Source organism: Dermacentor andersoni, chromosome 4 (assembly GCF_023375885.2).
Source record: "Dermacentor andersoni chromosome 4, qqDerAnde1_hic_scaffold, whole genome shotgun sequence".
Classification (NCBI taxonomy): Eukaryota; Metazoa; Arthropoda; class Arachnida; order Ixodida; family Ixodidae; genus Dermacentor; species Dermacentor andersoni.
In genome coordinates, this window is record NC_092817.1 from 184,726,037 (window position 1) to 184,849,415 (window position 123,379).

The 123,379-nt window shown below is 46.0% G+C and overlaps 1 protein-coding gene across 1 annotated transcript; it reads right to left on the bottom strand.

The window, feature by feature from the left end:
• Window positions 1-24,431: 24,431 nt before the first annotated feature.
• On the bottom strand, window positions 24,432-113,066 carry LOC126531893 (protein regulator of cytokinesis 1-like). The gene is made up of 11 exons (XM_055070665.1): window positions 112,864-113,066; window positions 104,353-104,608; window positions 91,522-91,755; window positions 89,674-89,841; window positions 88,198-88,347; window positions 87,098-87,242; window positions 74,227-74,456; window positions 67,611-67,754; window positions 52,314-52,559; window positions 35,362-35,469; window positions 24,432-24,819 (listed from the first exon to the last, which is right to left on the bottom strand). The coding sequence occupies exons 1-11, from the start codon at window positions 112,893-112,895 to the stop codon at window positions 24,676-24,678; spliced, it is 1,857 nt and encodes a 618-aa protein (XP_054926640.1). The 5' UTR covers window positions 112,896-113,066; the 3' UTR covers window positions 24,432-24,675.
• Between the last annotated feature and the right edge of the window lie 10,313 nt (window positions 113,067-123,379).

A 123,379-nucleotide genomic window follows, 5' to 3' on the forward strand; every position in this document is an offset into this window, starting at 1 on the left:
CTGAGCGAAGGAGAAAGACAGCGTGCAACCCGTCATCTGCAGGATTCCACGAAAGGCCCTCAGCCCGCGTCTCACCTCGCAGACTGTGCAAAGAACGGGGTCGGCCACTACGAACGAACCAGGTGTCGCCGGATGATTTGTTTCTTCCACAAATTCCAAACTAGTTTCTTCGAGGCGGGGTTACTGGGAGTTATGGATAGCCTGGGCATGGTATTGTAATGGAGTCGACGATGGTGATTTGCTTGTGGACAGTCTTCAAGTTCCCTAGTAGACTCGCCTAGGGAAGACGAGGAGATTAAAAGCAGCTACTTTTTTAGAGTGAAACAGAGGGTTCTGATGTGAACCGAGACGTTAACTTGCTCTGGCATGGAGCGGGCTTCCGCATTCCAGCCGTGTAACTAAGCTAAATAAATCGTTTTTCCTTAATTTTCTACAACTGCACGTCGTAGTCGATGCGCTTGGTGGATTCCATGCCGTGAACACCACCCTAGCCGCAACATGACACTTGGTGGAATACAACGCAACTGCAATGAAAAAATCTGCACGTATCAACTCTGCGTCACGCGCAGCTCAAGCTGTGACAAGTGGCACAATATGATGCTAATTCTGATGGTGATTTACTGGCATCTCCGTTGAAACGAAGTGGTGAAAGTCATCTAGCCTGCTTGATTTATTCATGTATGCTATACATGTTTTTCCTTCCAGCATTCTTGTGTACATCTAATTAATTCTCTTTTCTCCCTCAAGACCTCTATTTCTCTCGTACCGCTACCTATGCAACTGCTGCATGGCGTGTCGCCTGGTGTAATATTACGCTACTGCAATGCAAAGTGTGCACATATCGACGCTACGCGGTAGGATTCATAACCCATAAAGGACATAGCGGCCAACATTGACGAATTCTACAGCATTAGTGAGAGGGTAGCAGTACACATAATCAAACTGAATAAGTGGTATAGATTAAAGGTAGCACTAGCCTACGCTCCAACATCCACTCACAATGATGATGAAGTAGATCAGTTTTACGAAGATGTTGAATTAGCGATGAGAAAAGTGCAAACTCAGTATACTGTGGTAATGGGCGACTTCAACGCAAAAGTGGGGGAAAATCAGGCTAGTGAACAAGCAATTGGCATCTACAGCGTCGATTCTAGGAATGCTAGAGGAGAGATGCCGCTGGAATTCGCAGGAAGGAATGAGCTGCGAATACTGAACGCCTTCTTCGGGAAGCGCAGCAACAGAAAGTGGACCTGGAAAAGCCCTAATGGTGAGGCAAGAAATGAAATTGATTTCATACTCTCTGACAATCCCAGCACAGTACAAGATGTAGAAGCGGTAGGTAGGGTAATATGTCATGAGGGCTAGGATTCACCTCAACTTGAAGAGAGAAAGAGTAAAGTTGGTCAAGAAGAGACAGACCAACCTAGACGCAGAAAGTGTACAAGCAGACAAATTCAGGCTGGTGCTTGCAAACAAATATGCAGTCTTAGAACAGAGAGGTGAAGTGAAATTGAGGTAATTAATGAAAGCATAACTAGGCTAGCTTCAGAGCCAGCAATTGAAGTGGGAGGCAAGGCACCAAGGCAAGCAGTAGGCAAGCTCTCCCAAGTAACAAAAAACCGAATAAAGAAACGACAAAGAATGAAAGTTTCCAACTCGAGAGATGTCAAAACTAATCAACAAGGCGAAAATAAGGGATATTCAAAATTATAACGTGAGAAAGACTGAGGAAGCCGTAAAAAAATGGACGCAGCCTGAAATCAGTGAGAAGGAAACTTGGCATAGGACAAACCAGTATGTATGCACTGAAAGATAAGCAAGGTAATATCAACAGCGATTTCGAAGGTATAGTAAAAGCAGCGGAAGAATTCTATACTGACCTGTACAGTACCCAGAGAAGCCACGATACCTTCATTTTAAGCAGTAATGAACATGTTGCAGAGACTCCTCCTATAACTAGCGATGAAGTCAAAATGTCCTTACAAGACATGAAACGGGGGAAAGCGGCAGTAGAAGATGGAATAATACTCAATTTAATCAAATATGGAGGAGACATAAGGCTTGGAAAACTGGCTGCTGTTTATACTAAGTGTCTATCGACTTCAAGGGTCCCAGGAAACTGGAAGAATGCAAACATTATACTAATCCACAAAAAGGAAGACGGTAAACAATTGAAAAATTATAGGCCCATTATCTTGCTCCCAGTAATATATAAAATATTCACCAAGATAATTTGCAATAGAATAAGGGCAACTTTGGACTTTAGTCAACCAAGGCAACACGCTGGCTTCAGGAAGGGACACTCTACAATTGATCATACCCATGTCATTAATCAGGTAATCGAGAAATCCGCAGAGTACAATCAGCTTCTCTATATCGGTTTCATAGATTAGGCAAAGGCATTTGATTCAGTATAGATACTAGTAGTCAGCGGCATTACGTAATCAAGGAGTACAGGCCGCTTACGTAAATATCTTGCAAACTGTCTACAGAGATTCCATAGCTACCTTAATTCTACACAACAAAAGTAAGAAAATACGTATAAAATGCACCTTTTCTTTGCTGATGTTGAGAACAGAAATGTGTCACTTGCATAAGCTTGTCGCACTGTGTATGGTGAACGCATGACGGCATGACCACCCTAGAAAAGAGGTCACCAATGCTGTTACTTCCCTTTAAGAAAGTAACACCTTCAAAAGCAATAGAACCGTTTCAACTGACAATGGAACTACTTTAAGTAATTAAGGCTTGGATGGAGGCCTGCAGGCTAACCTTTCAATAAAACATCTGCCAAAGATTTGTATTGCTCACCTTTCCTATCATTAGAACGAATGTTGGAGCTCTACAGGTTTGAGCACTGTACAAAGAGCACTGACCACAGCGCTGTCCTTTCGTTTAGCGCTGTTTTCTCCTCGTAATCATGAATCAACCAGCCCAAGTGCGTACTCTTCTACTCCTCTTAATACTGTAGTTGAATGTTCCTTATTACTCTGAATGTCAATGTACATATATGCATACAAGTTCTTCATATGTCTGCAGGTCATAACGATGCACTTCCTATGTGAGAATTACCCATTTGTCTTTTGTGAGGTGAAAATGTGAACGCACAGTTCTGTACTACAAAAGCATAATAAAAGACAGTCACTTTAGCATACGCCAAAGAAGGTGAAGGCGAAAGCCTGCACGCTCAAGAGACATGCATTAAATTAGTCAACATTTTCATTCAAACGCGTTAATTCTTATTACTTGTTTCCTCTCACTAAAGGTCGTAGGTTCGAGTGTCTTAAGAGAGAGAGAGAAAAGCAAAAGAAAGAAAGGGAGATTAACCAAAGATTATATCCGGTCGGCTACCCTGTATTGAGACAGGGGCAAAGGGATGTGATAGGCGAGAGAGAAAAAGAATGACAAAAAATTGAACAGAAAAACACACAGACAGACAGACACACACACGCACATACACACACACAATACAGAACTCTTTCTGTGGGCTCTGTCACATAGTCTGCGAAGGCGTTCCTAGTGATACACACCGTCATATGCACCTTAACAAGTTCACTGCGACACACTTTCTGTATGTCTTGTTTTACATGCGGAGTGACCCACCGGTGGGACACGCGGCTATGCGTCTTTCTTTTACTCCAAAGAGATGGTGCTGCTATCTTTGCGGCTGGCATTTGGCACGTTTATTTGAAAGATGCTAGAAACGTATGTTGAACTACAAAGTGCTTGCCACCAGAAAAGAGAAGAAGTCAGTTCCTGTGTTAGAAATAAATATTTATTAGTTAGAGAAAAGGTAAAATTTAGTAGGAACATTAACCATGTTTTGAAGTTTTCATCTTGCTCATATTACAGTTGAAGCTAGCTTGCTTCTCAGCTTACTTGTGCTCAGAATTAAAGCACAACAAACAGATGAATGGCTTGCCATGGTCACTTTTCTCACTCTCGCCGTAGTGCTTGGGCTGCTGCTGGCACTGTTGGCCGCATAGCAGCCAGTGCAGTGCCGCTGAGTGTCGTGTGCCGATGTGCCAGTTTTTTTAGCACGTGGACACTCCTCCCACGAGTTGCTTCGATGTTGTCTTCACGAGGGCCGACTAGTGAACGAGCCAGTTCTTCTCGAAATTTTATAAGTGCCATAGAGTTTTCTTCAAGCATGCCACGAATGTTCCACGCATTTACGATGGCACTTCCAACAAGCAACTTAACAGCTACCTTTGTGTACCACTTGAGCCCTTTTCTAAGGCAGTTGTGGTACGACGTCGTTTGATCACTATAGTTGACGCCTTTTTTTTTTTTTTTTTTTTTTTGCTGCGTTGTAATCCCGAACGGCCTGATGTTTCGTGATTGGTGCGCCGTCCCTTGTTTTCTTCCCACTGTCCACCAAAGTTGCTTTATGTTTGGCGACAGATGCGAGTATCAGAACAGGCCTCTTGTCCATCCACTTCAGTAGCTTCACTCCATCTTCGGACTGAAGTCCGGTAACACTGTCATTTGCAACCTTTACTTCAGTGACATCTTTTGGCAGTCCTTTCCTCGCTGAGCGAACTGTGCCACAAATAAAAGTGTCTTCCTTTAGAAGGCGAAGAGTGAGCGGCAAGCTCATGTAGAAGTTGTCTACGTACAGTGGGCACAAGACTCCCTTGTAATTTTGCATGAGCTTCAAACATGCATCTTCGGCGTGTCCGATGCCAACTTGTCAGTCACACTTTCCGGCATATACATCAACATTTAGCGTGTAACTGTCTTTTGTACATGCCTTGAAGAGCCTGAAGAGCATGCCATGGCCCTATTGTTTCATCTATGACAACTTCCTTTCCCGGCTAAAGCACAGTGGCAAAAATTTTGGTTCAATTTCTCTACCAGTTACTGGATCTCAAACACATGATCCTGCAACTCTGCAACCAGTTAATTGTCTGCAACATGCTGGAACCTCAAAAGTAGGAAAAAGGCGGTCACGACTCATATTTTGACGAATGAGTTCAACACCATACAGGTTACTTTTTGCCCAGTAGTGACTCAGAGTAGGAAGACGGAGGAAACCAATGCAAATCAGTATTCGAATAAATGCTTTCATTTCTTGGACATTGGTTCCCGTCCAGTTCTTCAACCGGGATTTAAATTTGGGAGTAGTTGACACCAACACTTGTGTGAACCTGTTTGTTTCATATCCCATAATTTGCCAGATATCATCCATAATAAACAGTGAGTATAAAAACAGGGCATCATGGCTAGATGGAAACTAAATGATAGTGGGTGGCCTAGAGTGCGGCGTCACACTAGGCGAAGTGGTTTCCATTACTCTAGAGATGGGCTGAGAGAAATGAGAGTATCGTACCCTGAATCATCCGCCTTGAAATCATTAGTCAGGTCCGACTCTCCATTCGCCGTGCTGGCCGAGGTTTGTGACGGTTCGTAAACACTACCTGTGTCACTGATTTCACTCTGTCCACTGCTGAACATCCGACACTGAAGCACTTGACTCATCAGCCGGCGACCGCGAAGTTGCTGGTGCATTCTTCCGGCCAAAGCTAAGTTTACTTGTTACTTCTGTGTTGTGCTTTTTTTTTTGCATCCATAAAAGGCATGAGGATCCATTAGACACGCTGAAAAGTTTGGGAGTAGCAAGAAAAACGTAGATACTTAGTCCAACGGCACATACTTCAAAAACTGCGGCGAAATGTTTGCAAGCAACCCAATTAAGAAAACGTGCCGCCACTCTACTCTTCGAAACAAACGTGCCACCCGATGCCCAATGCAATAAAAAGATATATTCATTGAAATTTAGAATCTCGGACGGCAACACAAGAGTGAGAATTCTCGCGCGTGGGTCACTGGTGGGTCACGCCGCACACAGCATAAGAAAGTTTTCACTGAGTGCGTCGTGGGTCCCCGGTGGGTCACACCATTTCACATAAGACAAGTATTCTGCTGGATGTTTATAACCTCACGCAACAAAAATCGTACCTCTGCGTTCAAGTGTCATAAAGTTATCGCAGCAGCAAGCAGATGAACGCACGTAACTTTGCTGCCGCATAGGAGGAGCATGTTCGCAGGCCAGCGATCTCGTAACGAAAAGCGCTTTATTCATGGGAGGGAGCGATATAAGTACACTTGGAAATGGGTGACGTAGACGTCACGTGTTAGCAGTCGGGGCGCTATCAGGATGACAGCGTGATATGGCCACACCTCCCCTTTAATGATGAGAAGGTCTCGAAGTTTCATCTGGCAACGGGTATCGGCTGAGTTCCCGACGCAATCTTGTGCTCCTGCGTAACTGCTGTTGTCCAGGCTGGAGGTCGTCTTCTGAAGGCCCCTGCGAGGTTGATTGTGGCTCCGGTTGAGGTGCTGCCCCCCGCAGTGCTCTCTTGTGCGACGGATTTCACGGCCGTCTTCGGTCTTCACAATCGTAGATCTTGGCATTCCGGCTGGCCTTAGAACAATAGCTGGAGACCAGGTTCTCTGGAGAGTGTCGTACGTCGTTACGCGTTGTCCCGGCGTCAGCGGGGAAAGGATCGCCTGGAGACGGTCGTGGACATCCTTGCTAGGTAAGGCCTCTGGCTCCAGGTGAGTTGTTAGTACCGGCAGGAGGGTCCGAGTCTGCCGCCCCATGAGCCTCTGCACAGGAGGCTTCAGAACCGGGTCCCTGGGCGTGATACGCCACTCAAGCAGAGCAATTTCAAAATCTGGTGCGCGAAAAGAGCACTTCTTGAGCAGCTTCTTGGCCTCCTGAACAGCTCTTTCCTCCATGCCATTAGAACACGGGCGATATGGACTTGACGTGACATGCACAATGTCTAGTTTTCTTCAAAAATCTGAAATCTGAGCTACTGAAGGGGGGGCATGGTCACTATACAGCTTCTGTGGCAGCCCGTGCACCGAAAAAACTTGTGCGCACCGAGTCTTGAGCGCATTAGACGTGGTGTGGCGAAGCTCTCGGACTTCTAAGAAAAAGGAATAGAAGTCAACCATGACGGCGAACTCCCGACCGCCATAGTGAAACAGATCCACGCCTGCGGACTCCCATGGCAGGGTCGGAACATCATGGCTCAAAAGGGGCATTTTCTGGTTTCGTGGCTGGTGCATTTAGCATACCTTGCAGGTCTTGCAAAACTGTTTAATATCTGGGGACATATTTGGCCAAAACATTACACTGATGGCCCTCGCTTTCATCTTATCTGCTCCAGCATGCGCTGTGTGAAGGAGCTGCCTGATCTCTGCCCGTTTCGATTTCGGTATAATTACCTTGTTGCTTCGGAAGACTAGCCCATATTGTGCGTGAACTTCTGCCCTGTAGGTCCAGTATAGCCTTCCCGGCTCTGGGACTCCATGCTTGTGGTTCGGCCACGCCGTCTCTGCGTATTCACGAATGATGATAAGTGCCGGATCCTCGTTTGTAGCATCCCGCAAGGTTTTCAAGCGGTGTTCCGACGCTGAAACATAGTCAAGCACATTCACTTGAAACTGCTCGGTTTCTTCTTGCAGTGCCATCTTACTAGGAAACCGCGATAACGCGTCCGCTAGGAATAGCTCTTTACCCGGTTTGTATTGCAAAGTTATTGCGTAACGCTGCAAGCTGAGGCGCATTCGCTGCAAACGAAGCGGGCACTGATGCAGGGGCTTGGTGAAGATCGGTATCAAAGGCCGGTGATCCGTTTCGACGATTACGTCTGCTTGGCCGAAAATGTAATCGTGGAACTTTGTACTATCGCAAGCGTTTCTTTTTCAATCTGCACATAACGCTGTTGTGCTTCTGTTAGAGATCTGGACGAGAAGGCTACGGGATGGTCGTCTTGCATCAAAACAGTCCCTACGCCCGACTGGCCAACATCGACAGAAAGCGTGACTGCCTTTTCCGGGTCGAAGTAGGAAAGAACCGGCGCTGTTATCAGTGCCTGGCGCAGTGCTTCAAAAGTGGCCTGTTGTTTTTCTGTCCAGACCCATGCGTTATCTTTTCGCAGTAGTTCTCTTAGCAGTTCCGTCAAGACAGACATGTTGGGAATGAAACGCTGTACATAGCTCATTGTGCCAAGAAAAATTTGAAGCTGCTTACTGGTCTTATGTCAGGTTGCAGTCATGCTCATCTTTTGTCTTGCACCAGACTAGTATATCATCCATTACAACTGCGACACCGGGTAGACCGTCTAGCAAGCGATGCATTGCAGCTTGAAAAATTACTGGGGCTGACGATATTCCAAAGGGCATTCGGAGGAAGCGATAGTGCCCGTATGGCGTACTCATAGTGCAGATTTTTGAACTTTCTTCCGTTAGCTTATACTGCCAAAATCCCGATGCTGCATGAAGCGTAGAAAAAGATCTTGCTCCGGACAGCCGCGGAGCTATGTCTTGTAAAGCTGGCATGGGGTAATTTGCCTGCACAAACGGTTGCATCTCGAGTTAATTTCAAGCACACCGTAATAATGCATGTTCTGTTGAGCTTCACATTACTATACGCAAGCATTGCCGTAAAGCTAGTGGCAAAAGCGCGCTGTCATGAAACGAGATGAATGGATATACCACGCTCTTGTGGTGCGCTGCGTGAATGAAAGCATTGGTTACCTGCCTGCGGAAACGTTTGCATCTCCAGTTAATATCAAGCAAACCATAATATGTGTAGTTTTGTCGAGTGCTTCACCGCACTATACACAAGCACTGCCGTAAAGCCTGTGGTAGAAATAGGAGTTTCAGAAGTCAAATGAATGCATGCATAGGCCGCGCTCTTGTGGTGTACAAAGTGAACAAAGTATTCGTTGCCTGTTTCCACAGTAGTTGGTCACGCTGATTTGTGTGACCATACAGGTTCATGTGACACATCTACCTCTTTGACGAGAAAATAAGCAAGAATGTCAGCTGCTACGTGTCGATGCATGTGCTTTATAACAAAGTGTAGGAGCAGTGCATTTTACATCGTGAGTAAACCACTTATGGAAACAGTATGTTCCCTGAACATTGTAGCTATTTAATAGCCTAGGAAGTGCGTCTGTAGTGGAGGTTACAATTCTTTTTTTGTATTAGCAAAACTATATAACTCAATGCTTTCTAAAAGCAAACTTCGCAATGGTGCGTGCGCTGCTTGAGTAAATTAAGAAGGCAGCATATTAATTGGGTTAAACCAGAGGAATATCTGCAGGTAGGGATTTATACAAACGTACAGAGTATTTCTTTTTTACGTTGTCGCAAATGTTTTCAGTGAAGGGTAAGTAGTTGCATATGCGTCCAGCTGATTTTCTCCATTTTCTTTAGGCTTTTTGTTGAACCTTGATGCAACAGAGACGTACCATTCAGCACTACGCTTCGTTACACCGAAATTTTCTTACAATGGAATACTGCACGCATCCTTCTGTACGTGCCGCGCATGCGCCCCAAACTTTTGGCCCCTCTAAAGAAGTTGCTGTTCCGCCCGAAACAGAGCTAACGCGACTTCCAACACTCATGAAACCAGCAGCCACGTCGGCTTGCCGCCTTTAAAGCGGCAGCGGATTACTTCCAAAGAATATGGGGGCGCGCGGGCCGTGTATGCGCTCAGCCTCGTGCGGGCACGGCCGAGCAAGAGACGCACGCTCACCTACCCTAGCGCGCGCTTGATCACGGGACGTGGACAGCGCGCACAAAGCTGCCATCCTTCTCGGCTCACCCTCGCACCATTTCATTCGCAATTAACCCCACCATGTGGTGACGCAGTGGGGCACTAAGTTTTATCGCACTTTTACTTTAAACGGAACTTCAGGTCGATGGCGAAAATTCGCCTAGGGTGCCGAAATTTTTGCTATCGCAACAATACACTATAGAGAAAGGTATTATGGAAATAATCCGTGAATGGGTCGAAACTTCCTTAATTTCCCCAAACACGCACCCATCCACGGGCTCGCCGCACACGTGGATCGCGCACGGCACGGTGCATCGATCATTAAGGCGTATCGGTCTTCCCTAGCTCTATGGTTATTTCTGCAGTAGTCAGTTGCCGAGAAGCTTAATTTTCAACCTATGCGCTAGTGTCGTACCTGAATTTCAAAAGTACATGGACCATATATATGTTGGTAAAATAATCGGAACTCACTCAGACTCGCCAAAATTATACTTAGCTGATCACTTGAAATCATAAGGATTCTACTCAGCCAGGCTTACTCGTGCTCAAACTAGCCAAAATACTATTCAGCTGGGCTCACTCAGACTCATGAGACGATCTCAGGGAGTCGACTCATAAGCGAGTTTGTCAGCATATGATGTGTGCTGAACCATAAACTTGGCTTTCTGGAATAAAAACAGTTGGACAGAGCAACATACATCCCGGTCTGTATATGGACGCAAATATATGTGCAATGCAGAGAGCGTGACATTGTAAAGGCTCCCACAGTTACCATGCCATGCTGCAGCTCGTTTCAATCATGTCAAATGCAATACCCCTACCAGCTTTGAGTCAGTCGATCAAGTGCAATTGTTATTTACTTATGTCATCACAACACCTAATTTTCTTGCCTAAGGCCTTGGTTGAATTTTCCTTGGCACACATTCTGTTACTCTAACAGGTTGGCAGTTATCTGCTGCCTACGAAATTTGAACTTGTGCACATGTCATGTGGACTTCATGCCAGACTGGTGTGTTGTGGTGCATGTGTTTGTGCAGATACGTAGGTCTACAGTTACAGATTCCCATGTGGGAGCTAGTTTAGTTAGCAACTGTAGCCTTGGAGCAAACACGCGCATGAGAGAGTGCTGAAGTGTCACCTGTCAAGACTGGGAGCACCAAGGCAACTTGTGCACTAAAGGCATGGGCAGTACCAGCCCACAGATTTTACTAAGTGTGGCTGAGGTGATGCATCCAGACTTCACTATGAGGAGAGCCAAATGTAAGGTCACCTACCCATCATACCTATTCTGCAGCCTTGGGCTTTTCTAAAACATTAAGCTCAGCATCAACACTTTATCACAGCATAATTATTACAGGTGATGTAAAACATTCTATTGTACAGTTTCTCCAACTCTTTATGGAGGCATCTATCCATAGATTAAACAGGAAGAGGCTCAATATGTTGACATATCTCCACTGTAGCGTCTCCAGACCACCTAGTGTCACAAGGCATCACAGACCTTAAGTGAACTCCAAAAGTGAAGCTCTTTGTTAACATTGGCTAAAATTGTACTTTTTGCAAAGTAATCATGCATAAATCTGTCTGTCACAATATACCACTTCATCATTTCTCGAGGACTTTGGTTCACAATTGTTTTCAGGTTCAGGAAGATTATGCAGTGATTGGTTCGACATACTTAACACTGTTGCGCTGAGCGACAAAGGGACAGGACTTGAGTGAGAAAACAACACATGACACCTGAGCACAAGCTATCAACTGGTGATTATCACAAGACAATGATTCTGCTCAAAGTACGAACCAAACGAAAAGACAAGTCGTGGAAGCATACAACATCAAGATGGACCCACAGGGCTCATGTGTCATGTGTCAGCATGCCGCCTATTTCACTCAGCAATGAAGAGATTAGCATAATTACTGACAATAGAGGGCACAGGTAGACCGGGAAGAGAACTCCTCTGCATGGGTGTAGGCCTTATGTACGCTTCGTTTGCAGAAAAATAAACCAGTTGATAGTTTGAGCTCAGGTGTCATGTATTGTTTTCTCGCTCAACTTCTGTCCCTTCATTGCTCTGCACAACACTGTTAAGCTTTCAGGTTGTTGACTATGTGATGTAGGAAGGATAAAATTAATGGGAAATCTAAGTATTCTCTGGCATATTGTGAAAAATGTGCCCAAGTCAAGTGTAGTTTTAGGCTTCACTGTCCTCTTTTATGGGGCAAGTAGTAACAGTTGTTTGGATTCTAAGGGCGCTGGTTGCTTTTTCAATGAGTCTTACTCATGCAGCCCTTGACTCGACCCTTTCCATGACGATTGTGCTGACTTCTCATATGACGAGTCATTGCTCCTCCGGTCAAAGGCTATTCTGTGTTGATTTTATAATTCTGGCCCCTGGTATATTCTATAAAGTTATATAAAGTTATAAAGTTATATAAAGACCACATTACATACATTAGTTACTTCCCAAACAAGTTAAAAAAATATTGCTACCGAGTTCCTCATAATGTTCACAACATCACTGAAGCTGTAACTTCTAGTACGCTGAAGTTTCATTTGTCACTTCCAATAGCAACGTTCAAAAGGCAGATACAGGGCACTATACACTTAATTGTCATCTTTTGGAGCTGATTGCTCTTTTCATCACCAGCAGTCCCCGAGTACAGCGTGTCTGGCGCGACTTGACCTAGACAATACTTGCAATTACGTTAAGTTTGTGCCAGGAAGCTATTGCATCCATATGGACCAGTGTACAGTACGGCGTGGTGTGGTGTGATGAAGGGCGTGCCATTGCGAAGATGCACTACACCCATTTTAAGTTTGTGGCTGGTATCATCTCCAACCAACCTGCTTTGCCGGTAGCTATTTGACGCTTACATCCACTCTCGATTAGGGGAGAGTCAGCAATAATTTTTTCTTCCTGTTTTGATAACTATATTTAGAAAAGTATCTAAGCGAACGCTAACGCCGTACCATGAAAACTCCAAATGTATCACGTGCTACAAATAGGTACGAAACATTAGTCAAGTGCGTGTCGCAAGATCTTGTTGCAAATGGTTGTAAATAACACATTTACGATAGAATGCTAACATCCAAGCCTCCAGCAAGCCCTCAGTAACCTAAATATATTGCGCCGTTTTCACCGTGTGAATTCGCGGCGCGTATCGCCTATGATGCACAAAGGCTGGCAGAGGGCACAATCGCCGCTCTGAAGGTTCGATAGGGTATTACAAGCTACAGTGCCACCAACGTGCGTGCTTGCCAATCTTCTAGGGATACGCAAAGCCTCAGAGGTGGGTGTTGGTTCTATTATATTTCTCGTGCCTCAAAGCCGACAGAAATATGCGTGGCCGAACATCGAGTCGGGACTCTGCATGGATAAAAAATGAAATAAGGTGTTTAGTATTCGTTCGCAAAGTGGGAACGCTGTAACAGCGCTTCATTCATGCTCAACCAAGAGCATAATGAGCTTACATTGAGTAAATTATTTTTTTCGGTTTAGTGACTCATCACGAGTGACATTTCATTGTGCGTCTGCCCATCCGTTCATGAAGTGACGAACTTGTCACGAACCGAGTTGCACTGATGTGCATGCATCGAGGACGGACGCTTGCTCCGAAATACCATTTGCGAGATCTGACTTTAGTGAAGTGATGACCGCGCAAAGAAATGTGGCACTATCTGAGGCCAAAATTGCAGGAAGCGAACTAAATGATGCAGTTGTTCATATTTATGCACCATTTGTTGTCTCATTACGTAATTAAATGCACGAGCCTAAGTGCGCTACAGCAAGTGCGTCTCAGAGACATCGTGGTAGTACAAACTAATAGTTGAATGAACGAGCAAAGGTAGGCTAAACCAAACCGAGCTGGCGATTGCACGTTTTCTTCACGAGAGCTTCCCCGCCACATCTTAACTGTCACAGACTTTAAAGCTCACGCGAATTAGCACGTACGTCTCAAAGACCTGCGATGCTGTCGTTTGGCAACGAGCACGCCCCCTAACTCTGTCTCGGGAGAGCACACATGCTTTTCCTTCCTATCGCAAATCAACCGGAGGACGGCCAATGACGAACACGAAGAAAAGAAGCAAACAAAGCTATTCGTTCTAAAGAAAACTAGTAAGAAACCACAAAAGGCAGAGTTGCTTTCCTAAGATGGGTGTTCACGCTTGAGCCTCAAATTTTGTCAACAGGACTGGGCTGAATATTAAAAGTTTCATAATCATGTCTTTCACACACAGCCTCGCATGCAATTTGATTAAGCACAGCAAATGCAATCACATACTGCTTATGCAAGTAAAGTACACGTCGCATAGGACTCGAGTTAAAGCATGCAGACAAATGGCAACATGCTCAGCTAAATGTGAAATAAGTTCTCCCTCCGAATTCGATGGATCCATGCCTTTCTTAACCCGTCACGCTTACCAGACCTATTGAGAAGAGCTTCTTGCCTTTGCTGAAACTATTTTGGCATACGAAGACGCAGCAGGTCATGGTCATGGAAAATGCCGTGAAGCAATGTCGCACTTGCCACAAAACTTATTTCAAGGCATTCGCAAACCAAAACAACATGGAAGAGCAACGGTGCCAACATGAACTCCTCGCCGATCGGTAGACGTGGCTAAAGCAAAAATGGCATGGAGCACGACTGTAAACACACGAAGCCAGCGCGAGGGCCCATGTAATGTCATCAGAGCAACAGCAACGTGGCCTCGGCCAAGGCTTGTGAGGAAAAGGCGGCATTCTTCAAAGCGTGTCACTACTTTACAAAGGTTGAGGGGGTTTAATGGCATTGTTCACAAGGAAATCCGCGTGCAACGAGCTCGAGTAAGTGAATTTATTTGAAGATGTATCTTCATGCAATTCAAGTGATTTGAATCATGCGAGCTAACTGAAATCTATTTGACAGATTGTTGTGGGAAAGTTGCCTTAGTTATGAGTATGAGGAGGTTCACAAAGCAAGAATGTTGTTATGTCCAGTGCACTGGTCACTACGATTCAACTGGCCCGAATCGTTGTAATCCCTGTGTGCGACAGTTACATGTGGGTTTAAGTTTTTTTATGTCGCAAAATTAAATAACTTGATTGAGAGATAAAAATATCCCCGATGGTTATTTTCCCTGCAATACCTTGATTCTGAGCAGCATTTGGTTGTTTTATTTGCAGAAAGGACGCTCACTAACAAGAAAATCCAGGAATTTTTGTTTGGAGACAAGTCAGATCTTGATATCGATTCAGACTCGGGCAACGAAACGGGAGTCTCTTCTTTACAGCAAAGAAAGTAGCGATGATGCGTGCAGTGAAGATGAGAATGTCGAAAAAGAAAAGATTGAAAGAGTATCTGCACCAGAACGTTCACGCCAAAAAGCAGCACAGTCGTAGACGGCGCAGGTATTTTCGGCTCCAGCTGACATTGATCACACATCAACTGCAAAGCCCCGTCAAGAGCCCCAGATGCTCGTGACATACCTCAAGGAATATTTGAAAGATGACTTTTGGGAATTCATAGCGATCAGAAATAACTTGTACTGGGCTCAAACAAATGGAACTACACTAGGTATGACAGTTAAAGAGGCGAAAGCTCTCTTTGGAACGCACACTGTAATGGGCAACCTGAAGTTCCCTCAGGCTTGCATGTATTGGGCAGCAGCAACTCGAGTATCACTGACTGCTGATGCCATGGCTAGAGATTGCTTCTTCTGGCTAAGAAATGCATTGCACGTCTGCAACAACTGTGACTATGATGAAAACAAACGATGCTGGAAGGTTCAAGCACTTCTAGATTGTGAGGAAAGCTTGCCTGAAAATTCCGAGGTCGCATGCAGCCGGCGTTGATAAACAAATGATTAAGTTTACGGGAAGAACACAAATGAATCTATATGTTCGGGGAAAGCCAAACCCGAGGAGATCCAAGAACTCTGTGCTTGCTGACTCGCTCAGTAGTGTGTTAGACTTCAAAATTTATCAGGGCACCACAACACCTATTCACCCCAGAGCACAAAGATCTCAGAATTGGTAGAGGGATTGTGATGCATCTTGCAGACACAATGCCTTGTGGCAATGACCGTTTGTTAGTTCGACAGATTTCTCATTTCGGATCTGCTAATCGAGCATATTCTGGAGAAGGGAATGTGTGGTCACGCTACTGTGGTGACAAACAGCATTAAAATAAGCCTGAAGTCCGATAAAGCGCTTCTTGCAGAAGGCTTCAGATCGAGCCTGGAGAGGTTGAGCACTGACGGAAAAATGGTGGTCATGAAAACGGATGGACACAAGATCAGTTACACTGCTGTCGTCATGTGGTGGAACTGAACCAACCAGTTGGCTCCACAAAGTGCTATGGCAAGGAGCAAAAAAATATGTTGAAGTGGAAAGACCAGCAAACGTCTGGTTCTACAACAAGCACAAGGGAGGTGTAGACCTTAACGACTTCCTTATTAGCCTGTATTGCATAAAAATGAAGACTAAGAAATGGTCTGTAAAGGTCATTTTTCACTTCATTGACCTCACTTTGGTCAACAGTTGGCTCAATTACAAGGAAGACAGCAGAGAGGCAGACTACATGAAGAGACAAGTGCTTCGCCTGCTAGACTTTAGGATGCAGGCAGCAGAAGCTCTTATCAGAGCCCCATAAGAAAGGAAATGGCGTAGAAAGCCACCAGTAGGTGGAACTGATTGTCGTGCATACCACCATAGGGCTGCCATGCAAATACCCAACCCTAATATTCGTTTTGATCAAGGCCATTGGCCAGATCCACAAGTGATGGCAAACTCTCGTACATGCCAGCTCTCTGAATGTAAGACCGAGTCGCAAGTTCAGTGTTCAAAGTGCAAGTGCAAGTCCAAGTGCAAGTGATGATCTAAAGCATTTTTTCAATGAGGAAAGCAGAATGTCTGCAGCTCCAAGTGCAACAAATAAATGCCAGTTTCCTCACAAAACATTTGGGATGCAATGGGAAATTTGTTTCATTGCTTCGCCCCCTTTTGCAGGGTCTCAGGGGCAATGTATGCTTCTCAGTGCATTTTTGGACGCTTAAGTTGTCCAAATGAATATTTACTCACTATCTCTCGTAAAAATCTGTATAAAGATTTATTAGCTATGCTTTTTTGACCTCTACTATAATGCTCATTATACATCAGTTTACTTGGTCATGATATGCTTGCACAAGTCCACAATATGCTTATAGAAATCAGGTATTTCTCCATGCTCCTAGACATTCTTTTATAGAAAGCATAAGCCTGGTTATGTAGAAAAAGCATTTCTGTGTATTTAAATAATCGTTGTTTCTATCATACACTGGAAACTATAGAGCATCTGTTATCTTACAAGATTACCATTTTAGGCAGTCCTCCCAAAGGATGTTTGAAAAAACCTCATCCAAACACTCGTACCATACATCTATGCGCCATCTAAAAGCAATTTATTTAGTTACTCTCAGGGTAAAAAGATTACGGAGTGAAGTGGTCATAGACAGAAGGATTAAGTACAAAACAGCGATTCTGTTTATGCAATGTAACCTGTTAGGATAATACCTTAAACAACTACGAAAACATTATTAATGCAATGCACAATATGAGGTCAAAAGAAAAGGAAAAGATGTTATAGTAGTTTATATGTAAAACACATTGCAGTTATTGCTCTCATAAACAATTGGGTCTTGAATTTGAGCCATTCTGAGGGGCAGGGGTATAAAATTCTAGTCTTTTGGTGTACAGTGCTCACGGAATGAAACGCGTCAATTTAGGGCTAAGTAATGCGCATACTTTCGTTTCAACCGGCTGCAGATTGTGTCACATCGACGTAATTCTGGCACGTACACTTACATCAGAGTCCTCGTCACCTTTGGTGACCCAATTCGTAGCGACATGACATGGTGCTCTCGCGTACTTTGCACATATGCAGGGTTCTACTAAATGCTCCGTGTCCCATTTCATTCCGTGAGCACTGTACATGATGTACCTTTGAACATGCTATACTCATGGGGCTGCACAATTGGTGGAAAACCCACATGCTAGACTGGAATGCAGAACGAGCTGTTTCTTCAGTCACATTGCATTCAAGCGATTTCATAGCTGACCGTCTCTTATGATCAAAGCAACTTCCCACTGGACTGGTATCCAGTGTTCATGAAGTGTTTGTTTGCCTCTTAATTTAGAGGACTGTTGGCTTTATTACTTCTCCTGCTAATTGCTTTTTTTTGCACTTTTAGAAGTGGATATGGCTGTTCTGGCCACAATTTAAATAATTTACATATTCTTATTTTAACATATAGCATGAAAGGGGAAGAGCCCATTGTAGCCTTATGGTTAGAGCATTGGGCTCATTTGCTTGAGGTTTGAGAATCGATCTCACCACAGCCAACGAATGCTTCACATTTAAACAAGTACCTGCATGTGTTCCTGCTGTAGCACTGTAGGTTGCTTCACAGTTCATGGAACAAATATAATCCATCATTAAACCTGAAGCTTAGCAGGCACAATGCTCTAAAAGAGAAGATGAGGCAACAAACACAGCAGTTAGTACATATCATTCACTGCTTTCCTTTTTGGCACTCGCAGCAAAGTAATGCATTAATGAATCAAACAGCTGATGAAAAGCATAATCCTAGTGAAATCGAACAAGAAAAGTATTGCGCAAGCACTGTAACATTATTGATGCCGAGCAATCTTATTTAAATCTTGATGCAAAACTTGCAAAGAACAGAAGAGAGGCTAAATTTATCTTTGCATTCATTGCTAGACATTTATTTAGAAAGCTGCAGAGTATGCACAGAAAGAAGCCAGAGAGAAATATTTAAAGCGAAAGCTTTACTATGCCAGCCAGCGAGCCATTTCGGCTCGTCACGCCATATGCCATGGCCGACGAACGACCTTGAGCCGCCATCGCCTAGCAATGCTGCAGCTGCGCTCCAACAGATGGCGCCGCCGTTGACGCCGCTGCCGTCACTCCACCAGATGTGCTCCGCTGGGGTAGAGGGAGAGGAGGTGTTGCCTCGCGGGGGGGTGTGTGTGTATATATATATATATATATATATATATATATATATATATATATATATATATGCGCTTTGCCTCAGTGTATGTAGTCGTTATAGAGAGCGCAAAAGAGACTCAACGACAGAACGATGCGAGGAAGAGACAACTTGCTCAAGAGACGACAGAAGAATGCGCAGCACGACTAGAGAAGTGTAACGAAGATGCAGCTAGAAGTCGGGCCACGTCCCGAAGTGACTCTTCAACTGCGGAAGAGACCGCTTTGAGTTCTCGAGGGCGTCGGAATGAGACGCTGCGTAGACGAAGTGCCGAGGAAACGAAGGAAGAACGTGCAAGAAGACTCGAGACACTGCAGCTCGCCGATGCAGCTAAAACGAGCTCGCTTGCACTCTGTGGCAACCGAAGAACCCTCAAGCTCAGAGGGTCGGAATGAGACTCTGCGTAGACGACGTGCCAAGGTGAAACGGAGGAAGAACATGCAAGAAGACGTAGCCTTGCAGCTCTTGCTTTCGCAGTTCAACTAGGGTTAACCAGAGCTAAACCACAGGCAACTTTTTGAGGTGCATCACAATATTATCAGAAAAGGCCCATCTCTGAGCTTCCTGTCCAAAAAGCAGTTAAATACTTGATGTTTTCTGCTTGCACATTAGGCTGGACTTGCATTTTTTAAATAAGGTTCTAAACAAAAAAGCAATTGTGTGCGAATAGCGAATGCAATTGAACGCCTTTATAATGAAGTGCTCCGGGCCTCCGAAGTTGTACAGGTCACTGCTGTAAAAGTAGCACACCACAAACCTCCCAATCGAACCAAGGCAGAATTATTGCTTCATTATACGGGCCACATCGTTGTATAGGCATTTGTTAAGAGGCACTCGAGTGTACTAGATTTTGAATTGAATCCAGGAAAGAAAGGTGAATACTGAATCGATTATCAGAAAATTTAATGCAGTATAATGCTTACGAATTTTGTGCAACAAGTTGCTGCATATGCTTGGTCTGATAGTCTATTGTCATAGCCCCAGAAGAATGCTGCTGGCTATTGGAAACATTGGCAACACCAAAACAGCATGTCAGCACTGATTACAGCTAAGTTTGTACACGAAGGTCTGGAAAATACTTATAATGAAATGAATGTATGAATACAATATTGATGGGTTATAATGGCACAAGGGCATCTTTGGCCAGAGCACCAAGTCTAGAATGTATGAATACAACCAATTGCTTTGTTCCCTCTGAAGATGAATAAAATAGTGAAGTTATGTTGCCCTGTGAATACCACATTGCATTTCAGGCATACTCTATCGAAAGAAAGCTTTGCTGCCCCATTTTCCTCCAAGCTTTTGCAATCTTTGTTGTAAGTGGGTGCTGTGTGTCAGCTCGTTAAACCCAATCTGTGTTGACTGCGGATCACGTGACTTGACACCACTCCACAGTTTCCTACAATCCTAGAGGGAACTATGGAACTGCAATTGTTCAGCCACCACAGGAATGATGGGTAGTACATGGATTTGTCGAACTTCTGAACGTAACTGTACATCCCTTGCCAGTAGTACCGCTGTAGAAGGCGCTGGTACGTTTTTAAAACTCCCGAGTGCGCACACTGTGGACTGGCATGGAAAGCTGCCTATATTTCGGAACACAGATTGCGAGGTACTACTAACAACCACTGGTGCCTGTCGAGGTTATAATTGCATTGGTGAAGAAGTTTGTCACGAATGGCGAAATGGTGAGCTTGAAGACACAACGTGCGAGTGGTTGGTTGTGCTGATGAACCAGAAAGAGTCTAAAAGGAAGGCAATACAATGGTCCTTCCTCTGCTCAGAAGCGATGGTGGTAAGGTTGAGCGAAGAAATGGCAAAATGGGATAGTGAGCAGCTGACATTGTCACCAGGCAAGGGCGAGCACGAGAGAGCGTCGATGTTAAAATGTAGGCATCTGCTGCGGTACAGCACACGGATATAGTCCCGCAGGCGAAGTGCCTATCGGACAAGATGGCCTGAGGGATCTTTCAAGAATGACAGCCAACATAGTGCATGGTGGTCCGTGACTACATCAAATGGACGGCCATACAAACAAGGCCAGAACTTAGCAAGAGCCCAGATGATGGCCAGGCATTCTTTTTCTGTCACAGCGTAATTTGCCTCAGCTTTCGTAAGCATACGACTTGCATAAGCCACAACATCCCCAGGAAGCTTTTGTTTATGCTGGGCAAGAACAGCACAGAGGCCAACACTGCTGGCATCTGTGTGCACCTCGGGAGGGGCTGTCAGGTTGTAACGGCGCAAAATTGGCGGAGACATTAGGAAACAACAGAGCTTTGTGAAAGCCTTGTTGGACTCAGACGATCACGAAGTGAGGGCCCTGTTGCTTCCCAAGTAGCTTCGTCAGGGGCGATATGATGGCGGCAAAATTGTGAATGAAGCGTTTGAACAGCACAGAGCTATGAAAATGCACAATTCCTTGACGGACAACGGCTTAAGGAATTTAGCGACGGCTATAAATTTGACAAGATCGGGGAGAATTTCATGCTTGCATACAATGCAACCTAGAATTGTCAGCTGCCGAGCTACAAATCGGCCCTTCTTCAGGTTTTGTTGCAGGCTAGCGTTTATTAAACGCACCAAAACACAGTGGAGCCATTGAAGGTGCGTGGTCAAGTCAGCAGCAAAAACTATGTCATCAAGATAGTGCAAGCATGTGTGCCATTACAAGCCGTATAACTGTGTCCGTCAGGCACGTATGCAGGATTTTTTTTCGGAGGGGGCCCAACCTAACGGAACTTTTCTATGCAAATGAGGAGTGTCTTTACTAGCACAAATGCGAATAACGCCCACCATTTGCCACAAAGATGCGTAAACCCGCAAAAGAGAAATGAAATAAGGTGTATCTCACAGGTACGCCTGTGAGATACATCTCTTCTTTACTTGTTGAACAAGGAACCACGTCAAATGAATTCATGCAGGAAGGAATCGTAAAATAAAGATTACTATAGTAGAGTACAACTTAAGAGAAAAACAGCAGTTGGCAACCAAGGCACACGGACCGCACAGGGTTGTGTTACTTCGTCAAAAAATCACAGAAGCAAACAAAATTGTCGTCATGCGGCCTTCTTTAAAGGGTGTCATACTTGATACCCGCGAAGCGTCTGCTGTTCTTGAAGAGCCTTTTCATCGGTGGAAGGGATGAGGTGTGCAACAGACATGCACAACGTGTATGGAGTCTGAGCATTTCACTCTTCAAAAGTGTGCAGTACAGTTCATTTCACTGTTGAACCTGATTTACTGATGAAACTTCACTGCCAACTGAAGTGAAACCTGACAGTAAATAGTTGCAGCTAAGCAAGCATTTTATTTCAATTCAATAAAGAATTAGGCTTTTACTGTTCAACTATAATAGACGAGTGAAAACACAACATTACACGCTAATAAACTATATTTTTGTGGTTACCGCCTCATTTAGGTAACAGCAAAAGTGTAAAGTACGAATTATTTGCAGCCTCGGGGAGTGGCTGGCGGTGATAAGGGCATAGGCGGGGCTTCACTGCACACTTAAGTTGTATCCGACTATAGTAGAGTTTCTTTAATTAGCTCTAGAAGACTTGGAGAAATAAATATTTGCGCAACAATCACAGTTCTTATGGATCCCTCGATTACTGCTCAAATCGATAAGTGCCCAAACTGACTCGTATTGTTATTTGGAAAGTTGCATAATGATGTGTGGCCGCCAGTCCCATACAGTCTCATAGAGCGCAGGACGCTGCTGTTCTAGACGTACTGCGCCCACCGTGGAAGGTTAGAAAAACACCCACTTCAGCACAGCAGAGAAGTGGCTACGTCAGGTGGCTCGACTGATAACTGTAGAAGAATCATTAAAAACACACGGAATCGTTCTCCAATTCCAGCAGCGCTTTCTCTACTTTCTTAAATAAAATGATTTTGATCCATAAATACTTTCATAAACACGTTAAATTTGTTAATTTTCGCTTTTCCTTCCTGTTTGGCTGTTGCCTTGGCTCTCTCCCTAGTAGATCACATAATTTTTCAACTCCTTGTGACTTGTTTCCAGTAGCCAATTTTTCACGAAAAGTGCTGTGCAATTAGGGAAAAACCAGACGAGGTAACGGGTGACAGTCATATTGCTTATGGATTAAGGGTTATTGCAGGGTTTGATGATGGACACTGTTTCGCATTATTTATTTTCCACCTTATCTAATCCACATCGCGGGTATATGGTTCAGAGTATCTGCCTGCATCATGGCGAGCCGTCATTTGAGGAAATAATGAAGTGAAAGGAAAAGTTAAACGCAACTGCCGTTTTCTCGGGCCGCAACTTGTTCCACGAGCATACAGACCATCTGACTGCAAACCGAATCACTTTTCTGGTCCCTGGATGAGTCTAAACAACGAAGGTTGAATTAAATAAGCAACAGCGATGCGTGTGACCCTTGAATAAATGGTGACAACTTAACACATCTTGAGGTAATTGCGCGCGCACCGAATCAATGAGAAAATTGGTCTTCACACGCCAGGAGAGGCCAATAATACCGCTATCCAAAAGGAGTGAAAATGGCAGCAAAATGTTGACCACGGAATAGCTGTCAAGTCTCAACTTTAGGAATGTGTGTGAGGAGTGGTGGCGTGGGTGGGGAGAAGGGGGAAGGGCTATGCTGCTTATGTTCGAGGGGGGGGGGCGCCTTGTGTCCATCATGCGCTCAAAAGTTATGGGCACATTACAAAGTCCAGAATGCATTATGGCAAATTCGTATAAGCGGTCGGGTGTGACAAAAGCTGCCTTCCGCCATGGGTACTTGCCAATACCTCGAGTGCAAATCTAGAGATGAAGTCTGCACCTTGTAGACCGTCAATTGCGTCGTCTATACGTGGGAGAGGGTAGACGTACATGTAAATGATCTTGCTGAGGCACCAATAGTTCACACAGAACCATCTTTCTTCATAACAAGAATAGGGGATGCCCATGGACTGTTCGAAGGTCATATCACCTTGCAGCGAAGCATGTCGACGTGTTCGTGGATTACACAAAGTTCTGCAGGAGATGCACAATCTGGACATTGCCGGAATGGGGGTTGTGAGCCAATGTTGACGCAAAATGTAACAGTTGACGTCCGGCCCAGGGAAGATTGCCCTACATCGAAACAACGCATAAGACTGCTGTGAAGTCATCAGCAATAGAGGAACTGAACACATCACTGGGTGATAGGTCACACGTAGAAACAGCACTAAACGCACTGGAACTAGCCTAAAATTGACCATTGCCGTATGACTACAGCTCACAATGTCCGATTATGCTATTTGCCCAATTCTAACATTCACCCTTCTTTCTTATTTCCTTCAGGAAAACCGAATCAAAAATTGCCTGTCTGGTGCATACAGATACCACAAAGCAAAACCGCCTTTTCAGCGTTTTTATGCTTTATGGATGCATTCGCATGCCTGAGCCGGAGGAACGACATTAATATATACGGCGATAATATTTACGCCAGACTATGACAATACTGCGGAAATTAATTTCTTTGCACTTGAACAGGTGCGTTTCCCTTGCGGGAAAGAAAATGAGCACGTCACTGCTTGTACTTGTATTCCTCTTTCGCTTGCAAAAATGGCGAAAGAGGTCATTTTGTGCAGGGTACGGAAGGAGCAGGGGACTTGAATGCTATGACATCTAATGACAGTCTATTGGAGCCGTGAAAAGGGACAAAGTCGCAGGCAGTCATGTATGATCACTAGGGCAATAGTGTAAGTTCCTGTTGTTAACAGGTGGCCTTGTATACCTAGTGACAGACAGTATGCCTGCAGCCCAGAGAATGTCACATCACAACTGCAGCATGAAAAACAGAGGAACAACTAGAATAAAACATTTATTATACAAAGAGCAACACCAGATTGCAACTTCATTTCATGGTGCAGCTGCTGGTAAGAGTATCACCGTCAAGCTTAAGAACAAGTTCTAAAAGGATGCCGACACATGTGAAATATGTACAAGAATTTTTACATGACTGTGTACAAAGTTCCGCAGATTAACATACATCTGTAATTAGTAAACATAATAAGACGAAAAAAATTGAGAGAAAAACGTATGAACTGTTTACGAGGGAGGCATTTGCTCCTCTGTGAGCGTCGAGTCCAAGTCTGCTCCTGTGGCTCGTGGAGCGGTTTCAGGTTGTGATGGCCTCGGTGCTTCAAGTATGCTGCTGGTGAGCTGCTTCCCATTTGCCTGGGCAAGGAAGTGCTGAAAGACAAACGTTTGAAGCATTAATGACCAGAGTTCATTATACCACACTATGGTCATAGAGCTATATTAGAATTACCTTAACCTTATTCATAATTACTTCAACTGTATTCATCAAAAGTTTCCAACCACAAGCAGGTTAATGCTTTCTTTTTTCTTTTATGGAACCTACTTTCAGATCCATTGATTGTGAACAGACTGACATCCTGATGCGCAATTTACTCTCGGAATTAAATTGTGGGATTTAGCATCCTCAAACTGTGCATTGCAATACAACAGACAGCGTCAGTAGAGGTCTTCGGACTAATTTTGACCACCTTAGGTTGTACGCCTAAACGAGCGTTTCAGGCATCTCAGCCCCACTGAAATGCAGCTGCAAGCTCATGCTCAAAAGCATAACGTCATTAGCCACTAGAATTAATTCTTGATTATGCTAGAAGTACAAGATAGCCTTCCCAACTGCTGTCCTGAAAATGCCATTTTACAGCCATGCAAGCTGTACAGTACGATGCATTATATTTCAACTAAATACTGTGAAACACTTACAAAAAGTTATGAATGCATGATGATTACATGACTTTTATAAAAATAGTGTGAAGAGGTTGATATTGCATGTTAATACTGCAATTATAGGACAAACTAATTGGGCTTTACTTTGCTGTACCTACTGACATGAAACACAGCCTATTAGCATGGCGTGTGAATGATCCATAGCCACGATGTGCTCCCACCACAAAACAATGCACAGTGAATGTGTCAGGGCAGGCACTGCGGCAGCCACAGAGATCCTTATGAAGTTCCTCACCAATGCACATTTTCGCTTTACACTTGGTGTTGTCTAAGGAACTTTTTACAAAATTTTTAAGATTGTTTCCTCATTAGAGCAAAAATAAGAAGTTCAACTGTCCCACTACCATGCTACCAGCAGGCGAGCATTCTTGTAAACAGAGACACCCTCTGTCTTGACTAGGACCTGCGAGCGCCATTCCTTCAGTCTTCTCCCATACCGGAGCGGAAGAATCGCACCATGTTCATGTGTCGAGCCCCACCCTCATTTTTTTGCTCGTTCTTCTTCGCTGCACAGTGAATTTACGGCAACAATGTTGCGCTTTCCTCATTAGATGATTAACTAGACACATGTCGTGGTGAGCAATGTAGCTAGCAATGTGTTTTACGTAGAGGCATCTGTGCATGAGACCAACTCTGGCTGGGAGCGCAGTTTCTGCATAAGGGAGGATGCATGGCATTTGTTTTGAAACTTCAGCTGTTTCTGGAGTGCGCAGTGATGTAATGCAGTATACACTCGTTCATATGTTCTGAAGCGAAAAAAATGTAAGAAAACACGTACTAACCAAAAAAATTTACGATTCGAAGTAACTAAAAAATTCTACAGGCTCAAATGTAGTTGACATCTACATAATGCGAAGCATTCAGCAAATAGTTGCGGCATGAGGCACGAGACGCCTAAGCACATAGAGCTTAAAAGGCCCCTGAAACGGTTTGGACAAATTTTGTAGACGCTTAGGGTACAGCCAAAGTTAATCATTCGCACCACAATTTGTGTGAAACGTCTCGTATTAAGAGAGCTACGAACGATTACAAGTTACCCTCCTCCATAGTCATGCATTTTCTCCTCAACTCGTTCGCCAAGTGATCGGGGCTAAGCTCCGCCTTCACTGAGTCTGCGCCATGATGGCACGTCATGTCGTCAACTTTTGGTTCTCTAGGAATAAGCACACGAAGCCTCTCCAAACTCTCTGCCAGCTGCTTGGCAGTCGACCCCAAGTGAGAGCTATCAAAGCAGCGTACGTTGCGAGCATTCTGTCGCAGCGCTGAACATGTCTAGTATTCCGGCAACCGCAGGCAAGCTGGGCGTTTCGACAGATGGCTGGAGTCAAACTCAAGCTGATGAAGGAACTTAGCGTAGCTCAGGTGGAAGATTCCACCGTAATGTAGATGTACCGTATTTACACGATGTAAGTCGACTCCCCCATATCGCGTGACAGGAAAAAAAGAAACAGAAAAAAAAAGAAGAGCATACCCGAGGGCGCATTCGATAATGAAAATTTATTAGTAGCCGACATGGTCACTGGACTACTCGTCTTCACTAGTGCTGCCATCGTCATCGTTGCTACAGTCCCACAGCGCGACGTCATCTAGCGAACTTTCACATTTGGCAAATGACTGCACCACGACATCTAGTGGAACAGCAGCCTACACCGAATGCACCCAACCACACGCAGCCGTCAGGGAGGCTCTTTTGACAGGTCTGGTTGGCGTAATTTCGCGGTCTTCTGCCGCCAGCCACTCGTACTCACGGCGGAGCAGGTCCTTAAAAGGCGAAGATCCGGGCTTGTTTCATGACCATGTCGCACTTCACTGGCAGGGACCGATTGCGCATTTCAGCGACGTACACCGCAAGCTTAGCCTACAGCTCCGGAAAGCATCCAGACTTCGGCACGTGTGAAATTCCTCGCTTGCTGTCACAGGTGAAAATTTCGCTTCGCTGCAGTCGCCACTCTCGCACCATCCGTTCAGAAACATCGAAGTTGCGGCCCACTGCGCAGTGATTTGTTTCTTCGGCATAAAGGATGGCCGCCCTCTTGAACGCTGCTGTGAATGAGTGCCGAATGATTAGCGGGCCTGGAACACTCATGATGACCGAGGAAGCATAGAAGTAGCACGTAGCCGGCAGTCAAGTGGAACGCGACAAACCAATGCCTTTCGCAACTGGCAAAGAGAAACTCGCGAGTGGTGTCTGCTCTTCCATGAACTACCGATACTCCCCACAAGTGTCGCCGTACTGAGGGTGCTGCCGCGAACAGAACAGCGGCGCTTCCATCAACTATCGACACCCCCTCATGAGTGTTGTGTGCACGGTAAAACTATCAAAAATGTTGAAAAACCCTTCCGAAAAGTGAACAAACATGTGCGATAGCGAAAAGGTATGGGTAGGGCCATAGAGCAAACAAAATTCTAACTATGTTGTAGCTCCCGTTGGTCTCGCTCTTTTGGCGTTGCCATGGTTTGGTTTCGTTTGTAAGTCTACCCCCCACTTCAGATTTGCAAATTTAAAAAAGTGGTTGACTTACAATCGTGTAAATACGGTAGTCATCGATGTGTGACTGCTTGGCGCGGTAGCCGCACCGTAGGCTGCGTCCTCCAGTCTGCTTACAGTGCGCAGCAATTCACTGTTACTGCCGCTAACTCCACAAAACTGCGCACAACGTTTATTGGAAACAGAAAGTTGATTTAAAGTGCTGCCTGGCTGCCACTCCGGCAACTATACTGGCCTCAGAGGCTGGCACACTATTTTTTTTGCGGATCACGGAGGCCTTGGTTTAAACTGACGTATTATCCGGATATGGGCACGCTGACTGTTCAAATTATCCGGCAAAATTTGCATGCAAACTGTCGGGACCGCCGAAAACCTTCGAATTATGTGGGATTTCGAATAAACCGAGTTCGAATTAACGAGGTTTTACTGTATACAGTATATTTTCCAGACTCCAAAAATTTGAACTTCATGGATACTCCAGACTTCATAAATGCACCGTCAGGGTTCCCATAGAGCTAATGCGTTTTCACAACCGATTTCCAGGATGTATTTAGGCCCCAATGTTCGACTCTCCAGACTAAACCACTCATTCAAAGTAACACTACCCAATCTTCAAGGCCTCCATGTTGGATTTTCCACTTGCTTGGCTTCCAGTGGCCCGCTCATGCTCCAAGATTGGGAGGCACATACTACCTATGGGCCTCTTTGATTATCAGTCCCGGATGCGCATAACGTAGATTGACCCCAAACATTGCTAGTGCTAGGCGTTGCCTGGGCCTCGCGGGCGATGTCTGCAATGTTTCTCTGGGGATGGGGACTAGGTGGCTCAAGAGAGCTAGGTGTGTTCCGTCCGACCTAGGCATCCCTAGGACGAAAAGTAAAGTTAAACCTCCAAATAAAGAAATTCTTTATATAACTAAATATTTAACCTTTTATAACCTCTTGCCCATAGAACACCACATATATAAAACCTCAATATAATAACAAAGTGTATTTGTAAGCGATTTCAATGTAAGGAAATTTCGCTGCCGCCGCAAAGGAATGCCAAGAGAATAAATAAATTTCCGTGGACTTAGACGGTTAAATGACTGAGTTAAAAGCAGCTGCTTGCAAATGCACCTCTCAAATCGCGCGCCGCACAACAAGAGCAAATGCCAAAGTGGGGCCAAATCATATTCCGCATAAAGTCCAAGATCCTCTAGCGCCTGCGCATTGTGTGCTTCAGGTACAAGTGTAAGTGCGCGAGGGTGAGACACGAAGGATGGTGGCTTCACAAGTGCTGCCCTCCCGTGTGAACAAAAGCAAAGCAGGGGAGAGGAGTGTGCCTGCGATCAAGCAAGCACAAGGGGCTGGGGGAGGAGGAGGAGGAGGGGAGTTAAGTTGGCGCGCATCTCAGTCGTGGCTGTGCATGGCTGTAAACGCGGGTGTAAGCGCAGCTGAGCGCATACACAGCCATGCACCTAGCTTTAGAGGTAATTTGCCCCGTCTGCAGAGAGGGCACACCGAGACGACGTGGCACCATGCAAGCTGTCCTACCGTGTGTATAGTATCGGAAGTTGCGTAATCTCGAGTTTCGATGACCCATTGAAGCGAGAAGCAGATGAAGCATTCGCTCCCCACTGCTGAAGCTTTTCAAGATAGCGCTGTCCCAGTGCAGGTGACGCTATCAGCCGCGGGAGCGGAGCACACGTGGAAGCTTGGCTAGCTTCGCTTAATTCTCACCACCGATGTGAAGATATGGTGAACGTACGTGGCGTGAAACAGAATCATTTTGTTGCCGACTCCCAAATTTATCAAAATGAATTGTTTTTACAGTGAAGCTGTATATGGCCAGGGTTCCGTGCATTTTTGTTTTCCGTGAACAAAAACTATCATTATCAATGGCTCATACCCCCGCGTAAGCATTCATACTCCTGTAAGCAAGCAAAAAATGCAATGGTTCATAGCCCTGTAAGGAAGAGGCTACAAGCACTCAGCAAAGTGAACCAAACAGTGCTTAAGTTCTTTCTAATCACGCTTACAACATACAGAACAGCATGATGAAAACTGTCATCAATGGTTCGTACCCCCGTAAGCAAGCAAAAAATGCAATGACTCAGTGTCAATGTTTATGGCTACTCTACGTGATTTAGCTGTGATAACACTACCCCTGTTGTCGTTGTCGGTGATTTCAATGTGGATGTGTCGGTATCAAAAAAGGAGCGGTTTATGCATTGTGTTGCAAACACATCCCTTGCGATGCCACACTGATCTCTCCCAACCGACCAACGAGTGGCGTACATGCATCAAATTGACATTATCAAAGAACTATCAAACAATGTGATTGCAGTTGCGAGTGAAATAATTCTCACCAATCAAGACAATAAATGAGTTTGTACTTTTGTTCAAAATTATGCATCACCTCCGTGTTGTGTGCTAAACAGCTTCGCTCGTCAACCACCTCGCAGAGTGGAATGGCTCATGATTTCTCATTCAAGTTTGTTTTTTTCTATTGCCCAATAATTCCGAAAATTCTGCAGCCCTTTTTCGTGCAAGCAAATGAATCAGTGACTGTACTTATTTGCATAAAATGTCAAATTTCAATGCAATGAAATTTCGATATTATGGAGGAAATTGCCGATTTAATGACTTCATTACATCGAGGTTTAACTACCTATATGCACAGTTCCCGTTGGTGACGCATGGGCGAGCTGCAGTCAACCGGCTGGACGAGCATGCGAATGTGAATGCATGTCTTGGACTGCATTCGATGTCTTGCATTCGATTGCCTTGAGCAGCACGGAAGCTCCGTCCCCGAGTCCAGGAGCTGTTAGAATCGCATTCATTTTTCATGGACTGGAAGTCGCGACTGTCCGCGGACTCTCAGGGCTGTCAGCAGACCTTTGTTCAGTTAGGCGCAAGGAGCTAGCAGATGACGGCTGTCTTACAAAAGCTGTGTGCCATTTGTCGCCATGTTGTGAAAGATGCCATGTGCTTCTGTGTACTTTGTGCGTTCCAGACGGCAAATAGTGAAACCTTGGTGATACGATCACGGTTGGTACGAATTTTGGGGTGATAAGAATTCATACAATTCCCCGGCTAAAGTACACTGTATACTATGAGCAACAATTCGTACGTCTGGAACACTCCCCTGCACCGGTTTGGGTGATACAACTGAAAGAACCGCGACGGCCGTGGCAGCCGGCAGCAAAGTGGTGAGGAGGCTGTGCCAAGCACCCCAAAGCACTTGAGCAGGCGGACTGTTTCCATGTTCGCAGCGTGGGGAATGCCTGCAGAAGGCAGCCGATAACACAGCGGCAACTGCGTGCGCTGAACAGAGTGGAAACTGTCTGGCACTGGCAGTCTCTCCCATGTTTTGCCGCTCGTGAAGTACTGTATCCAATGTTCAAGCAAAGCCGGTTTTGTGAAGTTTGCGCGCAACTTCTAGAATTAGCTGCTGACTTGAAGAAAACCCAGAAAGACATCATACATCATCCAGGACTACTTCCACTGTGAGTAAATTTCTAATATGACTTTCTTGCTCTTTAACATGAAGAGTTTATTTGTTTTTTTGGCGATACAAACATTTTACACAACCCCTTGAGATTCGAATCACCGAGGTTTTACTGTGCAATCAGCCATCACTTCTGTTACATCGATGCTTTGTGTGCCACCATGCAAGTTTTTCACGAGCGGTCTAATTGCTGCAGATTTAGTCTGTGTTTCTAAGAAAGAAGCACTGTGATCAGGTGCACATGCTTGCTTTCCTTGTGTATTGCGAAATCCGTCATGCTCATTGCCATATGCGTAGCAAACAGGCAGATTTGACATTTCAGGCGAGTGGGTCAAAGTGGTGTGCAAGAAAGCATATCATGTCGCATGAGGCTATTCCATCCCGGTTTCTGTTGATATACTTTATAATGTGGAATATAAGTCAAGGTGGACTGTAGGTCGGCCTCCTTACCTTGAAGCAAAGAAGTCAACAGAAAAATTATTAGGCACAAAACTGTTTTATTAACTGTTGCCACCCGACTCGTCGCCTGCTCATTCGCTCGCACTGTCCGAACTCTTGTCTGAAGACAATTGCTTCTCCCTGACTGTGTCCCACAACATGTCTTCGGTGCCGTCCATGGAATTACTAATGCAACGTTTCTTGAATGCTTGCACTACCATAACATTGGACAGCAAGCACTGCAGGAGTGCACCGGGCCACCGATTCCATACTGTACGAGTCTAGTTGATCACGAGGGCCTCATCCACGTAGCCTTTTTTGTTGGCGCAAACGACAGTCTCGTGGGAAAGCTTCTTTTAGCAATATCTTCCTCTTCATTACTATAAAAGGGGGCAGCTTTCTGCTGTTGGCAGTGCCCGTGAGTGTCACTGTGGAGTGCGAATGCTCGCTTCCCGTCAGAAGTAGCTTAACTTCCTTTGTGCCATGTTTGCACACTGTGGTAGATGGTAGATGGCTAACCAAACCGGCGTTTCATCGGCGTTGCCCATCTGTCCCACCATGTAGCCATGCTGCTGCTGGAGACTGATAACATAGCAGTGTAATTTGACCAACTTGTCTTCATATGCTTGTGGCAGCTTCTGACAAATGGATGTGCACCGGCATAGTGCGAAACCTTTGCATCGCATGAAGCAGCGAACCCAGTAAATGGAGCCCTTAAACTTCTCTCTCGACAGTTCAGACTCACGAGTGAGCTTGATGGCTTTGATGTGGATGAGTTCCACTGCCACTGGAAAGGACCTGGAACAATGCTTGCAGACAAAATACACCACCTTGTCTTCAGGTTCAGGGTGCATCACATGGCGTCCGCGAAAGGACAACTTCGGCATGTTGCTCGGAGACAGCTTGTCTTTCTGCGTTTGCCAGTAGCAGACACTTTTTCGGAGACGCCGAAGTCCCACTAGACAAACCATACTGTATTTACTTGCACAATGATTGCACTTGCTTGTCGAAAAATTAAAACAAATTCAGGAATGCGATCATTACGCGAGTTAAATTTCCCACAAAAAGAAAATTTTTTTCATCCCACATTTGCTGCGGGATGACAACAGGTCAGCAAACACGCGGCTGCCGCTGTAACAGTGCGGGACACCAAAGCAAAAATGGCAGCCAGCGGAGCAAGCCGAAAGGGCCGAACAAGATCTTTTTTTCTTCTCGTGAGTACATTACGTGCATTGAAACAGTTTCTTCCGTATCAGTAATGAATAATATCATTATTATTGGCAAGTTTGCGGCAATAACGTAGCCATGTCCACTTTGAGGGGACAAAAACAGAGATGGGCGCGCTTGGCTGCCAGTGACATAGAAACACATGGCGGGCATGCCGTGGAAACTGCAGAATTTGTCTTCACTACTATCCTAATACGGCACGTTTCCGCTAAGGGTGGGCAAATATCTTAGATGTGTTACAAGTGTCGGCATATGAATAGGGTAAACTTCTAACGTATCAGTGTAAACGTGGCCACTATCGTTGCCGCTCGCGATTTGTTGCATGCCCATGAGTGCAGACAAGAATCGAAAGGTGCCTTTTTGTTTTTGTTGTTGAGTTGTTGACCACAACCATTATGAAGCCTACAGATAATGAAGCCAAGGCAAGTTTAGTTGTAGCTTTCTTTTTTTCATGGAAAATGCGGAAAGTGATGAAAGGAATGAAATGGGGCATCTGCTTAAGAATGTTTGGTGTCGTTCGCGTAGCATTCGACAGCATTCAACAGATGGTAAGCGCGATCATCATTAGCTAGACTTGGCACACGACATATCGCTGCGGCAAGTTCGGGGTGCCATCATTACACGAGAAAGAAAAAGAATCGAATTTTGATGACAAAATACAGAAGTGCAACCATTAGGCGAGTGCGATCATTATGCAAGTAAATACAGTATTTCTGTTCGCTTCAGTGTATTCGATCACCTTAAATGCAATGGTGAACTGACGCTGAGTACCAGTACTAATTTTGCAGCTGGTGATGAAATGAATAACACCATGAATGATAACCCAACAAAAAGGGAACATGGTGTCAATCGAAGTCAATCGAATAGCATTGGTGCTTCGGCAACGTTGGTCGACATGGAGACAATAACGATGCGGATGCCAAATAGGCTGAAGCTCCCACATGTTGCCAGACGACAATACAGGTCGCGCCAAGGACCGCTATACAAGTCGAAGGGTGACTTCTTAGCAATATATTTTGGAAATAAACCTCGATTAATATTCTACACTATACAGTATATGTTGATCCCTTCTGTCAGCAAGCTCGAGTGTTTGGTTGTGACGTGCAGTACTAGCAGATAGTGTACATTCACTGTCCTTGAGACGCTTCAGGCCTTGAATTCACAGATGGTCTTGCGAGCTTTGAGAATATCGGCAGGTGCTTTCTGCAGGAACAGTGGCGTGACATGACCACGATTTTGCTCATGTTCGTGTGGGAATTCCGCTTGAATTTTACAGGCAATGAGAAAGCTTTGAAGGCAATGAGGTGGCAGTTAAGTGTCACGAAGAGCGAGAGCTCGACATAAACTGTGCTTTACGAACATGCTTTTTGTGATCAGGTTGCGATTCCCCTATGCAAACTTTATGGTTGGGTCGGCAATGTGGCCCCTGAGACTGCACCACTTCAGAGGCCGCGCTGATGAATTCGCTGGGTAGGGGGCTGTCTACGAGTAGCTAAGCAGACAACACCAGCCAGGAGAATGACTCCTGGCCATGGTGCTTTCGAACAAAACCTCGAGCAGTTCCTGAATGCTGGATCCTGAATGCTGGATCCTGAATGCTGGATCATGTGACTGTGTCGCGCTCTTCTGTCAGAACTAGTTAGACCGGAAGGCGCAAACGGTTCGCGGACAGTCCAAGACTGCATAATCAAAGAGTCCCAATAAAGAGCATGCACCATCCTTCTGCCTTGGAGGCCATGCCCACTCTTAGCTGATAAAATGCTCCAGGGGACACTTGCTTTTTTTCAGCCAGCACTATCGTCATGATTACCTAATGCGGGATCAGTTTTTCTTAAGTTCAGATTGCTATTTTGCACGTGGTGTGCCCACAGAACAGGTGTGCCTCAAAGATATCAAATTTTTGTGTCTATTTGTGCGGCCTCGCATTTGTATGATCGGCGCCACTACCTCTGTGTGCCCTTATGAGAGCAAAGTGGTGCAAAGTAACGTAACTCATTTGTTCGATCTCCGTGGCGATCTCTCCTAACTGAGATCATCAATGCAGTGACGCTCTTGTCGACTGTATACTTCAAGGGCTTTACTGTATGCAGAGACAGTGTCACTCTTGCGCAAATCCAAGCAAATTTAGTTGCCTCCAAGTGTAGTATGAGGCAGGGCATTGTTAGAGATTGTGCCACTCTGATCCCTACGAGGTCTGCAAAATCGGTTAGGGACTGTACTTTTATTTTCAAGGGTACATTTAATTTTCTTTGAAAGACAAAAAGAAAATGAGCCGAATAAGAGCATCTTGTGTCAAGCCAATGTACGTAGACATTTCAACACTCACTGCAAAGCTGTCCATGGAGGTCAGCCCACCCACAGGTCCGGCTGTGCTGCTGGATGCCTCGTCAGCTCCTTTTCCCTTGAACAGCTGTCGGCCAGTGGCGCTCTTCTTCTGCAGCAGTGACCAAGAAGAACAGAAAACATTGCTACCCTGCTGTGCAAGCTGCTGCACGTACACGAGCAGCACATGTGAAATGCCTATTAGCCAATACGGTCAATACACTGCCAAGGGTTGCGAGAGACGCTGCAAAAGCCAAAGATACCACTACTACTGAGAAAGTACAGACTACAGGCCTTGGACAATGTCCTGCAGCAAGGGTGCAAAGGCAGGCAGTCATTTTACTATCAACTTGTATTGCTTCCCACTTGCCCAAGTCTTTGCAGTGTGTTTTGAGAGGAGTGCTGGGACAATGCTCCTCAAAGAGTACCACTTCCTCCACACAGTTGTCAGGATGACAACTGTAGAATTAGTCAGTCTACAAGGAAGTTTTCATTGTAGCAAGTGATATGTCCCCCTGCCAGTGCTAACTGATTGTGCCTTCTCTAGTGATCGAACAATTTACAGTCACCGACTGATTACAGTTACACCTGCCTATAACGAACCTTCATACAATGAATTCCCCGATATTCCAAAGTTTTTCGATTGCTCGCCGTTACTCTATAGAAGCACATGTATTTGTGACCTCTATGTAACAAAGTGGCAGGGGGAGACACCCTTGAAATAATGAATTCCCCCGCCGACCGATTAGCGAAGTTGCCCCAAATTTTTTTATTTTAGCGCGAGCAGCAGTTGCACGCATGTCCTGGGGTTGCCCTGCTGTTGCTACAGCGCGGAAAGTGTCGCTGGCGCAGAGAGCAGGGAGAAATGACGCTGGTCTGTGCATATCTGCGCATGCATTGAGGCACCCCCTGCGTTCCTAGAGCCGGGACCCCACGATTCTTGCTGCCGTAGCCGTGTCCTTCTTTCCTCCTCCCTTCATACCTCATCCTGCTGTTCATTTTAAGTAACGCTGTTGCCGCTTGCGGGTTCCCGGCGGCATGCCAGCAGCGCCACTGTTTGCCACAGCAGTCTCTGCACTTCATTTTGTTAACCTGACACCAGGTGACACTACTACAAGAAAATAAACTGTTGTTTTCTATGTCTCGCGAGTTGTGGCGTCTATTCCTTCTTTTCACCATCATGTCATTTGCTCTTCGTTTTTGAAACCGTACGCACATGCGAGCTGTCTCCTGTGTCCACGCATCCGGTCACTCAGGTGTATCATGCCAAGGATGAGTGCCTCAACAAAGAAACGTAAAATATTGGCTCTTAAAGACAAAATGGCCATTCTTGAGGCGAAAAAAAAAAAAAGAAGGAGAGGGATGTAGCAGGGATGCCAAATTTGGCATCCCAGCTAGTTTTGTTTGAACATAAAAGATGCAATTCACAGTGCAGTGGAGTCTGGCATCGACGGCAAGAAGCCGAAGCTATCAGCTTGCACCGACGTTGCCAAAATGATTTACGTGGTTCATGGACATGAGAGCACTAACAGTTTCCATCAGCAGCGCTGTTTTACTACAAAAAGCAAGGAATAATGCTTGTATTTTGGGCTGCAATGACTTTTAAAAGCAAGTAACCGATGGCTTCAAACGCAGGTATGGAATTGCCGCCAAAGTAATTAGTGGCAAGTTTTCCTCTGTGGATAGCGATTGTTGCCACTTGAGTTGAGAACAAGCTACTAGGAACTTTGGATCATTACGACACGTCTGATGCACAGTACAATGCTGAAGAGACTGCTTTTTTTTCCTGAGTTGCTCCCAAACTGTACCCTTAGGCTAAAACGACACATCCACCACAGCGGCAAGCAGCATAAATGTCATTTGACTGTATTGCTCTGCGTAAATTCGCATGGAAGCGACAAGCAAGTCGCACCGGTCATCTGCAAAAGCACCTGGCCCAGATGCTTTAAAATGACACACAGAATGCCTGTGAAATGCATGGAAAACGTGAAAGCACAGATGGCACAGAACATATTTAGCGACTGGTTCAAAAAGATCTACAAAGACATCAAGTAGCAAGGCCACAGAATTTGTCTATTCGTAGACAAATGTGCTGCACACCATGTTGAAGGCCTCAAGCTGCCTAACACTCAACTCCAGTATTTAACCGCGAACTGCACATTGCTGATTCAGCCCCTTGACAGCGGAATTATTAACAGTGTGAAGTGTTCCCACCGGCATAGACTAATCCAAAGGCTGCTTCTGAACATTCATCTTGAGCGAAAAACAAAGGTGGACACTTTCCAAGCAGCTGATATGCTTGAAGCATCCTGAGAGGAAACCAAGTGCAGACATTGATATGAACTGCTTCAGCAAGGCCCAGATCACAAAAAGGTTCGGGCTGTGGAAACAGACAGTGGAGAGGAGGAGCCTTCAGGCCTGCCCAATGTCGCCGAAGCTTGGGTTTCACTGCGCACGGACGAATGGAGCAGCCCCGGGCAATATACAGCTTTGGGAGCGATTTTTGGTATGCAGACGAGCATGCCGTCATTACTAAAGAGACATCAGATGAGGCACTGGTGGAAAGCATCCGATATCACAGAGACGACAGATCTTGAGATTGATTCATCATGTGCTTTGCCTTCGGCCTAGAAAGTGCTGAATGCCATTGATGTTTTGCGCCATGTCGTGGGCTCGCTAGACAATGATGGAGCAGCGTTGTGTCCCTTGATGTCTCGCGAGTGTTCTGTGTTGCTGTCCCTCACGAACAAGCAACAGAGGAAAGTAACAGCATTTCGCAGCAGAATAAATGTGTTTTGGGTGAGGTCTACCTCCAGTTCCCTCTTCGTTTACCTTGTGTGTTTCTTTTATGGATTTACATGCTGAAACTACACACAATGAATATCTGTATGTAACGCAAATTTCCGAGCATTTGTCAATTTTGTCATATTTAGGTTTAACTGTCCAGCAAACTCTCGTTAGGACGAAATCAATAAAACTGAGTTCTTGCATATAACGACCAACATGGGAACAATTGTTTGGTTTCCCATAGACTCAATGCAAAACAAATATGCTTAAGACAAACTGCATCAGACGTACTATTCGGTTAAAATTAACATTTGGAGTGGCTGCCACCGCTACCAATCCTGGAAGCTAGGGTGTCTGTGGCGCACAATGCCCGTGGACAGAGGCGAAAACAAGAGAAGGAAACAAATGTTACCGCGACGTTTCACTTTGTGAATGCGGGTGACGCACACTCGTATGGGTGCTATAGTGCGCACGAAGGTAATGGCCCTCGGTGCACCTAGACACCTGCACTGTCCACGTCACAGATCGTATTCAAGACAGGCCTCAAGCGGCGCATCATGCACAGCAACCAGTGTAGTAAAATGCCCCTATGTAAACATTCAATTACAAACTAAATTGACAAGCACAGTGTCAGTGAGCACAGGCAAACATGAGCACATCATACTCGATGACCACGGACGCTTGCTGTCAGAACGCTGGTCAGAGCAATCACGGCAGAAGCCGTGAGCGAAGTGACCTTCATGCAGTTGTTCACTTCAACACAAACTGAGGGGCGAGAACACAACAAACACAAAGGTACGATCTGTCGGCCCCACCTATACGTGCCCCCCAAACAGATCACTTTCAAGATAAAGCCCACACAATCATGCACAAATGAATTACAACTCCCCTCTTCCCCGGTGCCATGCGCATGACTGAAGACTGCAAACTTCCTCTCCCTCTCCTCCCTTGCGCACGCAAGATTGAGCTGCCATCGTCGGCTCACCGTCGCACGCTTTCACCCGCACACACAGCGAGGGCACGCAAGGACGATGTTATCACGAGATGAACCCGGTACGTCCGTATCACAAACATAGGCTGTACCAACTGCTAGAAGAGGCCAACCCAGCGCACCTCTGCCTTAATTTTTTCTATACGATGCTTTGCCTCGTTTCTCGTTCCCCACTTTGCTTAACATCACTTAAACTTTACTCTAAGTGGCATTGCTCTGCCACACGCTCCTTCATACTTTCGCTAGCTCGGAGCTTGCACTGATGAGCGGCGAGGCGGTAGATGCCTGCTTGAACTCCCTTGTGAACTTTTTCCAGCAGCACGATGGCACAGAAGAATTTTTAGGTTCAGTAGGTGAGATGATGTTCGTTGTGGCTGCTCATGGATTTACACAGAGGCAACAAACATCCATCATAAACTGGAAGAAGCCAAGCAAGAGTACCACTTGAAGACAGTTTTGTATGAAGCTCAGCTAAAGAAATACTTTTTACGTCATTTTTTTCTGCCGCTGTAAGTCTAATTCATTTACAATATTGAAGTAAAATATTTCGATGCACCTGGTCATGCGGGCAAAGACGAACAAATTTTCATGATCCCTTCGAGTTCATTACTGTATTCTGTATTCAGTCTACTATATTTCGACACCAATAATTCGGACAGCTCCGTGGCACCGCCGCTAGCTCCACGACCAATATTTTTGGACACCTTACAGCGCGCCGTGCAATAACTCGGATGCCAACCGTGCAACCGGGTCCTAATTTGGCTGCCAAGTCGAGCAGAAATAGCAATATTTTCGTTTTAAAACATCGCTGGTGCCTCCTCAAAACCGAAACTAGCAAAATCTAGTTGATCTAACAATTGCCGATGAAGATTTGCTGCATTCATTGACTTTACTTTCGTGTACCTGTAGCGACAGCATGTCAATGGTAGAGATACCAACTGCAATTTTGTAGTGATGCCTTCTGCTTGATTCTATGCCACTCTTATCCACAATTCATGGCCGGCTGATCCGATGCTAACGCATCGAGAGTGTCACCCTGACCACTGACAAAGTGCAACAAGTGTGAAAAGGAATAGCATAGAAGGCATTGCTAGAAACTGTAGGCCACAGAATGTCTAGGCCAAATGCAAGCATATGTGCGTGCAGCAACATTCTTTCACAAACTTGGGCCACATTCATAAATGATCACTTGCGAAATATACTTTCATTTTCGCAATACTATTTCGCGGGGTTAGCACCGGACGCATGAATGAGCAGCAGCATTTGCACACCGTGATAAGATAGTGTGCTGCGCACTGTGCCAAGAATGTTGTCACTCGCAGACGCGGATGCATCTTGCACTAGTCACACATACCGTATTTGCTCGCATAATGATTGCACTCAAGTAATGATCGCACCCCTGAATTTTGTCGTCAAAATTCGATATTTTTTCCCCATGTAATGATCGCACCCTGAACTTGTTGCAGCGATATGTTGCGTGCCAAGTCTAGCTAACGATGATCGTGCTTTCCATTTGTCGAATGCTACGGAAACGACTCTTGAAGACATACCAAGTGGTCTGCATGCACCAAACATTCTTAAGCAGATGCCCCATTTCATTTCTTTCATCACTTTCCGCACTTCCGCGAAAAAAAAAAAAAAAAAAAAAGCTACAACCAAACTTGCCTCGGCTTTATTATTTGTAGGCTTCATAATGGTTTTGGTCAACAACATAAAGGGCGCCTTTCGATTTTTCTCGTCTGCACTCGTGGGCACACAACGAATCATGATCGGCAACGATAGTGGCCATGTTTACACTGATACGCTAGAAGTGTACCCTATTGATATGTTGACGCTTGTAAAGCAGCTAAGATATTCCCCCACCCTTAGCGGAAACGTGCCATATTAGGATAGCAGTGAAGACAAATGCCGCAGTTTTCGCAGCACGCCCACCATGAGTTTCTATGTGACTAGCAGCTAAGCATGCACATTCTGTTTATGTACCCCCAAAGTGGACATGGTTCGTCGCGGGATTCCTAAGCAATGGCCTCAGCATGCTGCAACACAACCAGTGCTGACATCTAACAGGTTTGCGGCGCTCCAGTGGGATGACGACGACTGGCCAGAGCTTTCCGAGCCCGACCCGCCTGCACCCCATTCCCAACAGACTTACAGTGACAAAGTTCGCAAAGACCGCTGTCGCCCGCTGGTTATACAGAAGCAGAGCGGGCCGGAACATCCGCGTGATGATATGGCAGCAGTTGACAGTCAAATTGCCCGCCTTTTAGCGGAGGTATCCAAGCTCCGACAACACCGTGAACTAGTTGCGCGTCGGCGACGTGCAGTGGAATCTCACATCACTACAAGTATCGATTCCGCTGCATCATCGTCTCTGTCACGCCCCGCTGTATCGGTCGCAGAGTCTACCACATCTTCAGCTCCGTTGCCGGATAACTCTACAACATCCCTTTTGCGGTTCATGGTCAGCCAGTTATCCAACCTGACATCTGTGATTTTGCAACGTCTGGACTCGTAATCAAAATGGCGGGCACAGGTGTTTGTGGCGTGCTTCAATGGAACTGTAGAGGGCTCTCCACGAAAGTGGGGGAGCTTAAATCCCGTCTACGTATGAACAAGCTGCAGGTGTGGGCCCTGTTACTACAGGAGACCAACGCCTTGCCTGCCATTCCGGGCTTCAGTGGATACGTGTCTCCTTCGATGAGTGACCATCGCGTGCACACAGCTGCCCCTCCAGGAAAGGCGGCAGTGTATGTGGACACGCGCTATCCTCAGGTCTGCCTTTCTCTTGAAAACTGGTGTAACTCATATCGGGAGGTAGTGGCAGTAGCTGTGAAGTTACCCAAGGCAACTGTTGCGGTAGTGTCATACTACATAAGAACAGCCGGTGGCTCTTCTTCAAGAATTAATCTGGGCTGGTTGGTGAATGTCCGTCGCCAATACCCAGCGTGTCCTATTTTAGTTGGTGGTGATTTCAACGCCCCTCACCCAGATTGGGGGTACCCTACTTCTAGCCCTCGAGGTAGGCGTGTGCGGGACGCCTTCGCGGATGCGTTGTTTGTTCTACTCAACCATCCCGATTCAGCAACGCGAGCTGTGCCTCAAGCTCGACGTACAACATACGCACCGGATCTTACGTGGTGGTCGGGTCCCGGCACTCCCACTTGGCACCTGGAGCCCGACTGCTGGGGTAGTGACCACCACCCTATCATCATCGGCCTTCATCCGTCGCAGGCCCGCCGATTGCGCCGCAAGTGTTCTGTGGTCAACTGGGACAAATTCCGCACCGTTCTCCAAGATACCTCTGTGGACTCGTCACCACTACTTGTTGACCGCATACAAAGCGCGCTCAATGAAGCTACAACCATCAGCTGGGTAGACGTCGATCGACCGGCACCGGATATCGGCTTGCTCAACTTGTGGGTTGCTCGCAGACAAGCTGAGCTGGCAGCATCCCGAGACCCTACTTCTGCACAAGCACGTACAAGACTGAATTTCCTTACTGCTGAGGCCCGCAGATATGAACGCGACCTCTCGCGGAGGTACTGGCATACGTGGTGCGAGCGGTTTTCATCCAAGACATCGAATGCTTCTCTCTGGCGAACCTTCCGTGCCATGGAACACGGTGGCCGCCGTCCAGACGCGGCAGCCACAGCCTGCTTCGCTGCTGGCTTGTCGCCGGATGATTTCGCCAGAGAAGCAGCCCGGAAGTTTTTCCCGCAGTACGACGTGTTGCCACAAACAGCCAATGGTGCTCCCTTGGCAGGCATTCCGACACATATCGACAGGTTACCATCTACAGCAGACTCCGAGGGGATTGCAAGCTCTTTCACCATGCCCGAGTTGCTTGCAGCGATAGATGGTACCAGTCGCAAGACAGCACCAGGTCCAGACTCTATAACTTATGAGGCCTACAAGAACCTGAGTTCCGCTGCGCTGCCTCAACTCCTCGACACCATTAACAAGGTATGGCTAGATGGCGTTGTCCCTCCAGGCTGGAAGTCAGCTATTGTGATCCCGATTCTGAAACCAAGCAAGCCGCCGACTGACCTTGGCAACTTCCGACCTATTTCCCTAACGTCAACGTTGTGCAAGCTTGCCGAGAAAATGCTAGCCACACGAATGTCGTGGTGGCTAGAGCACCACGGTTTCTACCACCCTGCTCAAATTGGCTCCCGTCCATCCATAGGTACTGAAGATGGGCAGGCTGTCTTGGCATCCTCGGTTTTATCGTCAACTCGTAGCCACAGTGTCCGTACTGTCCTCGCTATGGACGACGAAAAGGCGTATGATAACATCAGTGATGCTGCCATCTTGGCTTCAATTGACATGCTGCATTTTCCCCCTAGAGTACGGAATTTTGTCAAATCTTTCCTTGAAGACCGACATTTTGCAATTCGCCTCAGTGGTGACGCCGTCGGCTCATTTGTCCCTCTTCGTGGCGTACCCCAGGGATCTGTATTATCACCCACATTATTCAATATTGCTTTCATCCCGCTTGCATGGCGCTTGCACGATGTAGCCGACATAAAGTTCTTGTTGTACGCTGATGACATCACGGTATGGAGCACTCATCACGACCTGCAGACTCAAGCCGCTGCCCTTCTATCAGCTTTAGATATCACGGCGACTTACGCCTCTTCGGTCGGCCTTAGGCTTTCCGTCAGCAAATCTGCTTACATGTCAGTCGCCAATCGCTGGGGCCGGCGTAAACTCTCTGGAACACCCATTCGTCTTCATCTGTCCGGAACCCCTCTTCAACAATGTTCAACTATAAAAATTCTGGGTCTGATGATACACGAGTCGGGAACCGGAACTGCTTGGCTCTCCAGCGCTAAAAAGCGGGCAATTCAGATGTTGGGTCTGATTAGGCGCATTGCTCCTAAAATGGGCGGCGGCCGCTCATATGTTGCGCGACAATTGGTGAAGGCGGCAGTGCAACCACGCCTTATTTATCAAGCCCAATTCCAGCATTTGACGAGGGCACAATGGGATCGCCTTGAGGCTGTTAATCGCGAGGCAATGAGGGTCATCACTTGCCTTCCCCGCATCACCCCGATCGTGGCTCTCCAAGAAAATGCACAGCTCAACACACTAGATGAGCTGGTGCAGCAGCGACGTGATGCTCGCAAGCTTAAGACCAGCCTTTCACATGCACCGTGTGCTCTCAGGGCTTACGCTTTCTCGAACTCGCTTCTACCACCACCATCGCCAGTTCTTCCTCCCTGGAGTTTTGTACAGCTGAGTGATAACAAGCCAACTGATATACATCGCCCGACATCAACTCACGCGGCGGCGTCGCTTCGTGACCAAATTGTAGCTCAAGATGCCCACCTGCCGCTTGGCTCCATTGTCCTTTACGTTGATGCAAGCATTAAGGGCTGTGAAACAACCACTGCAATTTATTGCCCATGCGCACCTGCCCTTAATAAGACGACCCGGTTTCAAGTCCAAGAACCTCCTTTTTCCTTTTGTGCTGAGCTCCTTGGTATCCGAGAAGCGTTGTGCTCTGTAGCCGCCTTTCCCATGGTCCCCACGGCCCGCATCGTCATCCGCACTGATGCCCTCCAGGCGACGCGGCTTCTGCGACGCGTCAGTCGCAGCCCTGACATATGCCAACAGATCCATCTTCTGGCAGCACGCATCCCGCAGCCAATATCTGTCGAGTGGATCCCACGCGACCTTCTAAGCTTCCAAAGCCGTGCGGATTCTGCGACCCGTCTAGCGACCTCTTCATCGTCACTGCCTCAACTCTTTCACCTAGATGATGCCACCCTCCTCTTAACAAGAAAGGAGCACCTCTGGCGCCGCACACGTGCTGTCATACCTCCGTGTGCGGTAAACCTCCCCCGCGGTCTTACCCGTGCAGAGGAGGTTGCGCTTCGGAGGATCCGGGTCGGGGTAGCCCTCACTCCTGCCGTGACTAGGAAGTGGTTGCACTTTCGCCCGCTATATCCTCGTCCTGAGTGTCTACTCTGCAAGTCGCGAAATGTTGAAGCCGACATCCACCACCTGCTGTGGGTTTGCCCTGCTCTGAAACCGACGAGGCTCCGGCACCTCGCAGCAGCGGGACTCTCGCCGCATAATCTGAGCCATTACACTGCTTGGACGCAGGGACCGCATTATCGATCCCTCTTGGACTTCATTTATTTATTTATTTATTTAAAATACTTTCAGGGCCCAAAGGCACTACAGAAAGGAGTGGGGAAGAAATGGCAAGGCGTGCAGCAAACAAACAAACAGAAGTATTACAAGGCGTCTTGTAAAGCGATCTTGAACTGGTGGTCATCAGCAATGCTGGCGATTGTGGAGGGAAGGTGGTTCCATGCGACGCTTGTTTTAGGAACAAAAGTCTAGGAATTAAGTCAGCAAACCTTTTTTCATTCATTTAATCATCCTTATTCACCCCCATCACATACCCTTGTATGCCCTGAGGCATTTATCCTCGCATTTAAAAAAAAAAAAAAAAAAAAAAAAAGTGGACATGGCTACGTTATTGTCACACACTTGCCGATATTAACGATGTTATCCATTATTGATAGGGAAGAAACTGTCAATGCGTGTAATGTACTCACGAGAAGAAAAATAATCGCGTTCGGCACGTTCGGCTTGCTCCATCAGCCGCCATTTTTGTTTTCGTGTCCCGCACTGACAGCGGCAGCAGTCTGCTTGTCATCTCGCAGCAAATGCGGGATGAAAAAAGCAAATGTTTCTTTTTATGGGAAATTTAACCAGCGTAATGATCGCACCCTTGAATTTGCGTCAATTTCTTTTACAAGAAGATGCGATTATTATGCGGGTAAATATACGGTAATTGCCCCTGAAAGTGACATTTGAGATAAGGCATCTTTATTTGGCTACTTGTGGAATAAAGTCAATTATTTTGAAAGAAACCCAGTATTTTGGACTCCCGATTATTTGGACTTCTAAGTAGTCCTCCCCGAGTCAAGATTACCGGTCGATGACTGTACAACTACAAGCTCCTGCCTCGCTTCCTTTTCTTTTAGGAGTGCCCAACCACAGAGTTTGCTTGCAGATTCTGGCACACCACACCCCACTCTTCCCATGGTCCTGTGTGCTGGGGCCGTACCTAAAAAGTCACTTCATTTTCCATTATGGTCACCCTTTGTCACAAGCTAGCACGCAACTTGAGGGTCATCGCACTGCTACCTTTAAAAACACCGGGCCCACTGCCTGACATACTACAGGAATAGAAGAATCTGTCAGAACCCATGTCAAGAATGACAAAGGCAATAAAATTAGCATTGAAGCAATGCATAAATACACAGTACAGTGAACTCTCACTTGAGTGAACTTTAAGGGACCGAAGGAAATAGTTCACTTAACTGAAAGTTCACTAAACTGAATATTCACTAGACCAACATAAGACTTGGCATACTGGGTCAAAAGTTCGAAGTGCAATTCATGGAGCAAAAGACATGGCATCCGTAGTGTTAGAAATGTGGGAAATGGAATTTGTACATATCAATGAGAAACACACCACGTGGGTCGTTTGTGTGCACACGTGGAACCGACTAGACTGGAAAGAAATAGATGGACTACCATGCCACGACTAGCCGGTCGGAAAAAAACACACACCACGTGGTTTGTGGTGTGACAGATCGCCGCTTTGCTCTGGCGGTGTTGTAAGCGCCAGCTATGTTACTTTGTTCATGGCCTCCGAGATTACTTGCTTGCTAGTTTTGTGCGGGTGATCTCGGAGGCCATGCCTCGTTGCCGTTCGTTTTCTGCGCCGCCGCTTTGTCCCAGGGGCGCTGTAGCGCCAGCGACGTTACATTGCCGCTGGAGCGGCGGTGTGATGAGGGCGGGCATCGCTTGCACCTGCAGTGCCTTGCAGTGCAAGCCTTGGTCCTCTGAGCGAGTTCGTTAAACTGAAATATTGACTGTTCCAAAATTCGTTTAAGTGAAACATTTTTGCATAGAATCTATAAGAAAACTGCCGGGGATTTTTAAAAAGTTCGTTATTCTGAAATATTCGATAAACCGACGTTCGTACAACAGAGTTTACTGTACTGCCAACGCCAAAACGCATCATGCACGAGGCGTGCATGTAGCCGGGCACCTTTCTAGTGCTTCCCTCTGGACACACTGTGCAATCTAGCACTGCCGCAGCGCAGTGTCCATGCGGCATGTGTGTGAATATACATTCAGGCGACGTCCGAATATATATGACGTGGGTTCGACATCGCCAGGTACTGCGGAAATTTAAATGATTATTTTCTCTTTGAAAAGTGGCACATACACCAATAACACACACCTGGTGAGCTACGTTGGCATGAAAGAGGTTCATTCAAGGGCAGCACACAAGCAGCGGCAAATACGCAGCGACACAAGTCGGCGTCACATTTCTGACGACTCAAGTTGGCACGACGATCGGTTTCGAACCTAGTTTCACCAGCACAGCAGCCCGACACTAATCATCAGCCGACATACTACCGGTGACCCCAAGTTGGCAGGGAAATGGTTAGAAACAGACAGACAGTCAGACCCCGGCAAGTGCATGTGGTAGCCTAAGAATGCTAATCTTATTAAAATTCCGGCAGAATCCATTTTGCAAAATATGTGAACGTTCACGCAATTAGCACTGGGCCAATGCAGCGACACACTGTACTGCTGCCACTTAAATGTGCATGCAGTTGGGCTCCTTCCTCGCATTCTCACTCAACGTGCAGTGCCATTTAACGCTGCCGCCGTCTGGAAGCCCACACTTGGCATGGTTTCCATTTCACCAAGCACGAGAGAAACATTAGAGGATCTTTTTTTTTTGTCCTTGCAAATTGGCACATTCCCAGTGACACCCACCTGGTTACGCATGTTGGCATCGAAGACGATCATTGAAGAGTGGCACAGATAAAGTGGCACACGACCATTGCCACATACCCACAACCCAAGTGGGCCTGACGGTCAGTTTCAGACGCTGTTCCATCAGCACAACAGCCAGACACACTGGCCATTAGACCGTGGACCAACCGACCTCAGTGACTCGAGTTTGTGGGAAATGGACACACAGATGGACAGCTAGTCAGATCCAGGAAAGTCCAGATTCATGTGTTCCCGTTTCTGCCTTTTAATGTATTAGCATTCTTTCGGTACTGCATGCACTTTCTGGGGGCTCTGTATTTATCTATGCATGTTTCTATCTAACCGTTTTCCCGCCTATCTTGGTCACTGGGTAGTCTGTGGTTGAATGGGTAGAACATCAGGCTGCCATGCTGATAGAAGAGGGTTCAAAACAAACCATTCGACCAACATGGGTCACCGAGCATGTGCCAATATGCGATTACCGTATTTACTTGCATAATTATCGCATTTTCTTGTAAAAGAAATTGACGCAAATTCAGGGGTGCGATCATTACGCTGGTTAAATTTCCCATAAAAAAAAACATTTGCTTTTTTCATCCCGCATTTGCTGCGAGATGACAAGCAGGCGGCTGCCGCTGTCAGTGCGGGACACGAAAACAAAAATGGCGGCTGACAGAGCAAGCCGAACGTGCCGAACGCGATTATTTTTTTTCTCGCGAGTACATTACACGCATTGAAACAGTTTCTTCCGTATCAGTAATGAATAATATTGTTAATATCTACATGTTGGCAACAATAACGTAGCCATGCCCACTTTGAAGGGGCGGAAACAGAGATGGGCCCGCTATGGCTGCCAGTGGCAAACGCATGGTGGGCATGCTGCGGAAACTGCAGCATTTGTCTTCACTGCTATCCTAATACGGCATGTTTCCACTAAGAGTGGGCGAATATCTTAGCTGCTTTACAAGCGGCGGCGTATGAATAGGTTATAGTTCTAACGTATCAGTGTAAACTCGGCCACTATCGTTGCCACTCGCGATTTGTCGCATGCCCACGAGTGCAGACGAGAAGAATCGAAAGGCGCACTTTATGTTGTTGTTGACCAAAACCATTATGAGGCCTACTAATAATAAAGCCCAGGTAAGTTTGGTTGTAGCTTCTTTTTTTCCATGGAAGTGCGGAAAGTGATGAAAGGAATGAAATGGGGCATCTGCTTAAGAATGTTGAGTGCGTGCAGACCGCTTAGTATGTCTTCAAGAGTCGTCTGCGTAGCATTCAACAGATTGTAAGCGTGATCGTCATTAGCTAGACTTGGCACGCGACATATCACTGCAACAAGTTCAGGGTGTGATCATCAGACGGGAAAGAAAAAAAAATCAAATTTTGACGACAGAATTCAGGGGCGCAATCATTACGCAAGTGCGATCATTATGCGAGTAAATATGGTATGTGTCGCTCTTTAATGAACCTCTTCCATGCTGACAAAGGTCACTAGATGTGGCACTGGATAGGTACCGTTGTTCAAAGGAACTCCAATACAGACTGGCAGCACTGCGTATGTGCGACTCGGTCTGTGCTGGTCTGCAATGAACCTCTCACCAATGTGGATCACCACGTACGTGCCACTAAGCAAGCGGCAAGCGAGGGAACCATTCCGGCCATTCGCAGGCACCGGCACACCATACTTCTAGTCTCGGAGGCCATGTACACACTTCTCGGCAGTGCCACTAGATGGTGTAGTGTGTCCAGAAAGAAGCGCAAGAGAGAAGCACTGTTGCCACATGACTTGTTTCTCAGCGTTCGTACACACCGGCACGCCATGTAGAGTAAACTCTCAGTTGTACGAACGTTGGTTTATCGAATATTTCAGAATAACGAACTTTCTAAAAATCCCCGGCAGTTTTCTTATAGATGCTATGCAAAAATTTTTCACTTAAAGGAATTTTGGAACAGTCAATATTTCAGTTTAACGAACTCGCTCAGAGGACCAAGGCTTATTTTTACGTTCAGAACCGATGCCTGCCCTCATCAAAGCGCCGCTCCAGCGGCAATGTAACGTCGCTGGCGCTATGGCGCCCCTGGGGCAAAGCGGCGGCGCGAAAAACGAACGGCAATGAGGCATGGCCTCAGAGATTGCCCGCACAAAACGAGCAAGCATGTAATCTCGGAGGCCATGAACAAAGTTACATCGCTGGCGCTTACAATGCCGCCAGAGCAAAGCGGCGATCTGTCACACCACAAACCACGTGGTGTATGTTTTTTTCAGACCGGCTAGTCGTGGCATGGTCGTCGTCTCTTTATTTCAAAGAAGAGGCGAAGAATACGAAGAAGAGGCAACTGCCGAGCCAGTTTCAAGCCCTATAACTCTAGCTGAGGTTGTAGGGTACATTGGAAAGTTGAGAGACTGTCTCAACAGCAAGCTGTGCCAGAAGAAGTGTGCAAAAACACTGACTCATTGGACAGTTTTGTTACTTCCTGTGCTTTAAAAGTACAAGTGCAGAAGAAGATTACAGATTTTTTTTTTTCTAAGTGAGAAAGGCAGCATTATAACTGTTATGAACCTTGTACTTGTTGATATGTACAAATTCCATTTCACACATTTCCAACACTATGGATGCCATGTCTTTTGCTCCGTGAATTGCACTTCAAACTTTTGACTCTGTACGCCTGTCTTATGTTGTTCTAGTGAATATTCAGTTTAGTGAACTTTCAGTTAAGTGAATTATTTCCTTCGGTCCCTTGAAATTCACTCAAGTGAGAGTTCACTGTATTTCAGAGTCCACGCGCAGGCTTCGCGGCACTAGATGACACTGAATGTTCTTAGGAAAGTATGCAAGAGCAATCCCATGCAAGAGTAATCATGCATAACTTGTTTCGACAGGGGCAATACTTTGTCACTATATTGATTCAATGCTAAACTCATTACCGTGAACATTCGTCATGAGAGGGGTTCTACCATTTCTTTTTCACAAAGCTTTTCATTTCAACCCCCTTTTAAAAGAAACCCTTTTTGCACCTCCGTCTCACATTTCGTCCTGCACTTACCACAGCCTGAAAGTCAGTGTGCCAATGTGCCATACAATCCTTTACAATCCTTAATGCTAAGCTTTACATTTTTGGAAGTTCTTAAACTTCCAAAAATCATGAATCAACAAACTGGCCTACACCCACACTCTGCTATCCATCTCTAGCATAAGCGTGGACTAGAATTGCCTTGCGACATCAGGTGCAGTCACCACGCAAACAAAATACATCAAGATCGCTGTACAGAACCTCTTTTGTTAATACAGTAGAAGCTCATTAATTCAGATTTGACGGGACCAAAAAAAAAAAAAAAAGAACGTCCGACTTCATCGAATGTCGAATTATTGAGGAAGCCAAGAAAACAATGAGCACATCCTTACTACGTCGGCAGTTTTTACTTAATGAATGAGCAAATCCAGTCTATTTTGCACAAAAGCAGTGCGGAAGCTGCAATTTTCAGCATCTTATGACTGATCAGCACAGCCACGGCACGTGTCTTCCGCTGAGACAGCCATTTTACTACCAAGCACACATCCCATTTATTTTTTCGCCAGTGAGCTGGTAACCATCCATTGCGATGAAGCCGGTGTTCTTCATACTCAAAAACTTGTCCAAACGAAAACTACTGTTTCTGCAACCGCTGCGAACGAAACCACGGCTGCTGTCGACGCGATCATGGACGGCGACTAAACAGTCGTCAAGGCACACAGCCAACGTGCTGCCATGCGTGGCGGTAAAAGCAAGAATTAAGGCTTCAAGGGCACAAATAGGCAGGAAGTGTTCTGTCATTGCTCTCATTCACGTACGATTTTCACTGGTGACTATGGCAATGAACACCCCGCCGCTACGTTTCAGTAGCGGCTAACACCGGATTTGCTCATTTGCGCCGCTCGCCGAGCTCCGAAAGTTGTGCTAATTGACTGACGTGCAGCCAAATACGTCCGAATTAATGAGAGTTTCATTGCATTAAATAATGCATATGCCGGCCGGGACCAAAGGAAGAGTGGATTATCTAATTTTCCGAATTAGCAAGGGTCGAATTAACGTGCTTTTACTGTATTCTTACTGCAGTTTGTCTTTTACCCCTACTCCTTTCTTTAATGCCTTGAAACTATCTGAAATGAATAAGCGAATAAATAAAGGCACTTCACAATTCAGCCTTCACAATTCAACATTCAGCCCGATTCCTGCTTTGCAATGCACTTTTCATTCAATCATGTCTTGTCTTGAAAACAAGTACCTTTTCTGAAACAGGGCACTCAGGGCTTCAGTACACAAATAAAGCCCCTAGTTTCTCTGAACAATATTGGAGAAGTTGCTTGTTCCAATCATACCTGGGCCTTTAGCGAGCGCCGCCGAATGCTCTTTGCAGCACTGACGGCAGCGCCAGCACGGACTGGTGTGCCGCCATGTGCCACCTGTGTGTTTTTGCTGGCTGGTGTGCCTACACGCCTGCTGGATCCAAGGGTGGCATTGCTTGCTCCAAGCCGGAACATTTTGGACGCACTGCCAGAAGGTGTTCCACAGAAGGTCCGCTTTGTGTTGCTCAACTTTGCGGGCGTGGCTTTGCGACGGTTCTCCTGCAGGTGAAGTCGGCAAGCAATTTGAGCTTCAACAGCACAGTGGCCGTTCCAACTACAATGCACCAAGAACATGTTCACTGCCTGCAGGTCAACAAACAAATTCACATCCCTTTCAGATGCTGCATGCGCAATGGAACGTGCCAACATGCTATTGCCTCAAATTCGGAATTGGTACAAACGAACATAACGACACAGCGCATTCCAGGCATTCTTGAGACAATTCTGATGGAAGCTATGCTGTAACATTCACTATTTTGTTCAAGGCCGAATGCAACAAAATATTGGACTGCGCAAAGAGCCTAGTTTAATGCTAAATTCCAATGGCAGAAGTGGAGTGCTCCTGAATCAATAGTTTCAGCTTTTTTTGAAGCAACTCTGTTCCAATGACAGATTGAGAGCACCGATCACCTATCCCAATGACAGCTCAACAGTGGATCTCAATCCGAGATTGCCCTGCAAAGCAGTTCAGACCGCTCAGCCAAAACTGGCAGATTCGACCGGAAGTCTGAGTGACAGTTGCTCGAGCAACCATTGACCGAATTGACTTGTAGCAGACCGTAAAAAAAGAAGACGAGAACAGATTATCACAGACAGCATGCGCCACTCAGATGAAAAGTTAAGAGAGACAGGTTTAGCAAGCACATATATTCTCAGAATTTATGCACCGAAATAACTGAACTAAGGCATGCAGAACATGCCACAGAACTGCAATAAAGTGAATTTGGCATGGTTCGTTCCTGTTGCATAAAATATGAGTAACAGCACAGGACACAATAAGGAGACAAAGTGCCCAAGTCGGCACTTCGTCCGTCTCCTTATATCATCGTTTTGTGTCGGTACTAGTTTCCTTTTATGCCGCAGGAGTACAGCAGAAGCCTTTGTCATTTGCAAAAACAGGAATGTGTCACTTTGGCATTAGCCAGTACATGCCGGCACACTGTCAGTGGAACGATGGTCGGCATGCTGATTTTATTGGTGCCGTCGACAACTTGTGCTCGTCGGATGCGGCATTGTCAACGTGGTATGATAAAATGGTTTCAGTGATGCACTGTGCTGAATAGTTGGCCAATTGTAGGCAGAGCATCTTGTCGGTCTCTTATACACCCAATGATGCCATGCCTTAATTAAGGGGTGACCCAGGTCTTTGGGACTGAAAATCGGCCGAAAATTCAAATTTTAAATATTTATTTGACGCGCTCCTGACGCGTTCCCAAGCTTATCTTCGAAATTTGGTAACAAAATACGATGTAGTTCTTCCTATATTGTGATCTAAAGATGCAAATCCACAAGTGTTGCTATTTAAATTGAGGACAAATCGCACTTACTTTTCGTTGCGCATAACTTGAGAACTACGCACTCCGCCAGCGACATTTTGGTATCAATCGAAAGCTCACGTTTCTGGCTTTCTTTATTCGTCACTCAGCAACATTGCCAGCGGTGCGGTCATGAAAAAAACAGAAAAGGAAATACACAGTGCATACTATTATTGGCCAGTTTGAGCATGTGACCAAGACGGCGAGTCATGATTTGCTCCAAGGACCATGAGAGCTCAAACCACGAAAAAAGCTGCAATTTTGTCTTAGTCTCGCAACTGTGACGCTAGATATGCTGGAGGTCCGACCAAGTTTCGTTCCTTGAATTGTAACGGGCAAGAACGTCCGGGATGCTATAAACTTCCGAAAGCGATTCCGTCATCGCAGTCAGCACAGGATACCCGGCAGCTCGCCACTGAAGTCGTGCCGCCATCGACGCCTCAACTGCTTTGCCAGATCACGCATATCCACACGCCGGTCACACTCGTGTAAGAACTGAACCCGGCTGTCGTAACTGAAGAGGAAGTGGATAAGGGCATATGAGAAAGATACGTTTGACAAGATTGCATCTAGGACAGCCATGAAGGGAAAGATTCAGTGTTTTCTTGAAGATCTGACCACCGATAGTGCGATAGCCTCAGTCGCAAAGCCCGCTGCTCCGTATGTTGTCATTCGACTTGCAGCAGTGAACAGTCTTCTCGGCGTTTTCTCATGCAATACTTGCGGTGGTTCTCTGTAGCCGGTGCAGAGCGATCAGGATTACAGTCTTGCTACTAAACTGACTGTGGTTTGCGAGATCTGCGGTGAAGTTGTGTCGGGATGGAGCTCATGGGGAATTGAGGGCCCAAAAACATGTAATCCTTTTGAAGTGAACATACTCACAGTGCATGCTGTGTCGTTGACCGGCAACGGCCATGAATTATACCCAGTGCATACTGATGGCCTTGGGTACAGTTTTTTCAAACTTTCTTTCAACATATCAGTTGTGAAATGTTTTTTGTTGCTTTCTCAAAACCACAATTTTGATGATGCCATATTGGACGAGCATTATCTCTGCTTCTGCTATCACTAATTCTTTTTTTTTTCCATAAAGGCAAAGCTGTCTACAGTGCAAATACCGTATTTACAAGATTTTAAGTCGAGTCGAATGAAAGTCAACCCCCCCCCATATCGTGCGACAGGGGAAAAAAAAAAAAAAAAAAAGACAGCATACCCGAGGGTGCATTTGATAATGAAAATTTATTAGTAGCCGACATGGTCACTGGACTACTCTTCTTCACTAGTGCTGCCATCGTCATTGCTGTTACGGCCCCACAGCGTGTTGTCGTCCAGCGAAATTCACATTTGGCAAACGACCGCACTACAACATGTTGTGGAACAGCAGCCAACACCGAACGCACCGAACAACACGCAGCCGTCAGGGAGGCTCTTTTGACAGGTCAGGTTGGCGTAAGTTCGCTGTCTTCTGCCGCCAGCCACTCGTACTCATGGCGGAGCAGGTCCTCAAAGGCGAAAATCCGGGCTTGTTTCATCACCATGTCGCACTTCACTGGTTGGGACCGATCACGCACTTCAGCGACGTACTCTACAAGCTTCTCCTACATCGACGCACCCTGCAAGCTTGGCCTACAGTTCCGGAAAGCGTCCTAACTTCGGCCTGTGGGAAATTATTCACTTGCCGTCACAGGCGAAAATTTTGCTTCGCTGCAGTCGCCACTCTCGCACCACCCGTTTGGAATCATTGAACTTGCGGCCCTCTGCACAGTGATTTATTTCTTCGGCGTAAGAGATGGCAGCCCTCTTGAACGCTGCTGTGAACGAGAGCTGAATGTTTAGTGGGCCTGGAGCACTCATGACGACTGAGGAAGCATGGAAGTAGCGCGTAGCCGGCAGTCCAGTTGAACGCACCAAACTAAGAGCCACAGGGAAACAGAAACATGTGAGCGGCGCCTGCTCTTCCACGAACTATCGATAGTCCCTGCAAGCGCCACCATTCCGGGGGCGCCACCGTGAATGGAACAGCGGCACTTCCATCGACTATCGACAGCCCCCATGAGTGTTGCATGCGCTGTAAAACTCTAAAAATGTTGAAAAACCGTACGATAATACAATACAAGGTTCCTAGACAAAAATACAAGAAAATGCCTCCTACAGTGCAGTCCACTTATAACGATACCACATATAACGATATATCGGTTATAACGATGGGTCGACATGAGAGTGTCATTTTATGCATTAGGTCTATGGGGAAAAAAACCATTTATAACGATAGGTTATTCACCGCATATCGGATATAACGATCAAAATTTTGCAGTCTGGAGGGCGTTTTCCGTGCCAAATAGTCGTAACGATTGCGTTGCTTAGTTCCCTGAAACGAACGATGTCGAGACGAGGCGATGTTTACCTCCGTAAGTTCGTATCTGCCGCCATTACCGCGCAGCGCGTCTCGCCCCGCCCGCGCACGAGTAGGCGCAGCCAACGTTGGCGCAGCGCGCCACAAGATGGCGCTAGCTGCTTCATGCGCATCGGCCACAGTCGCTCTGATAGAGAGAGAAAGAAAAAAAGAAGCGACAAGCAAAGTGGCGCGGTGGCGCCCGTCCCGCGTCTCTCTCGCGATAGCAGGCTGACGCCACCGAAGCAGCGTGCAACAAACGGTTCAACCCAGTTCGAAGATGGCGCCGACAAAGCGCAAAGCTGTGTCGCTTGACACGAAGATTGATATTTTGCAGGACTCTCGATGCGGCTTCAAGGTGAGCGCCCTCGTGAAGAAGTATGAGCTCGTTCAGTTAACGATATCAACCATCTTGAAAACCGGGAGCACCGCGATTGTGAAGGCAGGAGCTATCAGCGGCCATTCCGATCAGCGGAAAAGGGGTTAGAGACCCTTTGTACGCCGATGTTGAAGAGGCGCTTTACCAGTGGTTCATCACCAATTGCTTCAAGAAGGCGGGCTTTGTGCGTAAGGACGAACTTCCCCAACCCGCTGAGACCGACCCGGTGGAATTCGCTGACATAACCGAGCTCTGGGAGCTCGTTCCTACTGGTGACACAGGTGGTGTGTCGAAGGAGGAGTTTTTGACTGCAGACAGTGCTGCCTCGTTCTGCGATGAGGTCACCGACGAGGCGATCGCCGAAGATGTGCTGTCTCGACAGACGCAAAGTTGTGCGACGATGGCTACGGCATCAGCGACAGTGACAACGAGATCGACAGTGGCTCCTTGACCCGGACCACGATGTCCACGCAAAGTGCACTGTCGTCGATCGACTCCTTAATTGATTTTATGCATGCTAAAGGATTGCCGCCAGTGTTCACGCAGCAGCTGGAATCCATGCACACCGCGGTTGTGAAGCTGAAGCTGCCGCAAGAGCAAGTGCAGATTTCGGACTATTTCGGCGCGCCTAATCCTTGACACGGTCAGTGGCGCTAGAAATAAAGTTTGTTTTTCACGGCCTACTGTATACATCATCTATTCTTTAGAGCAAGTAGCGAATTCGAGTTCAGAGCTGCAAAGGTAAAGAGCGCAAACGCGTTTAAAAATTTTTTTTTGGTAACTGCAGTCCAGATACAGCGATCATCGGTTATAACGATCATATTTTTCGTCTTTCTCGATATCGTTATAAGTGGTCAGCACTGTAATTCATGTGAGAAGACTCACTCACTGCAACTTCTGCTAGTGCAGAGGCCAAGCGGTATCGCACGATCCGATGTTCAACACAAGAACGACAGCACCATTAGCACTTCCAGTGATGGCGCTTGTGCGCAATGCACCACAGGCAATGCTACAAAGGCTACAGTGACCTTTCTCATTCCTTACATTTGCAACCGAATGTGTCACATTAACGGTATAGGCTGCGCCATGCAATTCGATGCAACAGTAACTCATGATTTTATGTTGTAAATTATGGAGTAATTATTACATGTAAGGTATCGCAGATCTAAACCTATTTGAAAGCAGGGGCCGTATTCTCAAACGTTTGCCTTCCACGATAGTTTGGCCGCCGTGACAGTCACTGCTTGTCACAGTGACTGCTCACCCGTGTCCTCAGCGCGCACTACCAATACGCGCTGTCGAACACTTCACATCGCATGAGAAAGCACACCGTGTGAGTGCAGAGCGGCTCGGGTGTGTTGTTTTTGAGTGTAGTGGCCGCAGTACGGGTTCTGCGCAATGACTACGGTTGGCTACGGCTGCTTTAGGTAAAACATCGAATAAAGAAGCGTGAAATGTTTTATTTTAAATGAATCAACAATTATCGCCACAAAACAATGTGTGTAAGGCATTACCAATAAGGCTACTATAAACTACCATCCTACCTTATGTCTACTACACCCCACCACCAACCGAACGCCAAGACTCCAAAAGACGTGTTCGTTAATTCAATATATGTCAAGAGCACCCATCGACACCATGACGTTAAAATGACACAGGCCGGAACTACTAAATGGCGCTGTTTATTTTCCGTTTTGCTAAAACTGCCAATCAGCGCATGCCGTTGGCGGAGGTGTGGCCAAGGATATAGTTTCGCGGAAGGCGAACGTTTCAGAATACGGGCCCAGATGAGTGGAGTGACCCATTCTTGCAAATTGCGATTGCAGTGCATCATTTGCATTCACAAACTGTATGTTGCATATTGGAAGCATACAGGTGAACAAACATGTTTTGAGGTAACCTTCTGTACACAGGTTCTAGTTGTAACACTTGAAGCAATTATTTATAGAAAGCATGCAGATCATTGTAGAACTATACCTATAATGGATTACTACTAAGGCATCACTGCAAGGGTGGTGGTCTCGCTGTGTATGTAAATAAATTATACAAACATTCTGTAATAGATTAATTTTGTGTAATAGATTCTAATGTGGAATGCATTAATGTATCTATTAAGCATGTAGCGGTCATTGCAATATACAGACCTCCCACCGATAACGTAACAAACAGCACTTCTTTGACTTCCTAGAAAATTTACCGGTGTGTCTGACTTCTACCAGATGCATATTTATTATGGGTGACACATTGATGATGATGATGATGTGTGGTGTTTTGTGGCGCAAGGGCCAGGTTTGGCCAAAGAGCGCCATGAAAAGTGGTAATGTTGAAGATGTTTTATGGAAGATGTGACTTGGCTGTAAAGTGGCCTAAAAATAATTGCTGAAAAGTGCGTAAAATCTACGTGCTATAAAATTATGGCGATGATTAATGACGAATACTATGAACATTAAAATCCATCGTAGGAGAATGATGCAAAATAGAAAATATATGAGATGGTAAAAATACCTGGAGCACTGCTGCCTCGCCAGAGCCCTTGAAACAAAAGGGCCTAGAGGCACGTGCTATACCAAAGAACTATCACAGCGCCATCCTCTGAATAGAGGAGACGCTACGAACATGTTGGGCTAACAACATGCAACACAACATCTTTCAGATAACTTATGACTGCGCTGGTGTCAAATAGCGGTTCTGGGCCGAGTAACATTAATGGATGTAGGGGAATGTGCTGTCGGTATGCTAATGAAAAAGGTCTTTCTCTCAGATTCGGCTTCCCGACACTCCAGGAGGACGTGGAGTACGGTCAGCCTCTCCCCGCATCTACCGCAGGTTGGAGGCTCACTTCCGGTGAGTAGAAAATTACAGGTGCCAAACGTGTGTCCTATTCTGAGACGGCAGAATAGGACATCTGTTCGGCGCGATTTTGTAGTAGAGGGCCAGAATCCTAACTGTGGTTTTATCAGGTGGAGCTTATTATCCGTTTCCGCGTCCCACATGCGTTGCCAGTGGTCTCGCAATCTCCTTCGCAAGAAAGGCCTCAGATCTGTGACAGGCACCGCAGCGGTAGGGTTAACAGCATGCGATGCGATTGACGTGGCCATCGCGTCTGCCAGAATGTTACCCTCGATGCTCCTATGGCCAGGCACCAGCACATAATGATATGCTGGTTAGATATGTACGCTTTACACAAGACGGAATATAGTTGATTAAGTACTGGATTTGTGTGTATAGAGTGACATCAGCGCCTTCACGACACTTAAGGAGTCTGTATATATCGCTGACTTCTGAAGTTTTGATTTTATTATATGCTTCACAGCAGACAGTAATGCGTAGACCTCGGCCGTAAATATACTTGTTTCCGGATGTAGTACATCGGATTCTGAGAAGGATGGGCCGACGGCAGCATAGGACACCCCGGCATTAGACTTCGAAGCGTCTGTGTAGAACTCTGTGCAGGAGTGCTTGAGCTGGAGTTCTAGGAAATGAGTTCGTATTTCGATCTCTGGTGCGTGTTTTGTTACTTGTAAAAAGGATATGTCATATTCTATGACCTGCCACTCCCACGGCGGTAACAACTTGGTTGGATGCATTAGGTGAAGCTCGAGGAGTGGGACACGCATTTCATCACTAAGCTCCCTCACACCAAGCGAGAAAGGCTGTCTTACAGAGGGACGGTTATGGAAAAGTGTAGGACATGTCATATCGTTAACAGTGTTGAAACATGGATGTTGATGATTGGAATGTATTTTCAGGAAATATGTAATGCTGATGTAAGTTCTCTGTAGATGGAGGGACCATTCATTTGATTCCGCGTATTAGCTTTCAATCGGGCTTGTTCTGAAAGCGCCAGTGGCTATGCGGATACCTAGATGGTGAACAGGATCTAGAATCTTTAGTGCGCTCGGAGCAGCAGAGTTATATACGACGGCACCATAGTCCAATTGTGATCGAATTAGGCTCTTATAAACATTCATCAGACACTTCCTGTCGCTACCCCATGTTGTGTGGGATAGAATTTTAAGCAAGTTCATTGTCCTTCGACATTTTTCTTTAAGGTATTTAATGTGCTGAATAAAAGTAAGCTTGGAGTCAAGTATAATACCTAGAAATTTGTGTTCTTTGTTAATAGGTATTTGATGTCCACACAGTTGGACACAAGGATCTGGAACAAGGCCTGTCTTTCTAGTAAAAAGAACACAAGAGCTTTTGTGGGGGTTGATTTTAAATCCTTTCGTGTCTGCCCACTTGGAAACCTTGTTCAAGCCCTGTTGCACCTGTCTCTCGCATACTGCGAGGTTACAGGATTTGAAGCAGATTTGAATGTCGTCTACGTAGATGGAATAAAAAATGGCAGGTGGTAATGAAGCACGAAGCGTGTTCATCTTCACAATAAATAGCGTACAACTAAGCACGCCTCCTTGGGGTACACCTGTTTCTTGTGTGAAAGGTCGTGACAATACGTTGCCAATTTTCACGCGGAAGATGCGATTCAACAAATAGCTTTCAATTATTTTCAGCATATTTCCGAAGATGCCCATTCCCGACAAGTCTCGCAAGATGCCGTAACGCCATGCTGTGTCATATGCCTTCTCCATGTCAAGGAATATTGATAAGAAGAACTGTTTATGTACATATGCATCACGAATATATCCTTCAATGTGTACAAGATGATCTGTTGTCGAACTGCCTTCTCTGAAGCCACACTGATAAGGATCAAGTATATTGTTGAGTTCAAGAAAATGCATGAGTCTCCGATTAATCATTTTTTCAAAAACCTTGCACATGCAGCTTGTAAGACCTATGAGGCGATAGCTTGCCGCCAGGGATGGGTCTTTCCCCGGCTTCAAAACAGGGACCACAATTGCTTCTTTCCATGTGTGTGGAAGGTATCCAGCAGCACAAACAGTGTTGAAGAGTGCGAGTAGTGTAACTTGTGTGCCAGAGTGCAAGTTTTTGATCATGTCATACATGACTCGGTCAGGTCCCGGCGCAGTGCTCTTGCATAAAATCAAGGCAGCTCTTAATTCGGCAATACTGAATGGCCGGTTATACGCCTCGTCATGTCTGCATTTACGTACATATGGCTTGAGTTCTTCTATTTCTTTGTATTTAAGGAATGATTCAGAATAGTGTATTGAGCTCGATACACGCTCAAGGTGTTCCCCAAGAGTGTCTGCCTGGTCTTGCAAGGTATCCCCTTGGTCATTCACCAGAGGCAACGGATGGATTTGTTGCCCTTGCAGCTTTCTCAAGCCATTCCACACTTTTGCCTCCTGCGTGTAAGAATTAATGCCGCAGAGGAACCTCACCCAGCTTTCTCTCTTTGCCTGACGTCGTGTCCGCCTTCCCTGTGATTTAATTTGTTTAAAGTGTATTAGATTTTCGGCATTAGGCGATCTGCGTAATACACCCCATGCCTTGTTCTGTCTCCTTCGCGCCTCTCTACAGTTTTCGTTCCACCAGGGAACACGTCTTCTTAGTGAACCACCATTCGTCTGTGGAATAAACTTCTCGGCTAAATCGATAATAAAAGCAGTAAAATATGCAATGGCATCATCTACAGTAAAATTATTTATAAAATCTGGTGATAAATAAGATGATTCTTTAAAATGCTCCCAATCCGCCGATGCTAGTTTCTATCGAGGAATATGCGGAGGGTTCTCATGCAAAGTTGTCAGGTTTAAAATTACAGCGAAGTGGTCACTTCCATACAATTTATTGATCACGGACCATTCTAGGTGAGGCAGAAGAGAAGAAGGACCGATTGGTAAATCTATTGCTGAGTATGTGTTGTGTTGGACACTGTAATACGTCGGCTTCTTCTTGTTAAAAAGGCAGGCATCAGAGGTCAAAAGAAAATTTTCAATTAATCGACCTCTAGCGTCGCATCGCGAATCTCCCCACATCGTGTTGTGGGCATTAAAATCACCCACGAGTATGTAGGGGTCAGGAAGCTGATTAATTAAGTTATGGAAATCGGTTTTTTTCAAGTGAGAGTTAGGCAGTATGTATAGAGAGCACACAGTTACCAGTTTGTTAAAAAGGATTGCCCGAATCGATACGGCCTCAAGGGGCATCTGGAGGGCAATCTGTTGACAAGCTACAGATTTATCCGCAAATATTGCAACACCGCCGGAGGCGTGAGCTTCGTTGCGGTCTTTGCGATAGATTATGTACTGACGTAAAAAGTTTGTCTGTGTGGGTTTCAGATGTGTCTCTTGAACACACAGCAACCTTGGATTATGTTAGTGTAACAGTTCTTTAATGTCGTCGAGGTTACGTAAAGTCCTCGTACATTCCACTGTAATATTTGTGTTTCCATTATGATAATGTGTTGGGTGCTGTGTGTTTAAGAGATAAAGATTAATTCACGGGCCTTTTTCAGGCGCCGTGACTGGAGTTTTGTCTCTTTTGGAGCGGTTGAGAGCGCCTCGCCGCTCATTAGGCGCTGGTGGCGCCGTCTTGCTGGTGGTTGTGTCCATCGCCTCTTGCGAGGCTCTGAACACGCGCTCTTCCGAGCGCTTTGTTTGGCGTGAAGGCCTCGGCACGTTGGACGAGGCCTTTGGGGGCACCTGCCCAGAGGTAGATGGCCCCGTCTGCTCAGTTGGCGCAGCAGCGCTAGCTGCAGCCGCCGGGGGGGGGGAGCAGATGGCGTTACTGCCGCCTCACTGGGTGTGAGTCGGACAGCAGCCGGAGACCGTTGTGGCGCTGCCCCCTGACGCGCCACTTCGGCAAATGTGTTTTTGGGCAGGTAGGATACTCGCCTGCGTGCCTCCTTGAAACTAATATTTTCCTTGACTTTTATTGTCACAATTTCTTTTTCTTTTTTCCAGGATGGGCACGACCGCGAGTATGCGGCGTGCTCACCTTCACAGTTTACACAGTGGAGAGTGTTCTCGCAAGCTTCAGAGGTATGTTCGTGGGCACTGCACTTCGCACAGGTTTGACGACCTCGGCAGCTCTGCGAACTGTGGCCGAAATGTTGGCATTTGAAACATCTGAGCGGATTGGGCACATACGGCCTAACACTGAGCTTGATGTACCCTGCCTCGATTGACTCGGGCAGGACACTTGATCCGAAGGTAATTATCAAGTGCTTGGTTGAGATTTATTTGCCATCTCGCCTCATCTTAATTCTTTTCACATTGATTACATTCTGTTCACTGAAACCCTCCAAGAGTTCAGCCTCAGTGAGCTCCAGCAAGTCATCGTCTGACACAACGCCGCGGGTGGTGTTCATAGTACGGTGCGGGGTTACTGTTAGTTGGTTATCCCCAAATGACACAAGCTTAGGCAGTTTATCGTATTGTTTCTTATCGCGGAGCTCCAGGAGGAGATCACCGCTTGCCATCCTGGTCGCCTTATAACCGGCTCAAAAACATCAGTCAAAGTCTTTGATACAAGGAACGGTGAGATAGTGCGCACTGGTTTACCGGGTTTTTCCGAGTGAACTACATGGAAACGTGGGAAGTTGTAGACTTGGCGTCCGAAAAACTGAAAAACTTCATCGGTGCGCCCTCTTTTCTGAGGGCGATCAGGGAGTGGAGGAAAGGAGCTATCCATAAATATATGTGAGATTTCGGCAGTAACGCCAGCCACCCACCGTGGAGTCCTACAAGGGGACGCTGCAGGGCCTGAAAAACAGGGCCTGCAAACGCCAGCTGTACGTTACCACTATAACCAAATATGAAATAACCTAGGTTGGCTATTCACACAAGGTTAACCCTTGCTGCCTGGAAAATTGGAAGTGAGAAGCCAGGAGAAGACAGGAAAGGTGGAAAGTGAGAGAAAGACAAAAGCTGGAGGGAGAGAGAGACAGGAAAAGGCAACTACCGATTTCCCCCGGGTGGGTCGGCCCGGGGGTGCCGTCTATGTGAAGCAGAGGCCAAAGGGGTGTGTTGCCTCCGCCGGGGGGCCTTAGAGGTCCAAACACCCAGCATCAGCTCAACCCCCAGGATCCCCTTTTCCCCAGACACGGCTAAGCCGCGCACGGCTACACGCGGGAGGGTCCGACCCTCGTATGCTCGGGTCCGTGGTGTCGCAACACACCAAACGCCTGCTGACGCAGACGCCTCTGCGGGGGGTGACACATTGTTATTGTCAAACGATTTATGTGCAATGCTATTCAATTATACCGTTGCATCCTTTGCCTGCTGGAATTGTATATCTTTACCCACAAGGGTAACTTGAAACAAGTCTTCTACCAGACGTATGTATTACAAATCTGGTATCTAATAACATTCTTTCTGGGGACCTCTCCCATGACATCAGCGATCATTTGCCAATCTTTTAATTCCTGCCTGTCATGCAGGACACAGATATGAAGGTTCGACGGTTATACAGAGTAATTAATGCTAACACAATGAGTATGTTCAAAACATTGGTTGAAAGTTCACATTGGGATAACGTGTACGATACAACTGAGGTGAACAAAGCATATACTGCCCTTATTAAACAGTTTCTTTAGTGCTACAACAATGCCTTACCACTAAAAACTAAATCTTGCAAAAAGTTTAGAAAGCCTTGGATGACTCGGGAACTATAGAAAAGAATTAAGACGAAAAACCATTTGTATCACAAGTTTATGAAGAGCCGTGATGCCAACACCCTCATCGAACTTAAAGAACACAGAAATAAACTTAACCAGGATATTAAAGTAGCCAAATCTACTTATTATATTGAGTGGTTTACAGAAGCACAGTCTGACAGTAGAAAAGTTTGGCGAGAAATTACCTTTTTAACTAATAAATGTAATTCAGACCCGCCCCTTACTATTATGACAGTCAATGGTGAACTTCCAGGCGCTGATCCCACAACCACTTTTAATGATTTTTTCATTAATGCAGCAGATTCTACATGTACATCGGAGACCACATCAGTGCCAGACACTTCCCAATCTAATCCTCCCCTTACAACATTCTGTTGCGCTTATGCCAACTATTACTTATGAAATGGCTTCATTAATTCATAAGGTAAAAAAAAAAATCATGTTTCACCTGGGTATGATGCCATACCAGTAGTACCTTTGAAGCATGCATCTTTTTTAATGTGCGACGCCTTGTGTTACATCGCAAATGGTATGTTAGAAAGCAGAGTGTACCCAGATCAGCTGAAGATAGCACGTGTATGTCCAGTTTATAATAGTGGGGGAAAGAATGACATATCTAATTACAGAACCATTTCTGTTCTACCCGTTTTACCAAAAGTCTTTGAAGGTGTCATTAATACTCACCTCGAATATTTTTTCCATAAGTGAAATGTTATTGTTATTACTTCCTCACAGTATGGATTCCTGACAAACATCAACAGAGCAGGCACTGTTAACAGTAAAAGATGAAATTATTGAGAACATCAAAATGAAACCAAACACTCTTGGCCTTTTCTTGAATTTCTGAAAGGGCCCCCTCCCAATTCAATTGCGTTCATCACAACACCCTGCTACACAAGGTTAACAGTTATGACATACGTGGTATTGCATTTGACTTGCTAAAGAGCTATTTGAATAACAGATTGCAGTATGTTCAGGTTAATAGCATACCCTCAGAGAAATTGGCAATTCAGCATGGTGTTCCTCAAGGATCAATATTAGGACCATTCTTTTAGTATACATAAATGATATCGCTCACATATCCGAATCGCCTAATCTGGTCATGTACGCTGGCGATACGAATATATTTTTTTCATCCCACTCCTTGTCCCAAATGGAGGCTACGGCAAATGCACATTTAAGAAAGTTACATAACTGGTTATTGACCAATAGGCGAAGCCTTAATTTATCAAAGACAAACTACATTATTTTTGATCCTATTAATACAGAGGAAAGTATCACCCTGAAAGTTGTCTACGAGCATACTGAAAGAGAGTTTCAAACCAGAAATTTCTTGGTGTTTGGTTCAATGAGAATCTTTCTTGTAAATTCCACACAACCAAATTTATGTCTGATCTAAGCAAAACAGTCGGCTGTTTGTATATCTCATTTGTTGCCCCTCCCTGGTTAAAGATATCCACGTATTACGCACTCCTGCACTCAAGGTTATCATACTGTATTCTTGTTTGGGGAACTACAACGTCCAGCAATTACCTTAAAATAATTTCAATTCAGAAACGCAATTTGCGTGTCGTTGAGGGGTTTCATGGCAGGCCTTCAGATTTACTTACGTCACCACTACTTCAGAAACATGGCATCCTTAAAGTAAAAGAAGTATATAATTTGTCTACTTTAGTACATCCATCGCCATAAATTGTTCTTTTCTTGTCCAGATAATTCCAGCAGCCGATATGCTTTCTGGACGAAATGTAAACTTGTTCCAATCGCACGCATCAATTACAGCAAGCAAACACTAAGCTACCAAATTCCCACGGTAATAAATAAATTTCCCTTTGAAACTGAATATCACCTTCCACAAAAACGTTTTAAATCTACAATAAAAAAACGCCTATTGGAACCAACGGAAAAAGATATTCATTTAGTTGACAGACTGTATTTATTTTACAACCTTTGAGATGTTTTTCTCTTATGCACATGTTGCAAGCTTTGCGATATTGTTTCTATGTGTTAGGACTGACATTCTTATGTTTGTAAAAGAATGACGTATCTTTATACCGCTCAATGTTAAGTTGTGTATGCGATTTAGTTGCTCTTTTTGTACAAATTTCATGCATGTTTACTGCGTCATGCTTTCTATAAGGCTCGAGAAATTCATTGTGAATTTGTTGTGAAGTGCTTGCGCACAATGCCAGCTGTTCTACTGGTGACCAGGACCTTGTCAGGCTCTTGCCTTATGTCTTGGCACCCTCTTTTCGTTGAAATAAAATAAACTTTCACTTTATTGGAAGTGAGAATCAGTTAAAAAAAAAGAACAATGGCAGTGCGAAATACACGAGTGATATCTATGCCATCACACTACTGGCATAGCTTGCTTAGCAAGTTGCCTGTTAGAGATCATGAAGACAAATACTGCCCTCACCCTTTCGAGGCGTTGGCGCTCTTTTTCTTCGGCACGCGCACGCTGCTGGGAATCCAAATGGTCGAGGAAGTCCTTACCCCAGCGAGCAAATATTTCACTCCTGCCGCTGTAGGTGGTAATGTATTCTTGAATTTCTTGCCTGAGCTGAAACCGAAATTTGAAAGAGCTCAGAATGCCAGGTCTAAAAAAATACTGCAGCGGTGTACGGCACAAGTTGAAAGGTTGCATACTTTCGGTACATCGAAGCATCAAGAAACATTGCACTGGATAATTCGAAATGAACGTCACGAGTGCTATACTTACAAGGGAACTTCTATGCTCCAGCTCCAACAATATAAGAGGAAAGCTTTGACAGTTCTTACAGTTAAGGTTTGAGCAACAAAATTCAACTGTTAGGGCACCATTTGCGACACTTAGCATATTTTTCCACATACAACCTGCACCCTCAAATACAAAAGCCTGAAAGAAGAAAAAAAGTCTGCGAGTGAAACTTGCAGAAATAACTCCATACACAATATTGCTCAAATTTTTGCAGGAAGTATCTCTTTTTGCAGACGCACAGCTTATCCACGTTGTATTTTCAGCCAGCAGCTTCGATCTTTATTTTTGAAAGCCATCAAAGGCTTGGTTAGGAAACTAACAAGGTGTTAAACCCAGAAAAGCTTATCTTAGTTTTCGCAAACAAATGTGACACGTTACTTTCGCTACGGAATGGCCTTCGATATACACATTGCAATAGTAAGCCTAAATGGCCACTTGCATGGCCTGCAGCGCAGTGCCGGTTGCACACATCGAAACACTTGTCGCACTTTTTTTTGTTTCCTGACGTAGTGCATGAAACTGCACCGTGCCGACACATATGCTCCAGAGCTCCAAATAATGTGTGCATGCATCCCGCGCGTCCATCATCCCTGGGCTATACAAAAGTCGACCAGGCAGACAACTGGCTCTCAGCTTGCAGAACTTCCAAGTTCATTTCCACTCACGTGTCACAAATTGCACAGCACAGCCACCTCTCCTGCGTGGGTCACCTCGATCACTGTTCGCAGACAATACTATATGCAACAGGCGATGGCTTAGTTAAATCGAAATGAATAAATTATGGAAGAGAAAGGGAAAAAAATTCACCAACAATTACGATGCTCCCTAATGAGAAATTTCAGCCCAGCCCTATAAGTGTTCCCATTTCGCGATGTCTCGGCTGGCACGGAGAATGTCTCGTGCGGCACGGTGCAAATGGAGCGAAGTGTGGTGCCACTGCCTCGCTAATCGGGAAATCACGAGAGGCAGCGCGTGGCTGATATGTGGGCGCGATTCACAGCAGCCGCTGCACACAGACCTCCGCTCATGCAGGTATCGGTGTGGTATCGGTATCGGCGGCTCATGTGGTATCGGTGGACACAATCGCCGCATGCATTGTCGATGGCGTCATCAGTGAACAATGTGCGCCTCCCTGCGCCGTCTCGTAGTATTCATCGTCTCTGCCGTATCGCGGCATTGCAAGCCCACCTATCGCATCACGAAGTGCGCATGCACCTACTAATTCGTACGGAATAAAAGCAGCCACGCTATCTTCAATAAACCATTCCATTGCTTGCACCTACTGCGTCTGTTGTGGTTACTCGCGCTACAGCAGTCTCAGAACACATCTTGCACAGCACTGTGCTTTCGCCACACCTTCCTCCTCGCACTCTCTTTATTGCCACTGTCTTTCATCCCCAACTACGCTACGCGTTCGTTATTCCATTCTTCACTCTGCTTGTTTGCCCAGTTATGCCAACGGATGCCGAGGTACGCAGACATTCAACGCAGGAATGAATGCATAAGAGCTGCACTCCAAAAAAACGGGATGGGGTCTGACTCGTTCAGACTTCTCGCGGAACTCTAGATACCATTTGTGGAACTCGATTTGAAGACTCATTCTGAATAAGATGTACCTGCATCTCATCGTAAGCCAACACTTCTTGCTACACACTTAGCCCTTTAACCCCCATATTAATTGTGGAAAAACATACCGAATTTCCCAAACGTTTTATCTAGTCATAATGTTTCTGTATTTCTAATTCTGAAAATGTGTTGATTGATTTTTGCTTAGAAGTAACACAAAATGAAAGCTGCTTTTGAAGGCAGTTTTCCCTCACTGCCAACCATAACTCGTCTTTGGCAGTGGAAGCAGCATAACCTCGGGCTAAACAAATGCGACTCGTCATAGGCGATATTCGTACAACTTCCCATGACGAGCACAGCTCGGGATTGGGGGTTATAGAGTTAAACAATTTGTGCTTAGCACAGGGAACCTCCCCGAGGTTCCACACTTCTGGTTTTGGGTGTGCTATTCACCATATTTTCCATGATAGAAGCACCAATTCTTCTAGCACAGAAAGGGAATATGCCCTATTTACTCACATAATGACTGCACTTATCAAAAAAAAAAATTGACGCAAATTCAGGGATGCGATCCTTACGCAGGTTAAATTTGCAGCGAAAAAAAAAAAAACTTTTTTCGTCCCGCATTTGCTGCGGGATGACAACAGGTCAAGCAGGTAGCTGCCGCTGTACAATTGCACTGCAATAGTGCAGGACTGGTGCAGGACACTAAAACAAAAATGGCTGCTGGCTGAGCAAGCCGAACGACTTTTTTTCTTCTTGCAAGTACATTACGTGCATTGAAACAGTTTATTTCGTATCAGTAATGAGTAATATCGTTAATATCAGCAAGTTTGCAACAATAACCTAGCCATGTCCACTTTGAGGGGGCAGAAACAGAGATGGGCGCATTTAGCTGCCAGTGACATAGAAACGCATGGCGGGCATGCTGCGGAAACTGCAGCATCTGTCTTCACTAACATCCTAATACAGCACATTTCCGCTAAGGGTGGGCGAATATCTTAGCTGTGTTACAAGCGTTGGCGTATGAATAGGGTACACTTCTAACGTATCAGTCTAAACGTGGCCACTATCGTTGCCGCTTGCGATTTGTTGCGTGCCCACGAGAAGAATCGAAAGGCACCTTTTTTGTCGTTGTTGGCCAAAACCATTATGAAGCCTACAAATAATAAAGCCAAGGCAAGTTTGGTTGTAGCTTTCTTTTTTTTTGATGGAAGTGTGGAATGTGATGAAAGGAATGAAATGGGGCATCTGCTTAAGAATGTTTGGTGCGTGCAGACCGCTTGGTATGTCTTCAAGAGTCGTTCGCGTAGCATTTGACAGCATTCGACAAATGGTAAGTGCGATCATCATTAGCTAGACTTGGCACACGACATATTGCTGCGAGAAGTTCGGGGTGCGATCACACGGGAAAGAAAAAAAAATCGAATTTTGACGGCAAGATTGAGGGGCGCTATCATTATGCGAGTGAGATCATTACGCGAGTAAATACGGTATATTGGTGCATTGCTTTTCGTATTGTGCAAACAGCTGTAAGCCTCAATTAGCCTCATTTCCAATTACCGCCACTTAAGATAAACACGGGGTCAGACAGGGAGACAATGCTTGGAAGAAGTATTCAAGCTATTAAACTGGGAAGGCTTAGGAGTAAGGATCAGACGAGTTACAACAAATGATTGAGGACCTTAACAGAGAGAGTGCAAAAGTGGGGTTGAAGGTTAATATGCACAAGACAAGGATAACGATATACAGCCGGGCAAAGGAACAAGAGTTCAGGATTGCCAGTCGACCTCTAGAGTCTGTGAAGTAGTAGTACATTTACCTAGGTCAATTAATCACAGGGAACCTTGATCATGAGAGGGAAATTCACAGAATAAAAATGGGTTGGATCGCATACAGCAGACATTGCCAGCTCCTGACTGGAAGCTTACCATTATCATTGAAAAAGAAGGTGTACAATCAGTGCATTTTACCGGTGCTGACATATGGGGCAGAGACTCTGAGACTAGCGAAGAACCCCGAGAAAAAGGACCGCACAAAGAGCGATGGAACGAAGAATGCTAGACATAACGTTAAGAGACAGAAAGAGCGGTTTGTATCAGAGCAAACGGGTATAGAAGATATGCTAACTGACATCAAGAGCAAAAAAATGGAGCTGGGCAGGTCATGTAATGCGCCGGTTAGATAACCGTTGGACCATTAGGGTTACAGAATGGGTACCAAGAGAAGGGAAACACGGTCGAGGACGGCAAAAGACTAGGTGGAGCGATGAAATTAGGAAATTCGCGGGCGTTAAGTCGGAATCAGTTGGGCGCAGGGCAGGGGTAATTGGAGATCGCAGGGAGAGGCCTTCGTCTTGCAGTGGACATAAAACAGGCTGATGATGATGAAAAACACGTGAAGAACCACCTTGTTTTGAGAAGCAGTTAAAAACGCAAGTGGTGCTGGCCGAATCTAAACTGCACTGTTAGTTAAGTCCTCGTGTTACTGCCAAGCGTTTCTCTGAAGAAATGCAAAAAAATAGATATTATACCATAAACTATTCGTTGTGAGCAAACCTGTTTTAGCAGATTGAAATTAAGGTAACTGTTGTAGAAGTCATATATAGCTAGCGTTTGTGACATACTTGTTGCACCGTGGCAGGTATCTGGTATCATAACTGGATTCTTATACTATGGTACGTTTTTGCAGTTCTTGATTCACACATGAAAAACCCACAATGGGCGACTCTGCCCTCCTTCAGCTGGCACTGTAGCGTTCCCTCTAAGAACTGTATTGTCGTCCGAGAAATAAGCTTTTTGAATAAATTTTCTCGGACGAAGATGTCGCAAAAGTATATTTGAGACTACCGCCATAAGTATACAAGCAGAGGGAACAAGAGCGAACAAACGAAAACGCTGCAGAAGGTGCCCGGACACCACAAACTGCAGCAGACGACAGGCGAGGGTGCATGCCCCAATGTCATGAGAGCGACACTCGCAGCGCCCCCTTAGTTTATTCATGGGGCTAATAGTACATGCTTTGCATCTTGTGGGGATGCGCGACTCTCGCGCGTCCCCTGATGTTTTTCCCGCATAGCGCATCCCCTGATATGCTGTTTTCCCGCACGGCTCGCGTGGCCTGGCGCCCGCGGCGTGGTACAAGCGCGGTGCGAGAGATGGCGCGACTGTCGCGGCGGGGTTACTCGGGCGCCGAAAGGGAAGGCGCTTGGCCTCTTGGGTGGGAGACAGCAAGCAGCACGGACGTGCCGTGCCGCGGGTGGAGCGACCCTCTTTCCCGGCGGGTCGGGCGCACGGGTGGACGTCCCACGCGCGCGCGGCGACCCATGCTTCTGCGAGACCGCCTCGCGTGGCGGCCTTCGAGCGCGCCTCCGTTGGCGTGACCGAACACGCGGACGACCAGGCGTTGGGATCCAGCATAGGGCGAACATATTCGCTCGCTCGCGGTGAGTCGGACTTCTAGATTTGTCGCGCGCCCATCGGCATGTTTTGGGGATAGCAACTCGGCTAGCAGGCATGGATCTATGAAAGGTGCAATAAATGCCCTTGTGACTGTTTGCACTACTGTGTTGTCGTTCCTTTGTCCCAAGAGTACGGAGGAGAGAACCTCGTATCTCCCACAATCTGTACAGCCTTTCTACAATGTTTTCATTATAGTGCGGCACCGCTTACAGTACGGAAATTCACAACTATGGCGGCTTACGTTATAAGCGGTCTATGCTGTAGCCTGTAAAAAAAGCGTAACTGTATTGGGCCATTCTTGCATTCTCGATCGAGAATGTTGTCGCCGGGAAATCGTATGAAACTGAATTTTATCAATGATGTTCTGGCTCAAATGTTCACAGGAGCCTTATCTACAGTTCGGCAACATATGTTTTATTATGTTCAAAAAGTGTTCTGCCAATCGTCTCTAAACGATAGATGCACCGGCAATTTCTGGTGGGATAGCTAAGCAGTTGCTAGATGATAGCCAGCCCACACGCAGCGTCAGCACCACAAACTGGACGGCATGTCACCACCGCACCCGCGGGAGTGAACTTTGTGCGTCTGGTAGAGCGTGGGCTCGGATTGGAAGCACAAGGTGGCTGCCGTTGCACATGCTTTGGAGAAGAATGAGAACACGTTGGCAGAGGCAGAAGCAGCCGAGAAGAGGAGCATGGAAGGTGCATTGGCTTGGTCGGTCGTCAACGTTTGAGGGACAAACAACTGTCGGAGGAACCCGGTCGAGCGCCGACACCAGAGGGGACCTCGAAGTGACACGCCTCGCCCTCCCGTCGCCCAGCGGATGCACATGAGTCTGTCTGCAGCGTTTCCTTACGAACCCTGTGTACAGAATGCTTTGCATTGTTCTCACATGGTGAATTCCTTATAATCGTGTAGCTTGCTACATTTATGCTTTGATGCACATTTGTGTGCGGTCTTTGTTGCGGTTTCTTGCTGACCTTGCCGGCATCTCTGGCTTGCCCAATTAAGAGTGCTCCCCGAACCAAATATTAACTGCTGTCAGGAAATTCAGTCTGACCGTGCCAATAGTTCTCATATTAAAAGGACAATTGGCAATGTTGGCCAATACTCTTAATAATGCCAGCATTCCATTTTTAGGAGAAACTGGCAATAAAAAACATGCTCTCCTGACGGCTCTGTGATGTAGGCCTTAGGTTGGCTGGTTAATGCCAATGGAGACATCACTCGTGCACACAACACCACCCACAGCATCAGCAGGCACACACCCTCGGGAGCTCTGTCTGCAGGCGCTGCCTCTCTTTGGTCTCAATGAGGAGGTGCCCTCCCCGGTTCATCAGGCGAGACGGGTCCGTGGCAAGCTTCTCCAGCTCTAGAAATCGCATCCACAGGGCTTCGTGACGCTCTGCCTTGGCTATGATGACCTTGTTCTCGGAGTAGAAGTCCTTCAAGGACTTGAGCAGCTGCTCCAACTTTGCCAGGTGTTCCTCAGTGGCATCTGGAAAGGCACAATGCCAGCATGAACAATAGACATTCCAGAGACAGAGCCCAAAAATTTTGGTATGACCACTGTGGTGCAAATAAAAAGGACAGGACAGACAAGACCAGACAATAGTGCCCGTTATGTTGTCCAGTGTCATCATGTTTCCGTTTTATTTGAGCTATGATGGCCTAACGGAGAATACACCAACTAGCCCAAGAACAAGTTACCTTGAGAGCACAAAAGTAGTTAATGTGAGTAAGTGAACGCCAACCATGCTCCATATTTAAGGACTTCATTTCCAGCCTTCATAAAGGGCAGGTAATAGACTGCAAATGAGGTAGCTGCCTGACATTGAGGAAGTCCTGGTTACAACGTGCAAGGTTAGCAGACGACATGTAATGACCACGTCTTCTAGCCTGGGCTGCCCCAAAACATCCATCCTGCCCTGTGTGCTTTTGTTTAACTCTTTAACAAGTGTGGCAGTCAAGAACTACAATAGTAAGCGCAATCGCTGTGTGCTCCAGTGAACAGTTGTCTGCAATGGGGTAACTGTCACTATGGACAACTGAGACAAGTTGAACCACAGTCGGCAAGTGAACATGCCGGACATGAAGATTCGGTGCGATACATTGATTGCACAGTTGTACAATGCACAGAAGAACCTCCTTTATAAGTTCTGAAAAAAAAAAAAAAAAAAAAACACGAGAAAAAAAATGAACCAACCGGAAAAACATACAATCTGAACTAACTAAAAAAAATTTTACGCTCAACTATTTTGACATTTACGCAATGCGAAGCGTTGCTCGGAACGCCGATCCGCATCAAGCTCGTGGTGCTATGGCGGCCCGAGACGCGTTTTGTTGTTTTCTTGTTGCGCTGCGTTTTAAGTGAGCGACGGGAGACCAAAATGAAATCGAGCTGGTAGGCAACACTGGATGCCGCCGAAGCGAAATGTGGTGCCCACATCGCACTACTTGCAGCAAGGAACGGTAGCGCATTTGGATTATCACCTACTAAAATCGTGCTGTGTGCTACCAATGGCACTACGCATCATGCACAGTAAAGCATAGGTGAAGATGCTTATTGCAATAGGTTTGGTGGCAATAGCTATGAATGTGGCATGCGATAACCAAGGTGGAGATTTGTTGGTATTGGAATAAGAAACTGCTCACTGTCGCTTTTACGTGAGACGGGCATCTACATACTGTTCTCGATTGTGTGTGCCTCACACCTTTTGTTGTTCACATGGGATCTAGTGACTGGGAAACATACGATTGCAGTATGCAGCGGGGAGCGGCAGCATGTTTGTTATCACCCATTAAAAGCTTGCACTTCCGATGGTACCACGTGCTGTGAAACAGATAGGCGAAGATGCTTATCGCAATAGGATTGGTGGCAATTGCTGTGAATGCCGCGTGCAACGATCCCGGAGAAGATCTGCTCGTACTGGAATGAGAAACTGAGTGCATGCTGGCGTTCTTACGCGAGACAAGCAGGCAAGTATTGCGGTGAAGCTGCCACGGCGTGCAGCTATATACTGTTCTCGATCGCGCGTGTCTCACATTTGTGTTTACGTAGGATCTAGCAGCTGGAAAATGTATCATAGAGAGAGAGTAAACTTCATAGAAGAGAGAACACGAGCGCAAGTAGCTCTTCCGCTGAGCAGTGGGTGGTCCCCTCAGTTCATGAGTCCAGCGGCCTTAGCTGCCCTTCTCGCTCCATTAACCAGGTTGAGCTGGTTTGTCGAGTCTGAGCAACGATGCGTCCCATTGCCACGTGGTGGGGTGTGTTATGGGTGTGAGCTGTGGTGTGCTTGCGCAAGCCCATACCGTGTGGTAAGGCGTTGCGCATTGATCACAGTGTAGGCCCAATAGGAATACAGCACAGGGTGTATGGCGTGGTAGAGGCTCAAGTGAGGATATGTGTTTCGAGTTTTCGCCGTATTACAGCTTCCTCTTGCATCAGAGCATTATGAGGCGGCAGTAGTGTTCTCAATCTCAGTTTGGCGACGTACTGAACGTAGTTGCACATAACTCTTTTGGGTCATTTTTTGTGTTCTCAATTGCAAATGTTGACACCAGAAAAACATACGTAACGAGAATGTATCTATGAGGTTCTACTGTACAGTCGAACCTTGTTAATTCGAACTTCCTGTTTATTCGAACTGATGCCAGGGTCCCGTCAAAGTTATGTGCATCCCAATGATTGAAAACGACCGTTAATCCAAACGCGCAAGCATTTGCCAACTGTTAATCTGAACATGGCCCGCTCCGACAATGCTCTCAGCAGCGCGCCAAATCCTGTGGCGGCACCTCCGAACAGCATTACTTTAACCCTGCCATAGAGGAAAGGCTTAGGAGAAACCCCTAAACACTGCGCACAAAAAGCAAAAAAATAACCATGGCAGAAATTTCACCCTCTCAAATGGCAAGGTTGCCGTTTCTGCATTGCACCGTAATGCGCCAGTCACACTCGCGGCAAAACGTGCACCACGGGAGGGATCGGTCCTGGGACGATTTTTCGTGGCTCACCGCGGTGGCAAGCGAGCTGTGAGCGGAGGCAACCAATAAGAGTGTCCCCTACTGTGACGTATGCACAGGAAACTGGAATCATGCGGACCGGCCCGACCGCTCGATTCATACTCGCGTCTGGTTCAGCCGGACTACTTGTTTTGCCCTGTCGTTTGCTTGCATCAGTTCTCGCTCACGCTTGTTTTAGTTAGCTTGGTTGGTCTCGTTCAGGCTTGTTTTTTTTACAATGATGCACCTAAAACGAGACGTCCCGATGAAAAGGTTATTGGAGGCAGTGCGCCATACCCGATTCTTTACGAGAAGACAGACCCTGAATACAAGGACACAAAGGCGACACCCAGAACCTCATTCTCTTTGTCTTTTGAATGCAGCATCACTGCAATAGAAGGGATCACACCAACATGATTATGATCAGCGGCAGCGACTTCATCATCTTGATGGACAAAGAACGTAAACACAGCGCCAATCTGTCAGCAGACGGAGGAAAAGACATGCGACCATGCAGAGGGAAGCAGCAGCGGAGGCCCAGTCCGGCCTCGGCAACTCTGCTGCTTCGGCGGCAGAGGTAATTAGCACCATCCAGCAAGCTGGCGGGAAAGCAAATCCACTTCCTTGCAACTACGATCCCTCGCCCTTCTTCTCAACTCCCTCGTAACTCCCTCATCTTTGGCTATTTCCGCATGCACCCGTCTGTGCACCGGTGCCACCAGCCCAACCAGCCCAGCGCCAGCTTAGCCCACTCCTTGAAGTTTCGTTTTCTGCCGTTATCGGGAAGCGAGCGTCGGCCAGCGTGGGCAGTTTTGCGGTCCTCGGTCACTGTGTGCTTGGGCACCGTGATATTTCACAACTTGCATTGTTTGTGCATTGTGCTATGGCGCATGAAAACTTCAAAAACAAGTCCTTTTAATTCGAACTTCTCTTAATTCAAACAAATTTTCAACCCCTTCGAGTTCAAATTATCGAGATTCGACTGTACACGTATATGGAAATTCCACCTCCAGGTGTGGCTTCACGGCAGCATGTGCCACGCAGACATGAAGCCGCACCTCAACGCAAAGTTCTACCGCATCTAAATTTTTGTTAACCTCCTAGTGAGATAACAGATTATGATGAAGGACTGCTGCCAGTCCCATTATAATTATTTCTCATCAGGTGGGCGTCCTCAAATGTGGAGCTCTCGCATTTGTAGAGCACTAGGTCGGGGACGTGCTTGTGCTTATATTACCGACAGGCACCCAGTGGCTGCATTCGTCCGCTTTCCACAGCAGCAGCAGCAGCAGATGCTTGTCTACATCACAGCCATGGTAAGAAAAGGGATGCCCAGCAGACATCTTTCAAATCTATAAGGGCCCCTAAATAGCTGAGCGCCAGGCCAGGGGACACCTCTACCTATTTGAAAGATCGGTGGGTCCCAGACGGCACTGGGACTTGATCCGAATACCTCCCACATACGAGGCTGAAATAGATCTATTTCGCTACTGCACAGATAAGATTTGTTCCAGTTCGAGCTGTGTGAGCCTAAATTATCGCAAGTCGACTGCCCAAACACAATCAATTCGTCCTGACAACAGTACGACACCCAGTTTCCCGTCTTTATGCTTTTTTTTTTTCTTTGAGTAAAAAGCTCAAGGTGGTCATTGCAAGACCTACAAATAAGAAAAGAGTGCCATTACCAGAGGTGGAACTACTGCAACAGTTCTCGAATAATTTTCGGAGCAGAATAACCTTGGCTTTGGTGCACAACATCTTCAATTTAGAGCAGGTTAAAGGAGGGCAGGGAGGGGAGGACAGTTTTGGAGTTGAAAATTTCAAATTTCGAGCAACTCAATGAAGTAATCACAATTTTTACACTAGTACTTTCATTTTGGATTAGCTCCTTGCAGGGTATTTAAAGGGAGACTAAAGCAAAACAATAAATTAGTTTAGACTGATAAAGCATTGTTTGATAATTCTGCAGGCGGTCATATCAAAATAGAAAACTATATGAGAAAATGAAGGGCAAGAAGGACAAACTCGCAGTCAATCTGTACCACTAAATTAGTAAATAGACCCTAGAAAATGCTATCAAAATCCATAACGTCACAGCGACCTGGTGCGGGAACTTCAAGGAGGCGTCGCCACCTGTATTTCGCTTTTGCGCTTTTTCTTGCTTACTATGAGTCTTATCGTGTTAGGATTGGTGTTTTTGGTGTTGTGGAATGGCAATTTAATGATGCAGAAGAAATCATTTTTCCCTCTTCAGTGTCCCTTTAAGAACTGCATTACAAGAACCCAACTTCACAGGGAACAATAGACTGCTGTGTGGCGCAAATTTTAGTGCTTACCAGATGCAGTGAAGTCTCATTAATTACAGCCCCTTTAATCAAAAGAAATAACACAGAGCATTATGGGCCCCACCACAGCAACAGATATTTAAATGAAGAAAAAAATTCCTGCCGAAACGATCTCATGATAAATGTTGATGTTAAAGCGTCTACCTTCACAGCACTGTAGCATTACAGCAATGTAGCAACACAGTAATGGCAGCACTGAAATGCATCATAAATGAGGCACGTACTGCAGCCAAGATCCTCTGTTGTGCTTCACTTTACACAATGTGCCAAGTAGCAGTGACATCGTGAAGTGCGCGCATGGCATCCCAGATGCCTGGTGGGCTGGTGCTTGCTAACGCTGAGAATTCTCTGACTTCCCACAGGCCCATGGCCTTGAGGAACCTGAGTGACACGAGTCCGAAGCTGTCCAGCACTATAGACGAAGGTTTCACTCGCGCTATAACAGCGAGAGAACGGCCCCAAGGAACTTCCGGGCCTCATCAGCTTGCTGCACCGGAACACAAAGAGTGTTTTTAAGATCTTCCACTGTGCGGAAAGCCTATTTTTAAGGTTTCAGATAAAAGACATGCGTTTTACGCCTTAATATTAATGCATAAAATTTTTCTTATAACTTGCGGTAATGGTGACTTCTAAAATTGTCGTTATGTACAGAGGCAATGTTTTGACAATCTGCGGGCTTAGATTTTAACGCGCTGCTCGTACTAGATATAGCAGCCAATGCTTTTCTTGCTCACTAGATTTAGCAGGCTATGTCGGTGAGCAACACCGGAAGTGGTCCAGGACCTATTCTTTTGTAAGCAGTGAAAGGGTCAATATAATTTCTTTTTCATTGAAGAATGGCATGGCAGCGTACGCCGTGCTGCCATAAAGCCACACCTTAAGGCAAGGTGCTCCGCCATTCAAAGTTTCGTTATCTCCTAGGGAACCCCGCCCCTCTCCCCACACCTGTGTGGGGAAGCACCCTTCTCCCCTCCTTCACGGTTGCCCATTCTCCTCGTTATGGGTTGCCATTTCACATTTAGCAGTCAGTGAATACTGCATGTGGCGCCGGCAAACTCATAGGTCACCTGTTCCCATGGCGCTCCCCTCGGTCTGCGCGAAGCGCTTAACAAAACAGCAGAGTGCCAGATCACCCTGGGATTTTCGGCTAGGTCGCGTTTGCTCCCTCACCGTTGCCCATGCAAGGGCTGCTCCATCCACGCCGTCATCCTCTGTCGTATGAATGCTAGCTGTGGGGTGATCCGACACATGTAATGCGACTGAATCGTCGGTGATCACGTACTCGAGTGAATCCAGCTTATCAGCATCGCCAAAGAGGGGGACGGTACCAAGACGCTAGTCATACATCTGCGAATGGAGACTTACTGTATGCCAAAGACTTCAGCGTTGCTGTATGCAGTTATCCTCGCGGGTTATACACATGGATTTAATAAGCATGAAATGCTTTGGCTGCCGTTGTCGGTCGCCTTCCAGTGACCTTGAGCCAAAAGCCAGATCAGTTATCCAGGCACTCAAACGAAAACATCTGGACAAGTTGCGAGAACAAAATGAGATCCCCCTGCCCCGCCAGCGGCATGTCGTACAGGATTGGATTACATACGCTAGTTACTCCCAAATAAGTTACAAAAAATATTGCTTCCGAGTTCTTCCTAATGTTTGTTCACAATATCACTCAAGCTGTAACTTCTAGTGCACAGAAGTTTTATTTGTAATTTCCAATAGCGACACTCAAAAGGCAGATACAGGGAACCATACCCTTCAATTCTGGAAAATGGAATCTGCTGCAGACCTACTATGCTCGCTGAGCTGCTGTGTAGCATGGTGCCAAATGCGTCTGGAAGTGCTGCTTTGCCTTCACGGAGAAGGAAAAAGTTAGGAGAGACCATTACGTCACACAGCCAGCCTTGGTAAGCAAACGCTCCGGGAAGCCAGCCCTTTGCTCAGTGGCGACTAAACACATGACCTCTTGCATCAATATCACGGAGCAAGAATCGAGATTTGCCGGGACGCTTGGTCGCACCTCCTTCAGCCAGTTTTCTTCTAGCTGAGCAGCACCCATATGGACCAGCGCATAGTATGGCGTGGTGCGGTGTGGTGTGCCGTTGCAAACGTGCACTACATCCATTTTAAGAGTGTGGCTGGTATCATCTCCAACAAATCTGCTTTGGCGGGTGCCGTTTCATCCTTGCAGCTATTCTTTATTACCGAACAGCCATTTCTTTTCTTTCCGGGTTGTTGTAATATGGAGTGCAGGTTACACACGGTAGCAAGTTGCACGCGGTATACATATATAAATTACGGCAACTTAAACCATGATTTGTCTCAAGATGCTTTGCAAACTAACATGTTTTCAAACATAAATGCTTTTGGATATTTACAAGCATGCTGTTTCCCCATCCCTCATCCCTATGGATGCAGCTAACATGGAGCGCTTCAGCATTCACGCGGTGAATGACTGGATGCATTAATTGCTGCAGTAAATTCCCGTATCAACATCGCCGACGCATGCACAGGAAATATGGTCATTCGTGGCTTTATCAACTTTATATTTAATAACCCCAGTCAGGCTCGCAGTGCAAATTTTTACATGCACATCAATCTCCATCAGCACAAGCATATTCATGCACTTAACTCTTTTCTGTTCGCATTCCCATATTAAACCAGACTTGCACATGTTATGAAAAAATGTAACAAATTACAGATACAATTGCTTATTCAAAAATTAATTGACTACAGTTACAAATTACTGTTCCGAGAAAGTAATTTAGGAATTACTCAATTGTAAATAATACATTCCAAGTTATTTACTTTCAAGCCTTCATTAACATTGCATAGATTCAATGAACACAAGCTGACCCGACCTCTTTTCAGTTTATGCTCTGCAGGCCTTCACACGTTGCCTATCCGCACAAACAATTGCTTTTAAAAATGTTTCGCAGTCACCGTCTGTTGCTTTCAGTGGGAAGACACCAGCAGCAACAATGAAAACTTGCTCGAGGCGAAAAAAGAGAGGGAAAGACAGGGAACCTAGCCAGTTAGCTTGATGTGTGCACTGGGCAGTAAGGCGGTGTTGTAACGCATGGGGATGCTGCACACAATATTGTGGTTACTCAGCATCTGGATCTTTTGTGAAGCGTAGCGCTTCGTTTTTGCTGAGACTGAGACTACGCTCCCGTTTGGGCTAATGAAAAGCTGAAAAAAATCATCCTCTGGTCCGCAGATAGCATAACGTGGTCTGCGCATGCTCCTATAAGCTGTACCTATATCTGAAACTCTCTCTTTTCAACAGAAGCCTGCTCCTCATTCTCTTCTGCATGCTTTATTTCGTAATAAAGTGGATTCCCATACAGAGCTGCTATTTGTAGATGCGGTCTGCTACGTAGCGTAGATACTGCGGCCACTGCGGGGTGCCACAATGAGTCCACTGGTGAAGTGCATGGGCTCGCTGGAGACCACCACTTTGGCATACACATGGCGCGTCGTAGGTGCCAAAAGTGGAAGTAACGGAGTTTTAACATCCAAAATGAAATTTGAACTCTATATATATATTATGAGGTTTTACGTGCCAAAACCACTTTCTGATTATGAGGCACGCCGTAGTGGAGGACTCCGGAAATTTCGACCACCTGGGGTTCTTTAACGTGCACCTAAATCTAAGTACACGGGTGTTTTCGCATTTCGCCCCCATCGAAATGCGGCTGCCATGGCCAGGATTCGATCCTGCGACCTCGTGCTCAGCAGCCTAACACTATAGCGAAATTTGAACTCCGTGCCAGGGTGACATTTAGTAGGCCGAGCGTTGTAGGCAAGCCCTGTTCCGCCACAGCCTACGCGGTGCGAGGCATTCAAGGAGTGGAAGCACCATGAAGGCCATGTCTGGTTGCCAATCACTATGCTTCCGCTAAACGCATTGAAGTACTTATTACGGCAAGGTATTTCTGAAATTGCCTATTTTAACGCAGATGCATTTCTCCTGATCAGTAAAAAGTGGTTCAGGGCACCTTTAACATCTTAAGTGACTTTCACCATCGAGACATTCCTGCACTTGCCCAATTTATTGGCGAAAATCTGGTGGAGCATTAAGATAAGGAAATGAATGTTCAGCCTGCAGGCTTCCTTGTCTGAAAATGTGCATTCGGGAGGCTGCTGCATGGCACGATCTCGGGCGCTGTATTGCAGTTTATGCGAAATTCAAGTTCTCATAATGCGAAGAAGGTGTAAGACGTGCAGACACGGACACAAGAGGAGGGAAGTGGACAACACGAATGCCGACTATCAACTGAAGGAAGCACTGAGGTGAAAAAAAGAAAGAAGACAAAACTCATCTGCGCATGCTCTGGAAAGGTAGCACCACATGTCAATTGAGTACACGTGCCGGTCTATGTCAGAGGTAACTGTTAAGGCATTTGATCTCTTCTTTATGTAAAGTAATCGAAGGCTGACTCACATACGCACTTCCGCCATTATTGATATGCCATGCCTCCACCATAAGATGCGCATCTTCATTCCTATGCCTGTACAATATTGCTCATTCATCTAACTTAGGTGTGCAGTTACAATCTTGGCAGTCTTGGCAATGTAAGGAAAGATTAGAAGGCGATCCACCGATTAACTACCTTTTATGTTCCATTAGCCTCCAATTGATATACCACCCCGTTTGCCCTACGTAGAACTGGCCACAGCTAAGGGGAATTTTATAAACCACACCCATACGACAGTCAGTAAAACTGTTGTTCTTATTGTGCTTCACAGGACAAATACCTGCTCTTTTTTGCCTTTCACCTGCTCCTTTTTTCGCTGCACAGCAGCGCATATCTTACCTAGCTTATCGGGAGCAGCAAAAATGACATTAACACCATATCTAATTGCCACTTTTTTAAGCCTGTGCGATACTGAATGAATGTAAGGAATAGCCACTACTCTTTTCTTGCTATTACTGCTTTCTGTGATCACATCCGTCCCCCTCGAAATAGACTTCTTTAGGCTTCAGCCACAGTGGCCACTGCTACACTAGGACTTCTTTGAGTTTTCCATGACAAAAAAAAAAAAAAAAAAAAAAAAAAAAAAAAGAAGTACAATACCACGCACCTCGTGCTTTCATATAGAAAGCATATTTTCTCTCATTTGCAAAAACCAGATTTATTCCCAATACACTAAAGTTGCGATGAATAAAAACACAAATGGAAGCGGCGTACCTTGCCGCCAAGATTTTCGCTGCGCTGGTAAGAGTCGCGTGGGGCAATAGATATCACTCGTCGTTGCTATCAGACAACTCCTTATCGCTATCAACAGACCAAAGCACTTCATCCTCGGTGCTGTCCATGGCATTCAAAATCCCGCACTTTTTAAAGGCCTTGTTGACCATGGCAGATGGGATCGTGCACCATGCATCTTTCACCCATCCAGCAAAGTCCTGCAGCGAGCCTCGCTTCATTTTATTGGCAGGCGTGAATTCGTGGCAGCCACTGACAAGCCATTCGGTGTAGAGCGCCCGAATTCCATCTTTCATTGCTTTGTTCTCACAAATATCGAGCGGCTGGAGCTGCAATGTCATGCCGCCGGGTATCACGACACAGTCGGTGTTGTATGTAGCGAGCTTGTCCTTGATGTGCTGGTCAAGGTGGCACCTGAATGCGTCGAGCAAAAGCATACCACGCAGACCCAAACTGCCACCGGGTCTCTTCCGCCAAACGTTATCAATCCAGTCAGCAACCAAGTCCTTGGTCATCCAACCTTTTTCATTTGCACGCACAATGACGCCACTCGGAAACACGATTCCTTTTGGGAGCGTCTTCCATCTGAAGATACGGGGGCAGCTTGCGCCCATCCGCAGTGCAACAAAGCATTGCGGTGGCTCTAGTTTCTTCACTACCCGCCGTGGTTGCTCAGTGGCTATGGTGTTAGGCTGCTGAGCACGAGGTCGCGGGATCGAATCCCGGCCGCGGCGGCCGCATTTCGATGGGGGCGAAATGCGAAAACACCCGTGTACTTAGATTTAGGTGCACGTTAAAGAACCCCAGATGGTCAAAATTTCAGGAGTCCTCCACTACGACGTGCCTCATAATCAGAAAGTGGTTTTGGCACGTAAAACCCCAGAATTTAATTTTTTAGTTTCTTCATGGCCGGAAGACAAAATGCTCACTTGCTCCGCCCCCTTCTTTTCAACGGTTGTGGTGGCAGACATGTCAAAGTAGAGCGGCATCTGACCGGCATTTCCAATCTGTCCGAAGTGGTAGCTGTTTCTATGGCGCAACTTCAAAACGTACCGCTGAAAACTGCAATTTCTCTTTATATTCTTCGGGCAAATTCTGGCATATCCCTGTCTGCCTTCCAAGAGAAAAGCCTTTTCATAAAATTTGATAGCCAGTAGCTGCTCGCTTTGAAGTCACTCCGCGTTAGCCCTTTCTGTAGGGGCTAACTGCATCGCCCGTACTTTGAGCAGATCGGTCGTCACAGGCCGCTGTGCTGCTCGTTGCTCGTGCACATATTCCGCGAGCAGCTCTTCTATTTCGATGAAGCGGCCCTGCTTCGGTCGACTGAAACCCTTCCTGGTTGCTTTGCTGGTGAAAATATTCTGTTTGCACCAGTCCCGCACGCAAGTTTCGAGAATTCCGAACACTCGTGATGCCGCCCGATTTCAGTGTGTCTTCGCTCACATGATAACTTTCCTTTTAAATGCAGCATAATGGTGGACTCTGCGTGTCTTTGCAGTCTGCACTTCCATGCTGATTGAATAAACGCAGAAAATGGGAAGACAGGCGGTAGACTGGGTTATACCAGCGCTTGGTTACAGATACAGCATAGAGGTATGCACATGGAGGAAGCAACGGCAGCTAGGCTAGAGGCGCATACGAGGCGGCCACTTTTCTACATAATGCCGATGGCAATATGATAATGCGGATTTACGGTCGTACTTGATTCTAATGCGCATACAATTTTTGGACCCGTTTTGTGAGAAAAAAGGTGCGCGTTAGGTTATAGTAAATATGGCAATTTATTGCAAGAATTCAATTACATGCATCTTGTTACGTACTAGTTTGTGTTAAACACAGTATCTTTAAGGACATAAATGGTTTACGGCTCTGGGTATGCCACCGCATGCCCAAATATTTGCGGTGAGTAGTCTTATAGTACGCTTTAGCACATAACAGAACAAAAGCAGTAACACTCTTACAACATGGGTGCTTTCAACGACTTCAAACGGTATGTCCTTAGAGTAAACACTACCTTTGCCCTCCTACAGTGTCCTCGCAGGCGACGAGCACTCCATTCAAAACATCTGCATTTTAATTTACACTTTACAATGTGCATACTCGCATCACCGTAACTGAAACAAACACATTGAATGATTCAAATTAGTCTTAACTGTTGCCACGTGAAAAGTCGTTTAAACTAAGCTGTCTCCCAACGACGGGTGACCGAGCCAGCAGAGCTCGTTCTGTTTACCGGCAGCGCTGCTAAACACGACTCCATGCGCATGGTGGTGTCTCACGAGATGAACATGATCATTATTGTATGCGAGTGGTGTACAACACAGGCTGGGACGACGCAGTGCTCAACAACTGCAGCATCTCCCAGTATCCGGGAAATAATGCTAACAAAGCCCAGGCTATTTACTTAGCTGGCACTGCCTTCAAACTGGCCTCAGCTTGGAACATTGGTGCTTGCGTGCTTAGAGTTTTAGAGCAGCTTGACACAGCAGTTCGGAACTGTACCAGCACATTGGCACAGCTGTACCACCCCTGCAGTGGCAGCTTGACATAAAACCATGCATGCAAACAATAGCACCCACCTTCGTCGTCATCGTCGAGGAAATCTCGACTCATTGGCAGACAACATTTCCCGTACCACGTGAGCAGCTCGTCTTTGACTCTGATGACAAACTCCCGAAGGCGCTCTCGCTTCTGCAGCTCGTACTCGGCGAGCTTGCTCCTGAGCTGTCGAGGCAAGGAGAACGTCGAAAAGTGTGAGCACACGTAGCCAGACGCACGACGCCCCGGCACCAGTTACAGCGCAGACATGGCGGCATCACCAAACTTGCATTTTTGCAAGCATGCTGGCGGAGTGCTGAAAACCTCCAGTTTCATGCAATGTGTATAATTCGATGAAAGCACAGAGACGTGTTCTCGAAAAGCAGCGACTCGCGTCTTACGAAAGGCACTCAGGCGTGCCAAACTTGGAATTTCAGAAATAATAGTAGTAACAGCAAAAAAGGAAAAGCTACAATTTGCAGAAAGATACAACTTGAGCAAATTAGCTAAATATTGATTAGTCGACATGTTCATTGTCTGAAAGAGGTCTGCCAACTCTTTTGTAGAGATGCTGTGAACAGGCACTCTGCTCGTACAGTTGCAGTCAAGATGACCTGCACCCCTAACAGAAATGTTTACACAGTTTATTCATGTAATATTCATATGACCGCAGCCGAAATTGTGGCCACTGTTACTTGTTCATTCTATTTGGTGCAAGGGGAGTGATGGTATGTTCCATTTGCACCCACGAATAACAGACCAACCGCTTTTTCTGTTGCCCTGATAAGAACAGCAAAGAGCTATGCAGCCGCCCTCATATGGCGAGGCAAGAGTCTTGAGAAGGACACCTTGGCACATATGTAAACGGTGCAGCACCGAACCACACCTCCAAACCCACCATAACATTCACGAACATCGGGCAAGCAATCAAGGAAACTGATTTCGCACACCTTGTTATCCTCCACATTTGTAAGACATTGCCCACTCCACATCCTGAAATTTCGGGCATGCAACAACTTTCGTTCCTCAAAGAGGTTCAGACATATTTCAGATGCTGCCATTTTGTCATTGACGTTTCGGGACACTTCTTGTTGCCACAAAATCTGTTCTAAATGGACCAAAAGGAAACCAGACACCATACCGCAGCCATTGTCGCAGGAGTGAGGCCATTGTTGGCATTCCGAATGTGGTCCTGCTCTTCGAGTGGGATGTCCAGCCGGTCGAAAAACAAGGCCAGCTGATCCAGCAGGGCAGCAAGCTCCTGGCGTCTCGCCTCTTCAAGCTGCTTCAGCTGACCATGCAAGCAAAAGAGAGAAGCCCGTGCATGACAGTACACACATAAGGCCTCCAGAAAGACCTTGTGATGGAAGCTTCAAGATGCCATGTCAGCCTAGTCGGGACCCATCAAGTGCGGCTGACAAGATGAGCTCGAGCTATTCGGAGGCAAATTTCTGCGACTATAGTGCAAGATGCACTGACCTCTCGAAGCGACGGCATTCTTGGCACAGTGCCAAGCACGCCGTGTTTCGAGCAACTAGCCGTCCGACGAATAATCGGTCATTTTCTGTATAGCAAAGTAAAGTGCCGATTTCACCGACTTATTATCAAAATTTAACCCTTTGACGGTCAATGACGTAAATATACGGCACCGCGAACAAGTACAAGAATGGTCGATGCCATATATTTATGGTGCCGTCTGTACATTTAAAAAGCGCGCCAATTACCTAACTTTTTCTTTTCTGTCATGTGCTGCCACTATGTAGGGATACAGGGAATATTTTTTGCATGCCTCCCTCTCTCGGTTTTCGTTGCATAGTTTGTTTTAGCACTAGTTTCCTACCGCGTGTCTGTACACTACCGCTCTCGCATTGGCGCGCGCGGTGCCGGGCGGCTGTTTGGATTGTTTTGCGAGCGGTTTCGGCTTTTTGTGCTTGCAAAACTGATGGCTACCTAGTTACTAATTGCTCAAAGGGTGACCACTCGTTTCTCGCTCGTTTAGTGCTCATAGGGGTGCGCATAGGAAGGATGCTGCCATGCATGGGTTTCCATTTTTGTTTTAACTAATTGCCCTAGCTAGTTAGTGATAAAATGAAGATTAGCAGAAGTTTGTCACACGTGTTGCTTTTTTTGATGGGCACACAACAAAACAGTTTTCTTGAGTGCGCACACCTATGCAGTCTGATTACGCTATGGACGTATGTATTAGTGTAAGAGCAGGAACATTTGAGACTTACGAAATATTCTCGTGTGCGGATTTTCAAAGCCTTGTACTATGTGCATGAAAATGCATCAAATTTTTAATTCTGATGCGTTTATTTCCATTTTCCCTGTTATTCATGAATGAAGAGTGCATATATACCAACGCAAAAGAGTTTTTTCTCACTTTATGGTAACCCTAAAAAAATTAAGGTAAATTTTTTCGAAAGAAGTCCCTAAGAAGAATTGGAATCTGCAATAAAAAGAAAATCGACACTGGGCGGTCGCATATGGCAAAAAAATCGACCCTCATAGGGTTAACTGCACATTTAGGGGCACGTAAGGTGCAATAACTGCGGTCTGTATAACACAACTCTCTCCTGTGGTGTGAGCGCAGGTTAGTCTAACCAGTGTGGCTTACCCGTTCGAGGTAAGCCCTCGCTTCATCGATGTTGCTGTTTGAGAGAATGAAGCCTTCCTGGTCTTCCACCAGCTGGATCTCCAGCTGTGCCTCTGGTTGGACATCGAGCAGGCTCAGCTTGGCGATGATGCTGTTCCGCAGTGCAGAGAGTGTGCACGAGCGAATGGCCTGGAACAAACATTGCTGCTCAACGACATGCGGACATTGGCTGCAACGTCAACCTGCAACTGCCCTCACAAGAACACTGCGCTTCTCTCTGAGCCCAAGAGTAGTATTTGCCTTGCTCAGAACATGACCTCCAAGATTTGCACATGCCAGGTGGTTTTGCGCCAGCCGTCCCATTCGCCGCGCTCCCCAGCAAAAAAGTGTAATGCGGCGCGCGCCCGGCTACCCTGAGGGGGCGCTCTTAGCCGATGTGTACGATGTATGTTTTATTAGAATGTGAAAACGTCTGCGCAGTGGTCAATTTAGGCATCACTGGCCTCCTTGAAGCCCTTGGGTTCAGCGAGAGCAGGGGAAAAGTAAACATGTCCGCAATAGGTATTTCTAAGAGTCAATTGGAGGATTGGTGGAAGAAAAGTAGGGAAACGACAAAAAACGGAGACGTACAAAAGCAAAGTTCGCAATAGGGGATCAGAAAATTTGGTTGTGGGAGTCCATAGCGTTTCTTTTCTTTTTTGTTGTTTAACCTAGGTAGGACATTAGGCAGTATAATAACAAGACCTTGGCGGCGCAACCCACCCAAGTTCCAAAGGGGACACTCATAACATCCATCCATACGATGCCAGCAGTGGCCGCGGTAGAATGCAAACCGTGCGAGGTCTCAGCTTGCGCACTGACTTTTTTCACCTTTTGTGGTGCATTTTCACAGTTAAGGGGAGGGAACAGCGTCCAGATCTTCCAAATGCATTTATTTTGGCCTAATTTATGAAGGAAAACGCAGCAACTGCTCAGTTTTCCGAAATTAGATAACTGTAAGGGTATACCTTTTTGTCTGTGCTAGCATTACATTATTTTATTCGTGCGTGCATTAAATTTCCTGATGTAGGAAGTAACAGAGGTATCCTGACATCGTTTGGTGCTCATGAGTATCTCGATGGAAATTAGGCTAATTGTGGTAGCCAGCTGATGCATTCTGTGGTCCTCATCCTGAGAAGCATCGCCTTATTTGATCACACACAGATATTGATGAGGTATGGACAAACCCAAGTAGGGCTGCTGTCTGTGTTATGGTCATTGACAAGGACTGCATTACGGTCGCATGACAAGCTCCGCATCTTTTTTTGTTCGCTTTTTGTTTGTTAGTTTTTTGCTGCACAGTGCACTTGCAGTGGCGGCATTTAATGTCCTGAATTGGACGGTTTACCGAAGTCACGTGTCATGGGCAGTGACATTGCAGGGAGTGCATTTTATGTAAAACACTTCTGCATTCAACCTTCATTCTGGCTAGGAGAGAGACTCCCTAGAGAAAAGGGGCACGCAGAATTTTGTGTAAAATTTCAGTCACTTTCCGGTGCGTGTTGTTGCAATACCTTGTAGGCACAATTGTCAGCATGTGGCGATACTGTTTGTCTCTGTTCAAAATGGCTAAACCTGGTGACGGGCCATTTAGCAACTTCGCTATAAAAGAATCTGCAAATGGATTTGCTCCTTTTCCTGCTCGCGAGATGGCCAACAATGGGCGACACTTAACGCTCGCACTCATGTATGTATATTCACACACAAACACACAGGGTGCCTTTGCAGACCCAGCCCCTGGATGCCACGATGCTAGAAAAGAAAATTAAATTATGGGGTTTTATATGCCAAAATCACTATCTGATTATGAGAAACAAACAACAAACAAACCTTCTCTCGTTCTAGCTGATTCACGTGCTGCTCCAGCTCTTGCAGGTCTTTCTCAGTAGGAGTGGATGTGTTAGAAAGGACCAGAGCTGGCATGCCCAGCTTGGTGCACAGCTCACACTCCTTGGAGCGCAGCTTCTTGCGTTCTCGCTTCCGGAAACTTTTGATCTGCTTAAGTTGCTCCAACCTTTCCCGGATGACATTCTCCTTCTCGAGCATTGTGAGGGAACTGTCGACCTGAGGAAGAACAGATGTGGAAACATCAGAGCCAGCGTACTTACACGGGGCTGGGGAAGGACATGAACGTGTTCGTCCATCTCCTTTCTACTGTTGTACCAATAGACTGAGTTGGTCTTATTTACATCGGACAGTATATATAAGGCATGAACATTTTCAGAGAAACGTTCCACCATTAAGAGCACAATCTGTACAGGGAGAATGGGTACAGGGCAGTGGCCCACCACCTTAAGCTGAAAATGACGACATGCAGATAGACCAACAAAGACCGGTTCTCTGTGTGTGTGTAACTGTATCTGTGTGTCGTCATTCTTGTGCCTTGTACCTGTAGATCTAAGTGTTACGCCCGTGGTGTGTCGTCTGCTAAATCCCCTACTGGTGTAATGTGCTAAGACTTGCTGGAAGTTACCCTTCATAGTGCAAGCGCTTCTTGAAGAAGTTTATGGTTTGAACAGCATTAACCTATCCAGTGTGTTCACCCTTAATTTGAATATTGTGTGCTCTGTAGGTATTTAGAGCAACTGACTGCACCAGTTCAGAAAATTCGCTTCAAACTCGGGCCATGCTTCAGGTATCAACCAGCCAAAGAGCTTAATCAACATGACACCAAGGGTCAAGACACTGTGTTGCATGTTAAAACGTGCTTTGAAATGGCAAGCTTGGCTGAAAAGTCGCATATTTTCACATGCTCGTTTATTTTATTTTGTTCAGAGTACACTCATAGATCTGCTTTTACTTTTCTTTGTTTCTTTGGTGTTCAGAGGAACAGCACTTTACATGTGTGGTGCTTTAACATTAAAGGGACACTAAAGGTTACCAGAAAGTCAAGTTAAAGTGATAAAGCAATGGTCTAGAACGTCTAAGGCGTCAATAGAACAGAGCTTTAGTAACCGAGAAATTGAGGTAAATGCATGACACGATTTGAGACCCCCCAGCAACGTTCCGGTACTAGCCCGATGACGAAAGCACTCCTCATCTTAATTTATGTCACTAGTACTCAACTCCTTGTATTAAAAAGATAATTTCATTAGATTATGAGACGGAAGAAAATGCTACTTGTCTACTTCTATTCCATCGTAAGAAAAAAAGAACATTTCGACGTTACCCTTGAGTAGTATGCGTGATCGAAAGGTTTCGTTTTCGCTTGACTCTGTGCGCTCGACTTTGCGCCGCGCGCACTTCAGAGTTTCAGTTGTTTCTTTAACACGTCGTGCTGCGGTGGTCCTGCTGGCTCGCGAAACTTGAATTTGGAACAAGCAGCAAGAATGCCACGTCCATGTGACGCCGTGGGATGCGCGAACGGTCCGCGGAACTTGGCCAAGGGCAGTTGCAGCGGCGAATCGAATGTTACTTATCACTGTGTGCCAACGAGTGAACCTCTCCGTTCGAAGTGGTTAAGTGCCGTACCTCTGACACAGCGTGCTGGCAAAGAGCCGAAAAATCACGTAGTGTGCTCGCTGCACTTTCGTCCAGAGGATTACGAGTTCAACGCCGACTTACCGAAGTCGCGTGAAGTGCCTTTCAAAGCAGGCCATCGTCGTAGTAGTACGCAACGACGCCGGCAGCGCGAGCCTTCAACAGCAGGTCACGTTCATCAGTGCTTAAATTGCTGAACTCGAGCCCAGCATCGCGAGCTAATGTGTCGTTGTCAGGGTCATCCATTGGAGCGAGCGTTGAAGTTGGCGTCATAAAATAAAGAACCATTTATCGTCGTGCGCTTTCCCTTCCGCTAGCCACCATACTTCCGCTTTCGCGCTGCTGTCGGCTCTGTCTTGCTCTGTTTTTGGCCGCGCGTTTGCGTTTTGTGCGGAAAAGCCGTAGCGCCGTCTGCGAGAGCCGTTTTACTCACCGACGGCGCAACGTCACTATGAGACCATGACGTCAATACTCCTCGATCGGAGGGCGGGTGATTTGAACAGCGCTGGAGGTGTGTGGACGCTTCAGAACGCATTTTCTCTTAATATAAGTCTCCTCTTCGCACGAAACAAGCGTTTCTGGGATGGTATTTCAACAGTGCACGTTGACTTAATATTAACCTCGACTATTGTTGACATCTACGTAATGCGAAGCATCGCACGGATTATTGCCACATGAGATGCCAGCGCGCGTCGAGCTGGTGGTGCTCTGGCAGCATAAGACACGTTTTGTTGTTTTCTTGTTGCATTGTGTCTTAAGTGAGCAACGAGAGACCGAAAAGAAATCAAGCTGGTAGGCAATGCCGGATGCCGCCAAAGCAAAACATGATGCCCATATCGCGCCACTTGCGGCAGGGAACGGTAGCGCATTTGGATTATCGCGTACTAAAAGTATGTAGTAACGCTGCCAATGGCACTATGCACCCCGCACTATAAAACAGATAGGTGAAGATGCTTAGCGCAATAGGTTTGATGGCAATAGCTATGAATGCGGCATACGATAACCCAGGTGGAGATTTGTTGGTATTGAAATAAGAAACTGCTCACTGTCGCCTTCACACGAGACGGGAATCTAAATACTGTTCCTGATCGGGCGCGCCTCGTGCCTTTTCTTTTTCCCATGGGATCTAGCAGCAGGGTAATGTATACGATCGCATTCTGCAGCAGGGGACGGCGGCATGTTGCAGTTGCTGTCCATTGAAAGCGTGCGCTGTCCTTTCGATGGCACGATGCGCTGTGAAACAGGCGAATATGCTGCGTGTGATGACCCCGGATAAGATTTGCTGGTACAGAAATGAGAAACAGTGTGCGCCAGCATTTTTACGTGAGACGAGTGGGGGAGTATTGAGGTGAAGCTGCCACGGCAGGCAGAGTATATACTGTTCTCGATCGCGCACACGTTGCACATTCTCTTGTTTACATAGGCTCTAGCAGACGGAGAATGTATCATATGATCACAGTTTGGCAACGTATTGAACGTTGGTGCCATAGAACTTGTTTTCCGGGAACATATGAACCGGTAAAGGATTTGTGTAGCTGTTGGTTCATTTTTCGTGTTCTTGATTGTGAACGCTGGTGTGGGGAAAAACACACGTAATGGGAACGAATCAACAAGGTTCTACTGCATGTGGCAGCATGAAAATATACCAAACTCAAGGATACAATCGAATCTGACACAGCACTGCATCAAAACAGTAAGTTGGGCCAGTTGGTTAGGATTCATCATAAGATTCATAACAGCGCAACACGACACGAACAAAGGGAAGGTAAGAATGACAACACGATACTGACTCTCAACTGGCATTTTATTGAAGCGTTTAACATGTAGTCAGTTTTACTGTATGTATGACAAGAACTATTAAATTAAATTTAAAGGAATCGCAGAGACTCAGCCCGACACCTGCACCGAGAATGGGTCTTCGTCATTGTTGACACCCAGCTGACTTCGTTGTCCTCAGCTCCTGCAGAAGCATCAAATTCACAAAACAGCCATCTGCTATGTATTTGGCATTACCCCCTTCCAGAAAGCATTGTCTTGATGTTTCAAATGCAAAAAAGAGAAAGAAAAAGAGAAAGAGTAACACTGATGAGGTTTGTGGAGGGGAATGGGTCATAAGTGGGATGAAGGTGAGTGGAAATGAGAATGGCCTCGTCAAGTTGAGTGCTACAGTTTCATCCTGGAAACATGGGCAATGTCCCACCTGCTGCACACATCAGGATTCAAGAGTGGTGTCTTCAGGGAGAACTTCATAGTTGCTCTCTCTCAGGCAGCACAGGACACTGTAGGGACCAAAGTAGTGGTGCAGTAACTTTTCCGACCAACAATGTTGGCAAATAGGTGTCCATACCCAAACTTGATCACTGGGTTGGTAGATAACCTCGCGATGGTGAGTGTTATACCTCGGAGTCTACGTATTGTTGACTCTGAATTCGCTCATGCGCAAGCTCGCGAGCTGCGTCTTGGAGCCAGGTAAATTCATCCACGTCAATGGTGATGTCGTATTGGCCGGGCAGGAGCATGGCGTCCAGCATGGTGGTTACCTCACGGCCAAGGAGCAACTGGAAAGGAGTGAACCCAGTAGTTGCGTGAACAGCAGTGCTGAATGCAAATTTAACGCAAGGCAAGACATTGTCCAAATTCTTGTGGTTGATGTCAGCGATTGTCTTGTTTAACCTCTCCACAAGGCCGTTGGTCTGAGTTGGTATGCAGTGGCTTGGCGATGAGCTGCTCCACTAAGCATCATGACGTTTTGCATCACTTGTGCTGTGAACTGTACTACGATCTGTTAAGACTACCGCTGGTGCATCATGCCGGAGGACGATGTTGTGGATGAAAATGTGCATGATATTACCGGCAGTGGCTCAATGAAAGGCTCCAGTTTGGCAGTATTGCACCAAATAATCAGTTGCAACCACGATCCAGCGGTCGCCAGCAAAAGAGCAAGTCCATGCAGATTTGTTGAAATGGTGTTGGTGTAAAAGGGTTCAGGAAACCAGCTGGGCGCTGAGGTGGAACCTTTCGATGTTGGCAGTCACAGCATGTGTTCATGTAATGCTCGATTTCCTGGGTGGGCTTAGGCCAGTAGTAGTGATGAATTCGGGCCAAGGTACAAGTGAATCCCAAATGGCCTGAAGAGGGCTCATTGTGGCACGCGGACAAAATATTGGCACGCAGTGCAGGCGGAACGACAAGGAGATGTCCAGTCGCCGATGGGTGGAAGTTCTTTTTGTACAAGACATTGCCACGGAGACAGAACGAAGATGGTAAACGCAAGAATGTCTGTGGAAGATCTGAACTTCGGCCTTGAAGACAGTCGATAAGGTACCAGAGTTCTAAATCGTCTCGCTGCTGCCAAGTCAAGCTGGATATATCGACAGCGCAAAGGAAACAACTGTCGTCATCTGTATCAATTGACACCGTTACAAGTGGAGCCTGTGGAGTGGAGACAAGACATGATTCCCACTTAAGACCTGACAAGACTGTGGTCATCATACTTTGAAAGGTTGCGGGAGCTGAGCATAATCCGAAGAGCAGCACCTTAAATTTGTACAGACCATCGGAAGTTACGAACGCAGTTCATCAACTTCGATCCGCCAGTATCCACTTTGCAAATCCATTGATGAAAAGTATCGGGCATGTCGAAAGCGGTCTAAAGAGTCATGTATAAAGGGAAGACGGTAGGAATCAATTCTCGACACTTTGTTCAGTTTGCAGTAATCCACACAAAACCGAAGAGTGCCGTCCTTTTTCGCAAGTACAACAAAGATGCCCACGGGCTGGTTGAGGGTTGAATTACATCGTCGTCGAGCATTTGTTTCACTTGACGAATCACCTCTTGCTCCTTTTGCGACACTCGGTAAGTGTGCTGACGCACGAGTCGTTCGTTCTGGTCAATTATAAAACGGTGCTTCATGATGCGGGTCTGCTTTTGTAGACATGGGTGCAAAACAGTCACTGAACAGGTATAAAATACTTCATATACGTTATTTCTGTGTGATTAAGAGCTCAGGATTTATGTCAACTGTGTTGACAATGGTGGCATCACTCTTGGCTGCTGCAGAAAGCTCAGCAAGCGGAGAACTCTGTGCATCCCCAACTTCTTCAAAGTGAGCAATGGCCGTTCGCTTTACCAGGTGTTGGTACTCATCGCTGAAGTTCAAAATTAAAAGTGCAGTCATCCTGCAATTCAGTTGAATAATGACACGGGTGACTGAGATCTGAGCCAAGAGCACCGGGAGGTTTCCTTCAGCGATGACACTACCGTAATGGTCGCAGTCGCCATTAACAGTTATGAACATACTAATACGCAGTGGAAGTGTTACGGTGCCAACAACATGCAGTGCTGTTTTGCGTGTGCTACAATCTTGCAGTACGGGTGCATAGTTATCGGAAAACGTTATAATCAGCTCGCGAAGGTGGATAACAGCTCCGTGCTTGCGAAGAAAATCCATTCCAAGGATGACTTTCCGAGAGCACTCGCGCGGTACGATGAAAGCTGCAATGTACGTTGACAAACGAATTTGGAGTCTGGCTGTGCATCTCCCAATTGGCGTCAAGAGATGACCACCTGCTGTTGGAGGCTTGGTCCGTGCCATGGCATCGTGACTTTCCTCAGTTGAGCCGCTAGTTCAGCACTCGTAACGGAATAATCGGAACCAGTGCCCACAAGGGCAGTGAACGGGCAGTTGTCGACCTGAATGGGGATGAGAGCGGAAACACTTCCTTTGTCAATGGCATGTAGCTGTGACAGGGAATCATCTGTGGTAGTCCAGAGTATCTGGGGAGAAGGATATTTTACAGTTCAGTCAACAGCGGCTCCACCCCCGGAGTTCGCTGCTCCTAGTTTCCCCGGTGTGGGCTGAGGGCCTAGTAGATTTGCCCCAAACGCCTTACGCGAACACAGAGTGTTGGTCAGGTGATGCAGGGCGTTGAGGTGATGGGGAGGAGCCGAGGAGGAGAGCAGGACTGACGTCACGGGAAAGTCGAGGACTGGTGGCTTACCAAGTACTCTGCAATAGCTCGGGTATACACCATCCCGGGGTCCACGTGCATCTGGGCGAAATCTAGGAAGGCCCATCTGTCGGTATGTACACTCTCAATACAGGTGACGTGCTTTGTGGCTGATTGTCGGGAGTGTGCCACCCACTGGATTTCCACATGTTCAGACTTTGGCATGCGAAAGGCAGAGGGCTCTAGAAGTACCGTGCCATCGGCTGCGTGGCTGGACAGGACGGACAGCTGACTGCTGGCATAGGAGCTCTTAAAGGGATACAGAATAAAAAATTTGTCGCCGAAATTTCTGGCTCCAATGATAGCTATCGCACTGAGTGACCTAAACAACGCTGAGCAGAAATGAGCAAAAAGTAATTTAATGACTATTTCTCAAATTGCCGCACCTCGTGGCCTCCTTGGAAAGCTCCAGCAAAATCGTATTACGTCACACTTACCTGCTTCACTGCTTCCCGCCCATTGCGAGCAATCGCCCACACTCAGCGCACAAAGGGGAGAGTGAAATTTGATGCGATGCGTTTGCTTTGTTATTCGACCATACAATTCGTACCGCTTCCTTGTGTGAACTGTTCAAGAATCTAGTCTTTCACCTTGTGGTTTGATGTGAGGAGCAGCCGGGTCAACGCCGCAGAATGCCAAGGGTCTGCTGCATGCTTTGATGACACATGAGCGCCGACAACGCGTCCCTACTGTGTCCGCCAAAGGCGTCTACTATGGCATCTGCAATTAGCGCTGTAGTAGATGCCGCGGTTGTCTCCACTCTGTAGGGAGCGGCTCGCTCCCTACAGAGAAAGCTTGCAGCAAGTTTGCACCTGTCACACAGCAAGCACAGCAAGCTTGCACCTGCCATGAATGTGAAAGTGCAAAATTTTGCATTCATGACAGATGCAAGCTTGCGACCTGAGCCACAGGGTCGCATTTATATATGCTTTCCATGTATGATGCCTCCTCTGATCTCTCAAGGTCTACACAGATGCATGCAATGCACAACGTAAACACCCCGTTGCTGGTTCAGGCTCCCACGGCATTACGGAGGGGGACTGCTGTGGTGGGTCATTGTCGCCGCTAGATGAAGCGGACGGATCGTACGCATACGCCTTCATCATGTGTGGTCATTCAGTAGTCTGCTCATCGAAGTCAGAGTCAATCTCTGCTCATGCCATCACTCTCAATAAGCATTGTGCATGGTACAACGCGGGGTGTGATGTCAGATCCGCCAGCTTGTTGTCGGGAGCGTGTTGCGTGTGACCCGGTGGCCGCTTAGCGCGTCAAAAATAAAGCCGTCCGCTCAAATATGACCCGAATACAGTGCAGTCCACTTATAACGATACCACATATAACGATATATCGGTTATAACGATGGGTCGACATTTTATGCATTAGGTCTATGGGGAAAAAAACCATTTATAACGATCGGTTATTCACCACATATCGGATATAACGATCAAAATTTTGCAGTCTCGACGGCGTTTTCCGTGCCAAATAATCGTAACGTTTGCGTTGCTTAGTTCCCTGAAACGAACGATGTCGAGACGAGGCGATGTTTACCTCCGTAAGTTCGTATCTGCCGCCATTACCGCGCAGCGCGTCTCGCCCCGCCCGCGCACGAGTAGGCGCAGCCAACGTTGGCGCAGCGCGCCACAAGATGGCGCTAGCTGCTTCATGCGCGCGCGTCGGCCACAGTCGCTCCGATAGAGAGAGAAAGAAAAAAAGAAGCGACAAGCAAAGCGGCGCGGTGGCGCCCGTCCCGCGTCTCTCTCGCGATAGCAAGCTGACGCCACCGAAGCAGCGTGCAACCAACGGTTCAACCCAGTTCGAAGATGGCGCCGACAAAGCGCAAAGCTGTGTCGCTTGACACGAAGATGGATATTTTGCAGGACTCTCGATGCGGCTTCAAGGTGAGCGCCCTCGTGAAGAAGTATGAGCTCGTCCAGTTAACGATTTCAACCATCTTGAAAACCGGGAGCACCGCGATTGTGAAGGCAGGAGCTATCAGCGGCCATTCCGATCAGCGGAAAATGGGTTAGAGACCCTTTGTACGCCGATGTTGAAGAGGCGCTTTACCAGTGGTTCATCACCAATTGCTTCAAGAAGGCGGGCTTTGTGCGTAAGGACGAACTTCCCCAACCCGCTGAGACCGACCCGGTGGAAGTCGCTGACATAACCGAGCTCTGGGAGCTCGTTCCTACTGGTGACACAGGTGGTGTGTCGAAGGAGGAGTTTTTGACTGCAGACAGTGCTGCCTCGTTCTGCGATGAGGTCACCGACGAGGCGATCGCTGAAGATGTGCTGTCTCGACAGACGCAAAGTTGTGCGACGGTGGCGACGGCATCAGCGACAGTGACAACGAGATCGACTGTGGCTCCTTGACCCCGACCACGATGTCCGTGCACGCAAAGTGCACTGTCGTCGATCGACTCCTTAATTGATTTTATGCATGCTAAAGGATTGCCGCCAGTGTTCGCGCAGCAGCTGGAATCCATGCACACCGCGGTTGTGAAGCTGAAGCTGCCGCAAAAGCAAGTGCAGATTTCGGACTATTTCGGCGCGCCTAATCCTTGACACGGTCATTGGCGCTAGAAATAAAGTTTGTTTTTCACGGCCTACTGTATACATCATCTATTCTTTAGAGCAAGTAGCGAATTCGAGTTCAGAGCTGCAAAGGTAAAGAGCGCAAACGCGTTTAATTTTTTTTTTTTTTTGGTAAATGCAGTCCAGATATAGCGATCATCGGTTATAACGATCATATTTTTCGTCTTTCTCGATATCGTTATAAGTGGACTGCACTGTAATAACTATAGAAGAGCAACAGTGTCTTAGGAATGCAATTGTGGTGCTTTCTCAATATTCCTAGATTTTTATTCTGTATCCCTTTAAGGCTGCGTCATACGACAGAAGAGGGGTTGCAGCTGGCAGTGCGATCAGCGGTTGTACCAGCTGCTTGACCTCTTCGCGAACTGTATTGCTTAGAGCCGTCGCATGGGGTTGAGGAGACACTGCATGAACTTTTAGCCAGCTCCTCACATACAATACCGCACACAAATTCTCTGAGGGTCATCAAATCAGGGCTTGCCACGGACGACGATAGATGCAAAGTTGCTTGGGCACTCATACTGTGACGACCGCTATTTGATATTTGCTTCCACATCGCATATGGCACAGAATGTGACTTGCAGAACCGCGGCATCGTATTTTCCCACAACCACAAATGGGCTGCGGGGCCATCAATGAGACTTAGACCTGGCATAAAGAAATCTCGGAACTCCTCTAAGAATGCGCTAACCAAAGTACGGTCAGGGACATTTTGCTCACCAAAGGTTTCCTCAGCGAGAATGCCAAGGACGGGCCATCCACTATGCTCAAATGCACTGATGACATCGTGCCCGCACAAATTCGGGCCAGCGCATTGTGGTATGGAGTTGCATCTAGGGTTTTTCCTGCGTACGAAATGAGAAGCTTCAGCTGACCCTTCACGGGAAGCTTGCCCAGAAAGCAGAACAACTGCAAGGACGTCTCGCGGAGCGCAGGCCAGACATGCCGATGCTTGCAGTATGTTTTCCACATAATAATGGAGACAGGCGATCCAATGTCCACTTGCATTGTGAGCGGAATTCCGCTCTAGCAGAGGATGCGAACCACGGGGTTGACCCAGTTTATCGACAGTGTACAAACTCAGTGGACAAAGTTCGCTGCTGTCGCTCTCTGAAGAATGCTCCTCACAATGGGCCACCCCTTGTTTCCATACACACATTTTAGCTAGGTGCCCTTTACACTGGCAGCGAAAAACCTCCGCCCGGCAAAACTTTCACTTTGCTGCCTAGTGCTCAGTGCTACCGCAACAAGGGAAAACGACGTCTTCGCTTGGTTGAAAAGTGTGCGGGTGTGCCTTGTGGTAATACGGTTGACCTTGCATCTTGCTCCTCACGGCATGGCCGTTGCCATACTCCTGTGTCTTCTCCATATGATTAACGTTGAGGGCTGCCATCTCGGCTGCTAAAGCTATATCTTCGGCTTCTTTCAGAATCAGAGAAGGTTCTGCCAAAAGCTTCCGACGAACTCTGGCATCACGTAGACTGCAAACAAGTCTGTCTCGCAGCATCCTATCCGGTGCTGCGCCAAAGCTGCAACGGCAGATCTTCTTCAGAATTTCAACAATAAAGTCCTTTGTTGTCTCGTTGGGACGCTGGCATCTGGTGAAGAACTTGTATGAATCCGCTATTTCATTGCCCTGTGGCACAAAGTGAATCTTATCCGCGAAGTGGCGCGAAGTGACGAATCTTATCCGGCGCGCACCATCCCGTTATTATGCCAACTGTTGTCGTTCTTAAGGCTGCCATTAGCAGGGCTCGTTGTTTCTTCGAGTCAACGACTTTGTAAGCTTCCAAGTAGGACTCCAGACGTACCTGGTAGGCGTCCCAACTGTCTTCCATTTCGTCGAAACCCGGCGGTATGGCATGGGCCGCCATGGAGCATGGAGCATGCCCGGTGGTGGGCAGCCTCGTTGCCACTGTAGTAACTCGACAAGCAGTTGGCAAAGAACGAAGACTTTATTAAAGATTAGTGTAGTTTTATAGCCTTTTTCTTGTGACATCACCACAGCCACTGCTGATTAACAAGAGGTGTGGCCGGTGAAGCTAACAATGTAAACACATGTCTGCGGCACATGCTGATTCACAACAGTCTTTAGCTTCCTTTTGACTATATTGTATTGTGCTGTTACGAACCTTATGATGACACAGCACTGAACTTACCAGCAGTGGAAGTTGCCCACAAAATGTTAAGTGACATTCCTCTCACACCCCAATAATAAACTTTTGAACCTCAGGCATTCAAATGGAATGTTCTAGCTGTCCAAATTTAGCATATCTGTTTGACAAAAAGAAAATATTAGGTTAAGCTGAAGCAGCAAACTCTGCAACATCGATAAGCTCCTCCCTACATCATGGCAAGGCGGAAACAGATTGCTGCTCTGCCTCCTCATGACAGCACACGTTGCTGCCTAGTTAAACCAGCACAGGCACATTTGTAAATCTCGCTCCTAAAAGGGTTAAAAGAAAAGTTTGCAAGTATAGGATATGATAATTTGGCGCTAAAGCCTGTCTGAAAATGTCAGGCTAGGAGTCATCGACGCTGTCATGACACAGCAAAATTTGTGGGTATTGTGTAGCAATAACGTTATGCATGACAGTGCTAGCTCAAAAGGTATGCTGTGCTTCGTCTTCATAGCTGCTGCAATGATTGCAGGAATGAAACCAGCCACATAAACAAGAATGCACTTCCCCAGTAATTTAAATTTCAATTCGATTCAATTTAATTCATGTTCAATGAACATGAGGGTGGGAGAAAAAGACACTGGCACTCGCACCCACTGCATAGCAGGCACTTAAGCAAGTTACAGATGTGCAATAAACAAAACAGTCGGGCAAGTAAGTATTGCAACAGATGTATACTACTAAATGCTACAGAATAAAAGAAGTATCACAAGAAATTCTGAAGGTAACCGTTTTACAGTATCACTATAACACAACACGTCAAGTATAACACATTTCCAGTTATTTTGATACATACACGTAAACAGAAACATGGAAAGGGTAATATAATACGTATAACAGGAACACTGTAGTTGATCACTTTTCACACAAGGACAAGATGTTTCGTATGTGCCCGTACAAGATGCAGCATGCGATTGGTCCACTAAAACTGCTCTAAAAAAAGTACTATTATTACACTAAACGATTTAATCCACTCTGGTAGCTTGGCAGTATATTATCTACTGTTTGGAGCACTAGGACATTCATCTAATACAAGAAAAGTGGGAAAGAAAAAATGTCATGCCAGTATACTTCTATTGTTCATTAATAAAGCAAAAATACATTTCATTCTAGATGAACCAAACTTTCAGCCTAAGAAAGTTTGGTCTAGTACTTCCCTTAGAGACAAAAACAGCACAAGTATAAAAAAGATAACTGACCTGCAACATTATGCTCGTAGTCATGCTGGAGTTTGGGCTTAAAAGTAGACAATACCTGGCCCTTTTCTTTCTCCACTAGCAGTCAACATTTTATATGCCAAAGGAATCAAGAGCGAAATACGAAATGATATTGCAGCAGTCTAAATTGTCTTTCTCTGTTGTGGTCCTTTAGGAAGTAGCAAAGCTATGCCAGAACTTACCGCAGGGCTGGCAACTGAGAGTTCCAGGGCAAGCTGTTGCACCTCATTGCTGAATTCCTTGATGTTTCGGAGTAGTCTTTCCCGCATTTCAACTTCGCCCTCGAGCATCTGGTCCAGCAGGTTGGCAATGTGGGCCCGAGTACGCTCGAGGCGGCTTCGTGTAGCCTCGTAAGTGATGCCCACGTCGGACCAAATGCTCATCAGCTCACTGACCTTAGTTCGCACCATTTCACAGATGTGCTGACTCATCTGCGCCCTGCATTCAGAAAGAAACAAGAGAGGCTAAGCACACCTTACCGCAGCATCACTTATTCCAGCACCTCAACAATAATGATTTCACTAGTGCAGATGATGGAGCACCTGCTGCCTACTTATGTTGTGAAAGGAAAAACACCCTTTGACAGCTTCTCATCACAAGCCATTCAGAGTGGCAAAATATTCATGAAGAGATGAGGTCATCAAAAGCCAAAAAGTTGCAATCGCTTGCAATGATATTAGGGTGTCAAAAGCAATTAGGGATTAAAGAGACACTAAAGATTAATAACTTGTACTGTACTATACTGGCGGACAACTTTTCTTGGCTATGAAGCGAAAGCCACGGGGCGGAGATTTTGCACATGACTGTATTCATACACAATGTAGTCCGGGCGCGCTCGGCACTGGTTTCTGCTTCGCCAACTTCGCACAACTCGGCGTGAATCAGTGTTTATTCACATACAATGTGTGCCCAGTTCTGAACAGCTAGCATCACAGCCTGCGTCAGAGCTCCGAAGCAGCCGTATGGCGACGCGCCACCGATGCTGCCGTCGGTAGAGCCGGCGCAGCAGTCAGCTCGCTCACTCGTTTGTACGTGCCGATCGTTGTGATTTCCAGAGGGGCTCGCTTGGTTTCTGGGCAGACGCTGGAAAAACTTATTTTGTGTGCTTCAACAGTATTTAGTTGCCAAGGTTAGTCAACAGCCCCTCAGGGGAGTTGATTGGCGAGACAGCAAGTGACGAACACTCACCAGAAGACACAGGCGTCATTTTGCGTTTGATGAACGTGCAGAACAAGCAACAGTCTCGAGTGTGCGAAAACTCGAAAGAGCAAACTAAAAGCGCAATAAAATACCAATATTTGACTGGTGAATATTACGTAGTGTTTCAAATTAGGTGCTGTAAAAATACAAGTATTGTTTCCCATTTCTCACGTAAGAAAATGTGAGAAAAACTGCGGGACTACTTCCAGCAGCGGTGAAAGAGGCACGTTTAGTTTCCGTAGCCTTCGCTTCATAGCAAAGAAAAGTTGTCCGCGAGTATAGAAAGTTATGCTTCTGCAATACAAAAAAAAAAAAAAAAAAACTGCTTTGGTAGAAAGGTGCAATTATCCTGAAAAGAGAAGGGCGGCAATGCCATCTTGAAGCTCTCACACCAGGTCGTACTAACATAATCGATGCTAACATCTGCTTGGGCCTGCATAATATTTTATTGGCAAAGAAACTACATACAGCGTATTGTAAGAGCCCAAATCTCAACTTGGCAAGGTTCAAGGATTTTACTGAAGCTGAATGCCCTGTATATAGATGTAAACTGTGCGGTAGTCTCACTGAAAAAAAAAGTAAAGAAGAACAATGTTACATTTACTTGTGTTCTAATAATCAACCAATCACCATGAGATCAACAATAAGCTTTAACAAGATACATTGTCAGTCTATACTGATTTACCTTTATCTGCACGAATGTTTTACTTTCCCAGAATTAAATTATGCAAGTCTTCATGTGCATCAGAGATGCCAACCCCAAGGATAATTGCAATTTTATTAGAGGGAACTGTCACACATCATGCACCACAACACCATGCAGTTGGGCAAACTTTGTGATCAATACAGGAAGAAATTTTAATTACAGAAAACCCAGACGGAAATATCCCAACTGTTAAAAGAACTCTAAAATGTAAAAAATAGAGTGCATTTCTCATTGCTCCAACTGCAACAAGCTTCTTTGAAATTTGATGATGTCATCCTTAGTTGAATAAATGACAGCTTCAGCATCAGCCTTTAGCAAGCTTCACGATGTGAAATTTTGTCTAGGCTCTAGGAGCTCGACACAAATAGAGACCATTCTTTCTACTGGAGTTATCTGTCGCTGCTGTTGCCACTAGCTCTTCGAATATGGTAGGTCCACCACCTTGTTTACTGTAGACAAGGCCAGCATTTTTATTTCTTGACATTTATCACAATAGAGGGTTTTAGAGTAGAGGCCCCAACGTTCGGGGCTTCAAAGAAATAGCGTCAAAGCCACTGTGCATACACGAAATGCAAACAATTTGAGTTTGGCGTCGGGCATGCTATTTCACTGATATAGCAGGAGCCCCAAAAGCTTTGCATCGACAAACATAGCGGCACCCATCGAAGTGATGGATTTAACCAAGCACCAAACTGGGCTCGATTCGTGTTGACATGTTTGCACAGCGCAAAAGATGAGGACTGAAGGAAGAGCACAACAAAGGCGCCTGTGTTGTGTTCTTTCTTCAGTCTATTCAAGACTTTAAAATGATGCATCGAAGAATGTCCTATTTGATGTGATCTTCAAATCAAATAGCAGTTATCAAACATTTGAAAACAACTAAACGCAATCAAACATAAGTGGAACAAATTTCATCGCCGCAGACAGTGTGAGCATAAAATGTGAGGAGGAGGAAAAACATTAAAGAAAAAAAAGAAAGGACAAGCAGGTGTCTTTCTGCTTGTGCGGGAGGCGCCCTTGGTCCAGGGCTCCTGCGGCTCTTGCTGTCTCCCGGGCTCACTACACTAGTTGCTGCTGGTTACGAGGGTCCGAACTAGACAGCACGGCCTCCCACTGCTCGGGTGTTGGGTTTGGTGTTTGTGGGGCTGCCTTCACGTTGGGGCATGCCCATGTGGTGTGATATAGGGAGGCGCAGTCGTTACACCTCTTGAAGGTTATAGTCGACAACGCTGGCCGTCATGGCTGCTTTTTGGGGATACTGCGCGGCATCTGTGTATAGTGTGGTGGGGACACTGCCATATTTTGTCTGTAGAGTTTGTGCGAGCTTGGCGACGACTGGCATAGTGTTACGGGTGCATGCTTCTGGGAATAGGGGCTACCTTGGTGTGCTCCCGAAAGTTGGGGGCCAGATAGATTGCTTGTTCGCGGCCTTTGCCGTTTGTGGAGTAGCCTAGGCGCGCTAGGACTCTTCTTCCTGTTGGTGTGAGGGCTAGGTGTTCTCGTTGGCTTGTGAGGTGCGCGTCTACAATTTCTCTAATTGCATTATGGACTCCTAGGGCTTCAAGCTTGAGTGTCGTTGTTCCCGGTGGTAGGCCGAGCACTTGCTTGTATGCTTTCCGAAGAAGTATGTCTAATTGATCTATCTCCTTGGGAGTGAGGGGCAAGTACGGGGCAGCATAGGCAATGCAGCTAATTATCAGGGCCTGAACGAGCTGTGTTATGTCATCTTCTTCCAGTCCGCATTGTTTGGTGGTGATGCAGCTAACCATTCGCATGATTGGGAAGGTGGTCTGCTTGAGACGGATGGTGTAGTCGCCTCCGCCGTCCAGTTGTATGTAGAGGCCGAAAATGCGGACGCGGTTTACTGTGGGTATTTCTTTGCTGTCGAGGGTGAGTGTGATGGGTATTTCAATGAGTTTTCATCATGATTTCTGTAGAACGACTAATAGTTCCGACTTCTCGGGGGAGCACCGAAGACCACTTGTTTTTGCATGTTGCTGGACGACGTTGGTCGCTTGTTGAATGGAGTCTTGTTTCTCTCCTTCAGAACTAATGGTGGTCCAGATAGTGATGTCATCGGCGTATATTGCATACCCGATTCCTGGTATTGCATCAAGTTTGTAAGGTAATTTCACCATAGCAATGTTGAAAAGAGTGGGTGATAGAACAGCACCTTGCAGGGTTCCTTCGTTGCGAGTAGATAACGTCGGGGTTCTGAGTGGGCCAATGCCTATTGTGGCCGTGCCGTTGCTTAGAAAGGCGCGTATGTAATTGTAAGTACTACGACCACAGTTCGTGAGACTTAGGTTTGTAAGGATGGTATGGTGAGCCACATTGTTGAAAGCGCCTTTGAGATCGAGTGCTAGAATCGCTCCGGTGTTGTGTGGTGAGATGTGTTCAAGGACTTGTTCCTTCAGCTGAAGGATGTCATGGGTAGAAAGGTGGGGCCGGAATCCGAACATTGTTTCGGGAAAAAGGTAGCTGGATTCTAGGTAAGGTTGAAGTCTGTTCATTATGGCATGTTCCAGAAGCTTGCCTAGGCATGAAGTTATTGATATTGGTCACATATTTTCTAAGCTGGAGAGTTCGGAGTCCGTGTGCTTCCAGTCTGCTGGTAGCGTACCCGCTTCCCAATGATGATTAAAGAGGTCAGCAAGAGACTGAATGGCGCCATCATCCAGATTGCGCAGGAGCTTGTTATTTATTTTGTCCTTGCCTGGGGTGGTGTTTCATGTGAGTGCATGGAGTGCTTTGTTGCACCTCAGTGATATTGATCGGCTTGTCGAGGTCGTAATTGTCGCTCCCGCTGTACGCTGGAGGTTATCCTTGTGTGGGTTCGAAATCACCTATGTACCGCGCCCGCAACTCCTCCAGGATTTTGTCATCAGAACCCGGATCGTTGTGTAGGATACGTTGGATTGTTTGCTGGCTAGCTGCCTTGCTTTGTGTGGGGTCAAGAAGATGGCGTAGCAGCGACCGTGTTTTGGCCATACTAAGATTGCCCTGCAACTTGCTGCATAGTTGTCACCAGTTGCGACGGGTGAGCTCGCCAGCATAAAATTCTGCAGTTGCCGTGAGTTTTGCTATACGCAGTTTCAGTTTACGATTATGTTTTTGGCGATTCCATCTGCTAAAATATGAGAATTTACATCGTGGAGCAAGCTACTTCTTGTTATGCAGTGAACTTTCCCACAAAAAATGCAAATTTCAAAAGTTATTGTAGCTTTTAAAAGTGGAGATAAAGATAACCCGGCCAATTACTGACCACTTTCTCTTCTACCGCTGTTCTCTAAAGGTCTGGAGGAACTGTTACATTCTAGGATTTCTTCTTTCGTAGATAAATTTAATTTGATGAGTAAATGTCAGTTTGGTTCTCGCAAAGGTCGATCGACGGAGCATGCTCTGTTAACACAAAAAGAAATTATTCTAAAAGCATTTGAGGAAAAACAGTTTGTTATTGGAATATGTGTAGATCTTTCAAAAACATCCGACAGTTTGAACCATGACACATTATTAGTAAAACTTGAACTTTGCGGGATAAGAGTGGTATCTTTAAAACTTTTAACATCATATTTTAAATACCGGAAACAGTGCATTTCTATCAACAACAACCTATCCCTTCTGAAATCGATAAATACTGGTGTTTCACAAGGTAGCATTCTTGGACCGCTCTTGTTTAATGTATATGTTAATGATGTCACTAACATTAGCAAAACGCCAACTTATATAATCTATGCGGATGACGTGATACTTCTATTTTGCAATTTTGCAGGTCCAACATTAAAACACTTCAGTTAAACATCAATGATTTCCTCCCAAGGCCTGCTGACATGGAGTAATATAAATTCATTACGAATCAATACAAGCAAATATAAAACAATCCTTTTTACTCCTGAACAGTCGCCGGTAGTTATCACAGAAAATCTTATGCTTGACCAAATGCCTTCAGAGGTTGTTGACTCCTTCAAAACACTTGGTGTATACTTCCACAAGCATATGTCCCGGGACATGCATATTAAACACATTATTACCACACTTTCGAGGACTGTCGGCATTTTGGCTAGATTACGTTTTTTTCTACCACCCAATATTAAATTATTGATTCACAATGCGTTATTTTTGCCCAACTTGAACTACTGCTTTCTTGTATGGGGCAAAACTTCGTCATACAATTTACAACAATTGTGTGTACTTCAGAAAAAAGCTCTTAGACACATAGCTGGCGTGCCCTTCAATGCACACACAGAGCAACTTTTCAGGCCGTTGAATGTAGTAGCTGTTCGTAATATTTATTCATATAATATGGCCGTACAATGTAAACATAGCAGCATGAATACTAAGGAAGACATAACGTCGTTATCACACTTCAAGATTAGGACACCTAAATACAACACACATATCAGAGTATTGGAAAGCCCCGTTGTCGAACGAAATATGAAGAACAAGTGCTTGAATGCAGCATACCTGTACTTCTAAATTTTTTTAATGAATGAGAGATTGATATCATAACTGTCAACAACACACTGCACTCGATCTTTGTGACGCATTCATGATATAATCTGTTCTATGTGGATGTACTTGTCTGAAAACTAATATGCATATTATGTATATTTTGCATTTCATGTATATAACCCTGCAATTCTTTTTTTTTTCCTACAGAGAATGTGTGAAACAGTAGTTCGTGCCTGAAACTTTGATATTGAAATGTATTCCGTTGTGTTTTTAACGCTTCTTATGCTCACATTGCTTGAAATGTTAGAAGGAACATCCCTGGTTTATCCTACTGCATGCCTTGTAAAGGGAGTCCGAACCTCTGTCAAGTGAATCAACTTTCACTTAGGTCGGACTTCCCCCATTCAATATGGAAATAAACTCAATTCAATTCACTCTCTGAAATGTCGTGTACGCAAGCCAACTGCTTATTTGTTTCTTGCGCTCAATTTTTACATTTCATAAAGAACTCTTCATAATGTGGAATGTGTTAGGATGTCAATGATTTTAACTGCATCGTGAGAATGGCTGTTCATTATATGAAAGTACTCAAAAATACTCCATATTTGATACACTGGCTGCACTGTTCAATTCATATTCAATTCGATTGCAAAAATTACCATTTGCACACCCTTAGTGTATACCCTTCAGAATAAATCTGAAATCTGTGGCTAGGGCTGAGTAACAACACACTTTCTAGTTCAAACGGTGATGGCGCCACAATTATATCAAGCATGCTTCAACAACAAAAAAATTCACATTTTATCAAATGACAGGACACAGGTGCTGCATCGGTAAACAGTACCCACTGCCATATGCAGTACCTAAGCAATATTTTATTGCGAGTGATCATACGTCTCACTGGAATACTCAGAACAATGCAGCATGTCCTCGTACTTATTGGTGGCTGTGGATTTAATGAAGGCTACCACATTTTCGCTTCAATTTCACATTTTATTGTGTCAGGCGTGGATGTGAGGTATTCATGAAGTATTCAGATTTTCGTATTTACGATTCCATTCACTATTTGAATGTTTTTCAATATTTGTGCACCTCGAGCCGTTCTGAATTTAGGAGAACAGTAACTAATATCAATTTTTTTTCAGTGCAATATTTCGAAATGAATTGTACAGATTCCCTGTTTTCCCCTTCTCTTATCCCGAAGAAAGGAAAAAAAAAAAGCGTCTGAAAAGTATTTCACACAGCGAGATAGCCGAGTACCTTAAGACCATGTAATCAACCCCAGAACCTCCAGCACGCTAGTGCGTTATGAGCACAGGTTGTTCAGAAGCCGCAATGTCAATCCTAGTTGTAAGCGAAAAAAACAAAAACGAAATAGAAAGGTCAATGCTGGGTAGCATGAAATACTAGTGCGGGTTCTAGATTTGGTGTCCTGGACACGCCGCCAATAATACGAAATAATGACATGTAGTTACAACTACAACTAGTAATACAAACAAAAGAAAGACTATCGAGGAAATACAATAACGTCCAGCCAAGAACTTGTGACGCTTAAAGACGCGTTTAGTCGGACGTTAGCGGTGCCGGGTGCATGGGAGCGCGTTGGCCGCGTCCGGTTATGTTGGCTGCACGTCCAACCTTCGGTGGAACCAAATGGTCGAACTAAAGACGCTGTTGTTCTCGCCAACATGACGTAACATGTGCGCGCGCTCACGCTACGTCGAACTATGTTAAGCCCTGAAGTTGAAACGCTACCGCGCACCGCGATTTCAACACCAGAGAGAGCCTTGCGTACAGCTTCATTACTTTAGACATTCATTCGTGCTGAGTGGATACGCAATTTTGTGTTCCAGGTTTGCGAGCACCCCATGGAAATGCATTGAGGGCAGTTAGTGTTCCGGACTAGTTCAGCCTTGCTAACCGCCAACTCCGAAACTGCTCAACGGCCAACGCAAAAACCGGCACAACGGCGCAATTTTCGACCGTTGCGGAGCTCGCCTGCTCGAGGTTCTTCTTATTCACATTTATGCGCCACTTCGACGTTCGGGCGTAAGAATGACAGCTATTGCCCTCGTCCGTCATAATGTTCACGAACGCATTTGTGACAACGTCGCAGAGCGCATCTGGAGGCCGGCCAGCCATGGTAGAAAGCCAGCTGCTGAATAGGCAAAAGCACGCCATTATGGGGTAAAGACGCTTTTGCAGCCACCTCTGCTCTGTTTTAACAGCAAAGTAAGCACGCAGTGATACAAGGAGAGACGTTACTGTCGGCAGGAAAAGCAAACTGGTGCCCAACGCACGCGCCCCAAATGTCAGGTACGGCAGTCGTGCTCACCTTAATTCTGTAAGTCCTGTCATGTTCTCCATGGTAAGCCCGAAATACAAACGTGACCAAACAGGTCAAGTTCACGTCTGCAAGTGCCGTTGTCAGGTTGTAAAAGCTACTAGCCCATGGGCACGTGTTCAATACTGAACCTCTCCAATCATACGTAAACGTTCGCAGGATGCGGCTACACGCGGCAAGCGAACAATTCAAAATATCGCATCGCCAACAGCGTCAAGGGCGAGTAGACCAATCGCCGAGCTACCTGCCGTAGCCGATGATGATGATAGTACACATGCGTTTTTCTCAAAGTATCTAGTAGCGATGCGTTTTTCTGGTGTCCAAATTAACACGCTTGGAAAAATGGCGTCATCTAGATATAATATGGTAATTTGTAGGCTATGCGTTTGCAGGTTGAAAGCGGCAGAAGCAATTTTTGGAGCTGAAAACACGTCATGGGCATTTGTGGGAATAAAATTTTGCCTTTGCATTCATCGTGCTCGAATTTTGCAGCAAGCTTGCATACTATGGCAAAATTGTTTATCACGACACCTGTGCAGATTGAATTCCTCCCTACGCATAATTTAATGCAAATCTTGAAGGCCATGTTTTGTCATACTCCAGACGGCGAAAGTAAATAACGCTGTAAAAAACTCTACATCTTACGTGTTTTTGGCTCCCAAAATCGCTTCCGCCGTATGCATTCAAGAAACAATAGCCTTAAAGATCTGCAATTGTTTATCCAGACGGCGTGACCGGCGTGACCACGGTTAAGCGTGCGTGCGTCTATTTGTCGTACAAAAATCCCTCACGTGACCTGATCCTAGGTGCCTAGGGACAGTATCATTTAGGGATTTTTGAGAAGGCGCGATGCTGGCGCCGAGCGTGTTCGTCCTCGGCGTGATCGTTCTCTGGACCGCGCGACCGCGCGTTGTTCAACGTTGCTCATGTAATCGTGCGTGCGTTGCTTGTGTGTTGGTTGTAGGTTCTGTGTACTTGGCGGAAAGCCGTGAATAGTGGCGGTGCGGCAATGCGCCTTTGGCCTCGATGAGCTCTGGCACTACAGAATCTGCGTTGTGTGACCCGTGCTTTCTTGAGAACCCGGCGGTGGTGACAATTGAAATATCGAAGTGGCCTAGCGCCTCGGCAGCGAAGTTCTGCGAACCGCGATGTGGCGTCGCCGTGTCCGACTTTGCTGAACGGACATCGAGGCATGTGCTGCTCGCTGCAAGTCATGTAAATGCAACTGCGTCGACCGCCCACTGTTCAGCACCGAATGTGTGTTTGGTGTGCTGTGCTTGAAACGATTGATGCAGCCGTGCAGCGGGGGTGGCGGAGGAGCAGAGTGGTTTAGGGTTTGCGCGTTCACAGACTTGTGCTCCCGTCTTGGTCTCATTAGCGGCTGTCGCGGGATTGTGGTGCGCTAGCTCCTTGCCAAGTATGAAGTTTACGACGCTAACACACAGGATGTTCACGTTTTTCCGCGTTATATGTCATTTGCATGACGGCCGAGTTGAAAACGAGACATATAGTGTTCTTTGCGTTTGTGTGTTGTAAATTACGTTCTATTGTGGAAGTTCTGGGAGTCTTATTACGCAATGAGTGCGAACTTAAACATAAACACATATGTGTGTCTGAAATTTTGAATTACCCATAATACCCTTTACGACTGATAAGTGGGCTACACGGCCTGTGTGAATCAGCTACCGTATATTGCGACGCTCTTCCGTGTGGTAGACTGATGCATGGTGCGCGTTTCTTACTGTTGTAAAAACCACTTGTTTATTCACTCAATACAAATGTACGGCTTCATCGCCGCAGTACATTTTAGTTACGCGGTGAAGCATACTAAACGTGGGAGGGGGCCGCTATCAGCCAGCATAGTATGTCCACTTAGGTGACCTGAGAGGCGGCGGGTGCGCGAGTGTATAATTGAAGAACTCTTATTATGTCCAGTGACAGTGGCCCCTTTTCACTTTTAGTATGCTTCACTGCACTACATTGCTTAGGCTTCACCGCGAAATAATAGTGTATTGCGAGAAAGATAATCGTAAAAAGCCTAATTATGCAACCGTTCTTTTGTAGCTTGCTACACCGCAATGCAGGGGTGTAAATAAGCATCGTGCAGTAAAGCATACTAAGAGTGGAAAGGGCACATAGGTTTACACTGTGCTCGTTACTTTCAATTGTGACAATTTGCAAGTGCATCTGTGCTCGTGGTAAGCTTCATGGACAGTTCTTTGTACATTACAAATTAATATTGCAATGAAGCTTACTAAAGCACATTCGCCATTATGGCACGTGTTATTCACCTTCAATGCAGGAGCACATTGCAGATTCTTGCCCCTGCTTTTGGCTGGACTGCACATGCTCTTTGAGAATTGATTCATTGTTCATAAGCGCACTGGTACTTTACTCTAAACTGGAGGGCTCAAGTTGATATGAAAGCACAACTTTTATTAAGGGGACAAGATGTTGCCAAGATGGTTGCAGCACAGCTTTTATTTTTTTTCCAGGCACCTTTTCTACTTGAAGCTTCCATTGCAGTGTTTAGAACACCATTGAACCAGCAGATAGTGTATATAAATATTGGACACTGATTGGGAACATCACCTAAGTTCATGCCTATATATAGTAAAAAGATGTAGCACGACCAGACAAAATAAAAGAAGGGGGTGTGCTGTAGCAATACTAAGTGTTAAATGGTGCTTTATCCTTTCCCTTGAGTTTTCTGTTTTGTGCTGTTTATGAATCCTCCGCAGTAACCATGCGAGTGCTGAGCTTGAGCTTGTTGGTTTCAAGTCTCATGGTTGTTACTAACAGAACAGTGTGATAAACGAACAAGGGCTTGGAGGCATCCATTCACCTTGCTTGCCTCATGGTGCTGCTTCATAAGCACCGTGAGCATCCAGGCCAATTTGGAAGGGAGGTTTGTTGCAATTGCTTTTGAACTTTATTGCCACCAAACCAACAGTGCTCTCAATGACAGCTTTTGGACAGTAGAATGCTTGCACCCAGCAAAGTCTTAAGAAGGAAGCATTCAGGATGTGCAAAATAGGCTTTTGAAGCTGGCAGCATTACTGAAGGGGCTTTGCCCATCTGCCCTCTTTATGGATACACAAAGATGATTTCCTCTTTAAGAGGGATTGTTTCAGAGGTCGTTACATGGCAACAGTGTTGGGTGTTTAGTAGCTTGTCTTTGCCCACTGTTAATAACCTGTTCCTTCTCCAGTGCCCCTGTGAAGTGCCTACTTTTTGGACACAATGTGCTGTCCATGCATTCATGCATTTTTAGCTTGTAAAGACGTCTATTACCCCTTGCCTCAAGCTGGTCTTTGCTGATGTCACCCAAGAAGGCATTGGGGAGTATGGCAATGTACGCTTACAAAACACTGTCGATACCAGTGAAACTAAATTAATGGAGCCGCTGTTCTTTTTTTGTCCACTCCATCCTTGTTAGTTATAATATGTAGTTGGTCGTGCATAGCCTGCGCACTAAGACTTGTTGGCATGTTATGACCTTAGCACATTGTTTATATGTAAAAACCTTCTGATGTGTTGATGACTTCCTTCTCTTTATCATACTTTGCCTGGTGGAGCCAGCAAGTGAGTCAATCAGATGTTCAACAGGCTTCCCACTAGTTTTCCCAGAGTCTCCTTACCAGGGTGCTGCTCATAGATATCTGTTTTCTTGACCTTGCACTGCACTTCAACCATGGCCACACCTGCTTAACCTATAGCATGCGATCAAAAAAGTGCTATACATCATGTTGCTCCAAACTCGTGTAACATGTGCTACAAGGCCTTGAGGAACACCCTCATTTATTTACGCCCTCATCATACTGTATGAAGCTTCGCATGATAAGTGCGACAATTAACATCTGCTGGTTTTTCAGTGTTATTCCTGTCCAGCTTGCTGAAAGCTATCCTGAGTGTTTCAAAAAGCAAACGACCGCTGCTAGACAAGAAATACTTAAAACAAGGGTCGCTATAACCACATATGTCACACGAAATGAAGGCCACTGAGTATACAGGCCGTTTACTTCATATCCGACAAGCTTGGTTCTCCCTTTGCTAGTGAGTGAACTCAACTTGCCCCGAATACATGGCTTGTGACAAACTATGTGCCAGATGCTGTGTCCCCTGCAAAGCTGAAGATGTGTATGAGATCCTGACACCCTGCAGCGGCTTTTACACTGGGCAACCAGGCTACTATAAGAATGACTGCCTTTACTAATATGGTAATAACATGAAAACGGGCAGAAATTTGGCTATTCATTGGACCCAAATGCAGGTGCAAGCCACCCTTCCACCAGATGTGTGTTGTTCACAGAAACTGGAGCTATACAAATGCAGATAAAAAAAATGATGTTTGAAAGTAGTAGAGCTGCACTATATTCTGCACAAGCAGTGCTATCTGCAGCGCTGGTACCTTATAGCCACAATTCATGGCTGCACCACCATGCAAAGGCACTATTCTTGAATTATTTACTTCTATGATATTTATGGTGGCCATATATTGCAATTACATATCATCCACATTGTGTGCAATATGGTTAAATGTCAATTATGATAGCCATTCCTAATCTGAAATGCAACAAAAGAGCAAATATAGGCAACAAATTGCACTTCAAAGAGACAAAAGGCAACCAGTGCACAGGATAAGTGACAGACTTCCTTTTATTGAAAAAGAAACGTGACATGTGTCATGCCACCACCAGTGGGTAGCAATCTTTCAAGCTTAGGTGATAGAGGCAAAACTTAGCAAAATGCTACAATCACGCTGTAAAACGGCCTTGGACACAAAAAACCGACATCATATTGTACAGAATGAAAGGGCAAGACTTCATCTAAGAACAGTCTATGGCACCACATACTTGAAATGGTGTAAAAAATGTTGACATGCCCTACCCATAAAGAAAAAGCAACAAACACAGAAAACATGCCTTAAAATGCAATGTGCAGAGTCTGAAACCAAGAAAAAACAACCCGAAAAAGGTTTCGCTAAATCTTTCAATGATTAAAATTGTCAAACTGTATCATCACTTCTTAATGAACCTGCACAGCTGAAAAGGAAGGAAGGAAAGCTCAATAGCAGGGCTGCAGAAAATGTCACCGAATAAATATACTTTGCTTACCAACGATACCTGTGGTTTAGTTGTGGTCTGTGTATAAACTAATTGTGTATAAACTTTTCTTGTTTAGAATGGCTGAGCGGATAGGAAAAAAATGACCATAAGAGCACCAGGTGTATGCATAGTCTACGCACAAAAAGCCACTGCTTTCTTACTTTTTTTTCTCTGTATTACTATTCATGAGTATTTAGGTGCCTTATTAGCACTGCTAACATCCCACTGCAAAACACAAAATTGGGCAAGTTCTGGCATAAAGAAAATTGCAGTTTCACTCATAATGTGAAACAATGATGCAGTAGCTGGTGAAATATGCACAGGAAGCTTACTTCATGCAGTGTTTGCTGAAGTGAACACTTGTCAATGCAAGTCGGTAATCTCCTTAAAAAAGTAAAATAAGTGAGTGTCCTATTTATTTGTGGCAGTTGTGCCTCAGTGTTGAAGTGGAAAGACTTGGCTTTTCTTCCTCCTCTTTCATACCCGGACTTAGCCACTGATCTACACCAAAACAACCCTTTAGCTTCTTACTGCTGAATTCTTTTTGGTTTTCTCAAATCTATATTTGGGCTACGCATTGCTATGTCTCGCGCTTTGCTTGAGGAAAACAAGACACCAACAGCTCCATCCAGTAAATCTGAGAAGCCAAGCACTAGAAGAAGATTAATCAAGCAGATGCACCCAATCATTGTCATCACATGCAAGAAGAAAACTTAACATAGGACTGCCTTCACAAGTGGGAAGGTGATGTGTAAGAACTTGAAGGTGTGGATGCCAGCTCTATATACAGTACGCAGACATTGAGCAGGTGTTAGCCAATCTAGGCACCTGTTGGCTAGATCACGCTCTCCGGGATCAGTATTCACCCCGACTGTATCTTCAGAGTGGCTGAAATGTAGAATTGTGGACTGCCACTCTTTTGATCGTATGTTTGAATCCTCGCAGCACAATGAGAACATTATTTGCAATATTCTAGCAAGAAATTCGGGAATTCCAGTGACAACACCAGTAGACATCAGAACAACCAGGGGAGTTAGCCCATAGCAGCTATTGCTGTAAAAAAGAAGACTGGCATAAGCACAAGAATTGAGATGGGCATACTACATGCCTTTGTTCTGGTAGTGGTCCACTACTTTGGTGCTACAGTTAATGATCTGCACTGTCACTGGACATAATAAGAGTTCTTTAATTATACACTCGCGCACCCGCACCTCTCAGGTCGCCTAAGTGGACATACTATGCTGGCTGATAGCAGCCCCTCCCACCTTTAGTATGCTTCACCGCGTAACTAAGCTGTACCGCGGCGAAGAAGCCGTACATTTCTATTGAGTGAATAAACAAATGGTTTTTACAAAGTACAGAAATAAACACGCACCATGCATCATTCTACCACACGAAAGAGCGTCGCAACATACGGTAGCTGATTCACACAGGCCGTGTAGCCCACTTATCAGTCGTTAAGGGTATTATTGGTAATTCAAAATTTCAGACACACATATGTGTTTGTGTTTACGTTCGCACTCCTTGCGTAATAAGACTCCCAGAACTTCCACAATAGAACGTAATTTACAACACACAAACGCAAAGAACACTATACGTCTCGTTTTCAACTCGGCCGTCATGCAAATAACATATAGCGCGGAAAAACGTGAACATGCTGTGTGTTAGTGTCGTAAACTTCATACTAGGCAAGGAGCTAGTACACCACAATCCCGCGACAGCCGCTAATGAGACCAAGACGGGAGCACATGTCTGTGAACGAAAACCCTAAGCCACTCTACTCCTCCGCCACCCCCGCTGCACGGCTGCACCACTCGTTTCAAGCACAGCACACCAAACACACATTCAGCGCTGAACAGTGGGAGGTCGACGCAGTTGAATTTACATGACTTGCAGCGAGCAGCACATCCCTCGATGTCCGTTCAGCAAAGTCGGACACGGCGACGCCACATCGCGGTTCGCAGAACTTCGCTGCCGAGGCGCTAGGCCACTTCGATATTTCAATTGTCACCACCGCCGGGTTCTCAAGAAAGCACGGGTCACACAACGCAGATTCTGTAGTGTCAGAGCTCATCGAGGCCAAAGCCGCATTGCCGCACCGCCACTACTCACGGCTTTCCGCCAAGTAACACAGAACCTACAACCAACACACAAGCAACGCACGCACGATTACATGAGCAATGTTGAATAACGCGCGGTCTAGAGAACGATCACGCCGAGGACGAACACGCCACGGCGTCGCTCGGCGCGAGCATCGCGCCTTCTCAAAAATCTCTAAACGATGCTGTCCCTAGGCACCTAGGATCAGGTCACGTGAGGGATTTTTGTACGACAAATAGACGCACGCGTTGAAACGCGTTTCAACTCGCGAACTCCTGACATGCGCGCTTGCAGCGCCGGAAACAGCTGGTGTGCGATAGATGTCCGAACCGTATTTGTTATAACTGAATAATCTGAAGGGAAAACAATTTTTTCGACACTTTTTCTAGTTATTGCACTAAAATAATTGGCTAGATGGGTGGATGGATGTTATGAGCGTCCCTTTTGGAACGGGGCGGTGGGTTGCGCCACCAAGCACTTGCTATTACCGTATTTACTCGATTCTAAGCACCCCCTTTTTTTTCATGATCGCGATGCCCAAAGTGAGGGGGGTGCTTAGCTTCGATAAATCTGGAATGACCCCCCCTCTCCCTTTTCGCTGCGACATCACGACGAGACGGGTGCGAAAAATAACATTTTATTTTTCAAACATCCAAAAGAAAAATCGGTGCAGACAGTGAGCCCACCGCTTGTGTCGGATGCTTAGTCACTGTCACTGCCACTCACGAGTCCGCGCGGCTCTGCAGTCCGGCTGTGCGGCAAGATCGCGCCGCGGACGCCGTTCCACCTCGGGACTCCGACGGCTCCGGCTCGATGACAGAGCGAGCAAGCGCGCTTGGCGGTCTTGGCTACGCGCTCTTCCTAACAAATAGGGGGTTGCTTAGATTCGCATGCAAACTTTTTTTCCAAATTTTTTCGCGAAAGTAGAGGGGGGTGCTTAGAATCGGGGGGTGCTTAGAATCACGAAAATACGGTAATATTGCTTCCTACACGTCACTCTTGAACATAAGAGTTTCTCATAATATAGTGAGAAACTCTTTCACTCTTGCACTATTAAAACAGTTGCACCCTTTCGGGTGTATATTTGTCCCACAACACTCTTAGACAAAGGTAGACCGTTTGGGGTGTATATCTGCCACACAACGATAATCGCCATCTGCCTTGCTTGCGTTTCCTTTCTTGAAAACGCCGCGCCCGCTACTTTCCTGTCGGGAATGCTATGTCATGCTGATAACGCGCATGCTGCTCGTGACTTGGAAGTACCGAGCTCGCAGCGTTAAAGAAAGGAAACGTGGGCAAGACAGATGACGATTATCGTTGTGGGACAAGATAAGCCCCAAAGGGTGTAAATTTTTCTACACTCTAAAAAAGTGTATGGCCATCTGCCTTGCTTGCGTTTCCTTTCTTTAACGCTGCGAGCCCGGTACTTCCCGGTCACGAACGGCATGCGCGTTATCAGTGTGACGCAGCATTCTCGACAGGAAAGTAGCGAGCGCCGTGTTTTCCAGAAAGGAAACGCAAGCAAGGCAGATGACGATTATCGTTGTGGGACAAATATACACCTCAAAGGGTGCAAACTGTTTTTAGAGAGTACTTTTCTGTCGGCAATGTCATGTCATGCTGATAACGCGCATATGCCGTTCGTTAATGGAAAGTACCGGGCTCGCAGCATTAAAGAAAGGAAATGCGGACAATTAAGGCAGATGACGTTTATCGTTGTGTGGCAAATATACACTCCAAAGGGTGTAAACTTTTCTTACACTCTTAAAACGGTTGCACCCTTTGGGGTGTATATTTGTCCCACAACGATAATCGTCATCTGCCTTGCTTGCAAAACGGAGACGTTAAAGAATAGAAAAAATTATAGACCCATTATCTTGCTCCCAGTATTATATAAAATATTTACCAAAATAATCTGCTTCTGAAGGTCGCCAAAAATTAGCATCCACTCACAAGCTAGGCGTTACTTTTACTTCTTTTTACTTGCTCCAAGTTAGCTGGGACACCCAGCAGATAACTTAGCGCTTTGTACAGGCTATTTCTCCCTGTCCTTTGTCTTTCATTGCACTTATGATTATGTCTCTGCCTTGAGCCAATACGACTCCAACTTGGCAGTCAAGTTCCAACGGGTGGGAGCTACAATGTGTTATAAGAACTTTATAACGACAAGATGCGAGTGGCCCTTACGCATGCTTCCAGTGGCATGGTTGCATTGTGGGGCTTATGGAAGCGGCACAGTTGCTATGGTACTCATGATGCTGAGCATTAAGCCAGCAACTCGATTCTGGCAGCCGCAGTGGCTGCCATTTCAATGGCGTTGGAATGCAAACAGTACTAATATTAATTTCAGAAAGTCAAATTATGTGCACGAGACCTCCACTATGGCACTTCTTGTAGCATGCACAATATGCTGCATTTAGACTGTTGTGGCGGTGGTGAAAACTTTTTTTTTTGGCAAGTTAATAGGGTGGGGCTTCATATTTCCAGGGCGTCTGCTACGAGCCCTTGGGCTCTGGTGGCATTTATACATTAAACCCAATCAATTCTTTCATGTTGATCTTTTTCTGTTGGTGCACATTTAATGACAGCAGAATTGAACATTTGTTTTATCTGTTTTTGCTAGTTCTGCCTATATAGTAGAGAGACAGGAGGAAAAAATATAATGTGTACAGAAATGTAGTACACAATAGTTTTTGCATTCAGCCCCATCAGAAGTACCTGCCATGATCGGGGAATCAAACTAGCTAGGTCGTGAAATGAATCATTTATCATGATATAACAACTATACCTGGGCGCACTTCTAGGCTAGCAGAACAGAGAATAAACAAATTGCTGTGGTCGTCGGACATAAATATGAACACATGACAATACACTATTGTTGCAAATTTGGCAAAAATCTGTGAGTGAAGTCCTGAGTGACACATCTACAAGAATCGGCGTTTGAAAACAGGTTTGCAAAGTAACTTTCACACAACCTGAAAACTGCTTGCACGAAGAATCCTTATAGAAGGCGTTGAGAGAATGTCACATGGTGGGCTTGTGAAAACTTTATACAGTGCACTGCTGTGCACTGTCAGATCCAGCATCAAGTTTGCATTGGTCAATTTAAGAACAAATAAACACCGACTACGCTCACTCGTTTTTTTTAATTGTTACTATACCAGCAAATACACGCTCCACATTGTAAACAGTAATTCTGAGTGCGCCAAAACGGCGCCACTTTACATTAGAGGCAGAGAGAGGCCAAGATAATTTTTTCTTCACACCAGCCACTTGATGCTAAAAAAACAAAGTTTACG

Bases quoted from the DNA above. Each gene is read 5' to 3' on its own strand.
- LOC126531893 (XM_055070665.1), bottom strand. From the start codon at position 112,895: ATGGAGAACATGACAGGACTTACAGAATTAAG. The intron at 89,842-91,521 runs GTTTGTTTGTTG...TGTTTGTTCCAG, and splicing joins ATCAGCTAGAACGAGAGAAG to GCCATTCGCTCGTGCACACT. The intron at 67,755-74,226 runs GTGTGTGCCTGC...TTTCGGTTTCAG, and splicing joins TGCAGACAGAGCTCCCGAGG to CTCAGGCAAGAAATTCAAGA.